Below are 143,672 nucleotides of genomic sequence, written 5' to 3'. Positions count from 1 at the left end.
CATATTGTGTTTCACTTTTTCTAGTAATGGAACGGCGGTATCCCAAGGAGGTCCAAGACCTTTATGAAACAATGAGGCGATTTGCAAGGATTGTGGGACCAGTGGAACATGACAAGTTTATTGAAAGCCATGCATGTAGGTGTTTTTTGGAACTCTGTGTGTGTGTGTGTGTGTGTGTGTGTGTGTGTGTGTGTGTGTGTGTGTGTGAGTGAGAGAGAGGGGGGGGGAGAGAGGGAGGAGAGAGAGAGGGGTGGGGGGAGAGGAGATTTAAAAGCTTAGTGAGGGGCAGGGGAACGGCTCAGTGGGTAAGCATGCTTGCTGCATAAACCTGAGGACCTAAGGTTAGATCCCCTAACACTTATATGAAAAGCTGGGTTGTCGACGTTAGTGCTTATAGGAGGTAGAAACGGGTGTTGATGGGGTTTGCTGGCCAGCACCTAGATCTAGGCTCAGTAAAGGAATAAGGTAGAAAATGATGGAACAGGACATCCATGTCCTCCTCTGGCCTCTGTATGCATGTGTATACCACACACATGCACAACCTTACGTACTAAGGAAGGAAAAAAACTTAGTAACTTCCAAGTTAGTAGAAGGCTTTTGTTCATTGTTTTGGGGAATTTTTTTGTTGTTTTGTTTTGTTGTTTTGTTTTTTGTTTTGTTTTGGTTTTTTTTTTTTGGGGGGGGGGTCTCTTTTGTTTGTTTTTACCTTTGTTTTAAGACAGGGTCTTGCTATGTATGTAGGCCAGGCTGCCCTGGAACTTTCTGAGCAGTCCATGAGGGACTCAGACTTGCAGCCTCCTGCCTTTGTCTTCCAGGAATTGAATTACAGATGTGTGCCGTGTGTAGCATTTTTTACATCTTACAGGACTTGTCGAGTATATTGAGAAACAGAGAAAGGACACGATGAATCCCTGTGTCTGTGTGGCCAGCCTCAGCAGTTTTCAGTACAGTACCCATCCAGCTTCGTCTGAAGGGGAGTGGGAACTCCCCTTCCCTTTTGTCCATAATAAGCTGGTTATTTTGAAGCCAAAACCAAACATCATAGTTTTGCTTATAAATATTTAATGTTCAAACTAGTTTCAGTCATGGGAACAGGGTTGTTGGCTCATGGAAACAATACTTCCATCTTCCTCTGGCCTATCCCTAGTGTTCCTAAGAGCATTCATCCCAATTATAATTGGATTTTCCACTATAAAAAATTGAAGTTGTTAAGCAGGAAGGCCTAAGACTTTGAGGCAGCTTTCACTGGGGGCTTACTTCTAAACTCTCATGAGAGCTATATGTTTATTTGGCTCCTCAGTTTAGTTCTGGAAAGTTTTTTGTTGTGTTGTTGTGATTCTCTAGAAAAGTGCTTTACCACTGCTCTCATGGTGCAGATATTTCTTAGGAAGAATCATAGGCATTTATCTGAACCAGGTAAATTGTCCCCAGGAAACACCTTGTTTGGTTGTCATTCTTTGTGTGGTTGGTATCGGGTGACTTATCCTTTACTTCCTGTCCTAGTTTATATCATTCCTGGCTTATGTGTCACTACAGAGAACTACACCCTGTGGATGGCTTTCCTTCATCTCGTGTTTGAAAAGCACCCAGGTTGGACTGTTCTGTAGAATAACCCACCAACAGTGCAGTCTGAGCTATGTGCTCAGCAGCAGGTTTTGGTTCACGGAAAATGCAGTGCTCCTTGGTCCCTATAGGAAAAAGCTAAAAAGAGACCAGGGCTCGAGCAAAGCTTTGTCCTTCTCCTGCAGCAGGGCCTCATTCAGAGGCGGACTACATCAAAGAATGTGATTGTGTCGGTACAAGTGCTAGCACAGAGGTGGAGCAGGAACACTTACATTAAAAAAAAAAGTTTTTAACTTTTTTGGTTTTTCGAGACAGTTTCTCTGTGTAGTCTTGGTTGTCCTGGAACTCACTCTGTAGACCAGGCTGGCCTCAAACTCCCAGTCCACCCATCTCTCTGCCTCCCAAAAGCTGGGCTTAAAGGCGTGCGCCGCCGTCGCCACCTGGCTTTGGGGAGCATTTTTAATGAGCTATTCAAAGTAAAAAGTATCCTAAGATGAAGTCCCCCAGCCTGTTACATACGACAGAATCACCGAAACACACCCAGCAGCTCTCCGACATTGACTTGTTTTTCCAATTTTTCTCCTTTGTTCTCCTGGGGAAACAGTGGAATTTGAACTCCGGAGGGAAATCAAGAGGCTCCAGGAATATAGGACAGCAGGCATTACCAATTTTTGTAGTAAGTATGCTTCCCTACCTACAGTATCAAAGTGCCGGTGATTTGCAGATACAAAAGGGAACCTCTGAGGTCTTGAAAACTTTAAAAAAAAAAAAAAACCAAAACACCTCTTCAGATGAGTTTTCAGACTTCCTACTAAAGTTTCATCTGTTCAGTTCCTATAAATACCATTAGTTTATCAGGACAAAACAAAAGTTACGGCACACAGCGAAAAGAAACACTGCGTTAGAATTGGGGGTCTGCTGTGGCTCTTTAAAAAAGTCTTAGCCAGGCATGGTAGCTTACATTTTTAGTCCCAGCACTGGGGAGGCAGACTTTGAGGCAATGCCTCTGTGCCTCCATAAAATAGAGGGAAGATGTAGTACAAGAGGGCTTTTCTGTTTTTGGAATTGGTTTTGATGGAAGAATATATGTCCTCATATGTCTTCAGGTACCATATAGCTGATAGCAGATCACTGTGAGTTTGGGGCCAGCCTGGTCTGTATAATATACTCTAGGCCAGCCTGGACTTCAGAGTGAGACCCTTTCTACACATACACATACGTGGGAGTGAGGTGGGGTGGGATATGATTCTTATGTTTCAGGTTTTAACCTCAGCCTTTTAAAATTTATTTATGCATATAATCATTTTTATTTACCAGGCTTCTACTAGGGCTAAGGTGCTTGCATCCAGTTTACTTAAGGTGCTGGTCATAATTTTATTAATAGCAATAAATATCTATCATTTAACATGTGCCAGGTCTATGGGATACATTTCACCTTCAGGTTGTTGACTATCATGACAAGCTTAAGGGACATCATCACTTTTATTTAACAAAGAAATCACGAGCCAGTTTAGAGAGATTAAAGAACCAGTCGGTAGTGGCTCATGCCTTTAATTCCAGCACACAAGAGGCAGACAGTTATCTGTGAGTTCAAGGGCAGCCGGGGCTACACAGAAACCATAGTGGGGAGAAGGATGAGAAAAAAGAGATTAAAGAGCTAGTTAATAGAAGAGCCAGGTCGTAAGGAAAGGCTCTGACTAGGCAGCATAGGCCTGGGGGTGTCCTTCAGCATTAGAATCAGTGAAAGCCACTGGCGTGGTAGTCTAAAGTCTGTGTGCCTTTACTGATGTATAGGAGACACTAGGTAACTTCTGTTGCACAAGATGCATTGTGTGCACTTTGATAACTCAGTCTGGTTGCCTTGTATTGCTCTCTGTGCCTCCATAAAATAGAGGGAAGATGTAGTACAAAGAGGGCTTTTCTGTTTTTGGAATTGGTTTTGATGGAAGAATATATGTCCTCATATGTCTTCAGGTACCATATAGCTGATGTGTAGTGGCCAATGTTGGCTGAGCTCAGTTAGCAGGCCCTCTGGCTCTGCTGTGTCGTCTTTGAAGTCAGGTGTCTTCTACCCCTCCAGGTGCCAGGACATACGATCACCTGAAGAAGACTAGAGAGGAGGAGCGCCTTAAACGCACCATGCTCTCAGAAGTTCTCCAGTACATCCAGGACAGCAGCGCGTGCCAGCAGTGGCTCCGCCGGCAGGCTGACATGTGCGCAGTTAGGGTGGGCCGAAGGAAGCACTCGTGGGATGCTTGGGCCTTCACGTGTATTTTTGGACACTTTTGTGGGTACCCTGGGTGTGTTAGAGTAGTAAGGGTTCTTACCAGTCCATCTAGAAACAATGTAGAACTGGCAGGCTTAAGAAACATAATTGGGCAGGTGGTGGTAGTACATGCCTTTAATCCCAGCACTCAGGAGGCAGAGGCAGGCAGATCTCTGTGAGTTCGAGGCCAGCCTGGTGTACCGAGCGAGTTCCAGGACAGGCTCCCGAGTTACAGAGAAACCTTGTCTTAAACAAACAAACCCTTAGCAAAGCAGAGGGAAGTTTTTCTCTTTTCTTTCCTGTACAGTGAGATGTCCTGTAAAATGTCATGCAGTCTCACTAAAGCTCTTCTTGGGTGACCTTCCTGATAAATGCTCCCAGTCCTATGAGGAGTTTTAGAAATTGCCTTCTTTGATCTGTCCTAAGTTTAAATTCCTTTTCTTTGTTTTAGTGATTCTGGGCTGAGTCCTTCTGTTCTGATGGCTCCAAACTCAGGTAATGATTTCTCAGGCTATCGCCATGGGTTTAATGGGTTTTTTGTTTTGGTTTTTTCATTTTCGGCACTGGAGATTGAAGCCAAGGCCTCTCATAGATACTGGACATGTGTGTCCTCAGCACTGAGCTATTCCCCAGCCCAGAGCAAGTGTGGACTGTGACACTTACATCTCAAGGGGTGGTGGAGACACAGCGACCCTCCTTTTGTGAAGCATGGTTTTTGGTGGAGTGGCGGTAATCAGCTGTTGGATGGTTTGTGGACACCAGCATGCTTTCAGACTTGATGGTCAGATAGAGATGGCCCATGTCTTGAGCCGGACTCAGAAGGATGCTCTTTGATGTTCACAGTCAGGACTGGAGTTGTATCTAGGGCAGAGGTGCAGTGTGCTTTGGAGGTGCTACATGAAGAGCTTTGACAAGAGCAACAGGTCACTTGCCAAAAATTTGAGGATTTCTTGTAATTAGAGACTTAAGGAATCTCTGCTTCTGAGCTTCTTTTGAGTGTCCTGTTTTGAGATTAATTGACAGAACAAGACTAAGCCGATGCGTCTGATGATTCTTGGTGACTGTTGTTTGTGACTAAGTACTTGGGGAAATAATAGTATGAAGTTCCTGAGCCAAAATTGTGGTGTTCTTTGCCAGTCGTCCTGATCACCATTCACCCTGCCTCATATGACAGCGTTTCTCCTAATGTGAACATCCAGACCACTCACCATAAGGAGCATAGTGATCTAATGTGACCCAGTTGCCAATTTACCATTCTTTGTAACAACAAACCTTTGAAATTCTCTCAGTATGATGGCACACACCTGTAATCCCAGTACTGGGAAAGATGAGTCAGGAGGATAGAAAGTTCGGGTCCAACCTGGGCTACATAGTGAGACTTTGTCTCAAACAAAACAAAAGTCTCCATATATTCAGGATCTAATAGTACTCAGATACAGGCACTTAGTGGATAATTGTTTTCCTTTGTTTCAAGTAATTCTTTTTTATTTAAAGATTTATTTTAGGGCTGGAGAGATGGCTCAGAGGTTAAGAGCACTGGCTGCTCTTCAGAGGTCCTGAGTTCAATTCCCAGCAACCACATGGTGGCTCACAACCATCTATAATAAGATCTGGTACCCCTCTTCTGGCATACAGACATACATGCAGGCAGAACACTGTACATAATAAATAAATCTTTTTTTAAAAAAATTTTTTTAGCCGGGCGGTGGTGGCGCACGCCTTTAATCCCAGCACTCGGGAGGCAGAGGCAGGCGGATCTTTGTGAGTTCGAGGCCAGCCTGGGCTACCAAGTGAGTTCCAGGAAAGGCGCAAAGCTACACAGAGAAACCCTGTCTCGAAAAACAAAAAAAACAAAAAAAACAAAAAAAAAAAAAAATTTATGTCTATGCGCCTTAGTTATATGTGTTTGTGCATCACGTGTGCAGAGGCCAGAAGAGGGCATCAGATTCTCTGGAACTGGAGTTATAGACAGTTGTGAGCTGCCCTATTAAGTACTAGAAGCTGAACCTGGATTCTTTGCAAAAGCAGCAAGTGTTTTTAACCACTGAGCTGTGTCTCCAGCCCCTCAAGTAAGTATTTGATACCTGAAAGAAAAGAGAGCCTTTTAAAAAGGAGTCACCAAGACAGTGGCATCCAGATTTATTTTGTAAGCTCTTATTTCAAACCTCCCTCCTTGTTAAACACAGAAATTAAAAAACTGGCTATTTAAAACGAGTGTGCAGCTCACCATTTCCTCCCAGACTGGTGTTAGCCTTCCTTCTTTCTCTTTGTGTTAATGTTGAGATTCCTGGCTCCCCTCTATGCTCTTAACTTGCTCTTCAGGCAGTAAAAGATTGGGAGCCCAGCATCTGTGGTTGTAGCCCTAGCCTTGGGAGACTTGTGAGGTAGCACATGATTTTATCTCCATTTCTTTTTTTTTTTTTTTTAATTTTTATTTATATTTTATGTATGAGTGCTCTGCTTTCTAGCAGAGGGCATCAGATCCTATTATGGATGGTTGTGAGCCACCATGTGGGTGCTGGGAATTGAACTCAGGACCTCTGGAAGAACAGTCAGTGCTCTTAACTGCTGAGCCATCTCTCCAGCCCCTTATCTCCATTTCTAAGCCTTCATTTCTTAGCCCTTTTCATGTCCCCAAGAATCAGGTTTTCCAGAACAACTTGAGTGGTCCCCTCTTCCTTCTGCCTCATTCCAGTGGCTGTCCTCACAAAACTTAACCCAGTCTGTCCATCCCCAGCTAAGCACTCTTCCCCAGCATCTATCTGTTCAGAATAAAACCAGGAGCAAGTGAGATGGTCCAGCAGATAAAGGTACTTGATATGCAAGGCTGGCAACCTGGGCTCCATCCCTGGATCCCTGGAAAAGCTAGGTCAGGAGGGCACTGACACCACCCAGTTGTCGTCTGACCTTCACATCTAGCCTGTGCACCACACACTTACATCATCATCATCCACTAAAGGAAAAAAGCTCTTGTGCATTAGTCTTGATACACTGGTCTGGCCTGGCAAGTCCGGTGCTGCCTCCTGTTTGGGTTTCCTTCTCAGATAGGAAGTTGACATTGGTCCCTGCTTTGCCATAAAGCAAATATGGCATTTGGCTTGTTATCCCAGTGTGGGTCTTTCAGTTAAATGTCACTTCTTTTCAAAGCAAAATAAACAAACAAACAGAGCTTTGGTGGCCTGACTGCCTTTGATCTAAAGGTACATAGTACTTGGTTAATTACCATGTTTGCCTTGTCCTGCTGGAGAGTAGTGACAAGAGAGAATCTCTCTGCTGCAGGATTCCTGTTTCTATTCGTCAGCTGTCCAGGCACATAGAATATAACTTTTCTAAACTGTATGAACATCTAGGCTCCAGAGATTAGAGTCTCCTGTGTGAGAGGAACAGATAGGTTCCTCCACTGTGCTGAGTGGTCATTGATATGAAGGTGTGTATGATCATATTTATATTTCAGCAGAGCAAAGAACACACAGATTGTTATTTTTATTTTCAAATGAATATTGGAGTAACTGTATTACTTACTTATCTGTTGCTATGATAAGACACCTGGACCAAGGCAGCTTCTACAAAAAAGCATTTAACAGGGCAGAGAGTTAGAGTTCATGATCCAGAGCAAAGGCATGGCAATAGGAACAGCTGAGGGCTGTCATCTTGATCTGCGATCAGGAAGCAGAGAGCACGCTGGTCAAGGTGGGAGGCTCTTGAAACCTCAAAAGTCCATGCCCCGCCCCTATCTCTGTCGAGGCCACACCTCCTGATCCTTCCCAAATAATCCCACCAGTTGGAGACCTAGCATTTAAATATCAGCCAAGCGGGCTGTTCTCAATCAAACCACCACAGTGACCAAGCTGCTAGCTAAACCAGCCTAAGGGAGTGGGCTAGACTTTCTGTTTTACACTTGAGCAGTTACACCTCTGTGAAATTCTTGTTCTTTTGTGTCTGTGTCCATAGGAAGACGAAGTGCTCCACCCTTGAACCTCACCGGCCTCCCTGGTACAGAGAAACTCAATGAAAAAGAGAAGGAGGTAATAAAAGGGAGGGGAACTCAGGCAGGAAGGCTGATTAATTCATGGAGTTGTTATTACACTCCATTGCAACATCAAACCTCTTTTACCGCACTTGTCTGACATGCAGAGCTCTTGTCTGAGAAGTCTAGAAGCTAAAGAGCTAACTTTGGCGAGCACCAGAAAATTCCTTTCATCTGGAAGCTACCTTTCCCCTTTTAGAGAGAAGTGCATGCAACCGTGTCAATTAAATAATAGCAGTGGCTGTCATTTATGGAGCATTTATGTGGCACACTCCACTTGATGCTTTATGTAAGTGAGACTTCCTGTAGGCCTAAAGTAGCTCTGACATGAAAATAGAAGTCTCCTGTAAGGGAAGTTCTGCACTCACCCCAGCAATGGAACCATCACTTAAAATGGTTTGTGATTGTCTCCACAGCCTGTTGATCAGCATAAGGAACATAATTCAATGTCATACACAGTTGCACATTATTTTTATTTTTGAGACAGGGTCTCACTATGTAACACTGACTGGCCTGGAACTAAATCCCTGTGTAGTGCTACTTGCTTCAGACTGCCTCTCAGGTGCGCGCTCACACACACACACACACACACACACACACACACACACACACACACACACACGATTGTAAAAAGTACTGTGTGTGACCTTCTTTACATTGTAACCACTGGACTGTTGCTTTTGTCTGTTTCTAACATTTCAATCTGCACATCTAGTTAGGTGGGGTAGAGACCTAATTCTAGCACTTGAGAGCCTGAGATGGACGAGACTGTGAGGTCGGCCTAGGCCACACAGTGAAGAGGCTATCTCAGAACAAATGAAAGTCTACTTGGGTGGTACTCCATGTAATCCCAATACTTGGGAGGTGGAGGCAGGAGGATCAGGAGTTCAGGCACAGCCGCAGCTGTCAGCTATCTAGGGAGTTCAGAGGCAGCCTGGGTGAGCTACAAGAGACCCTGTCTCAAAAAACCAAATCAATCAAAACAACCAAGTGTAACAAAAGAGGAGCTCATCGTGTTCTTTTGCAGTTCCCAGTGTCTGTCTCTCCCGTCTGTGGGTCCATAGCATCAGCTCACATCGGACAGTAAGAAGTCACAGTGCAGGGCCCTGTGTTAGCCTTTTATCCATCAGAAAAAATAACATTTCTTTTAGGGTGTGTGTTGGAAGCGTGTGTTGGAGAAAGTCACAGACCAGTTTCTCAGTGTTGTGTGTTGAATGGTATGGAATTTCAAACATTTTTTATTGCTTACCCATATGATGAGGACTCAGACTGCTCCTTGCTGATAATGGCAGGTGAACTGAACTGAATCTACTTTCTGCATTAGCAGTAAAGGCAGCCTCCTCCCCATAGTAGGAGTTGAAAAAAGCAGAGGCTACTCTCTTCTGCCAGTACCAACACTGTGATTTACACTTGGGAATCCAGGCACCTGCAATGCCACCTCCCCTCAATGCCCAGATGTGCTCTGTGTCATTTCCCTGGCTAGTGTCAGAATGGCGCTGGGCATCAACCCCAGGTATTTAGCACTCAACTCCTGGGCAAGCATGGCAGCTCCTGGGGACAGGTATTTGTTCCCTAACTGAAGTAGACCCTTGAGCCAGCCTTCACTTGCTGAAGGCTCTCCTTGCTGATACCACACCTGCCTTTTTCTTCCTGAGTGTCTGTTTCCAGAGAGGAAGTGGAATGTGGTCCAGCCACTCAACAGCTTCCATAAATAGTTGGAGGTTGATGTCACTTTTTAAAAAAAATACACTTTATTTTGGGTATGTGGGCGAGGGGGGTTGGGGGGCACGTGTATGCCACAGTATGATGTGGAGGTCAGAAGACAATTTCAAGAAGTTAGTTTTCTCTTTTAACCATGTGGGTCCCAGGGACCAAACTTGGCTTGTCAAGTCTTGGTGGCAAATGCCTTTACCTGCTGAACCATCTCTCCAGCCCCCCTTTTTTTTCTTTGGGGTTGCTATACCTTCAGGATTAAACTGTGAGCATGACAGATGCTCATGCTCATTGAATTTGTTGTGTCTTCCAGCTCTGTCAGGTGGTGCGGTTGGTACCTGGAGCCTATTTAGAGTATAAGTCCGCTCTGTTGAATGAGTGTAACAAGCAAGGAGGCTTGAGACTGGCGCAGGCGAGAGCACTCATCAAGATAGACGTGAACAAGACCCGGAAGATCTATGACTTCCTCATCCGAGAAGGGTACATCACTAAAGCCTGAGGCTGCAGGCAGTGCAGACCACAAGTGTGGAACCTGGTGGGTCAGAGGACAGTGTCCACACTCTGGAGACTTGGGTTTGAGGTGGAGTCTTACTGTGAAAAGAAGGAAAGACACAGGGACTCTTGAGTGCATCGATTCCTTTCTTCTCTGCCTGCTGCAAAGTGCTCCTGTTGTGGGAATAGTGATGCAGAGTGTGTGCTCGCCAAGTTATTATTAAACATGAGTGGGCATTCATTCCTAGCACCTCTTGTAACTCAAACAAGAACCATAGTACCTCACATCATGGCTTTGATGAAAATAGAACCAACCTAAGCCGCAGCATTTCATCCCAGGAGTCCAGCTCGGATCCCTGCACTGGAGAGTGAAGCTCGCTGACTCTCTCTCTGCCTTCCCATCTTGCAGACAGATTTTTAAATGAAGAGGTGGGTTTTTAAAGCACAGGAAAGCCTTTTCTTTCAAGGGTTTTTTTTTTTTTAAGCTGACATCTTAGTTTGTGAGATGAAGAGGTGGAAATCTCCCCCATGATGGTCTGTCTCAAGCTGCATTTTTAACTTGAATGTCTGGGTTTGTACTTTGCAGTCTGGCTGTCTGATCTGCAGTAGACTCTTGAGGAGGTGGCACCGGATATAAAATGTCTCTGTTATTTTTAGAATTAATGGATTAAAATGTTTTGCTATTTAATTTGTGGGTGTGTCAGATATTCTGGTAACTAAAGCACACTTGGGTTGTTGGATGCTCGCCTCAACACGCTGTACTGTCGCTGCTTACACGTGTGTCCTGCCTGTGTCCTGGTCTCACCTTGTCACCCTGGGTTTCTCAGAATACCAAGCCCATGAGGATGGAGATGATGCACCTAACCCAGCTTTGCTTCAATAGAGACCTGAACCTAATCTCTCAGTGGTGAAAGGCTGGCCTGCTATAAAAGCTGCTTTTCAAACACAAGTAAAGCCGCTTCATATGAGACTCACTGGCTGTGAGGATGAGTAGTTCCACCACATCTGAAACATGATCCTCAAGTCTTCAGCAAAGTCAAAAGCCACACTCACAGTCATGGTTATCTCATGTCTGTGGTAAGCAGAGTTGCAGGTAGGAATAACTTAGAATCTGCACAAATCACCTCCAATAGCTAATTCTTTCATTCCTTTAACATTCAAGCACCCGGTTAGGATGTGCTTTGTTGGAAGTACATATTCAGACTTGTAACTGACAGAAATGTGTTTGCAACGTGCTAATGGGTATGCAGAGAATGAGAAAATAATACAGTTTTTAAAATCCACACAGGCAGGGCAGGTGGCATGACTGTCACGTGTGCATGTGGACTCAGAGGACCACTCTCTGGTGTCAGTCCTTGCCTTCCACCATGGGTTCTGAGGATCAAGCAGGTCATCAGGATGATGCATTGAGCACTTCTGGCTCAGCATCCTGCTGGACGAAAAAGAACACTGGGTCTGGAGTAGTCCAACAACATCCCTGCTTCAAAAAGGACAACCTTTTGTCTTACTGGGCTTTTTGTTTGTTCTTTACCTTTTTTTTTTTTTTTTTTTTGAAGGAGGAAGAAAGAGAACATGAAATTGGGTGGGTAGGGAGGTAGACAGGATCTGGGGGAGTTTGGAGGAGGAGAGATAATGGTCAAAATATTTGAAAATTTTTTTTAATTTAAAAAGGGGGGCAACTTGTGGAAATGGTTTCCTTTCATTAGTAGGCATTCTTCTTAGAAAATGCATTTTTTTTTATCACCACCACCAACACTGGTTGGTCATAAACAGATTCCATCCCACCGTGAAAGGTAATCGCTGTTCTGAGACCGGTAGACTTCAGTGTTTGGTAGTATTTGTGGTGGTGTGAAGGGCTTTAATCTTGATTAAGGAAAGCTTCCTGGGAGAAGAGGGCTTTTGAGGCAGAGATGAAAATCAAAAGGAGGTGGGGAAATGGCAGATGGAAGTGGGAACTGTTCTAGACAGGGAGGGTGGAGGATGCCGTGTGGGCAGCAGTGGGTGTAAGGAAAACGGCCAAGAGATCTGGCTAGGACACAAGGGGCAGCTGTGGCCGGCCCAGACTGGAGGATGGTAGGACAGACTGAGAGCTGGGAAGCAACTGAGGCTGGAGGGCGCTTGAGGATCAGTAGACATGGTGGGAAATTGTGAGGGGAAGAGAAAGCTATCGTGGCCGATCCCTAGACTTTAGGAAGTAGGGTTACTGTTGCTTTGATGAATCCAAGCTTTGTCCAATTTGCAAAGGTCTAACCTTATTTTGAGCAAGGAATTGTTTGCTTGCTTGCTTTGAAGGGGGTGGGATGGGGAGTTTGTTTTTGTTTTTTATCTTGAGACATGGTCTTACTATGTAGCCCAGGCTGGTCTCAAACCTGTAATCCTTTTGCATCCTTTGCCCGGGTGCTGGGATTACAGGTGTGTGCCTCCATGCCCATGTCGATGACTTTTCCCCCAGGGAACTGCGGTGGAACAGGCCATGCTCTTGCCTGGCAAGTGCTGCAACCCTCTCCAGGAGTCCGTTGAGAGGAGTCGCTGCAGCATCTTTTTCACTTATTTTAGAAAAGCACTTACCGAATTTGATATGGCTGTCTTTATTTCCATCTATATTCTTAACACCTAGACCAAGGCTACCTAGTACCAGCAAGAGGCTTTTCATGTACAATGCATGCTTCTCTGCAGCCACATAGGGTTGGCTGAAAGCCAGCTACACTGGTACAGGTTTCTCCTAGCCCTCATCAGTTCAGAAAAGAGTTGACTCTCCCAAACTCCAACCCCCCTGCTTCTGCCGCCCAAATACTGGGATCACAGTTGTGATCCACTGTGCCTGCTCATCCATCTGTTTTAAAGGACGCCATTGAAGAAAATACCTTCAAGATACATACTATGTTCACAAAATACACAAAAGCCAGTTGTATAACTTGTGATATGCATGGCTTTTTAGGTTTGAAGTGCTAATCTGTATGTGTTGTTTTCCTGACTGTTGTACTTAGCCACAGATAGACAGCCTCTATCAGATCACCCCAAAAAGAACCATTTCTGGTATAACAGTACACTGTCATGTCTGTGGCCTAGCTAAGATAAAAGGTTTTTGTTTGGTTTTTTTTTTTTTTAACTGGGATACCAGCCCTTTGAAATGTTAAGGAAATTGAGCAGGATCTTAGTAAAGTAGGATCAGAGCATCCTGGATAATCATAGTCATTCGAACATAGAACTTAGTTGGGGAATGCCATACAAAAGTGAAGAGCAGCTGGGGGGTGGTGCACGACTTTAGTCCCAACACTCTGGAGGCAGAGGCAGGCAGATCTCTGAGTTCCAGGCCAGCCTGATCTACAGAGCGAATTCCAGAATAGCCAGAGCTACACAGAAAAACCCTGTCTTGAAAGACAAAATGAGAGAGACAGAGAGAGGAGTGTAGTAATACCTATAATCCAGCACTCCGGAGACAGAGGCAGGAGGATTGCTGCAACTTTGAGGCCAACTTGGTTTTCATAGTTTCCCTGTGTAATGGCAGGGAAGTTCTTGTCTGTTGTCTCGGCTTCCAGTGTTAGATGTTCTGCGGTGGAAGTGTACTAACCAACTATTGATTTCATTGACCAAGCATCCCACTCAGTGACAGACATAGTTGCAGGAAAGATGAATGTTTTGCATCAGACATTAAAACATTAAAATTCCTTCCTTGAGTTTCTTGTTACACAAGCATCATGTTTCTAGGCCCCTTTCCCTTTTGAGAATAGGAATGAACAATAAACAGCTAAGAATACAGTGATTCCTAAAAGCTTTAAAACCCAATACAAAAACAATCCAACAGATGTAGCCTTGAAAGTCACTGAAATGGGCTTGTATTTGATAACCCTGTGGTTTGCCAGCCTACACTTGTCCTGTGTCCTTTAGGGCCAGCTAATTGAGTCTAATGCACTTGATTTTCTACTTCAGAATACAGGTGGTAGATGTCTTTGGCATCAGACTTAGTTGTTCGGTTGAATTAATCTTGCATGCTTTACCAGACAAACCTTTTCAGTTTGTATTATTCAGGACCTTCCACGGTCTGAGGTCTTGGCTTACTGATATGCCTTGGTCCACAGTTAAAATCGGCATCTTAGGAAGTGTGAGAAGATGCCGTGGGGCTGGAGATGGAGCTTAGTTGGTGGCATGTTTGCCTGGCACGCATCAGTCCGCTGAGTTCAGTTCCCAGCATAACTGGGAGTGGTGCACATGTGTAATTTTCAAGATTCAGGAGGTAGAGGTAGCATCAGAAGTTCAAGGTCAATCTTTCTTTTTTGTTTTGTTTTTCAAGACAGGGTTTCTCTGTGTAGCTTGGGAGCTTGTCCTGGAACACACTCTGTAGACAGGCTGGCCTAGAACACAGAGATTTTCTGCCTCTGCCTCCCAAGTGCCGAGATTAAAGGCATATGCCACCACTGCCCGGCTTCAAGGTCAATCTTGAGCTACATATGCAGTTAAAGGCCAGCCTGAGCTACATAAAACCCCATCTCCAAAAAAAAAAAAAAAACCAGCACATGAAGACTGGGGAGATGACTGATTTGGTAAAGTGCTTGCATGGATAAGGACCTGAATTGGATCTCCAGCATCCACATAAAACAATAGGTGCAGCCACGTGAGCCTGTAATCTCGGTGTTGGGAAAGCAGAGGAGGATCCAGGGAGGCTTGCTGGCCAATGGATTTAGCCAAATGGGTGAGCTCCAGCTTCATTGAGAGACTCTCAAAAATAGGGTAGGGAGCAAAAAACAGGGTGAAGGCACTCTGGTCTCTGCATGCTCCTGTGCACACATGTACACACATTTAAACCAGTCCTTTCTTAAAACACTGGAACACCGTCATCTTTGGCAGGCTGACAGCCAAGTTCCAGCTCATGACTCGTCTAATGTTTCTCCTTGGAGGGTTGTGTTGAGTGTGTTCCCCTCCCGTTTCTGAGTAATCAGTTTTCTCACTGAACAACAGAAAACTATTGATTTGCTTCCTGTTACCACCCTGCGTTTAGGAAATTCCTTTAAAACAAAAACAACAAAAAGTACTTTAAGAAGTAAAGCCGTGATGAATTGTGGGCAGTGGAAGTTAGTGTGTGCAATCATTATCACCTGTGTGTCAACTGACTTGCTCGGAAGTCTTTTTTTGTGATAGGCTTTTGTAATAATCTTAGGGAGTTGTCAGAGTGAAATGGGCAGTTTCCAGGTAAATAGTTTGCCACAACCCTAAAAGCCAGGTGGTGGTGGCGCACACCTTTAATCCCAGCACTCGGGAGACAGAGGCAGGTGAATCTCTGTGAGTTCCAGGCCAGCCTGGGCTACAGAGTGAGTTCCAGGAAAGGCACAAAGGTACACAGAGAAACCCTGTCTTGAAAAACCAAAAAAAAAAAAAAAACATCGAAAGCAATTGAGACATTCAGAAAGGCCTTGATAAGCCCAGCTCCAGGGAACGAAGGGCCTTGGCAATGGACTAAGTTTCAACAACAAGATAGGATAGACAGCAAAATAATCATGAGGATCTGCTGCTTGTCCTGGAGAGGTGAGCATTAGCTTCTCCACCTGTTTCTACTTTTGTCCCCGTTACAAGCCTCTTCACCAAGGCAAGCTGCAGCAAATAAAGCCAGCCAGGCTGCCAGACCCAGTAGTCACTCATCTACCATCCAGCCACAGATAGCTAAGCAATGTCAGCTTCAGCTGGCCTCTCACCCCAACAAGAACATCTTTGCCAGGTTCTGGTCATGCAGAGCTTCAGATTGAGGATGCCTGCCAGCTCTAAGTCAAGGTATGGGTTTTAACTTCATGAACCAAAGCAAAAACAGCTTTTCAAAGTCTCCCAGGAGCGCCTCCGCCCCCAACAACTGCAGAAAGAAGGCGTTTGTGGGAGAGGAGGAGAGCTATAGACGTCATTGCATCATCCAGATCCCAGCTGTGACCTGGCTCAGAGTTTTCCAGTTAAAAATAACTATGACTTAGACTTGGGAAGAAAAAAGTAAACTGTTGCATCTCCATGGAAACCGGTGGGGGGGTGAAGCACTGGATTTCCTGCGCATGTAACAAGATGGGGTGGATGAAGAGGCCGGAAGCCCAGAGGCCCTGTGATGAAAGGTGATACCCCTAATTAGCATCCAGGGTGTAGTCAGACACATCCTCAGGGCTTTGCACGAAGGATCTGTTTACAAGGAAGTATGCATCTTGGGCCTGTTGAGGAAGTGCGTACTAGAGTCTTCCAGCCTTCCTGTAACAGATTTGCTAGTGTTTAGCAAAGCCAAGAGCAGATGAGCAGCACAGTAGGTGTGGTGGAACCATCCCAAAACCTCTGCTGCCCTGCCACTCACGTCCTTCATTTACATAGTCAGCAGCTTGAGAGGATACAGATTGTATTTCATAACCGAAGGGGAGTCTCCAGAGCTGACGTGTGCATCTGCTTCTCTTGAGCAGAACCGGGTTTTTCCTCTTCTGGTGTTTTAGGAAATTGTGTAAAGCACCATTAATTATCTTAGATGTCTTTAAAAGGGTGTCTCTTGTGGGGCGTGGTGGTGCACACCTTTACTCCCCAGTACTAGGGAGGCAGAGGTAGGCAGAAGGCCAGCCTGGTCTACATGACAAGTTCCAAGGCAGCCAGGAGCGCATAGTGAGACCTTCACCCCTCCCCCAGCCAAAAGAAAAAGAAAAGAAAAGGAAAACTGTCTCTTACCATTTCTGGTATTCTTACCATTGTAGGTAACTGTTCTTTGGGGTAATCATCTTAGTTTTTCATTCCCCTTTTTAAAAAAATAATTAAAAATTTTAGATTTATCTATTTTATTACTTTTTGTGTATGATTGTTTTGCCTACATGTATGTATGTATGTATGTATGTGCACTTCATGCCTGGTACCAGTGGAGTCAGAAGAGGATGTCAGATCTGGAACCGGTGTTATGGATGGTTCTGGATGTGCTGGGAATTGAACCGGAGTCCTCTGCAAGAACATGTGCTCTTAACCACTCATCCATCTCTCCAGCCCCAACAGTGGTGTTTAAATAAAGAGTTTATACAGTAAATAACAGGAGGAGGGGAATACTGTATACTACTGGCCTTTGGTGAATGTTTTCTTCTTTATCTGGTGTATTGGAAAGATCTGAGCAATAATCTTTGCTCGCTATTGTTTCTTTTTGAGGTACATTCTTTGAGCCTCAAACTTGTTATGCTGAAGCTGGCCTTGAACTCCTACCTCTGTCTCTCAAGTTCTAGGTGTTAGTTCAGGACAGAAAAGATTCCCGCTCTTACTCACTCGATCGCTCACTACAGCCCTGCCCACATTGTATAAAGCCCTCATTACCCGAATGGCACCAAAAATGCATTCTGGGAAGAACCAGCTCCCCTCCTGAACTCAAACCAGGACCCTTCCTCTTGCCTGAGACTCTAAGAACCATCCATCTTGGGACATGCACCAGACTTCTCTGGCCTGGAGCCCTGGGACTGGTGAACCTCTCCTAAGAGCTGCACCAATAAACCTGAGCTTGTTTGTTGCCAATCTGGTCTGATCTGGTCACTTGGAGTTGTACCTGAGCCTCTCACTAGGATTGCCAGCCTTTGCTACCATCCACCCCCAGATCCCTTGTTCACTGTCCAGTAATAACATAACCCGAGACCAGATTCTTCACTCTTCAAGTCTGAAGTGTGGCGGGTTTCACAAAGATGAAGTGGGGAAAAGCATATAAGACCACAGGTGAATTCCCTTCCCTTGGAACCTTCGATAGTTTAGGGGCAGTCAAGCAAGAACCGGGATATGATACACTTGTATGGCATAATTCAGATCATGTTAAAATCACTCAGGGTCACACAGCGCACACTGAGGTCTGAAAGATGGAGATACTAAAGCAAATGTGATTTTTTTTTTTCAAGGATGCTGTTTATTTTGGAATCTTGCATTATCACTACAGCCCTAGCATTGGATTGAGGCCAGAGAGTCGGGACAGATTTTTAAATTACCTAATTTTTCTAGGTAAGTTGTAACGTCCCTCATACTGCCCACAAGAAGTTTGAAAGTTATACAATGGTGTATAGCAGGATTGTAACTGTAAAATAACAGAAAAATCTCAAATAGGAAAAGGCAGAGTGAGCCAGTGGCCTAATGGATAAGGCCTGTGGAGCTGAGGATCAAGTCCCAGATTCACAGAGAGATTAGTTTGCTGAGTGTGATGAGGCATGCATTTAAACCCAGCACTTGGGAGGCAGAGGCAGGAGAATCTCTGTGAGTTCCAGGACAGCCTGGGCTATATAGTGAGATCTGTCTCAAGAAAAACCAAAAAAGAAAGAAAAAAAAAAAAAAGATAAGACATCCACATACTAATCCTTGTGTTGTTAACTAATGATGGTTAATAATACTCCTTCCTGTTTTCCTTTTTATCTTCAGTAATGTAATGTACCTTTATTACTAGAAAAGTGGATTTTGGAGACAATAAAACTCAAAGCCCTTTTATATGTAATAAAACCTATTTAATCTCTATGATAGGTGTGTACAGCTGCTGTCTTACATCTTATGGTATACCACAAGCCTTAGGCAAGCTTCTGTCTACGGGAAATGTGTCTTGAGACTTTGGCCCTGGTAATTCTCGTTTTTTCTACATTCACTAGACTTCTTTCCCAGATACCTGGTCATCACTGTCCTTTTGAAACTTGCCAAAGGCCATGGCTTAGTAAAGGGGATCTGCATCTTTTCAGTAATCAGTGCCATATAATCTGTGATCATAGTTGCCAACAAGCAGCCTTTGAGACACCTGTGAGGCAGGCAACCTCCTGGCACCCTCAAATCAAACTTTGTAGACTGAGAGCCCTGATCATTGCTGTCTCTGTCTCACAGATGACATCAAAGCTGTGCCAATTTGTCAACCAGAGGCAAGGCCATAGAAGATGCAAGCATTCTTTTTTAATTAAAAAATTAGTGTGCGTGTGCTTGAGCACGTGGGTGTTTAGGTGCTTGAGACATTCGGGAGAAGGCACTGAAATAGGGCGTTGGCTCCCATGCAGCTGGAATTGCAGGCAGTTGTAAGCCACCCAACGTAGATACTAGGGTCAAAGTAGGATTCTTTGGGAGAACAGTATGTATTCCTTTTTTTTTGGGGGGGGGGGTTGTTCGAGACAGGGTTTCTCTGTGTAGTTTTGGTGCCTTTCCTGGAACTCACACTGTAGACCAGGCTGTCCTCGAACTCACAGAGATCTGCCTGGCTCTGCCTCCTGAGTGCTGGGATTAAAGGTGTGTGCCACCGCTGCTTGGCCATTTCTCCAGCCCGGCAAACATTCTTTTTAAGAGACACATATAAATCAATCTAAAGAGAAGCCACTGCCCAAGCAACTAAGAATGTTTTGGGGAGGGAAGACCTTGGCGTGGAGTCAGAGTAAAGTTGTCAGCCTCTGCTCTGTGTCTAGCCAGGTCTCACTCTGAAGACACTGCACTGCTCCAAAGTACCACTTAAGTGGCTATTGCCAGGGGGACCCAAACCGTGGTTGGGCAACTACAACCTGTACTTTTGTAGCAGATGGCTCCTAAAGTGATTGACATCAATAAACACATATTTATAGTCTAGGAAGTGCCAATCCATTTGCTACAGGTAACTATTTAAATTTGAAGTGACCCAGGCTTTATGGCATAGGCCGTAAATCTTACGGGAAGGCAGAGGCAGGTGGATCTGTTCTTTGGGGGCTGGAGAGAAGGCAGCTAAGAGCACTGTTTCTCAAGAGGACCTGGGTTCAACATCCAGCACCCATATGGTGCCTCACAAACATCTGTAACTCCGGCTCTAGGGAATCAACTGCCCTTGTCTAGGTCTCCTGCAGGCACTAGGCCCATGTGGGGCAAAGACGAACATGTAGGCAAAACACTCATACAAATTAAATAAGCGGGAAGTTACCAGGCTGGGAGAGAAAGTTCATTTGGTACAGTGCTTGCCTGCCATGCATAAGGACCTTAGGTCCAATCATCAGGGCTCTAAATAAATAAATTTACATCGATTTAAAGGGACTAACATTAAGCCAGGCAGTGGTGGGGCACACCTCAGAGGCGGGTGGATCTCTGAGTTTGAGGCCAGCCTGGTCTACAGAGTGAGTTCCAGGACAGTCAGGACTGTTTCACGGAGAAACCCTGTCTGAACACCCCCCCCACAAAAAAAAAAAAGAGTTCCTTGGTCACACGTGCTGTCTATCAAGGGTTCCCTGGTCACACAGACTGTCTATCAAGGATTTAGTAGCCACTAGAAGATCTTGGGGCTTCTGGTCTACTGAGATGATGCTACAGCAATTCTTTCTAAACTCTAGATGACACCACACACTCGCTACACAAAGAAGGCTCTCTATGCACAGGTGCTTGCCTCCCTCCTCTTGGGTTAGGGCATGACTTTTCCTGGAAGGCTTATATCCCATTTCCACAGAAAATGCCCTGCTCCCTGTCACCACCTGGAGCTTACTCACACACGCGAATAATTACGACAGCAAAAACAAACCCAACAAACAAAACTGGCTGGAACTTAAAGAGGAATGTGTCTGCTGCTGAGTCATGAATTGACTGGAGGGCTGTGGAGCAGAGCATCTCAAACCGTGGCTCATGGCCCTCAGGGGAGGGGGTCGAACGACCTTTCACAGGGGTCACAGTTCAGATATTCTGCATATCAGATATTTACATTACGATTCATAACAGTAGCAAAATTACAGTTATGAAGTACCAACGAAAGTACTTTTATGGTTGGGGGGGTCACCACAACATGAAGATCTGTATTCAAGGGTCGCAGCGTTAGCAAGGTTGAGAAGCATTGCTGTGGAAGGGACAGGCACAAATGGAAGCAGCATACAATCATTTCTGTGAGAGATTTTGCTATTTTTACACTGACATGTCAAAAAAAAAAAGTCATTAGGCAAACTGCTGGAATATAGTGCCAGAAAGATCCCCAAGCATTGTTTGAACTCAGTGCATTAGCTTAATCTTAGTCTACTTTTGTTCTTATATTAAGAGGTAAATTTTGGCCGGGTGGTGGCGGCGGCGGCGGCGGCGGCGGCGCACGCCTTTAATCCCAGCACTCGGGAGGCAGAGCCAGGCAGATCTCTGTGAGTTTGAGGCCAGCCTGGGCGCAAAGCTACGCAGAGAAACCCTGTCTCGAAAAACCAAAAAAAAAAAAAAAAAAAAAAAAAAGGTAAATTTTGCCTAATTTTAAAGCACTGATGCCTTTTTTTTTTTTTTTTTTTTTTTTTTTTTTTTTTTTTTTTTTTTTTTTTCTTTTTCTGGCTTTTTCAGGACAGGGTTTCTCTGTGTAGCTTTGCACCTTTCCTGGAACTCACTTTGGAGATCAGGCTGGCCTCGAACTCACAGAGATCTGCCTGACTCTGCCTCCCAAGTGCTGGGATTAAAGGCGTGTGCCACCAACGCCCGGCGGGCTGATGCTTTTTATGGCATCAAATTTCTTCAGTCGAGACTGTTTCAGCTCTCCCTGGATTATCACTAAAATGCCTTTGGTGTTATAGTTTCGTCTGGGAAGCAGACAAAACTTCTAGATATTCTAGTACCCACAAAATGACTCTGAATCCGATTGGCCAAAGGTGATTTGATATCTCATTAAAATAAAAGAAAACGAAAGAAAAAAAAAAACCAACTCCCAAGCTTTTCCTTGAGGATGTCATAAGCTGTAAACTCCAAGTGCAGTGTGCTCCTCCTCTGCCCCCTTCCCCCATATCCATGACTACTAGTTTGACTTCTGCAGTTCTGATGCCAACTATTTGCTACAATGAGGACATGGCTCAGGACCAGGCACCCAGTCAGGACTCTTGGAGTCTGACTCACTGCAGCGGCTGGAGGAAGTCTTTCCTACCTCCCCTGTGTCCCTGTTCAGTTCCGCTGGTGGAGGGGAGAGCAGGGAGCACTAAAGAAAGTCAGTTTGCATTTACTCATTACAGGTGGGAAGACCTAAAAGAAAGGAAAAAAAAAAAAGACCCTCCAGAATAAGCAAATAAATCTCAAGGGATCCATGTGTCAGCCCTGACAGTACCTAGGAGCATGGGTAGGCACTGTCAGTGTGTCGGGGTGGTGTCTGTGGTTTGGGGGGTCTCTACCTCCTTTGGAGTTTCCCAGTTACTGCAAACTGCCCGCACCTGTCCATCAAAATTCACCCAGCAGTTGACCCAAGAGTTAGTTAGAGGCATGCTGGCGCGCGCCTTTAATTTCAGCACTCGGGAGGTAGAGGCAAAGGCAGAGACAGGAGGATCTCTGTGAGTTCGAGGCCAGCCTAGTCTACATAGTGAGACCCGGTCTCAACAAACAACAAAGAGTGAGTTTGCCCTCACCCTTGGGTCCGCACCCGGGGCTGGCTGGCTCGCGCAGGGGAGGAGGCGGGGGTGGCTGAGAGGTGGTGATTAGTCACTGACGGAGACGCTCACACCTTTTACCCGGTGTTTTCCTGCAGTTACCTCTCTGCATCTGGACAGAACCCTCGAACGCCAAGCCCAGAAGCCGGGCTGGAGGACAAAGCCGCGAGCGGGGTCTGCGAGCGCGTCCAGGTAAGCAGGCACCGGGGCCGGGACGCCCCGCCCGCGACGCAGCGCGCACGCGCAGCGCCCGGAGCCCACGCGCATCCCCGCCGCGGGCCCGCGCTCGGGAGAGGGCGGCAACGCGCAGGGAGCGGGAGGCGCGCGAGGCGGGCGGCCAGAGAAGCCGCGAGCCGTGTAGCAGGACGGACCCGAGAGTGGCCATCGCAGCCGGGACGCTTGGTACGGGGTGTGGGGGACGCCAGAGGGAGCCGCGTCCGCGCGACCCTCCTTTCTGCAAACTTTGTGCGGATGCCCGGCGGCCTCGGGGCTCAGGGTGGGAGAGGATGGGGCTCCCGGACCTCAGCTGGCGGGGGGGGCAGCATGCACCCGCGACCAGCGCCGCCTGCCCCTGGAAACACTTGGCTTTCTGCGATGCCAAGTACTCAACTTGAGCGTCTCTCCGCGGTGGTCGATTGGTGTGCAGTGCTCACGTATGGCTCTTATTTCTCCTAAGTCTCCTTGCTCCGGAGCGAAGTTGAACTGTGCTGAGCTTGGGATTAGGGGAGGGAGCCGAGTGGTGTAGCTGCCTGACGTGGATTGTATAACTACCTTGTGTTGAAGTGGATGTTGCCAGTGGCACCGGCTAATGTTGTGGTAACTGGGCATCTTGGAGGCTAAGGGAAGGCGGGGTGGTTTACCAGTAGCCTCACTGTCTAGGGACACTTAAAAACAACACCTTGTACTTTCCACTCAGGAGAGCCCTACGGCGTTTGACTTATATTCGCTGGTTAGTTTTCTGTGGGGTTTATAAGAGGTAGGTGGCAGAGCTGTGCTTTCCCCTTTTGCAGATGTAAAAACAGAGGCAAAGATTCTGATTCTTAACTGACTTTAATGGAATGTGGTCCAAGAGTTTTAACTCAGTTTCCTGCAATTCTCGCTCCTAAGTAGCCACTTCGAAGTTTAGTGGGATACCGGAACATCCTCCCTGAGGTCAATGAAAGGTCAGAGAGGCCAGGGTCAGTGGTCTGCAGCTGCAGGCTTACGCCATAAATCTAAGTGTCCCTTGGAGAAGATGCAACTTTTTTTTTTTTTTTCTAATTGCTTGCTCTTTAAAAACGGGGGAACAAAGCTGCTGTATGTATTCTTTGCGAAGTTGCATGTGTTTAGGGCTGCAATTTTGCCATTGTCTTTTGTGGACTCATAAAGGGCACTTAGTCTCAGTTGCTTTGAGGAACGGAGGAATGAGGCTCCCCCCGAATGAGTAACCATGTCTTCCTCGTCAGAGACACCTTAAGAATTCACATCAGGTCAGATGAGGGCCGAGAATTCCCAGGAGGAGGGAAGAAGGAGCCCTGCACAGGCGGCTTGACACATGGGCCCCACTCCTGCCTCCAGCTCTGACTCACCTTCTGACGCTGGGGGAGGAGAAAAGCTGCTTGGTATTTTTGGCTTTCCCCCATAAAACGGGAGACAGTTGGCTTCATTCGAGTCTTCTCAGCATCCCTGTCGAGCGTGGCTGAGCCGAGTTCTCCTCGGAAATCTTTGCTACTGGCTGACTGCAGGTATGCATTCTGCGAGATCCCTTAATCGAATAGCGTACAGACTGACTCCCATCCTAAGAAATGGCTAGAGGCTCTAAGTCTGGGAAAACCTTCAAGACTTTGGGATTAAAATCATCGTTAGGGGAGAGCTCTTAGCCTTGGCATGTGGGGTTTTGTTTTAAAACAAGATGGATTCAAAATATTTTCTCAGCATCACAGGAAAGGCTTTGCTCATTCTGTATGAAAAGTTAAAAACTTTACAGATGAGGACCTTGTCTTCCTGTAATCACCCTCAAAAGAACAGCTGGGTGTCTTTCTGTTGATTTGTAGCTTATAGACTCTTCCCAGCATTTTCATAGATGTGAATTTGCATAAGTGATTTGTTAACAAAATTATTTTAAAGTTGACTGGTCCTGTTTGTAGGGATTTGATTTCTGGAACAGGTAGCATGCTTTTTAAGTACAATTAATTGTGAAATGATGTCAGCTCTGATAGCCCCTCAGTCTTCTCCCAGCGACGGGCAAACGAGCCCTTCACAAACAATGTGAAAGTCATGGAATCTTTACGATGCCTGGCTCTACTCTCAGGTGCAAAATGGAAACTTTCCTATTAAAACCCAAACATGCACGACCGACAGCCTCGGATTGTCTTTGCTGAGAGAAGACACAAGAGGGAGCGGAAGGCTGGGAGAGTTGCTAAAGCAACCGAGGCGGCCTGGGTATAAACTTACAGAGCTGGCATTTAAGGTGGTAGCTTCATTATTTATGATAGCTTCACCGGGGCGACACAATAGAGAAGAAGACGTTAATGGGGGTCACGGTCAAACCGGCAGTGGCAGGAAAGGGTTCACGTTACACAATTCATGTCAGCAGTGCATGGGTTGACATAGCAAACATTTTATTGAGTAGTTTTGCTGTTCCAGAGGCACTGGGCTGAGGACTGAGGTAGAGGGCAGATGAGGGCTCTGACCTTAGACGCTGAGTAACAGTGACATTCAGAGAGGACGTGTTCTTTCCCTGGACTAGCCGGAGTGGAGAATGTCTGGTAGTCAATGATGTATTTACTTAACCTTTTAAATGTGACTTACAAAGATAAAGGAATGCACTGAAAAGGTAACTTGATGAGTTATTTCAGAGAAAATGCAAGTGTAACTAATCTCATAGGCCAAGAAGCAGACTCCATCTATTCCACCCACCCCCCACCCACCCCCTCCCACCACCACTACTTTTTCAGCCAATTACTATACCAGCTTTAATAGAAATAATCTCCTTTTTCTATGGCTTTAAACCTCCTAGGTACAAACCTCTGAACAGCTCAGCTGTTCATTCCTCTTTTACCTTTATTTATGCTTTATGCAACATTCTTGTAGGTCATTTTGTTTGTCTGTCTGTCTGTTTGTTTGTTTGAGACAGGGTTTCTCTAGGTAGTCCTAGCTATCCTGGAAAACTCACTCTGTAGACCAGGCTGGCTTTGAACTCACAGAGATCTGCCTGCCTCTGCCTTCCAGTGCTAGGATTATAGGCATGTGCCACAACACCAAGCTTAGATCTATCTTTTGGTTGGCACTATATATATGTGTGTGTGTGTGTGTGTGTGTGTGTGTGTGTGTGTGTATAAATATGTATATATGTGTGTATACATCATATACACATACACATCACATATTTACACACACAGTACTATATATACAGACATGGACATGTAAATTCATGTACTATAGTGTTTAAATTTTTATTTGTACATTTTTATGCATGTGGGTGTTTCAGTGACATGTTTGTCTATGTACTGTATGTGTGCCTGGTGCCCAGGGAGGTCAGAAGAGGGTGTCAGATCCCTAAGACTGAAGGTAAACAGTTGTGAGCTGTCTTGTGGGGGCTGGGAATTGAACCTGGGTCCTCTGTCATAGCAGCCAAGTGCTCTTATCCATTGAGCCATCTATGATTTTTAAAGCTTCATCAATATTGTTTGAGATTGTAGTTGAATCATTTCGGGGTGAACATACCTCAAACTGTTTGTCAGTGTTGATGAACATCTGGATTGTTTGTGGTCTTGGGCAATTATGAATAGTGCTGGGTCAGATGTGATGCTCCTTTCCCAATTTACATTCCTCCAGTGCCATCCACCTTGAAGTCATCGGTCACTGTGTTTGCTCTTAACCACAGTCGGCTTGGCTGTTTAAGTGAATAAGTGACATGGGGTGGTTCCTGCTATGTCATACACCAGTGTGTTTATGCGCATGGTGGTTTACCTGCATGTACACCGCATGCCTTCAGAGGCCAAAAGGCATTGGAACCTCTGGAACAGAAGTTAGAGACAGTTAGAGACTGTGGGTTAGAGACCAGGTGGGTGCCAGGAATTGAACCAGGGTCCTCTGGAAGAGCAGCCAGTGTTCTTTTTGTTTGTTTGTTTTGTTTTGTTTCTAGACAGGGTTTCTCTGTGTAGTTTTGGTGCCTGTCCTGGATCTCACAGAGATCCGCCTGTCTCAGCCTCCCGAATGCTGGAATTAAAGGCGTGCGCCACCACCGCTCGGCATGGCAACTAGTGTTCTTAACCACTCAGCCATCTCTCCAGCCCCACTAATGTGTTTCTATTTATCCACGTTAAGTTCTATGGTTTTATCCATGTTAAGTTCTATGGTTTTAGTCTGGCAGTGGTGGTGCACACCTTTAATCCCAGCATTTTGGAGGTGGAGAGGTAGGTGAATCTCTGAGTTCAAGGCCAGCCTGGTCTACAGAGTGAGTTCCAGGACAGCCAGGGCTGCACAGAGAAACTCTGTCCCGAAAAATAAAAACAAAAAGTTCTGTGGTTTGGGTTGACATATCATTTAAACACAAAAGACAGTTTTTCCACTGTACTTAGTTGAAAAATATTCAACAGAATCTTTGTACTGATTTTATTTGACAGTTTATAGTTACAAAAAAATTACCTATGCAAAATGAGGTACTAAAAATAAAAGTCTTTTTTTAAATTTATTTTTATTTCATGCATTGGTGTTTTCCTTGCATGTATGTCTGTGTGAGGATGTCAGGTCTCCTAGAAATGGAGTTACAGACAGTTGTGAGCTGCCATGTGGGTGCTGGGAATCACCCAGGTCTTCTGGAAGAGCAGTCAGTGCTCTTGACCACTGAGCCATCTCTCCAGCTCCAAAATAGAAGTCTTTAAAGGTCTTAAGGGATTCCTACTCCTGGTGAATACTTGCTTTGTGCCCAGCTCTAAAGGTGGAGTTCAAAGTGTGTGAAGTGGGCATGAACTCAGACCCATCCTTGGTCAGGGACCCTGAGGACAAGGACAGATACACTTGTGTGCGTGCATGTCACTAAGAGGCACAGAACACAGCCACACACAGCACCCGCAAGAATCAATGGTACATGGTTGTCAATCTAAGTTTTTCTCTCACTCTTCCTTCGTATGTAAAAGCAACTTAGAATACACTCGCCACAGAGATGTCCTGCTTTCGGAGCACACTTTGGCCAGGCTTTGGTTTGCCTGTGTTTGGGTTTGCTGGCGGGAGATAAAGTTAGGGATGTGTGGGAGGAAGGAGCGAAATGAAGTCATCACAAGACATGTACTAAATTCTGGTCTGTACTGAGTGCCTGTTACAGCTCCTCTGTCCTGAGAGCATAGGTCCCGTGCCCTACCAGCTGGCCCAGGAGACTCCTTCTCACAGCCTGAGGGATGATGCAAGAATGAGTTCAGCGGTCCTTTCTAGTTCTTCTGTAAGGCACCTTAAAAAAGACGCTCTCTTACGGGTGCTTTCGGTTTTTATTTACATATGCCACAAAGACTTTTTTTTTTTTTTTTTTTTTTTGCTTATTAAAGTTTTCTTTTTTCAGACCTGGCTTTCAAGAAAAGATGGGTGGGAGGAAGGGAAACCCCCTTGGTGCGCTTTGATAACCTTTGGCCCGGCAGCTGCTGCCAGTCACTTGCCAGTGACTTGCCAGCGAGGCTGGCTCAGCTCCTCCGAGCCCTGTAGTGGTGACGCTGACAGGGAGCATTTCTTGTCCAGTTGTCAGCCCTTCACTCCTCCTGCCATCCCATAGTCTCTGGAGGAAAGGGCCCTTTTGAAATCCATGCCCAGTCAGGTCCCAGATTGATGGCCTGTGGCAGGCTTTTTTTTTTTTTTTTTTTTTAAGATTATTTTACTTATTTTTGATTTTGAGGTTTATTATGAGATTATATCATTTTTCCTCTCCTTTTCCTCCCTTCAAGCCCTCCCGTATACCCCTCCCTGCTTTCCCTCAAATTAATGACCTTTTCATTGTTACATGTGTATATATGGATATGTATACACACATATGTTCCTGAGTATATTCTGCTCAGTCTGTACGCCATTACTTGCATGTGTGATTTCAGGGCTGACCACTGGGCACTGGATAACCAGTTGGTGTGCTCTTCCCTTGGAAAGACGGCTTTTCTGACTCCTTGGTCTTGGAGTTTGTAGCTGTGCAGTGAGACAACTTTAACTAGAACATTCACTTGCATGGCAGAGAGGGCATGTGAAGCTCCAGCCTTCCTCTCCTTGGGGGGGAGGGGTGCTGGGCGGGCGAGAAGGAGGTGGTGGGTGTGAGTTTGCCACAGGTGATTAGGACACACTGCACACTGGTGAAAATAAGATTGGGGACGACACTATCCTCATACAAATTACGTATAAACTTGAAGGGCTTTTTTTGTTTTTTTGTTTTTCCAATGAAGAATTCAGCCAGGTGTGGTGTCCTATTTTTATAAATTGCTGGCACTTGGGTGGTGGAAGGCTGGAGGATCAGAAGTTCAAGGTCATCCCCTGATAGCAAGTTTGAGGCTAGCCTGGGCTCAGGAGACCCTGTCTCAGAAAACAAAAGGCACTATCAAGTCGAAGCCCTCTTGGGCCCCTTCTCTTCTTCCTCCTTCACTGAAGCTGTGTCCGCTATGAATTCCATAGTTTCCATCCACCCTGTTTATTTTCTTATTCATGATACTGTGTGTGTGGCTCACAACAGTCTGTAACTCCAGTTCCAGGTAATCTGATGACCTCTTCTGGCCTCTTCACATCCTTGATGCACACACATGATCTACAAAGGCATGTAGGCAAAACAACCCTACACATAAAACAGGTTTTTTTTTTAAGATTTAGCTATTTATTATATACACAGAAGAGGGCGCCAGGTCTCACTACAGATGGATGTGAGCCACCACGTGGGTGCTGGGAATTGAACTCAGGACCTCTGGAAGAGCAGTCAGTGCTCTTAACCTCTGAGCCATCTCTCCAGCCCCCAGGCATCTGTTTTTAATAATGAAGAAGGAAAAATGGAAATTAACTTGTCAGTACTCTTTTAATTTGGTATAAACTCCACACACACACACACACACACAAATTGGGTCAGGTATATGATAAATCCATGCAGGGAGAAGGGTGAAGCTTGCTGCTGCAGTTTTTAGGACTCTGATCTGGTCCAGTTGCACATCAAAGGGTAAGTTGGCCAAGAGTGATCACTAACTCTGAAGGGCTTTCTTCCTGAGTACTTAGTTCTAATTTCAGAACCCTTTTGTTTCCTTAAAGTGATAGTGTAAACTTTTAGGGACCGAGATCTTGGGAGGACATCTTCATTTTCTGGTCCTGCTTCTCAGGGACAGTCCCAACTTTGTCAGCTTTGAGGACTTCTGGCTTTTTCTCTTTTTAAAGTACCTCAGCTTTATGGGCTGTTATTTAATCATGATTACATTTCACCAGGCATCTGTGGTTCACTTTTTTTTTTTTTTTTTTTTTTTTGCTATTTCTATAAGGTCCTAAGGTGGTATTTACATAGGCTGTTGCATAGATTATTTCAAGTTGTCAACAAGCAGGCGTGGATGTCTTCGTGGGCTCTCGTCAGCACCTCAGTGGTTCAGTTTGTATGTCTTTTCACAAGGAAAAGACAATTCTGGCAGTTTAGGACTTTGAGATGTTAAAATCTCGAGCTTAGAGGACAGGAACACAGCCTGACCTTATATTCCTTAATTCTTTCTCACTGGACCTTTTGGGCGTCGTTAGAATGGCTGGTCTGCTGTAGTAGGGGTTGAGTAGCAGTCAACAGTGCCCAGCTGGTGGCAGGAGGTCCTGGTCCCAGAGGGGTCACTCGTGTTCTCTGTAGAGGCTGGGAAAGCCTCTTCACCCTCCTGTTCCCCTCTGGCCCCTCATCTGGGAAGCACAGGAGAGTGGTAGCATCCTTCTGCTGCTCTGCAGGCTGCAGTAGCCTCTGCAGGGGCACAGGAGCTCTTGTTTGGCTTGGCAGGAGAGTGAGCAGCACCTCCTGCACTGGAATGTGGATGTAGATCACCTTGTGACCTGCAGAATTTGATCTGTAGTTGTTGGGATATTGGCTGAAAGTCTGCATTTCTGTCAAGTGTGTGGAGGGGCAGTGCTGCTGGCGTTGGGAGTAGTTGGGAGTACACACAGGGAGTAGCGAGGGGCAGTAACAAAGGGCCTGTGGTCTGCATCTAGAATCTGGAAACAAGGGTCTTGAAAGGCAATAAGTGGCGGGGGGGGGGGGGGGGCTGGTAAGATGGGTCCGCAGATAAAGGTGCTTGCTGCCAAGGTTGACGACCTGTGTTTCCACATGGTGGAAAGAGAACCACCTCTTGACCTCCACACATGTGCCATGGCATGTGTATACCCAGACACATGTACAGTACACAAAATAAAATATAATTTTAAAAAAGGCAATAATGACAATATACCCTTAATGGATTGGAGAAAGAAGCATGTTAGTCTAGCCTATGAGACTCCATCTGCCAAGATCTAGATGTGCTCCCGCGAGGCCCTTGTGCTGGAGGCTTGGTTTTCAGTGTGGCCATGTTGGGAGGGTGGAGCTTTGAAGATGTGGGGCCTACCACAAGGTAATTAGGTCACTGGGGCAGCACCCTCAGATTAGGGATTGGTGCTATTTTAGAGTAGGCTCTCTTGAGGGTGAGTTGTCCTGGGGAGTCAGTCTGGCCCCTTCCTGGTCTCTGGCTTTGTTGCATCATTCCATGTCTCCCACCTGATGCTACCACGTTGTGACGCAGCTAGAGGCAGTATGGATGAAGCCAGCCCCACATGTGAGCCACATAAACCCTGTTGAGGGGATTACTGAGAGAAAACCCAGGGCTTCGTGTCTATCAAGCATGTATTTCTACCCCTGAGGTGTATAGCCAGCCCTTGACACAGCACCCAGCCTCCGGCATTTTGTCATAGCAGTAGAAGACATACTTGCTGTAGCTCCCTCAGGAACGACTGGGCCTTTGGCATTGCTGGTTGATTTGACTTGGCTTTAATCATGGGTTCCTCCTTCGCGTTGCTACAGGATCTGTTGTTTGCATCTGCCATCTGAGTCACTTAGTGTTTGTCTCTTCCCATTACTCGGTTGTTTTTAGAAGGGTGTCATGCCTTTCGTCATGGTAATAAGATTTTTGACAGCCCCCCCTTTTTTTTTTTAAATTTTGGGACAGGGGCTAATGTAGCCCAGGCTGTCCTTAAACACACCATGTAGTCTAGGCCTTCAACTGCTGGCCCTCCTACTCACCTCCCAGATGCTGTGATTGTTCGTATGGCCACCACGCTCTGCTTTCCAGCACCTAGGCCATGGACCTTGAATGATCTATTCACAGATTCCTATAGCCCAAGAACCCGGACCTTGTATAGTGGGGATAACTTGTATTTGCTTCATAATGGCTAGGTCCTCAGTGGGCAATTAAAGTCAGGAGTGACATGGGGCCTGGGGCTAGGCCCGTGCTCAGGTGTCTGACATATCTAGTCACTGATCAGCTGGGACCTCCCCTGGGCTGTTGGTTGGAACGCCTACATATAGCCTGTCACATGGCAGCTGTTGGACTAGTTTGGGCTTCCTCACAGCATAGCACCTGAGTTCTAAGAGCAGATCCTGGTTAGAACCTCACCTCGGAAGCCTCATGTCTGTTCTGTTCTTTTGGTTGAGGCCTTCACAAACCTCTGGGTTTCTAGGGACATGGGCCCCACCCTGGGAGAAATGTCAACATTATACTTTTGGTAAATAACTCAGTAAACACTGCCCTATGAATGAATGACCATGCGGTAAGCACCGAGCTGGGTGAGAGTCACTGTTGTACAATGTTAAGTTGTGTTACTTTTGTTTATGTTGCATTTGTTTAACTCTGTGAAGCTGTGATACTGTGCCTGTCTAAAACACCTGATGGTTTAATAAAGAGCTGAACGGCCAATAGCAAGGCAGGAGACAGAATAGGCGGGGCTGGCAGGCAGAGAGGATATATAGAAGGAGAAATCTGGGAGGAAAAAAGAAGTAGCCAGAGAAGGAGGAGGATTTCAGGGACCAGTCACCCAGCTACCCAGCAAGTCATGGAGTAAGAAACAAAGAAAAGTGTGCAGGAATAGAGAAAGGTAAAAGCCCAGAGACAAAAGGTAAATGGGATAATTCAAAGTTAAGAAAAGCTGGCAAGAAACAAGCCAAGCTAAGGCCGGACATTCATAATTCAGAATAAACCTCCATGTGTGATTTATTTGGGAGCTAGGTGGTGGACCCACAAAAGAGTAAAAACAACCAACAACAAGTCACACTTGAAACCTCAGTTCCAGGTTAGGCTTGGTGGTGCCCATCTGTAATTCCAGCACCTGGGATGGGGAGGCAAGATCAGGGGCTCAAGGCCAGTGTAGGCTACATGAGATCTTATCTCAAAGTTAAAAAGAAAGAAAAAAGATTCTGGCTGGGTCTGGTGATTTAGGTCTGTAATCCTGGCAACTGGGGAAACTGAGGCAGAATTGCCATTTCAAGGATTGTCTTGACTGCAAAGTGCGTTCTAGGTCAGCTTGAAGAACTTACTCTGTCTGTCTCAGATAAACAAAGGGCTGGGAAATGAACTCAGTGGTAGAGTGCTTGTATGTTTGGTTCCCTGTACTACAAGGAAAAAAAAAAAATCCAGGTTACACTACGCTCCTGCTGAATACAGCCCTCATCTCACATAGTTGCCTGAAGTTTTTCATTGTATCCCAGCTTGGACGACCGTTGTATTTACCATACAGAACCAAAGCCAGTTTTTGCTTTTTGAATCAGTCTCACACTCTAGCTGGTGCTGGCCTGGAACTCACAGCAGTCTTTCTGGCTCAGACTCCTGAGTCCTAGGATTACAGGAATGAGAGAGTATGCCTGGCCTAGAACCAGACGTCTTCGGATTTGTAGATCCTATCACTATTCTGGATTTTTGTCTCCCTGCTCCCATCAAATGCAGAGCCCATCTCCTGCTCTGGGCTGTGATGTGTTGTTCTCCAGTCGCATGTAGCTAGTATCATGCAGTGGGTTTAGCACCTGTGTCCACACAAGGTCAAGGAGATGCTCAGCTGGTCTCACCACACAGGCAGTTGGTGGCTGAGCCGGGTGGAGCTGTCTAAAGTGTTCTGCTGGTTTTGATTTGGATTTTCTGAGAGGGCATCTCACACTAGAGTCTGGTTCCTTGGTGCTCACTGTAGCCTAAGCTGGCCTCAAACCCACCGCGATCCTCCTGCCTCAGCTTCCCAAGTTCTGGGATTAAAGATGTCTTTAGTTTAGTTTAGTTCCTATGTACTGTGTGCATTTGTCCTCATCCAAGAACACTGTTGTATCACTTCAGTAGTATGGAGGAAAAAACAAAATGGCCTCACCTCCTACCGTACGTAGACTGTCAAGGTGCCCCACTCAATCAGCTCACTTTTTACCGTTAAAGCAACTTGTGGGTATTTTTATTTCATTTTACTTCAACATGAATATTACACCATAGTTATGAGAATTGTACTAATGTTCTGTCAAGTGTTTCCTTAGTGAAAGACTATCAATCATGTTATGACTTTTGGGCTCAGTGTGGTGGCCCACGCCTGAAATCCAAGCCTTTGAGAGGTAGGGGTAAGATGATCCGGAGTTCCAGGTCAGCGTCAACTACATAGTGAGGTCAGGGCTAGCCTGGACTACCTGAGACCCTGTCTCAAAAACAGAGTGACTCAACTTTCCCTTCAGTGGTGCACATTTGTGGTTTAATAGTGAAAATAAGTGAGAAAAGCTTACTTTTATCACTCTTACCACTGTGTTGGCTAAAATGCTTCTGTTTTAAAAGGAGTGACCTTAAGGTTTCATCATTTGTTTTTTACAGAACTAGATAGATGCTTAATAGGAGGATAAGATGTGACTGCACAGCTTTTTGAGAATAAAGTAACAGTGTTCTCGGGGCTGGAGAGATGGCTTAGGGCTCAGCACGCCTTTTGCTCTTGCAGAGAGAGGACCTCCCTGCAGTTCCCAAGCCCCACCTCTCTCTAGCTCCAAGGGCATCTAATGCTGTCTTCTGGCCTCTGTGGTCACTTGCATACACCTACACAGACAAATCTCATGTGTGTGTGTGTGTGTGTGTGTGTGTGTGTGTGTGTATCCTTTTAATTTCTATAACATACATACATATAACATACACACACACATATTATATATGTCCATATATATCCTCTTCCCACCCTGTATGTACTGACCCTCTGACATTCCTAAAGCTAGTAATTTTATTACTTTCTTTATTTAAATTTTAAATTAAAATATAATTACATCACTTCTCCCTTCTCTTTCCTTCCTCCAACCTCTCCTATGTCCCATCCCTACTCTCAAATTGATAGCCTCTTTTTCTTTTAATATATATATATGAACGACTATATAAATACAACCTGCTGAGACTGTTTTTCTTTTGTGTGTGTATAGTTTCAGGGCTGACCACTTTGTACTGGATTACCAGTTATGGTGCTCATCCCCCTCTCTCAGCAGTCAGTCATTAGTTGCCTATAGGTCTTGGTCTAAGGGTGCGACCCTGTAAAAGTTGCCCCCTCCTCATTAGCATGCCTATTTAGTCATGGTTCATGTCTTGTTTATGCAGCCATTTTTTTAAATGGTTTTTCAAGACAGGGTTTCTCTGTGTGGTTTTGGAGCCTGTCCTGAGTTCTCCCTCTGTAGACCAGGCTGGCCTTGAACTCACAGAGATCTTCCTGAGTGCTGGGACTAAAAGTGTGCACCAACACTGCCCGGCTCTACAGCCATTTCTAAGAGAGGCAGTCACACAGCAGACCTCCTGGGCCTCTGGCTCTTAGAATTTTCCTGCCCCCTCTTCTTCAATGTTCCCAGAGCCATAGATGCAGGAGCTGTGATACAGATGCATCCACTGGGGCCGGGCTCCCGACAATCCACTGATCTCTGCATCGTGTCCAGGTGTGGTTTTCTGTCATGGTCTCCGTTTGCTGTAGAGAAGCGTCCTTGATGGAAGGAAGGTGGTAGTTACATTCATCTGGGGGTATAAGGATGAGATTTAGGATGTAGTAAGGAATTAAACTGGTCTTGCAAAGTGGTGGTAGTAGATTCTTTCCTAAGGTCCATGACTTCACCCACCCTGGGAAGCTGGCTAGGTCTCCAGTGCCAGGCATGACTTCCTCCTGTCTAGTGGACCTTAAGTCCAACTAGACAGCTGTTGGTCGCCACCAGCGTGTGAGTGAGCTCCACTTACTGCACCGTTGTGGCTGTCTTGTCATGCTGGTCATTGTGTGGTTCACTGGTGTCACAGCTGGGTAGGACTGTTCACTGCTTCCCTCCCTGGGCAGCTTGCATAGGACTTTCTGGCATTATGGAAGCCAGGCTGCAGAAAGGAGGCTTCCGGGGCAGATCCAGCCCCGTAGTCTGAGTGCTGTGTTCGAAACGTGTGTTATCTACGGCAACAGGGGCTTAACTTCAACCTCTGAGAGGCATCCAAAGGCAACAGCAGGAGTCTGTATTGGTTTCAGAGTCATTTGGACCCTGACCAATAACTTAAAAGAGTTCTTGTGATTGGTACCGGTTTTGTAGAATATGGTTTTTGTGGGGAGCACTGTTAGCCTAAGTGATAGAACTTCATATATAGTATAGTATGGAATATATATGTATATGTACACACATATAAAATGTATATAATGTATATAACATGTATAGTATACACACATATATGTGTACACACATATGTATGTGTACACACACACACACACACACCCCGACTCACCCCATGGTCCCAGCTAGGAGTATTTGAAACCATTTGGCAGGTCTCTGTAGCTCTCCTGCACCAGGGTGGTCACTTCCTGCATTTTCAACATGAGGGAAAACAAACAGTGGCTAGGATCTTTACTCCTTTAACTGCTGAGTCTAGTGGCTGTCAGCCTTAAGAAGGAAAGGCAGCGTTGGGGACACTGGTGTGGATGCTGTGAACGGGCCGGGACTCCCAGCCGCTCTCAGCCACATTGGCACTGATCCGGGTGTGGATTACCAGTGTGTAACCACAGGATAACTCTACATGCCCAGAGCTCTGTGTGCCAGGAGCAAGGGCAGCTGTTACTAGCTGGTGTGTTACTAAGATTACAGACAGGCCCCTGCGAGACACTGACACTGAACTTGGTTGGTTCCTAGCGCTTGATGCTTGTTATTCTGAGGCCAGGGTGTCAGTAGGTTGCCCTGGCTGTTTCTGAACTTTTTGCTGTCCTTCTGTGGCTCCTCCTGAGTGTTGCATTATCGGCATGCACTGTGCCTGGCATCCCAGACATCCTTACACCTGATTTTTCTGTTTTGTTTTGAGATAGTGTGTTATGGCTGATCTGAACTTGCTACATAGACCAGGCTGGCCTCGAACTCAGAGACCTGTCTGCTCTGCCTCCAAGTGCTGGAATTGAAAGCCTGAGTCAAAGACACACCTTCTGTGTTTGTTTTGGGACAGCTCTGCTTTCGCGCCTGTGGTGTGCTGTTACCGTTACTTTGGTCAGGAACCATTTTACCCTCTAAGAAGAAAATGCAGCTGCACCACAGCTTGGGAAGGCTGAGGTGGACACCACAGTCAGCATCGTGGAGGCTCGCATAGGCCAGCGTGCCACAGTGGAGGGTCCTGCTCACTCGGCCCTGGGGCGGTCTTCGATCCCGCACACACGGGCCAGACTTCCCGTCTGTCTCCCCCAGCACACGTCCGCTAAGTTGACTTTATGTGCCTAAGATGTAATACCTGTGGGCTTTTATATTCTTTATGGTTAGGTTCTGCCATTCTTAGAACTGGGTCAAACGAGGCTGCTTATGCCCACCCAGGGACAGCTCCTTGTGTCCCTATGCTGTGAGGAGGGTTCTGTGCCCTGGGGGGTGTGCAGGCTGTGGCAGTCCTCTGTTCTGGACACTAGGTGACAAGCAGGAGGAGCTTAGCCCGTCTGGGCTCAGGCTTGTCTGTCAGTGTTTAAAGGGGTCCTCCCTGGCTGCTGCCGTCAGGACACTGTGACATGGGTGACGAGGACATAGCATCCCACACAGTCCCACAGAGCGGCAGTGTGTGGTGCAGAGCTCAAGGCTGCTTTTTTTTATTTTTTTATTTTTTTTGAGCTTTCCTGGCTTTGCCTTCTCCAAGTCGCAATCACCCCGCCCGACACAAACTTATGTTTTCCAGCCTGTGAGGGGCAAGGGGACTTGTCAGAGACGCGTACCTGCCTTCTGAGCACTCGCTGGCAGAAGGTGTTTTTCTAAACCTTGTAGCCAGCTTTGGCGTTTTGGAGCAGGTTTGCTGGCACTGGCAGCGGCGGCGGCAGCAGGAACAGAGCATCGTGTCTGCCTTGCTTGGATTCTGCCTGGAGGACGCACAATCTGTCCTCCCGGTCCACGCTGAGCGTGTGAGCAGTAACAGGTGAGGTCGGGCCTCCAGCCTGCCTCTGCACAGCCCGGGACCCCGGAAGACCATCCTATAGAAAAGGCCTCTAGCCTGGGCACCCAGCTCAGGAGGGCCAGTAGCCTCCTGGATGGCAGGATTATTGGGGAGAACACAGGCTGAGTCCCTCCTAACTAGGCAATGAGACAGCTATGTGGAAATTTGGGTAGAGAGTCCTCAGTGCTTTGAGTTTGGCATTTTTTGCCACATTGACTTTGGTTCTTTAGAATTCTGCTGGGGGAAGACCTCACACGCTGCTGGCTTACATACCTTTTACACCCAACACATACCTCTCCTTACTCCATCACTTCCCCTGCCTCTGCAGGATGCACTTGTACCTGTAGTCCTCTGCAGACCCCGGTGGCATGGGCCAGCTCTTGGTGTGGAGCTCCAAGGAGGGGCAGCACTCTGAGCACCTCAGCCTTAACGGGGTGTCCTGGGTGTAGTACCACGTGGCCCCCACTGCTTCAGTGGTTCTCAGACTGCCCGACCCACAGCAGCAGCACCTGGGAAATTCAAGTTCTCCAGGCCTGCTCAGAACCACAGAAACTGGGGCCCAGTGGTCTGAGTCCTAACAAACCTCCCAGGGGATTCTGATAGGAAAGTCACTGCACTGTGATAAAACCGAACCTGCCTCTGGGATAGTAGAAGGTCTCATGGAACCCAGGCTGGCCCCTGGGTTGCTACAAATGATCTTGAACTCCTGGTCTTCCTGCCTCCACCTCCAAGTGCTGTGATTACAGGCATGAAACACTTACATGTATGATTATCTGTACGATTGCCTGCCTGGATGGATAAATGTACGTGCATACATATGTATGAATGCACTGTGTGTGTGCAGGCCTGGTGCCCACAGTGGTCAGAAGAGGGCATCATATTCCTCTTAGAACTGGAGTCAGGTTTGTGAGCTGCCTTGTGGGTACTGGAACTGCACCCTAATCCCTTCTAAGAGCAGGGCGTGGAGCTCTTAACTGCTGAACCTTCTATCTAGTTTCCTGTGGTGTTTTTATGTTGTTAACTAACACCACAGCTCATGTGTGGAGGTCAGAGGACAACGACCTACCATGTGGGTTCTCGGGAAGGAACTCAGGTCCTCCGGCTCAGTAGAAAGCACCTTTACCTGCTAAGCCACCTTGCCAGCCACAGAACTAATTTTTAAAATAATTTATTTTTATTTTATGTGCATTGGTGTTCTGCCTGCATGGATGTCTGTGTGAGGGTGTCGGATCTTGGAGTTATAAACATGTAGCTGCTACATGGTTGCTGGGAATTGAACCTGGATCCTCTAGAAGAGCAGTCAGTGCTCTTAACTGCTAAGCCATCTCTCCAGCCCCTCAGAACTGCTTTTGTTTGTTTGTTTGTTTGTTTTTTTCTTTTGCTGGGGTGGGTCTGAGTACTCACACATGCCAGGCCATAGACCTAAATCCCAGCCCCTAATTTTTCTTTTAAATTACTTTATTATATTCTCTTTTCTTTTGTTGTTTGCCATGGAGACAAGGTCTCCCTCTGTAGCTCAGGCTGTCCTTGAATTTGTGATCCTTTTGCCCCAGCTTCCTAGTGCTGGGATTATGGGTTTGCCTCACCATGCCCAGCTTTCAAAACTGTCTGAAAGTGTTGAACCTCCATATCACGCAATAGTCTTCACTCCTAGGTACTTAACTAAGGGAGGGCACTTGTGCACACCGAGGTCTGGCCCTGAACCTTTGTAGTGCTTTACTCACAACAGCCTTAAGCTAGAAACAATCCAGTATTCATCAGTAGGTGAGCAGATAAAGAAACCACATGGTGTATTTGCCCTGCAGAGTACTGCTCAGCAATAAAAATGGAGTTATGCCCAGCATTGCTGATGAATCTATGCTCAGAGAAGCCAGACACCCCCAAACTTACAGGATTCTTATAGACAACTTCAAAGGTAAGTGTGGTGGCACATGCATGTAATCTCAGTACTCAAGAGACCGAGGCAGGAGGATTGAGAGTTTGAGACCAGCCTAGGCTACATGGGTGGTTCAAGGCCAGGCTAGTAGTTAGCTAAGGTTGCCTAGTAAGATATTCTCTCTCTCTCTCTCTCTCTCTCTCTCTCTCTCTCTCTCTCTCTCTCACACACACACACACACACACACACACACACACACACACACACACACACCCTCAAAACCCAAAGAGGAATGGATTATAAAGGAGCATGAGGTGTTGAGTAGGATGAGCCGTATTTGGGCATTTATTATTTTGAAGGTCCGACGTCTGGAGTGTTTGTGTCAAAACTGTCAGGTGGCACATTAGGTGGTTATGTCAGTTTATGCATCATGTACATGTGAGCTAAGCTGTAACTGAGCATGTAAGTGTGACATTTATCTGGGTGAGGCGGGGGATCTGCGTGGGAGGGAAGCCCTTTCTGGAGACGGGCATGGTGCTTGTCAGGCTGCAGAATGGACAAAGGCTCGAATTGGGAAGAGGATGAACTTTCCAGCTTGCTCCCCTGGACAGCGGGGCCAGCTGTTGGTGCTGCTGGCTGTGGCCCTGCTGTGATGCTGTCCTGGACCCACGTATGAAGACAACGCTCACTCCACCCCACCCCACCTTGCACTTCTGTGCCCCGCGTCATAGCTTATCTTGCCACCTGTTCTTGCCACTCTGTTCTTCCTGCTGTGACTTCAGGTCCTCATGCTCCTGGGGTGACAGCAGGTGCCCAGAGGCTGTGGCTCTGTCTTACAGAGGCTGGGAGAGCACTCTGTGACGCCTTCAGTGGTATCGTGTGATGTGGTCCCCGAATTGCCTTTGTCCCTGTCATGGCCAAAACTGTAGCTAGTGCTTGCAGACTACGGGCTTATGTCTCTGAGACTTAGCTGGTATATTCCTTCAGTCACACCAGAAATGTTCAGCAGACCCCTGCTTTCAAGATTCACCCCAAATTTGATTTTTAGCAGCAAGAACCCAGGAGGAATCGCAGGGAACTTCCTGACTCACTACATCCTTGCCTCTTTGTCTTCCTACAGATCTGATTTGTAGACGCTGTAACCACTGTTTACCTAAGACCGTCTGGATCCAGACCAAGGGCTCCGGCTCTCTGGGCTCCTCAGCACGTGAGTACCATGGTGCTGCCACTGCACAGGCTGGAATGTTTGTCTGGCTGAGCACCCCGGTTTCCCATGGCACCAGGCTGCTGTTACACACTTGTCAGGATGCATCAACTATGAGACATGTTGGTTTGGCAGTGAGAGAGTAGTATGTCTGCAATCTCAGGAAACCAAATTACAATAATTGTCTTTTCCTTCTTGAGACATGGTCTCCCTGAGTAGCACAGGCTGGCCTGGGACTCGCAGTCCCCTGCCTGGCATATGCTACCACGCCCAGATCAATAATTTCCTCTTCTGTTGTTACAAATACACACCGATATTTTATACTAAACACTTTACTAATGAGAAAATACAGACTTCAGATACTGAACTAAATTTAATGTTAATTCCAGCACATCCCTGGACCCAGTAAAATTCACCTGGGAGCTTAGAATTGGCAGAGGAAGATAAGGTTATTATTTACATTATTCAGGTCAGCTCAGATAAATTCCCATTTAGCTGATTGACAGTAATAAAATTTGAAGACCATGCATGACCTTTAAAGCTGAGGGTTCAACTCTCTTGGTACTTATTAGCTTGTTTGAGGCAGGCCCGGGTTCTCTCCAGCACTGTATACATATAAAGACACACACACAATAACTGTGCTTTCAAATTGCCTGAGATTATTTTCATGGGAAGGCCACAGTAGTTTACCCAAATTTAATTGGACTTCCAGAGTATTCATGTATTATAAGAATTCTAAGAAACAGACGTCTTGGGGCTGGTGAGATGGCTCGGCAGGTAAAGGAGCTTGTTGCCAAGCCTGATAAACCTGAGTTCGATCCCTGAAACCCCTGTGGTGGAAGGAGAGAACCAACCCCCCCCCACAAGTTGTCCTCTGATCTCCTCATGGCCCCTCATCTATACACACAGACACCCCACACAAGAAGTAAATATAAAAAAAGGATTTTTAAACAGTAAAGAAGGTGGCTTTTTTGTTTTATTGTTTTGTTTGTTATTTTTTATTGTTGCTAGTTTTGTTGTTCCGTGAAGGCAGTTATTACCTACTTTGTCTGATGTGACATCTCTTTCCTACACCTTCTCCACAAGGTCTCCTTGTCTAGAATGGTTTAGGAAAACATGGGGTGAGGAGCACATGATGCTGGGGCTCTGGAGTACCACTTTTCCGATTTTTGGACAGGGACAGCAACTTAGTGATGAGGCACTTGCCTAGCCAGCTTGAATCTGGGTTTGATCCCAACACTGAGAAATCAAGGAATACCCCCTCCTTCAGCGGGATTCTGCCAGATGGCTCTTCAGGAACCAGTTAGGCATGTTTTCTGTCTTTAACTTTCCTAAAAATAGGGCGACTATTTAGGGCTTAAAAAAAAAAAAGCAGCTTAGTTTTATATTGATTTTTACATATTGGCATCGCAGGCTACATTTCCTAATAGTCAATAGAAAATGATTTATATATACTTCCTACAAAGAATGCACTCTGCCTTAGAAAATAACTTCCCCTTCCCCCAAGCACTGGAGGCAGCTGTGGTAAACGAATACCATGTAAAGTTCTGACAGAGACCTGTATCTTGCAGGAAGGAGGCTGCAGTCTTGAATTCCCCGGTGGAGGACGGACTCCACCATTCTCTGGTCTTGCCCCCTGATGACGAAAGTGTGACTACCGGCATCTTCATGAGCTCCAGAGGTCACAGCACGCTCCCACGAACTCTCATGGCTCCTCGGATGATTTCCGAGGGAGACATAGGAGGCATTGCTCAGATCACCTCCTCTCTCTTCTTGGGCAGAGGCAGTGTGGCCTCCAACAGGCACCTCCTCCAGGCCCGGGGCATCACCTGCATCGTTAATGCTACCATCGAGATCCCCAACTTCAACTGGCCCCAGTTTGAATATGTTAAAGTGCCTCTGGCTGACATTCCTCATGCCCCCATTAGGCTGTACTTTGACACCGTGGCTGACAAGATCCACAGCGTCAGCAAGAAGCATGGGGCTACCTTGGTGCACTGTGCTGCCGGGGTGAGCCGCTCGGCCACTCTATGTATTGCGTACCTGATGAAATTCCACAACGTGTGCCTGTTGGAGGCATACAACTGGGTGAAAGCCCGGAGGCCTGTCATCAGGCCCAACGTGGGCTTCTGGAGGCAGCTGATAGACTACGAGAGCCAGCTCTTCGGGAAGTCGACGGTTAAGATGGTACAGACACCCTATGGCGTCATTCCAGACGTTTATGAGAAGGAGTCCCGACACCTGATGCCTTACTGGGGGATTTAGTGCCGCCATACCCGGCATCCACAGCCCCTCAGCAGTACCAGCATCTGCCCCAGTCTTCTCCCCTCTTCCTCTCTCTGGTTCTCCCGCGAGTGTTTCGACACTGGGTGTTCGGGGTTTTAAGAGACGCGGAGGGGAAAACACACACGTTGCTAGTGACATTTTTTAAAACTAGCATTTTGAAATAGCAAACATGAACATCTTTAACTGGCCTTTAGTCCTTTATAACAGCTGGAACAGTATAGGATACTGCTCCGGCTTTCCTTCTGGCTCCCAAGCCTTTTGGAGCCTTGGCAGGTGCAGGAGGAGTCCATTGCAAAGATCACTTTGGGCCCTGATTAACCCTCTAGAGACCAGCTTTGCCCATGGCTGCCAGCTGGACAGATGTTTAGGGGATATCAAGGCCATCTCAGTCTCTACTGGATTAGCCTGGTCCTTTCTTTTCCTGTTATTTAGTGATTCTATAAGTTAAGTTAACCATTGTTATTTAGTTGATAAGTGATTATGATGAAAACCGTTGCAAAGACCCTCTTGAAATCAGTGTGCCCCGGGATTATATTAGCATTATTTTTAATAAACCTATCTGCTTAACATAAGCCCTTCACTAATTATTTCAGGTGTGTGTGTGCATGTGCGTCAATGGAAGAAATTCTCCAGACTGTTCAACTGTGGCCATTAGGACGGTCACAGTCAGTACTTAAATTAGAAACCCCAGCGGAATCACGTCAGCATTTCACACCCTTGCAGATGAACAGAAATCAGTATCATCCGCATGTGGGAACCGTGTAGAGTAGGTGCATCCAACCTACAGCTTGTGAGCAGTAAGATCCCAGAATAGCTGTGAATGCGGTCCTGTCAAAAGGTCAGGCACCCCTGGTGGGAAGCACACATATGGATAAAAGGTCTTGGGTTCCATTTCGCTTGGTAAATCAAAGTGTACCCAAGTGTCAAGTCCACCATCAGAGAAACAGAAGACATGCCTCTGCTCACCTAAGAACATAAAACTGTCTACAGCTAACCTCAGCATAAGCAAAGAGCAATGGCTTCCCTGAGCTTTGTAACTGTTCACTGTTCACATAAACCTGCTGGCACAGACCATCAGGGAAGCAGCAGAAGTTTAATAAGCTTTCCTAGGTGGCTGCTGGGAGGCCAGGCAGCCCCTGTCGGAGGGGGGAGCCGGTCAGTGCTTTTGCATTTGATTTGCCAGGTCGTGTGTTCAGGGAATGGTTTTTCTGGCTTTCTAATCTGTGTTAACAAAATACAGACATAGAATTCATCTATATATGTCACTGGCTATCTTACAAATTTTACCTGGTTAAGGGCAATGTTTTTCCATCAAAGTTTTACCTTTTCTTGTTTTATACTATTTATCCACCCTTATGTGTACACATTATCTAAACAGGAAGTTTTAAAACAGTTTCTCTGGGAAAGCAGAGGTGCATACATGCAACATCAGCACATGACCAAAAACAATTTAGGGAGACTGACTGGCTTTTTCAGTATGAAGCCAAGCTTTACGTCAGATGGTCTCTGTTTGAATAGGAGCCCCGAGCCCCATAGTAATCATTGTACTATAGAAGGAAAATACATGCTGACATTCTTTGTAACTAAGGAAAACTTTGCTGTGAAAACCCTGGCAAGGGCTGGGGAGATGGCTCAGTAAAATACTTGCTGGGCAAGTGTAAGGACCTGAGTTCAGTCCCAGAACCCACATTAAAAAATGCTAGGTATGCACTCCAGTCCCTCAGTTCCTCCAAACCCAATCTCCTAGTCTCATCCCTTCCCCCAACTCCAGTGGATCACACAGATCTTCCCCTCCGGGCCCCCTCCCCCCACTCAGTGCTTTATCCCACCTTCCCAGCGGGCACTCCCTGGGAACCCATAGGCTACTCTAATGGAAGCAAGTAGCTCAGGGCAGAGCTTCATCTCCCCCTCCATTCTTGCAAATCCAATCCCCCCAATCTCATTCCCAACTTTGTAACAGACCTGTTGTGGCTTCTCCTCATTCTCTGTTGTAACACAAATTCTAAACAGTCTTTTAATAAAAACCCAAGAGCCTGATATTGGAGTGAATGCTGAAAGATCAGAGAGACAAAGGAACAAGCCAACTCTTACCTCGAGGACTCCTCAGCATGAAAAGTTTTCCTCAGCTGAAAGACTGTCTCCTCATGCCTTATATACCTTTCTCTGCCCAGCCATGCCATTTCCTGTCTCAGTCTTCCTAGTGCTGGGATTAAAGACATGTGACTCCCAAGTACTGGGATTAAAGGTGTCTGCCACCACTGTCTAGCTGTTTCTCTCCTAGACTTGAGTCAATCTCATGTAGTCCAGGGTGGCTTTGAACTCACAGAGATTCGGATGGATCTCTGCCTCCCAAGTGCTAGGATTAAAGGTGTGTGCCACCACTGTCTGGCTTCTATGTTTAATCTAGTGGCTTGTTTTGTCTCTCTGATCTTCAGGTAAATTTTATTAGGGTATACAATATTATCACCACACTCTGTCCCCACTCCCAGGAGTCTAAATAGACCTTGGTGAACACCCTGCTTTCCTCCCCCCTGTGGACTCCCTCACCCCGCCCCGCCCCCATCTCCATTCCTAAGTGTCAGCTTCCAATACCCATAAACACATTTTACCTGGAACCACCAGTGGCCACACCTAATCAGGACCTGAGAAGAGGCCAACACTCTCCTAAGAACTAGAGAGGGCAACAGAAACCAAGAACAAATACCCGCCCAACAAAGACAAGACCCGTTATCAGCACCTAGAATGATAACCTTTCCAATCCCAAATGTCTAGACATCTGTGTAAAAACAGAGTAACAGCCAGGACACATTTCCACGAGAGCCCAGCAACCCTACCACAGCAGGCCCTGAGTATTTCAACACAGCTGAAGCACAAGAAAAAGACCTTAAAATAGCCTCTGTGAATATGATAGAGGTCCTTGAAGAGGAAATCAATAAATCCCTAAATCTATGAAAATACCAACAATGGAAGAAAATGAGAAAACAAACAAAAATAGTTCAAGACCAGAAAATGGAAAAAGAATAAATAAAGAAAACCCAAACTGAGGGAAATATGGCAATGAAAAATTTAGGAATTTGAACAGGAATCTCAGAGGCAAACCTTGCCAGCAAAATACAAGAGTGGAAGAGAGAATCTCAGGTATTGAAGACATGACAGAAGACGTGAATACCTCAGTGAAAGAAAATGTTAAATCTAAAACAATCCTGGCACAAAACATCCAGGAAATCTAGAACACTAAAAAGATCAAATCTACAAATAATAGGAATAGAGGAAGGAGAAGAAACCCATGTCACACAGACACATTTTTCAACAAAATCATAGAAGAAAATTTCCTTAACCTAAAGAAGGAGGTGCCTATCAAGATACAAGAAGCTTACAGAACGCCAAATAGACTAGACCAGAAAAGAAAATCCTCTTGGCATATACTAATCAAAACACTAAGTATAAAGAACAGAGAATATTAAAAACTGCAAGAGAAAAAGACCAAATAACATATAAAGTACAACAGAGGACCACAGACAGCAGCCCAGACTATTTATACCCAGCAAAATTTTCCATCATAGTAGATGGAGAAAGCCATAAAACCAAGTTTAAGCAATTTTTCTATCTATACACCCAACCCTACAGAAGGCCCTAGCAGGAAAACTGCAACCCTAAGAGGTTATCTATACCAGGTGGTGGTAACATACGTTTTTAATCCCAGCACTGGGGAGGCAGAGGCAGGCAGATCTCTGAGCTTGAGGCCATCTTGGTCTACAGAGTAAGTTCCAAGACAGCCAGGCCTACACAGAGAAATGCTGTAAATTGATTAATGTAATCCACCATGTAAACAAACTGAAAGACAAAAAACACATGATCATCTCACAGAAAAGGCCAGCACTCCTTCATGATAAAAGTCCTAGAGAGATTATGGATACAAGGGACACACCTCAACATAATAAGGGCAGTTTACAGCAAGCCCATAGCCAACATTAACTAAGTGGAGAGAAACTCAAAGCAATTCCACTAAATCAGGAACAAGACAAGGTGGTTCACTCTCTCCGTACCTATTCAACATGGTACTCCAAGATTTAACTAGAGCAATAAAAGACAAGTGAAGGAGATCAAGGGGAGACAAACTGGAAAGGAGGAAGTCAAAGTATCTTTATTTGAAGATGATATGATAGTGACCTTAAAAATTCCATTGGGGCGTGGTGGTGGTGATGGCGGCGGCAGTGTATGTGTATGCCTTTAAATGCATATGCCCAGCACTCATGAGGCAGAACCAGGAGGATCTCTGTGAGTTCGAGGCTAGCCGGGTTTACAGAGAGAGATCCAGGACAGGCACTAAAACTACACAGAGAAACCCTGTCTCAAAAAAAACAAAAACAAAAATAAAACAAAACAAAAATTCCACTGGGAAACTCATAGCTGATAATTTCTTTTCTTTTTTTTTTATAAGCAAAGTAGCTTGATACAAAATTAACTCACAAAAATCAGCAGCTCTCCCATATACAATGACAAACAGGCTGAGAAAGAAACCAAGGAAAACATCTTTCACAATAGCTTCAAATGATATTACCAAGCAAGTGAAAAAAACTTGTATTCTGTGAGTTTGAGGCCAGCCTGGTCTACAGAGCGAGTTCCATGACAGCCTACAAAGCTAAACAGAGAAACCCTGTTTCAAAAAACTCAAAACAAAACAAAACAAAACAAAACTTTAAGACACTGGAGAAAGGAAATGAAAATATCAGAAGATGAAATCCTATGTACATGAATCGATAAAGATTAATATGTAAAAATGGCCATCCTACCAAAAGTAATCTACTGATTCAATGCAATCCCCATCAAAATTCCAACACAATTCTTCACGGATCTTGAAAGGGCAATTTTCAGCTTCATGTGGAAACACAACTAAAACAATCCTGAATACTAAGAAAGCTGCAGGAAGTATCAACACCCTCAATTTCAAGTTATACTATAGAGCTACAGTAATAAAAACAGCATGGTATTGATACAAACACAGACATGTTTATCAATGGAATCAAACTGAAGACCCAGACATAAACCCATATGCCTATGGACACCTGTGTTAGGGTCCACGAGAAGTCCCAAAAAAGACCACCAGACATGACGCAATCAACAAGAGCATTTACTATCTCGAGAATAAAGGTACCAGCATGCTATGGCCACACACATCCAAAACAAACGCAAAGACCCCCAAGGAACGCTTGCAGGCTCTTTTATAGACAACTAAAGGAATTCTAAAAACAGTGTGATCATTCTACCTAGGATTGGCTTATGCAAGTGCCAATCATATTAGTACATTTCTAATTGGTTAGGGCTAGCAGGGGTGGGCTAAGGCTATAGCTTTTCCATTCTTGGGCAAGTCTGGACAAGTCCCAGGCCTTGTTCTTATTTGGTTATTGCCTTGAGGTACCTGGGGAGGGGGAAAAGGAGTTGGCCCAGGCATACAAGCAATTCTCCTAGTCCACTGCCAGGAACATTGGTGATTGATTCCCCTTTGCTTGTGAACTGAGGCCTCATTCTTAACTGAGTTATTAGGGGCCTGTTGTGATACTTGTCTGGCTCTCTCAACCCGATTTTTTATAAAGAAGCCGGGACCACTAGATAAAAGACAGCATCTTCAACAAATGATGCTGGTCAAAGTGAATGGCTGCATGTAGAAGAATGCAAATAGATCCATTATCTTATCACCCTGCACAAAACTCAACTCCAAATGGATCAAAGATCTCAACATAAAACCAGATGAACCTGATGGAAGAGAAAGTGGGAAATAGCCTTGAACTTATTGGCATAGGAAAAGAATTTCTGAACAGAACACCATCAGTGTACATACTGAGATCAACAATTAATAAATGGGGTCTCATAAACACAAACTTGCATGGTAAAGGACACTGTCATTTGGATAAAGCAAGAGCCTCTATAAGGGGGAAAAGATTTTTACCAACTACACATCTGATGAAGGGATAATATCCAAAATATATAATAAACTAAAAAATGGCCTAGATATCAAGAAAACAATCCAATTAAAAATGGGGAACAGAGCTAAGCAGAGATCTGAGTCACTCTTCTATTGCTGTAAAGAGACGCCATGGCCAAAGCAACTCGTATAAAAGAAAGCATGTGGGGCTGGAGAGATGGCTCAGAGGTTGAGAGCACTGGCTGCTCTTCCAAAGGACCAGAGTTCAATTCCCAGCAACCACATGGCAGCTCACAACTGTCTGTAACCCCAGTTCCAGGGGATCCAACACCTTCACACAGACAGACATGCAGACAAAACACCAATGCACATAAAATAAAAAATAAAAAAGCACTTAAGTAGGGGCTTGCTTACAGTTTCAGAGGTTTAGTCTAATATCATGGCAGGGAGCACAGCAGCAGGGAGGATGGCAGCAGGGAGGACGGACAGCAGCAGGGAGGACGGCAGCAGGGAGGACGGTAGCAGGGAGGATGGCAGCAGGGAGGACAGCAGCAGGGAGGACGGTAGCAGGGAGGACGGCAGCAGGGAGGACGGCAGCAGGGAGGACGGACGGCAGCAGGGAGGACGGACGGCAGCAGGGAGGACGGCAGCAGGGAGGACGGCAGCAGGGAGCACGGACGGCAGCAGGGAGGACGGCAGCAGGGAGGACGGTAGCAGGGAGGACGGCAGCAGGGAGGACGGACGGCAGCAGGGAGGACAGACGGCAGCAGGGAGCACGGACGGCAGCAGGGAGGACGGCAGCAGGGAGGACGGCAGCAGGGAGGACGGCAGCAGGGAGGACGGCAGCAGGGAGGACGGACGGCAGCAGGGAGGACAGACGGCAGCAGGGAGCACGGACGGCAGCAGGGAGGACGGCAGCAGGGAGGACGGCAGCAGGGAGGACGGCAGCAGGGAGGACGGCAGCAGGGAGGACGGACGGCAGCAGGGAGGACGGCAGCAGGGAGGATGGACGGCAGCAGGGAGGACGGACGGCAGCAGGGAGGACGGACGGCAGCAGGGAGGACGGACGGCAGCAGGGAGGACGGCAGCAGGGAGGACGGCAGCAGGGAGGACGGCAGCAGGGAGGACGGACGGCAGCAGGGAGGACGGACGGCAGCAGGGAGGACGGCAGCAGGGAGGACGGCAGCAGGGAGCACGGACGGCAGCAGGGAGCACGGACGGCAGCAGGGAGGACGGTAGCAGGGAGGACGGCAGCAGGGAGGACGGCAGCAGGGAGGATGGCAGCAGGGAGGACGGCAGCAGGGAAGCCGGACAGCAGCAGGGAGGACAGCAGCAGGGAGGACGGCAGCAGGGAGGACGGCAGCAGGGAGGACGGCAGCAGGGAGGACGGCAGCAGGGAGGACGGACGGCAGCAGGGAGGACGGACAGCAGCAGGGAGGACGGCAGCAGGGAGGACGGACGGCAGCAGGGAGGACGGCAGCAGGGAGGACGGACAGCAGCAGGGAGGACGGCAGCAGGGAGGACGGCAGCAGGGAGGACGGACAGCAGGGAGGACGGCAGCAGGGAGGACGGACAGCAGCAGGGAGGACGGCAGCAGGGAGGACGGACGGCAGCAGGGAGGACGGCAGCAGGGAGGACGGACAGCAGCAGGGAGGACGGCAGCAGGGAGGACGGCAGCAGGGAGCACGGATAGCAGGGAGGACGGCAGCAGGGAGGACGGACGGCAGCAGGGAGGACGGCAGCAGGGAGGACGGACAGCAGGGAGGACAGACAGCAGGGAGGACAGACAGCAGGGAGGACGGCAGCAGGGAGCACGGATAGCAGGGAGGACGGCAGCAGGGAGCACGGAGAGCAGGGAGGACGGCAGCAGGGAGCACGGAGAGCAGGGAGGACAGCAGCAGGGAGGACGGCAGCAGGGAGCACGGACGGCAGGGAGGACGGCAGCAGGGAGGACGGCAGCAGGGAGGACGGACGGCAGCAGGGAGGACGGACGGCAGCAGGGAGGACGGACGGCAGCAGGGAGGACGGCAGCAGGGAGGACGGCAGCAGGGAGGACGGCAGCAGGGAGGACGGCAGCAGGGAGGACGGCAGCAGGCAACCATGGTACTGGAGAAATGGCTAAGAGCTACATCTTGATCTGTAGGCGAAGAGAGGGAGAAGCGAAGATCTACTGGGCCTGGCTTGGGTTTGTGAGATCTCAAAGCTCACCCTCAGTGACACACTTCCTCCAACAAGGCCACACCTCCTAATCCTTCCAATCCTGTCAAATAGTGGCGTTTCCTGGCAACTAAGCATTCAAATATATGAGTCCATGTGGGTCCTCTTATTCAAACCACCACAACAGAGAAGTCTCAAAAGAGGAAACCTGAAAAAGGCTGAGAAACACGTAAAGAAATGTTCAACATCCTCAGCCATCAAGGAAATGCAAATCAAAACCGCTTTGAAATTTTCATCTTACACCTGTCAGAATGGCTAAGATCAATAAAACAAGTGACAGCTCATGCTGGGGAGGATGTGGAGTAAAGGGAACGCTTATCTCTTGCTGGAGGGGGTGCAAAATTGTACAGCCACTGTGGAACTCAGTGTGGTGGTTTCTCAGGAAGATGGGAATCATTCTACTCCAAGCGCTGGCTCTTGGGCATATACCCAGAAGACTCGTCAACGTCAACCTACCACTGAGGCATTTGTTCACCCATGTTCATTGCTGTTCTACTCATAATAGCCAGAAACTGGAAACAACCTAGACGTCCCTCAACAGAAGACTGGATAAAGAAAATGTGGTACGTTTGCACAATGGAGTATTACTCAGTCATTAAAAAAAAATGGCCAGGCAGTGGTGGCACAGGCCTTTAATCCCAGCACCTGGGAGACAGAGGCAAGTGAATCTCTGTGAGTTTGAGGCCAGACGGGTCTACAAAGCGAGTTCCAGGACAGCTAGAGCTGTTATACAGAGAAACCTTGTCTCTGGGAAAAAAAAAAAAGAAAGAAAGAAATTCACAGGTAATGGATGGAACTTGAAAAAGATCATCCTTAGTGAGGTAACCCAGACCCAGAAAGACAAATATGGTAAGTATTCATTTATATGTGGATATTAGTTGTTAAGTCAATGATAATCAAGCTACAGTCCATAGAACCACAGAGGCTAGGCATAGAGTAAGGGACTAGTGGGTACAAAGAGATCTAGTTAAGAAAGGGAAATACAATAGTTATGGATGGATGGGAGGGCTAGAACAGGAGAACCAAGTAGGGGCAGGGGAACAGAGGGAGGAGATATGGGGAGAGACAGCTAAAATTAAGGGCCATTTGAGGGGTAATATGGAAACCTAGTACAGTAGAAACTTCCTAAAATAGGCACATACATAAAAGCGATCTAAATGAAATCATCAAAAAAAGGGGGGAGAAGAAGTCCCAACTGGACAGCTCTCGTCACCAGATCAAGTTTCCAGTACCAGGACTGGGTTAAATGTCATTGCTTGTTGACCGAAGAGTCCCATGGGAATCCCCAAACCACCCAGGCTGTTGCCAAGACTCTAAGTTGCTCTTCACAAACTGACAGCAAGGCCCCATTGCTGAAGACACCACCTACACCACTCACTCAACGTGGAGAAGTCAGTTGTTGCCTATGTAGAGCCTTCATCCTTACGTTCTAGCATCTTCGGTACAGGAAGGCACATGGTACACTATCAAAAGAGAAGTATAACACCAAGCCAGCCACAAACCCTTTGATCTACAATGGTGTCCTGCCTGCACGATATGCTAGGGCGATGGTGGCTCAAAGCTCATGGGATTCACCAATATTGAATTAAGGCCCACTGCACAAGATGGAACATATACCCAACACTGGGTGACCAAGAAACTGGAAAGCCCAGGGACCTAGGGAGGGCTCAGGGAACCCCATGGAAGAGGAGACAGAAAGAGTGTAAGACCCAGAGGGAATGGAGGACACCAAGAAAACAAGGCCCTCTACATCAACATGAGCAAAGCTCATACGAACTCACAGAGAATGAGGCAGCATGCACAGCCTGCATATGTCTGCACCAGGTCCTCTGCATACATATTATGGTTTCCTGTTTAGTGTTTTTATGGATTCCTGAGTGTGCGAATGAGTGGGTCTCTGATTCTTGTGTCTTCTCTCGGGCTCTTTTTCCTTCTGTTTGTCTTGTCCAACTCTGATGTGTTAGTTTTGCTTTATTTCATTATATTTTATTATTTTCCCTTAGAAGCATGTTTGTTTTTTAATGAGAGATAGAAAAGAAGTAGATCTGGATGAGGGGGGGATGGGGAGGAACTGGGAGGAGTAGAGGGAGGGAAAACCATTATCAGGATATATTACGTAAGAAAAAAATTTTAATTTCAATAAAAGGGAAAAAATAAAGAAGAAATAAGCCGGGCGGTGGCGGCGCGCACCTTTAATCCCAGCACTCAGGAGGCAGAGGCAGGTGGATCTCTGTGAGTTCGAGGCCAGACTGGGCTACCAAGTGAGTTCCAGGAAAGGCGCAAAGCTACACAGAGAAACCCTGTCTCGAAAAACCAAAATAATAATAATAATAATAATAATAATAATAATAATAATAATAATAATAAAATAAAGAAAGAAAGAAGAAATGCCCCCAGGGGTGGTGGCACACACTTGTAACCTCAGTGCTGGGGAGGGGACGCAGCAGGATCCCTGGAGCCTTCTAACCAGCCAGCTAGGCCTGCTTAAGTTCCAGGCCATCTCTCCCTCCCCACCTGCTACCCCTTTTCTAAAGTCTCTCCCTCTCCTTCTCACTCTGCTCCTGGCTCCCTCCCCACCTGGGGAATGACACTCCAGGCCATCCTTCGGCAGGAACACACAGACACAGGAACACACTCCCCCCCCCCCCCCCACACACACACAAAAGGCATCCAGGTAAACATTAGCACTGGGATGTAACCAAGGTGTCCTGAGCACCTGGGAGTCCAGTGCCTCCCAGAGTGCTGTGTTCTGTGTTCATTCTAGTGACCTCATCTGTGGACTCTTAACCCAGCAAAGGGAAGGGCCGCAGTCTGGGCGTTTCCTGTTAGAGAGGGGGCAGCTTCAGAAGGAGCCTGAGTAGATTTAGACACCCAGTTCTACAGTGCATAAACACAGCAGTTAGAGTGGTTGTTTATTAAAATGTGGACAGAGGGAAAGGCTGCACACCGTCCTTTAACATACAGGACCACATTCCACATCACACACAAGACAGCTGTTTCACGGGCTGGCGACATTCATCAGGTTAGCTCAGCCACAGCTATCACATGAGAGGTCACAAGGGGATGCTCTTTAAGTCACTTACACTATATTCAATACAGAAAGAATGAAACTAAGTACAATATTTCTAATGCTACTTTGTTAGAAAGGTATTTGTAAAGTGGCTTTTAAAAAGCAAACAATGAGCTGTTTCCCGGGTTTGACTTTGGGAAGAGGGAGCTCTTCAATATTATTTGGTGAATTATAAATAAATAAAACCGCAGGCTACATACATCTCGCCCTGCATTCTGACATCTGCCAGAATGTCTACAGCAGGCTCCAGTGGCCCCTTGTTTATGACAAATGTCCGGAAATGTCACAGTCCATTCGTTAACTGTTAACAAAAGGTGTTTGACCTCGAAGGTACTTAGGAGAATTCTCAGAGCAGCCCCTGGTGCAAAGCAAGCATTTCCAATTTCTGTTTTCAAGAAATCTTTTTGATGACACATAAATAGATAAACAGGCCGGGCGGTGGTGGCGCACGCCTTTAATCCCAGCACTCAGGAGGCAGAGCCAGGAGGATCTCTATGAGTTTGAGGCCAGCCTGGTCTACAGAGTGAGATCCAGGACAGGCACCAAAACTACACAGAGAAACCCTGTCTCAAAAAAACAAAAACAAAAACAAAACAACCCAGAAAAACAGGAAATATGACCAAAAATAAAAACAAGCAAAACTCAAACACTCAAAATATGTACACAGCAACACAAACTGTTAATTTAAAAATGTGTGTATCCCAGATGGAATGCTAACTAGCAGAGACAGAAAAGGAAGGCAGAGAGAATATCCGAGCGTGTCTTGAGCCTCTTCTGTCTCCAGCGTGTCCAGACACAGGTCACACACCAACCCACAGGAGCAGGAAGGCAAAGCACAGCTCCCAAACCGAGCAGTGCTTATTAACGGCCATTCAAGTGGTGGGAGAAGCCGCCTGACACAATGCACCGCATGGAGATAAGTAACCTTGGTTACTGTTTCCAAGGACACTGGGCTCTTGGCTAACAAGAGAAGAGCTGAGGTGAAGCTGAATGCAACGTGAGTCATTTTCACACATGCATGCGAGGCAAATCAGCCAGCTAACATTCTACACTCCCCCAAATCCCCGGTGGAGGTATCTAACTAAACAGCTGAAGTATTAAACAGCCAATACTTTTCACGGTAAAGGCTTTTTGACCATGTCTACTGAATTTTCCCCTGGCACTTCCTAAGGAGTAACTAACCTTAGGGTAAGGAATTGGTTTGTTTGTTTTCAAGACAAGGTTTCACTGTGTGGCCCTGGCTGTCCTCAAACTCACAGAGACCCACCTGCCTCTGCTTCCCAAATGCTGGGATTAAAGGCGTGAGCCACCACTGCCCGGCTACGGTAAGGACTTTTAACTGAGGCATTCTTGAATAAATCTATGGGTGGAGACAATCTAGCTAAACAGGTCATGGACAATCTAGCTAAGATGTCATGGATACAGGCTACTGTGAGGACAATACCTCACATAGCATTTCCAAAAAATGTAGCAGTGTAAATGTAGCTAAACTGGGAACATTCTTTGGCTAAGGTCAATCCTGGTTTAATGAGGGAATAATCTAGAATACAGCCTGGAGAGCCTCATTGCTCCTCTGGGCCATGGTGAGATACCGGTGGGGCCTTCGTTGGGAAAGCCTGCTGAACACCAGCCCACCTGTGTGTGCGGAGCCCCTGCACTCCACCAACCCCCGGGAGGGGAGGGCCGTGTGGTCACAATGCAGAGGGCTGTCTGGATGTTCAGTAGTCAGATGACATCATCTGGAACAGATGAGTAAACGGGTTCATCAGCTCTTCTCCCCACACTCTGAGCCACAGCAACAGTTGAAAATGATCCACCTCTTGGAGAAAATATACAAGGTACAAGACGGAACAACACAGAATCCCAAGCTTTGTCCTGGAAGGGGGAATGGTGAACTATGTGGAAGCAGCAGTGAGATAGACTAAAGCCAGCATTTTAGATCTCCAAATGAAACTAAATCAGGTCCGCAAAGCATGTAAGCCCTGAGTCCTTCCCAACGCACAAAACCAGTGGAGAGGCGCTGACCCAGACTGCTTGGCTTTTCCTGGGAGTAACACCTTTTAACCACTGAAGCTTCAGGCCTCTTAGTTTTATGCATTTTTTTTTTAAATATGGAATGCTTCACGAATTTGCGTGTCATCCTTGCGCAGGGGCCATGCCAATCTTCTCTGTATAGTTCCAATTTTAGTATATGTGCTGCCGAAGTGAGCACAGTTTTATGCATTTTTGTTTACATGACAAATTCCTACACCAGAGTGAGGTTTTTCATTTGAAAATTCAGCACTGTTGCTAACCGCTTTCCTCAGCTACATCTGAGGTACGTTTCTCTAACCCATGCACACACACGTGCATACACACACACCTTACTGTTCCTCTCACTAGGCCAGTGGTTCTCAACTGGTGGGTCACACCCCCCCTCCCCCCCCTCCCCGGGGGGGGGGGGTGTTATCAAATGACACTTTCCCGGGGGTCACATATCAGATATTTACATTATGATTCACAACAGTAGCAAACTTGCACTTATGAAGTAGCGATGAAAATAACTGTATGGTTGGGGGTCACCACAGCATGAGGAGCTGTGTTAAAGGTCGAACCAAGCTTTAGGAAGGTTGAGAACCACTGACTTGGCCTAGAACTCCACTCTCACCCTGGTTCATTCTCAGGTCTCTCCTGAAGTCCTGCAAAGTCCAGCACTGCTGGCCCCAATGCAGTCATCTTTGGGAATGTGGAGAGAGGTCACTATGAAGAGATTCCATTCCGCGGCTGTTACAGATTTTGTCTGGAGGAAAAACACCATGCTTTGTGCCAGTCTTGATATAGAGGCAAAACGGCAGGATCTCGGTCAGGGCTCCAAGGAGAAGGCTGTGCATCTGGACACAGGCTCTGGGCCCTGTCCAAGTGGGGAGCATCTCTTGAGAGCTGAGTTTCAAGGAAGGGGAGGAGGGTGGGCCTGACATGAGTGGGGAGCTGTGCCCTCCCTGCCTGCCACTGTCCAGTGGAGACAGTACAGAGTGTCAGTTTAATCACAACCCCCTTTTATTCATTTCAAGTATTTACAAGCTAAATGCAGAGAACTGTGTCCTGCTTCATGGGACCCTCGTGTTGGAGACAGAAACGATCGTTGGCTGGAGACAAACTTGCAGATCCTAGTCCTAGGATAACTTCTTTTCCTTCTGTTGTTAATTTTTCACATTTCAGCAGCAGATTACTCTTTACAGAAAACTGTGGTCTACATTTTAAATTATCTTAAGAGAATAAGAGAAATAGGGTACGGGGGGCACATGCCTGTGATCCAGCACTTGGGAGGCAGAGACAGGAGGATTGCTACAAATTCAAGGTCAGCTAGGGGCATGCATCAAGATCCTATCCTTAAAATCAAACCAACACCACCGTCAACAAAGCCAGAGGAGAGCAGCAAACAAGCGTCCGGTGCCGTGTGCAGTTTACCTCAAGTCTCAAAGGGCTGGGGAAGCGGTGGTCGAAGGCTGTCTGATGGGAACCTCCGACACAGTTTTTCCACCCCACCTCTTGGGGAATGCTTCAAAGAGATGGATGGAAGGGACCTTTGCAGTTCCTGCATTCTGTTTATTGGTCCCAGTCACCCCACGTTATGTGACAGGAACAACCAGAACTCAGCTGGAGCTTCACTGAGCAGCTTCTCAGAGCAGATCCGGCAGGAGGAGGCCGGGAGGCTTGGGCTCAACACAGTTGATCCAGAAGTTGGCACAGCTGGCGTGGTACTGGTGTCCTCCATAGGCCAGCTTGAAACTGTCTGTTTCCGAGTTGAATGCCTGCCAGAAATAGATATGGGTCAAGTCAGGTTCTCCCTGCATGGAAGAGCTTGCCAGCAGCCACCACAGGCCATCCCCAGGTGTCCCAGAGGCTGAGGCCCGAAGGGCACACACAGACAAAAGCTGAGCAGGCGGCTATAGGGTTCAAGTAGGAAAGTCTTATTTATTTTTTTTTACTGCCAATTAAAGGTATAAAATCAGTACCATTCAACCTAGTTTCAGCAAAGGGCCCAATCTTCACAGAAAAGGCAGACAGAGGTTACAGGAGAGAGGAATGAGCAGGACACAGGAACTAAAATAGCCAAGGGCTGTGGGTAATTGGGTCCCTCACTGTAAGGGCCACCCTCCCTGGAGGCTGCCATTACTGTAACATGTGAACCCTTAGAGTTCCATGGCTGACTATAGTCCTATCAGGACTGAAAACATTGAAAAGAGCTAGAAATCAACGGACAGTAACTCTTATGGTCTAACGCCATGGTTCTCACCCTGTGGGCCATGACCCACTCTAGTGTCACATATCGAATATTTACGTTATGATTCATAACATTACCAAAATTAGAGTTATGAAGTAGCAACAAAATAATTTTATGGTTGGGGATCACCACAACATGAGTAGCTGTATTAAAAGGTCACGGCATTAGGAAGGTTGAGAACACTGAGTTCTAATGCCACTGGGAGCTGACACCTGAGTGGACATACAACAGCCCCCTCCTCTGCAGCTCCGGTTACCCACAGCAGGTGACATTCTGCAGCTGGTTGTCTTAAACACCACAGACAAAATCCTAAAACCCGAATGATCTGTTTTTGTCTGCCATCCTCTAAATCCGGTGTCACTACACCTTCTCATCTTCCAGAAGGTGCTGGTGTGTGGCAGAGAAGGATAATGACAGCACCGGAAGCTGATTGGCAGCGACAGGCATGCAAACAGGACAGCGGCAGCTCCACACAGACACGTTAGTTGATTTGATCAAACGTTATGGGGACAAAAATGAGTCAGTGGAGGATTCACGATTGGCACAGTCCAGGACGGCCACAGAATTGTCTGTTGACCTCTCAACACACAAGACTGAGATGGAGACGCTAAGGTAACCTGTAACTGGCCCATACTTTTTTAGGCTGTTCTTCTGCGGGCTTCTCTTCTTTCTGAAATAATGTTGAAACCATAAGGTCAAAAAAAAAAAAAAAAAAAAGTCCCTGAAACAGGCCTCTTGCCTCCCGGTAAAGCCACGTGGCTTGCCATTTTCTCCCCATCCCCTGTTCATGGAGTGCTGAGGAGACCCTGTGAACTGCATGCCCAAGAGGGAGGGAAGGACTCTGTCCACTCCCTCAGCACCTTCTCCACTGTCCTGTAGAAAAAACACATCTGCTTCTACGGGACTTTCTAGACTTCAAAATCCCTACCTCTGGCCACAGAGCTTGTTGTAAAGTGGGCTCATATGGCTGTTCCCCAGGTCACGTCAGGGAGGAACCTTACCCTTGAAGGGGGAAGGTGAGGACTTACCCGGCTCCTGGAGTCCACATTTAAGAGACACACCCCACAAGCCAGCTCCTGAGCGTTTTTAATCCCAGGCCGTAACATACAGGAGGAAAAATCCAGGGAGTTTTCATCTGGCTGAGGATGAACAGGTAAAGATGGGTAAGGACATAGTAATTTCAAACGCTGTGTAGGTCAACTGTAAAATTAAGTCAGCTAATAACACAAGTGCTTAGTTTCCTGAATCTGCCAAGTAGCTGCTATGTTCTCGGTGCTAGCGATGCCAGTGGGAAGAAAAACCACCTCCTAGCCTCGGGGACCTCGTCGTCTAGGGTGGAGCCGGGGGTATCAAGTAATGCAAGGTCATTAGTGCTACAGTACTTACTTTGGGATAAGCACTGAGTGTCCAGACACTCAGCAGGGGCACTTAGCCAGGAGAATGCTTCCTGGAGCTCAGATCATCCTGCCTGGGTATTGATGAGACTATTGAAGGTGATGGGTCATGGGGTGATGGGGTGATGGGTCGGGAGTGGCAGGAAGAGAGGAAGGATATCTCACAGACAAGCAGCACAAAGCAAAGACATCTAAGCAAATTCCAGCTAAGAGAAGAAATCGAGGGTGGGAGCCAAGCCAAGGAGAGGGGGAGGAGATGAGGCTAGAACACCAAAGAACCAGAAAGGAACGGAAGGAGTGAGGCAGGAGGGGAAGGGCTGAGAAGGGGGGAGGAGCTACAGGCACGAGCATGTGCAGGATGTAAAGGAGGGAGGCTTGGGCAGCTGAGAAGATTCACTTTAAGCTCTCAAGGACAGAAGAGGGCATAGCTTGGTTCAGGCTGAGTGGCAGCTGCCAAGGCCAGAAGTGCAGGTGTGTGTGTGGGGTTGTATAGCCCAGCTAATGCTAAGAGTGAGACCTGAAAGTCAGCAGCAAGAGGCAGGCTTATGCTGGTGCTAAGTGATATGCTTATATTATATGTTATAATATGAAAATATTATATTATTATATGAAAATATATGTCAACAAATCTTGTTCCAAAAAAAGCATTCATAGCAACTGTATCCATATTAGCCAAGTCTGGCACCAACAATGTGTCTAGTAATAAGAAGATGGATAAATAAGTTGTGATGTATTAATACAACAGACGACTTACTACTCAGCCAGGGAGCAAGGTGACATTTGATCACTATGACTGCATTTCAATATTATGCTACTAAGCAAACCAGACACAAGAATGCTAACAGCTGATATCACTTCATGTTTATAAAGTATTAAAACAGAGGAATCTCTGGCTAGGGATATCAGGTTGATTCCTTTTGGAATCAGATCAAGGATTGACTCTGAAAGAGCTTCAGTGAACTTTAGGCAGGGACGAAAATATTCTGAATATTTTCCAGGCCTTAAAGTCCTTGTGGCACAGGACCTTAATCACAGTATTCGGAGGGGCAGAGGCAGGCAGGTCTCAGAGACTTGGAGGCCAGCCTGGCTTATATAGTAAGTTCCAGGCAAGCCAGGCCTACATAGTGAGAACCTGTCTTAAAGAACCAAAACCAGGAGGTGAAGAGCTGGCTCAGTGGTTAAGAGCCCTGACTGCTCTTCCAGTAGACCTGGGTTCAATTCCCAGCACCCACATGGCAGCTCACAACTCTCTGTAGCGCTAGTTCCAGAGGATCTGACACCCTTACACAGACATACATTCAGGCAAAACACACATGCACATAAAATAAACTAAAAAACCAAACCAAACAACAAACAAAACTCCTTATAAGCCAAAAACAGCAGCAGATATGTTCACCTCACTGTCAATTTCAAACTGTCAAACGATTTTCACAGAACATATTTTTTTCATTTTTGCCCATCCTTTGGATTCATAGTCAACTTTTGTTTTCACAAGTAAGTACAATACTGGCATGAATGTGATGATTTAAATTTTTAATAATTTCTATGTGCATGGGTGTTTTGTCTGCCTGTATTTCTGTGCACCACATGCAGGCAGAGTCCATGGACACCAGAAGAGGGTGTCAGATCCCCTGGAAGTGGAGTTACAGATGGTTGTGAGCGGCCATGTGGGTGCTGGGAATCGAACCCTGGTCCTCTGCAAGAGCAGTCCGTGCTCTTAAACACTGTGCCATCCCCCAGGTCCTGACCAGACTCATCACTAAACTGAAACAACAAGAATATTCTGAAAACTTCACTGGTCGAAGACTTGAGTGACTGCGGGCCACAGGCTCATTTCCTTGGCTTTGGTGCTGCTCCCAGGCCTCAGCTTGACACATCTGAGGTCGGCACCCTCAGCATCTTCTCAGGCCCTTGTAAACTGCCAGTAAAACAACAAGCCAAGCTCCGGGGAACATTTGCTGAATTCCATATTATAAACACCCCATCCTGGCTGACTCTCAAGCTTGCTGAGTGACAGCACTGAACATAGAGCTGGGAGGAGCTGCCCAGCAGCAGCAGCAGCAGCAGAACTATCTGGTGATTATACCATCCAGAACCACTACTCTAGGCTGACCAAGACTAGGTTGACCAACCACCCTCTTGGCTGCATTTATCCAAGATTGTTCTGGCTTTAGCACCAAATAACTCCTTCAGTTCTGAGGATCAAGGACAGTTTAACATCTTGTTACCACATCAGGGACTAATGGAGAAATAACAAGAAAATGAGAAAACTATGAGGCCTGAATTAATAAAAGCCCGTCAATATCTGTGTATGGGGCACACAGGAAAGCAAATGAAAAGGGCACAATGTAATCTGCCAGAACCGTAGGCTTTGCATAAACTAACCTGTGATTAAGTTAATCTTCCAAATGATAGAATTAGCTCTCCTAGGCAGGCAATGGTTTGGTACACACCTTTAATCCCAGCACTCAGGAGGTAGAGGCAGGTGGATCGCTGAGTTCAAGGCTAGCCTGGTCGACAGAGCAAGTTCCAGAACAGCTAGGGATTCACAGAGAAACGCTGTCTTTTTTGTTGTTGTTTTTTGAGACAGGGTTTCTCTGTGTAGCTTTGGAGCCTGTCCTGGATCTTGCTCTGTAGACCAGGCTGGCCTCCAACTCACAGAGATCCGCCTGGCTCTGCCTCCCGAGTGCTGGGATTAAAGGCATGAGCCACTGCTGCCCTGCCCACCTCTGAAGTTCTAATTGTCATATAAGGTAAACTAGGTTCTAGGGTCACCTGGCATGTTTGAGAGTGCCATTTGTCAGCTGAGGACACAGTAAAGACGCTGTCTCTCAGGTATGGTGCTTACAGGATGGGCAGGGGTGGGGAGAGGCAGGCTGTCAGCGAAGCACACTGTTCTCTTGATATTCTGCAGCATTAAGGAAGTAAGCACTCTGAAAGTCACCACGCTGGGAGGAATTACCAAGGGACAATGGACTCAAATGGCATGCGTGTATGGCTTCTAGTTGGCCACAAAGCTGGAGAAAAAGTCCTTTTTCCTTTATTAGGTTTTATATGCCAAAATTTTGTTCCCGGGGCTGAACTGTTCCTTTGATCCAACAGATCCACAAGATAAAAGTTTGGCTGACCTTCACTCAGGGCCATCAGAGCATCCACAAGTCACTGAAGTAGACAGCTTTTCCTGCTAGAGAAACACCTGCTTCTACCACAAGAGGGAGTTTCAGTCCACAGTCACCCAGAGCATTAAAGGTTTTGCTACGTAACATCCAGCTTAAAAAAAAAAATTACTTATTTATTAATTTTATGTGTATTGGTATTTTGCCTGCATGTGTGCCTGTGGGAGGGTGTTAGACCCTCTGGAACTGGAGTTACACAGCTGTGAGCTGCCATGTGGGTGCTGGGATCTGAACCTGGGTCCTCTCTGAAAGAGCAGCCAGAGCTCTTAACCACTGAGCCATCTCTCCAGCCCTGTAATATTCAGCTTAATAAAATATTAAGTCCCATTTTAGAGTAGAGACTGTGCTTTGCCCAGGCACGCCCACTGTGATGTACACTACACACGGGGCATCTTTAGGTGGAAAGACAGAGCTGGCGGTTTATTGTTTGTTTGTGGAGAGCTGGGGAACATATCTAACCAAGGCTGCAAGCACACTAAGCACTCTCTCAAAAACAGAACAAGACACAAGAGCAAACACACTGTCTACCACTGAGTGACCCCTGGCTCCAGTGCGGCCGGGTCTACTGAAAGTTAGAAATTACAAGACTCTAAAATGATGATATAGATTCAAAACCTAGATTTTTATAGTTTCAGTTAAATTTTGATGTGTCTCAGCCCTGATTTCTTCCCCCTATTATGGGCCAGTGAGAAGGCTCCTCAGGTACAAGTGTTCATCTTATGTAATGACTACTTGCATTTAACCCCTGGGACCCACCAAAGGCTCAATGTAGTGGAGAACGCCTTATTCCCAGCACTCCTGTAGTGAGGTGAGAGGCAGAGTCAGGAGACACTACTAGAAGCTTGCTGGCCAGCTGGCCTGGAGTGCAGTAGTAGAATAAGAGACCCTGCCTCAGCAAGGGAGAGGATGAAAACCGACTCCTAAAACCGTCCCTGACTTCCATGTGCACACCATGGCATGCATGTCCCCCCCACATCCATCCATCCATCCATCCATCCATCCACACATACATACATACATACATACATACATACGTATATACAGATATTTTTAAAAGAAATGGAGATGATACTGACCTCATATGGTTATTACCAGGACTAAGTGAGAATGAATGTGAAGAATGTGGAATAATGTGAAGCAGGTCTGTCTTAGTTAATGTTCTATTGCTGTGAAGAGACACCAGGACCATGACAACTCTTATAAAGGAAACATTTAATGGGGCTGGCTTACAGGTTCAGAGGTTTAGTCCATTGTCACAGTGGGAAATATGGCAGCACACAGGCAGACTTGGTGCTGGAGAGGGAGCTCAGGGTTCTGTATTAGGACCAGCAGACAACAGCAAGAGAGAGACACAGCCTGGCTTGAGCATTTAAAATCTCAAAACCCAACCCTCAGTGACACATTTTCTCCAACAAGGCCACACCAGTCCAAGGCCACTCCTCCTAATAGTGCCACTCCCTATGGGCCTATGGGGCCATTTCCATTCAGACCACCATAGTGTCCTAGCTGCAAACATGAATGGTGGCCATCAGTATTGGTAGTCATATTAACAACAATGAGCCTCTGAATGGTGATGTGGTCCCTTAAGGAGCTCATTTACTCCAAATCAAAGAGAGGTGCTAAGAGTTTAAGGCTTCAGTACCACCTCACGCCTGCCTCTCTCTGGCTCTGAGCATCTCATCCAGGGTCGCCTGGTGTTCAGAGTTGTTACAGCTGGACTCAAGTATTCAGATGTTAGGTTTTATGCTATTGACATTATATGACTATTGACATTATATGACTTTGTCAGTTCTGTTACAGGAAAGACTCATTCATGACAACTCCCATCTTACATTTCTGTGAGATATATGCTATTCCTCATGCAATGGGTAATTCAAGTTAAGGTTTATAGACTGAGTTTATAAACTCTCAAGAGGAAATGGTATGGTGTAACCTAGAAAAGTATCTGAACAGAGGACCATCATTGCTCTGTCACAGCTACCCTGGCAAAGAAAAACAATTATAACTGAAGAACATGGCTAATTTGTAAGTGAAGACGCAGTATTCATCATGTACACTCTGCATGTATCCTAGCATGTCGGAGGTGAGATAAGAATCTCTGTGCCGCTTAGATGCAAGATTGTAAAACATCAGTAGTGAACTTCTGCCCTCCAGGGTTCTCCCATTGTGCTGTAAGCCTGTATTAAAGACCTTCTCCCTCCTTCAATAAACGGCATTTGGCCTTTAAAAAAAAAAAAAAAAAAAAAAAAGAATCTCTGTGCCATTGTGTGTGCCTGAAAAGCCAGGCCAGTTACCCTCGTAAGTCTAGATATGGCTACTGGGAGAAGGCATGAATGTGAAGCCTCTTCTCCATTTACCTAACATCTTGGCCCTGCTCAGTAAGTTAGAGCAGAACATTCTAGGTAAATAGGTAACAAACTTCCTTCAAAGTTACAAAACCAAATCCCATGGCTTCTTTGAAAAGGTCTGGACAAAAGCGATGCTTGGTGTGAAAACCTGCAGCGAGGCAGGGACTGGGAAGGTGCATAAGGAAGCTGTCTGGGAGGGTGAAATAGTCCACAGTTTACAGGGCACATGTGATACAGATGGGGAAAGTCACAAAACTCACTAAGGTTTTGGCATTTTGTTGTGTGTGAACTCAAAAGCGGCCTGGAGTGACAGACAGAGCCTAGAAGGCAAGTCCTTTTCATGAACAGTGGCAGAGCCCAGGAGCCTGGGAGCTGGGGCAGATGTACCCGGAGGAAAATGGCTTCTGCTGCCCCCAGTGTCAGCTGCTACTTCACACAGTGACCACAGGTCAGCATCCGGGCCAGGCACATCCTGGCTGTGCTTCACCCTAGCTGGACAAATACCTGACGAGCTTGGCCGATGTACCTGGGCTTCAGTGGCGTTTTCTAAGAGCTCAGGGCAAGGAAAGATGCTTTCTAACCCTAGTCCACTTTCTCCAGCAGCACCAGAAGAGGAGGGCTGGACGCCGACTGGAGGAAGGCTGGAGATCTAGTTTGCAAAGCGTTCAGCACAGTGAGAGCTGACTGCCACCAAAACAAGGGACCTTCGGATCTAAACACAAAGTGGGAGGCCTGTAATTGCTCTACCGTCCTGGGCATAAACCGAGGGGGAAGTCAGAGAAAGTGACTTGACTTCAGGTTGACAGTCCGCCAGGACAAGCTCCTGCTGCTCTTCTCATTAACCTTAGGCTCTGCCAATCTACTCCCTAGCAACGGCCTTTGTACACCTTCGGTTTCCCCTAACTCACTTTCTCAGGGTAGGATGGAGCACAGAGCATGCCGGAGGATGCCTCTGGTCCTTGCCTGCTTCAGGACAGGACGGCGGCAGAGTGAAGCTGTCCAGTCGCTGTGTAGATTTAATGCAGCTAAAGACCCTACCATACAGTTCAGCCACCGGATAACCCATCAGAACGACTGAGGCGTGGCCACGACACCAACAAGGTTTTTGGGAAAGGGTTCAAGTGTGTGAAGGCAATGAGAATTCTCTACCAGAGGGAAAATGTATTTCCCATTACAAATGCAATAAATATTCATTAAAGATAGTTGAGGAGGGCGGTGGTGGCGCACGCCTTTAATCCCAGCACTGGGGAGGCAGAGCCAGGTGGATTTCTGTGAGTTTGAGGCCAGCCTGGTCTACAGAGCGAGATCCAGGACAAGCACCAAAACTACACAGAGAAACCCTGTCTCAACTCCCCTCCTCCCCCCAAAAAAATATAGTCAAGAAAGGCAGAGAATACTTATAGACACAGGATTTTATCACTACGCACAACCCAATCACCATGTTGGCAGCCTCCTCCCAGCCGTGTGGAGATGGTCCTGTTATCTGGAGAGTGCTCCCTGACAAAATGCCCACACCACCTCGAAAGAAGGCCACCACAGGTTACTTCACTCACTCTCTAGATTAGGGCTTTCAGGTGGTTTCCCATTTTTCTTTTTAAGGAACAATGCTCTGCACTTGCTGGCTTCCTTCTGTGGCTGTACATTTAGAACAACGGGAAAAGTTGGCTTAGAGGCAGCATTAGCAGAACAGTGGTTCTGGACGTGTGAGCCCTCTGATGCACTCGCTTTTACAGGGCTACATCTGAAGTGCTGGGCTTACAGGGAGCCCGGAAGGTGAACAGAAGCAATCCTTTCTGGTATTCTTGCTAGCAAACTCCTCCTGACTATCAAGTTTATTATGCTCTGAACACAGTGAACCATGGAACTCAGCTGGAACACAAGAGAGAGAAAAGGGGAGGACCAGTCTCCACAGATGACCATTTCATTCCCTGTCTACAGACACAATGAGATCAGCTGTCTGGAGCTCCCACAATAGCTAGAGGAGCTCACACCACCACGCCTTCTCTGCCAGGATGGCCGGCTCTGGGAACTGGCTGCCAAAGAAACCCTTCTTCAAGTTGTTTCAATGAGGTATTTTGTTATAACAAGGAAAGTAACTAGTGAGGTAAGCACTATGGGACGTGAGGGAGAAATGGGCTAAAGACACTCACATGGGAAGGGACTCTGATTCACACCAATCAAGTGCGCTGGGAAGCCTTCTGGGGAAAACGATGCAGAACTCAGAAAGCAGCCTAGTTCAGTAACAGGAAAGCTCTACACTGAGCTAAAAAGTTTGGCTGAGGTCCTGAAGACCATGGAGACCCTCTCCAGGAATACACACACACACACACACACACACACACACACACACACACACACACTTGTTTTTTGTTTGTTTGTTTTTCGAGACAGGGTTTCACTGTGTAGTCCTGGCTGTTCTGGAACTCACTCTGTAGACCAGGCTGGCCTCGAACTCACAGAGATCCTCCTGCCTCTGCCTCCTGAGTGCTGTCTAAAGGCGTGCGCTACCATACCCAGCCCACTGAAGGATTTTAAATGGGATTTAAATGATACAGCCAGCTTTACAGTTTACAGAGAACAGCTTGGTGTAGTGGCACAAAGAACAGATTGATAAGGGCTTTTGAAAGAAAGAGAAGGAAAGAACCAGGTAGGGTGTATGGCTCAATAGCAGGTAACTTGTCTGGACTTCATGAGTCTTGAGGTCCAGCCCTAGCACCACCAAAGAAAAAACAAAAACCAAACCAAACAAATGAGCATGCGGCTCTCAGAAGCCATCCCTCCAGCCCCTTAAACTTTAAGAACTTAATAAAGGGGCTAGAGAGATGGCCCTGAGGTTAAGAACACTGGCTGTTCTTCCAGAGGTCCTGAGTTCAATTCCCAGCAACCTCATGATGGCTCACAGCCATCTATAATGAAATCTGGTGCCCTCTCCTGGTCTGCAGGCATACATGGAGACAAAATGTTGTATACATAATAAATAAATAAATCTCTTAAAAAAAAAAAAAGAACTTAATAAAGTAGAACCAGAAGCAACGGAACAACAGTGAGACCTGCTGTTTAGGACGCAATGGGACAGCTGGCTGTCACCGGCGGCTGGCGGCTGAGAGCATTAAGAAGTCCTCCCTTCTGCAGAGCTGCAGCCCTGGTCAGAGGGTCACAGGTTAACCGGAGGAGAGCAGCATGTATCCAGTCCCGACTGCTGTGAATACAGGACTCCATCAGGGACTGACGGACTGGGTTTGAACAGTTAAACATAAAGGTCCTGCCCAGTGAAGTGTGAGAAGAGAGAATAATCACACAGGAAACAAACTGGTACACTTACTAGGATACATATTATGACTAGAAACATGTCAACAGCTGTATTCCACCGAGAGAATACTGAAATGGTCCAAAGAAGCGATTAGCTTATAGAAGGTGGAAACAGGACCAGTAAGTTATCATTTTAGAGTACAGCAAGGCCTTAAATACTACCTGGGAAGTGTTGCAGCAGCCATGCAGGTTGCATGCATGTGTGCTTTCTGGCCTTCCTTCTTCATACACTCTGAGAGATTGTAAAACCCAGAGGGGAGCTAGTCATCTGCTTATTCACAGTAGAGCTATTCATAACATGGAAAAAATGAATCAAATAAAAGTAATAACAGTGGTGAATGGACTGTAGGGCAGCAACATGGTAGACAGCAGGTCTACCACACAACCTGCTTTGTTTGTTTGTTTGTTTGTTTGTTTGGAGACAGCGTTTCTCTGTGTAGCTTTGGAGCCTGTCCTGAACTCTAAACTAGGATGTCCTCGAACTCACAGAGACCCGTCTGCTTTCCAAGTGCTGGGACCAAAGGTGTGCACTACCACAATCTGCACCACACAGCTTTCTAAAGGACACTAGGGAGCATAAATAAGTCAAGTGCAAAGGGATGAACTCAAATCATTACTTTTTGGTAAAACTTGCACTGTAAGAATTAACAGTGGTTGGTGCTGGGAGACAGTTCAGTGGGCAAAGCGTTTGCTGTGCAAGCGTGGGGACATGAAGTCAACTTCCCAGAACCTCTATAAAGCAGGGGTGGGAAAGAAGCCATGTGTCTATACTCCTAGTGCTATGAAGGCAGAGAGACCCTCCAGAAGCTTGTGGCCCATCCAATCTAGTGGGCAGAGGCTGACAACAGAGACCCTGTCTCACACAAGACAGAAAGTGAGAACAGACATCCATGGTTGTCCTCTGACCTTCACACACACATTATGGCATGTGCACACCCAGACACATACCCACACTCTCTCTCCCATATACATATGTACTGTGTGTGTGTATGTGTGTGTGTCTCTCTCTCTCACACCACACTCTCTCACACACACATATATACTCTGTGTGTGTGTGTGTGTGTGTCTCACACACACACAAACACAAATACACAAATTAAGAACTACAGATAAAGACTTTTTGGTATACTTCTATTTTGCCAAGTTCCAGTGGGCCCTGGAACCCCTAGGCCAGTCTGAGACTGCTATCTCAGACCTCCATCAGCACAAGGCAGTCCAGCTGGCATGCTCATTCTCTAACAAGTGCATCGTAAGAATATATTCTCTGCTTCCAAACAGGTTTCTGGAAAGAGAAGCAGCAGGCTTACTGTGAGCGTGGCAAGTGACATGAAGCCAATCAGGTTGTTCCACACTTTATCGATGTCCTTCAGCAACTGCTGGAGTTTCTCACTGCACACAGCAGTGGCTTTTATCCCCAGCTCCACACGCCTGGTGACTCGGTACACTTCCACGACGCCTGGTAGGAGAGGAGAGAGTGAGGCGTGGGAGAAGCAGGCAGGACAAAGCAGTGCTTGCTGATGACTGATTAGGAGGGGCACAGAGACAGGGCTGTGAGTGCAGACATGTGCTGGTTACCTTCCTGTTGCCTCGATAAAACACCACGACCAAGGCAACTTAGGGAAAAGGGCTTCATTGGGCTTATGGATCTACACTCCATAACTGCAGTGTGAAGGCATGGCGGTGGGAACAGCCGAGAGCTCATCTCTCATACTGCAAGCTGGAGGCAGAGAAGCCCAATGGGAACGGCAGGAGGCTTCTGAAGCCCCAAAGCACCCCCCTCCCCACCACCACCTCTTACATTAAGGCCACACCCCCTAATCCTTTCCAAACAGTTCCACAAACTGGGGACCAAGTATTCAAACCTATGAGTCTATGGGGGTCATTCTCATTCACACCACCACAAGGTGCGAGCCTCCCCGATCAGACAGTTCTGCTCCTGTGGTCTTCAATCAGGCCAAACCCTCCCAACAAGAAGGGGTGCTGAGCACCTCCTCGTCTAAGATGGTCACAAGACACATCACCAGGCCTTCACTGTGGCCATCACCAGACCACTGTGCTACCCAATGCTGCTGGAGTCTTTTAAGTAGAAACACAGATTCCAGAGCTATACACTATGAGCTCAGATCCCTGCTCCATCTCTTACCAGCCATGTATGCTGGGGCAAGTTATGAAGCTCCCTGTGCCTCGAGTTAAGACAGTAGCAGCAGCTCTTCAAAGGACCAGGGAGAGGATGGCACATGTGAGCGCTGCACAAGGCTCATAACAGGGGTTTTTGAGCAGCAGACACTGTGCGAGCTACTGGGCTGTTTAGCTCAGATTTCTTTATGAGGTTCTGGCTGAGTCAGGGAAATCCCATTAACCGGCTGAAAATGGACATAGAGCTTTAAAGAATCTAAATGCTAATGTCATGGCAGAGTAATCCATGATGAATCCTTTTAAAAAAACACATTGTTAGGCTTCTATGTGCCATAAATTTCAATTTTTAAAATTACGTTTATTGCCAGGTCTGGTGGTGCACACCTTTAATCCCAGCTCTTGGGAGGAGGCAGAGACACATCTCAGTTTGAGGCCAGCCTGGTCTACATAGCAAGTTCCAGGACAGCCCAGGCTACCCAGAGAAAGCCTGTCTTGAAAAATCAAATAAAACAAAATTACATGTATGTATTTGTACATGGGGGAGTGGCATAAGCGCCACTCCAGAGGTCAGAGGGCAAGCTGCACGCATTGGTCCTCTCCTTCCACCATGTTGATCTTGGTGACTAAACAGATCATCAGGCTTGGAGGCAAGTGCCTTTACCCACTGAGCCATCTCTGGCATTGATTTTGGGTTTTAGCTTTGTTTGTTTGCAGCCCAAGATGGTCTGGAATTCACTATGTAACCTACTGGCCTTCAACTAGTAGCCATCCTCCTGCCTTAGCATCCTTAGTGAGCCTGGCCAGGACTGTTCTTTTCCTGTGGTCTCTGATGAGGTTGAATTCTTTTTCTCTGCATAGGCCCTGGCTGTCATGGAACTCACTCTGTAGACCAGGCTGGCCTTAAACTCACAGAGATCCACCTGCCTCTGCCTCCCAAGTGCTGGGGATTAAAGGTGTGTGCCACCATGCCTGGCAGAGGCTGAATTCTTTTTTTGTTGTTTTTTTGTTTTATTTATGTGCATTGGTGTTTTGTTTGCATGAAGGTGTCTGGTACCCTGGAACTGGAGTTACAGATGTCAGTGAGCTGCCATTTGGGTGCTGGGAATTGAACCCAGGTCCTCTGGAAGGACAGCTAGTGCTCTTAATTGCTGAGCCATCTCTCTAGCCCCCAGAGGCTGAAATCTTAAGCAAGGAGGAGAGGCACCAAATACCTCCTCATCCTAACGGTAGCCAACAGGCACATGCTCCAGACTCAGCTAGAGAACACTGGGGAAATCCAGGCCCCCATCACCTTGCACACCACCATGGCTTTCCCTCCTCTTCTCCAGATGAAGGGCAGGAATGGCTGTCCACCCTAACAAGTAAGGTCTGTTCCAATAGAACCTTCCATGGATATACTAAGAACGCTCTTAGAAGGGAAGGCACCATTTCCTGGCGGGCAGTGGGTATCAGCTAATGAGAGAACTATGGCTGTGTGAGCAAGAGACTGGTACAGCGTCAAGGTGACCGACCGACCGGCCCTCCATCACCAGCAGCTCATCAGCCGATACACAGTGTGCTCTCTGTGCCAGGAACTGGGACGGGGTTCGGAGGGGTGGGGATGAACAAAACAAGCCCCAATTCTTGCCATCTCTGAGGGTCACCCTAGTGAAGGGAGGCAGTGCAGATGGTAAGAAGTGTAAGATACTCAAGGTGACAGGGCTGAGGAGTAGAGATGGGATTCTTGACAAGGGGACGGGAAGGAAGGTCTGAAAGACGTCAGGCTCCTGTGCTTGTGGCCCAGGCCACCGGGCAGCCCGAGCTGTGGAGGGAGGAGCACCAGGTCGGACTGGGGCTCAGATTCGATGTTAACAGCTGAAGACAGCAGCAAGGTAAGTCACTAGGGACAAAGAGGAAGAACGCAGAGAGAACAGGGAGGACTGACCCATAAAGTGATGCCACTGAGATGTCTTACTAGTTAAGACTCGATGATAAAAATAAATGAGCTATATCTGTTACTGGTTTAAGGTATTAATTCTTTCTCAGGAGTATGTGTACAAACCTGTGTGAATGTATGCCATGTATGTACGGGGTCTGGTGGAGGCCAGAAAAGTGCACTGGATTCCCTGGAGCGGGATTCACAGGCAGTTGTGAGACAAGCAACCAGGGTGTGGGGAACTGAACTCTGGTCCTCTGCAAAAGCAGCAGGCACCCTTATCCCCCGAGGCATCTCTGCAGCCCCCACAGATACAAAACAAAGCCTTGAACACTTCACTATGGAGACCTCTTAAGTACAATGGTCGCTGCCTGTGACGTCAGTGTTCTACCTATGAATGCAGCAGCTAGTGAGGCTGTATACAGTGGAGCGCAGACCTAAACTACTTAGAGTGAGCGAGCACTGGTACTGATGCAGCAACAGGCCGCGGCCTGACCATGCGGGATACGGAAGAACACACCTAGAAGGTACTCCATGCCCTGGGCTGACTGGATGACTTCTGTGCAAACAGCACTGCTGCTGATGCCGTTTAAGGTGTCGTTTGCCTTCTTAATGACCTGCAAGAAGTGAAATCACATTACCTGATACAACCAAGAAAGGCCACTGCAAATCCATTCCCCATGAGCGGAAAACCCAACCAGTGTGAGAAGCTGTGCCCAACCCGTGTGCAAGTGCCTATGCAGAGACGAATCTAAGAACTTAATTTTAACTTTGAAGAGACCATCCTTCACTTCTGTGGGAGGAAGTGAAGTGTGGGGAGAGGGAGGGGTTCTTGTTTAAATATTATTTTCATGTAGGTCAGAGGTAATGATACACCACTTTGCCACTTCCTAAATACAGTGACAGATAAGGGGGCACAGCTGACAAATGGGCCAGTGTCTACTACTGTACACTTGAAGGATGCCTGGGTTTCCTTTCTTTTTTTAAATGCATTATTTATTTTTAATCTTATGTGCATTGGTGTTTTGCCTGCATGTATGTATGTCTGTGTGAAGGTGTCGGATTCCCTGGAACTGGAGTCACAGACAGTTGTGAGCTGCCATGCAGATGCTGGGAATTGAACCAGGGTCCTTTGGAAGAGCAGCCAGTGCTCTCAACTGAGCCATCTCTCTGAGATCTCTGCATGGTGATGGAAGTAAGGCATCCTTTGTGCTTGCCTGCATTCATTCGAAAGAACCAAGGAGGAGACAGAACAGTACAAGGGAGTGTGCTCGGATGCACACAAGTGACATACTCACATCCAGGGCGCTCCCCAGGCACCTCTGCCACTCATACGCGTATCTCTCATTTTCCTGTGGGTTTTAGAAAAGGAACTAGGTTCAGCAGGCAGGCTTGGGGTCCTCTGTTTATCACTTCTCTCAATACAAAGAGCTTGGAAGACGCCTTCCTATTGAACATATGCTTGCAAAAGACAGTTATCATTTAAGAGTAGGAACTTGAAAGACCTATTTTATATCGGCCTCTCTGTGTAAATGCTGCTTCCTTTGTCCCAGTCAGTAACAGTGCAAGTGTCTCTCCAGTTACTCACCATGGGCATACCTAGTATATGAGCTAGTGCCATACTACAGCTTTAGTTAGGCGTGGTGACATACCCCAAAATCCTAGCACTTGCGGGGCAAAAGTAGGATCACTGAGTTTAAGGCCAGCCTGGTCAACATAGAGAGTTCTAGGACAACCAGGGCTTCATGGGACTGTCTCAAAACAACAAAAACTCCATAGAATACAGCTTTCTGTTCCACAGTTCACTACTGTGCGTGCATGTGTATGTGTGTGTACACGTGTATGTGTCACAAGGAACAGGGATGGAATTAAGTTACCACAAACAGAAACAGAAGATCCAAAATATTTTTTCCTCTCCTCTATGTTGATGTTTTAAAATTCAGTAGAAGGATAAAGTCTAAGTTTGGGGAAAGATCTTAACTGCTTCTCTCCTTGCAAAGTCCCATGGACAATTTCAACTTTAGCCATGACTTTCGGTGGCTGTCACACATAGGGAGCATTTTCATCCTGGCTAATGCTACCAGCCTCTACCTCTAATGATCTATTTGCCATCTGGTGTACAGTGTCTCCTCCTCATTCCTCCCCTCCCGCTCCCCTGGGAGAGCAGAAAAGCATTCTTTCTTGGGGTGCTCTCCCAGGCAGTTGCCCAGCTTACCTCCACCTCTCCAGTCAGGTCTTTGTACTTGTCTCGGATGACAGGCAGCGCTGTCTTCTCACTCAGGGTGTTGGAACGGTCTCTGAAAGGCTGCTCCAGGGCCGGAGAAGGAGAGGAACGGCTTATTTCTTTATCCCCAAGGCTTAAGCTCCTCTTGTGTGATCCTGGGTGGAGGGGACAGTAGGCACAAAGGTTCTGTTACTCGACCTGGCTCGAGCAGGGGCCTGTTTGCTGATGAGACCATCTTTTACAGGCGTCATGTCAGGAGGCGTTCTGAGACCCGGTCTTCGCTCGCTCTGTCCGGGAAGTCCTTTGAACCTCGGTCTCTTCTGCTTGGGGCCTTCCTCTGGTTTCCTCCATTACTCTTGTCTGATCTGTCACTACACTACATAATCTAAGTATGAATCACAGGTGTCTAGATGCAAAGTGCCTTTCTTTCTAAATATGGGCGCCTCGGAGCCATGAGTCAGTCCTTCCTGTCATTGCTTGTCGGCCTGTGCCTTCCTGGCTCCCTGCTTGAAGGCTGAGTTCTCCTGCAGACGTAGAGCTGCAGAGACAGGGAGTGAGGCAGCAACGAGGCCGAGGATGTGGGGAAAGATGGCAGAGACGCTGGCTAACCGGGAGGGACCCCTCCACCTCTGCCGTGTGCTGCTGCTCGGTTCCGGCTGACTGTTAAGAACTGGGAATGCAGGTCTTGCACTGCCAGACATTACAACTTTGCAAGAAACACCAAAAATCCAGATTGAGAAATAGAATTTTAAAATGTTTGCTATTACTTCAGGTTTTATGGGTCAATTAAAACAGATACCTTTTTAAAAGGTGGTGATTTTTGTGAATTTTAATTATGTATGTGTGCTATATGTTTGGATATGTGTTTATGAGTGCAGGTGCCCACTCATAAACTTGACGCCAAAGATATCAGATTTTTCTGGAGCTAGATAGAGTTCTAGTTAGTTGTGAGCTGCCAGAAGTGGGTGCTGGGAACCAAACTCAAGTCCCCTGCAAAAGCACTACATGTTCTTTTTGCTTGTTTGTTTTGAGGCAGGGTCCCACTATGTAACTGACTGTCCTGGAACTCTCTTTGTAGACCAGGCTGGCCTGAAACCCACAGAGATCCGCCTGCCTCTGCCTCCCAAGTGCTGGGACTAAAGGAGTGCGCCACCATGACTGACACAGGGCGTGTTCTTAACCACTGACTCATCTCTTGAGCACAGATAGCTTTTAAAAAATATTTAGGGGTTGGAGAGATGGCTCAGAGGTTAAGAGCACCGACTGTTCTTCCAGAGGTCCTGAATTCAACTCCCAGCAACCACATGGTGGCTCACAACCATCTGTAATGAGATCTGGTGCCCTCTTCTGTATACATAATAAATAAATAAATAAATAAATAAATAAATAAATAAATAAATAAATAAATAAATAAATCAAAACAAAACAAAACAAAAGCTACATGAAGAAACCCTATCTTGAAAAAAAAATAAAACAAAACAAAAACTATTTAGTTTGGGCTAGAGAGACGGCTCAGCAGTTAAGAGTACTGGCTGCTCTTCCAGAGGTCCTGAGTTCAATTTCCAGCAACCACATGGTGGCTCACAACCATCTCTAGTGGGATCTGATGCCCTCTTCTGGCATAGAGGCATACATGCAGAGACAGCATTCATATACATAAAATAAACAAACAAATAAACAAATCTTTTAAAATATTTAATTTATTAAAACGTTTTTATTAGACTTATTCATTTTATTTTATGTGTGAGTGTTTTGCCTGTGTGTATGTATGTGTACTATATTCGTGCTGGGTGCCCCCCAAAATCCAGGCATTGATATCCTGAAACTGGAACTGTGAATGGTTGTGAACCAGCATGCTAGAGACCAAGAATCAAGCCCAGGTCCTCCTCAAGAACAAACACTCTAACTACTGAGACACTGCTCCACCAGCCCACTTGTTTTATTTTTAAATAAACTGTGTGTGTACGCACATGTGCACACGGAAGCTAGAGGTGTAGGATCCTCCTAGAGTTACAGGCAGTTGTGCCTGACGTGGGTGCTAGGAACTGAACTCAGGGTCCTTTGCTGTACCCTCTTAACCACTGAGCCACCTCTTTAGGCCCCAAAGAGAGCATTACAAATGCATTCATGGGCACAATGACTCAGCAGGTAAGGACTCTTGCTGCCAAACCTAACAACTCACGTTGGATGCCCAGGACTCACATGATGGAAGGAGAAAACAGACTTCCAAAAGTTGTTCTTTGACTTCCATATGCGTGCCCTGGCATGTGTACCCACACACATAAATAAATATACATTCGGTGCCAGGCATGGTGGTGCATACTAGCACTTGGGAGTACTTGGGAGGTTGAGGCAGGAGGATCAGATGCTCAACAGATCATTCTCTGTAACACAAAGGGTTTGGGGCCAGCCTGGGCTACATGAGACCCTCTGTCAAAAAAACAATAACAAATAAAACCCCCAGATCTGTAGGCTGAATAAAGATTCATAGCCATACTGAATTTGGGGAACAAGAGCAGAGCTAGCCTGCCCCCAAATGATCAAATCCACTTCTTTGGCTGTTTCAGATAGCATACTTCTTTTTGGTTTTTTGTTTTGTTTTGTTTTGATACAGGGTCTCTATAGTCCTGGAACCGGCTATGTAGACCAGGCTGACCTTGAACTCACACAGATACTCCTGTCTCTGTCTCTCGAATGCTGGGATTAAAGCATCTGCCACCACGCCTGGCCTACAGCACACTTCCAAGCCAACTAGAGTGTGAAGAAAAGCCACACTCTCTACTTGTTCTTCTTCAGTAAGCAGTGATGAGGGGCAGGGACTCCACCTGAGCTCCAGGGAAACCCCAGACTTAGAAGCTGGAACATCTATGTCCTGCTAAACAAGGAATCTTTTTTTTTTTTTTTTAATTATTTTTTAGTTTTTGAGACAGCGCTCATCATGTAGCCTAGGCTGGCCTGAAGCTTGCTATATATAACCTAGCTGACCTCAATCAAACTCATGATCCTCCTGCCTCAGCCTCTTGAATGCTACGGTTACAGACAGGCATCACCATGCCTGGATTTAAAAATTACCATTTTATTCTCAGGCAAGGATGTGGAGCAAGCTCACAGGAAGAAAATCTTACCTTGAACAGATAGGTCAAAGGTTGCCAGCTCACTTTTGATCATTTCTTCACTGGACTTCATTTTGCTTTGTGAATTGGCTACTAAAAAGTCAAATTTGCTGATTTTGGGCTTTTCACTTTGAAATTCTCCAAAGTCGTCGACATACTCCTTGGGGGTTTCGTGAGAGGCGACACTGGAAGCCGGGCTTGGACATGTGGTCTCTTGGCTCCGGTCCACCGTGGGCAGGTCCTGCCTGGTGAAATCCTGGTAGTCCCCACTTTCATACTCTTTCTGCTCAATGGTCTGAGGCATCATGTCTTTAAAGCTGGCAAAGGCTGGGAAGGGAGTCTCTGGAAGAGCATCCTCGATTGCCAAGGCCGTCCCTTTGAAGAGAGATGACATGGTGATGTTTTCAGAACTGCCAAATGAGGTCCCTTTCTTTGGAAGGTTTGAGGTGGCTGAGGAAGACCCACTTCCTGCTGAGGGGACAAATGGAGAGAGTTTTCTGCCCTGAGATCTCAACCCTGTCTGGCCAGTCACAGCTCCCAAGTGTGCTCGCTGCAAAAATGGCTACTGTAGCTTGCAAAAGCATCGCAATTTAAGCCCTCTGCATCTGAAGGGGACGGTCCCACAGTTAGAGGCATGCTCCTAAGTTAGGCAAAATGCCTAGAACGTTTCATCAGTCCCATACCATGCTGCAGAAACTACAGTCAAAGCCTGCTCTAAAATTAAAGAAGTTGGGCTGTAACACTGGATCTTTAAGAAACCATATTCATTTTCAGCTAGCATTTATATTTGATTTTAAAGAATCCTTTTAGCTGGGCATGGTGTTACACACCTTTAATCTTAGCATTTGGGAGGCAGATTTCTGAGTTCGAGGCCAGCCTGGTCTACACAGAGTTCCAGGATAGCCAGGTCTACAAAGAGACCGTCTCAGAAAAACAAAAACAAACAGTAAATCCTTTCTGTTATATGTAAAAAATTACTACAAAGACAGGTTACATAGTCATGTCCACAGTTTGATAGAAGATTCAGATCATTTAATGAATTATTCCTTTTGGAGCTTGAAGGCATTCTTACATATTCCATACTCAAAACACATCTCCTTTTCTCTAGACTGTGTTAGACAGTGTTCCTCTTAGAGTGAAAAACAGAAAATGTGACAAACCAAAAGTCCAGTTTCTCAAAACAAAAAGTAAAAACATTCTCATCTAACTTTTAATAGATTACTTGAAATTTCTGTGTCAGGCAAAGACACATACAGGATTTTAATCAAATAGTCACTTACCTCATTTTTTATTTTGGTCAGTTTGGGTATCCTATTGCTGGGATAGAATGTGAGAAAAACAAAAATCAACCTGAATTACTTTAGTCCTTAAGAAAAAACAAAAACAAAACCAGAATGGAGTGCCCGGGTGTGGTGGCACACGCTTTGAATCCCAGGAGGCAGAGGCAGGCGGATCTCTTTGAGGCCCAGGCCAGCAAAGGAAAAGTCTGAGGTCCTTCTGGGCTGTTTCTGCCTCAGTAACGCATCTTCCTCCCCACACTCACTGGAAAATGGAAGAAGTGAAAGAAAGACGAGCTGGGCTAGAAGACCTGCTATCTTCTTCGTCTACATTTAAGTGAGTAAGCTGGATGAGGTGGCGCACACCTTTGAGGCCAGCACTCAGGAGGCAGAGGCAGGCTGATCTCCAAGGCCAGCCTGGTCTATGAATGAATGAATGAATGAATGAATGATTAACGAGATAGCAGAGAGAGCAGAAAGAATACAGCTTTTCAGTCTGGAAAGATCGGAGTTTGACTCTGCCACCTACTTTGTTAGCATGGCCATTATGGTTCAGTGTGGCCTTGAATCCTGGCCACCCTCCCACCTCAGCCTCCAAAGTGAGCTTTTCTGAGCCCTGGTATGCTCATTTACGAAGTGGAGATGAGTCTATATGTATATGAAGGATTGTGAGGACAATCAGTTGTGATGACGTGTGTGCAAGATTCTTCAGTGCCCAGAGGGCAACACATGGAACGGCTTGAATCCTTTCAGAATCAAAACAAAAAGGCAACTCCCCATCTTAGAGATTTATCAGGAAAAGCTGGTCTGCTCATTTTCTTCTCCTCTCTACCCTTCTGTCACACAGGGGATTGAACCAGGGCTTTGGGCATACCAGGCAAGTGCCTGGCCACTGACCCACATCTCCAGCTCTCTGTTTTTAACTCTGCTGAGACAGGCTCTTACTAACTTGCCTAGGCTGGCCTTGAACTCAAAATCCTCCTGCCTCAGCCTCTTGAGTAGCTGGATTACAGGCCTGGCTTTCCAGCTAGTTTTCAAAAAGCAAAATTAGAGAAGGCTGCCTATGGCAGGGTGAAGAGACTCCTCTCCACAGGGCACTGGGGCGGGGTGAAGAGACCCCTCTCCACAGGGCACTGGGCGGGGTGAAGAGACCCCTCTCCACAGGGCACTGGGGCAGGCTAGAGTCGCCTATTTCACTTAATGTAGCCGAGACGAGAAGGCCAACCACCCTGACAACCACACACACACACCTCACAAAGAATCCAGAGTTCTGTGACCGGATTTTCATAATTAAGCCAATGGGTGGAACAACACTGGTCATTTTCCCTCCTTCACAGCAATAACACATAGTTTAGAATAGGTACGAGGTTCCAGACACTTCTACAGCTCTCCCACCAGCACTCCACACATCTCCCTATGCTCTGATAAGAGCACTAAATTAATAATAAAAATGCTACATAGTCAACCAGTAAAAAGCCAATCTCTTCTGCTAAATGATGGAGTACTTTAAAATTCTGCAGTGCAAACTGTACCCCTTCACATGTGGCCTGCTTAATAAGAAGGACAAATGATTTGGGCAACAAATTTATCATTTAGAATAAATGAAGCAAGCCGTTAGACAAGGCACTTTCTTAGTCTCTCACTGTAGTGGTTCCTCTATGTGGAGGATCTACCTAGATCTAGGTGTGCAGGCTCAAAGGAGGTGCCATTCAGTCAGGAGGCAGATGTGGTTAAACTCAAGACCAGTTTGTCAGGGGTACATTCAGCAGAATGCTTCACCACACGGATACATTTATTATTAGACCCTTCCAGTAGACTCCTTGGGGAAACCATATCAGAAACTGCTTCTAGTATCTTATCTATTAAAAAGCAGTGATTCTGTTTTTCAGACCAGAGACAAATTTATGAAATGAAGCTCTGGTTCAAACACTGCAACCAAGTTGCTATGGTAATAAAAAGACCTTTTTGTGCAATTATGCAACAAGAAAGCAAGCCTTTTTTTTTAAATCAAGAATGACTCATATTATCAGGTAAAAGGCATTGTAAGCAATAAGGATTACCTTAGCTGAAGAGCTCTTATGATTTTCTAACTATGAAGGTCTCCAATGAAATCATATAACATTTTACCTCTGGAGCCACTCACTGAGGTGAGCCAAAGACTTAATGAAAAACCAAACGAAAAACTTACAAAGAAATGTTTGAGGTGTGTGTGTGTGTGTGTGTGTGTGTGTGTGTGTGTGTGTGTGTTTTGTGTGTGTATAAAATTAACTGAAGGGTAGACATGTTATGAGTCACTAAGTGCAAGCTTTGAAACTGAATGTTTTTATTTTTGCTTACTTACTGGCTACTAGTGGGTGAAAAAGCAATTTACTAAAGAGTAATTAATTTGAACACATAAGCACTAAACTGGCATTATATAAGAACCAAAAAGCAAACAATTACATAATATCCTTCCCTAAGCCTTGGCATCTATACACAGTATAAACGCAGAGTGTGCTTTTTTTTTTTTTTTTTTTTGGTACAGTAAATACTAGGTAAGCCATTTTTTTAAAAAAAATTGTCACGTAAGTTGATTGAAGGTAAAGAACAAACATGAAAACTATCCATTTTCCCATGTTAGCAGCTCTCTATTTGCTTAGCAACCCAGTTCTATGTATTATCGTATAAAGTTCTTAAAAATAATAAAGAACAAGGCTTCCAGCATGAAGGACGGGAGCCCTGTCTGGGGAAAGTGATACAGGATGCTATAAGCACCAAAATGACTAGTGATGGTTTTGCAATTTCCTAGCTGAATTTTGAAAATTACAAGAGAAAAGAAAAAAGAAAATGGAGAATCACCACAATCAAAGAAAAGTATTGTATCTCCAATTCTTCGGGCTCCTGGATGGTGCTAACCAGAGCTGCAACCAGGCACAGGTAACAAGTCAAATTGGGTGCTTTCACTCATGGATTTGTTTGCAACCAGGAATTCACTATGACAAAGGGCAAAAGAATAAACAGTATGACCGGCTTCCCATCATGGAACAAATCAAGACATGGCTCTCTCTCCTACAGGCAGCTAACCCTATCAGGCTCTTCCATAACCTCTATTCAAATGCACTCTGAACGCATGTTGTACATGAAAACAGGGTATCCCCAGGCATGCAAGCCACCCCCACAGGACACAGAAGACGAGACCCACTGTGGATGTTTTATAAAGCTGGGGACATATGCCCAAGAGATTAAGAGTTACTAGCTTTTAAAGAAGGAGTTTAGAGGAAGGGGGGGGGGAGAATTACATGCACAATTCCACTATTCTGGAGTGTTCTGCATAGCAGTAGCAACGTTTGGTGGCTCAAAGAGAACAACTTCTAATGTCTAACGCTGCGTTAACCCAGCCTTCATTTACCAACACAAACCACAAAATAGTTGTGTATTTTCATTTCTCCCATTTTGGGCCCAATTCTCCCTTAGAGAATACTCTCCACGAACTGTAAAGCCCAGTCTGACCATGTCCTGCTAAGTCTCAAGCATCCTGATAGGCACTGCTGTAGAGAACAGGAAACGTGTCCTCACCGAGCAACAGGCTACACAAGACTGCTGCCTGATCGCCTTCCTGTTTGCTAATCTGTATAGAAACTCCCCATTCTCCATGTTTGCACTGACTCCCATGACACTATGGTTCACACTGTGTCCACACTAAGTGTTTTCAGGTTTCTAGGTCAATGCTTTGAGTTCAATAAAGAAAAGCAGTAAGCACGAGAATACTAAACTCAGAGGAGGCCAGAAAGCAAGAGATAGTAAGACTGTCCAAGGTCAGTCAGGGAAAGCCCAGGCTGGAGACGGGGCTCAGAGTTTAAGAGCATGGACCGCTCTACCAGAGGACCCAGCAGCCATGCCAGGCACCTCACAACTGCCTGTAACTCCAGCTCTACCTTCTGTGGCACCTGCACGCCAAGTGCATGCCCCCCCACACATTTGAAAACAGTAAAAATAATAGGAACCCCATGAAAGTGATACCAAATGAGCACAAAAGATGATAATTACAATGAAGGCTTTCTGGCTACCAAAAGGGAGAGAGCAGCTTTAGGAGACAGAGCCTCCAGGGTATATGCCCTCTTAAGTTCTCACTTAGCGGACATTTCCCAAACAACTTATCAAAAGTCTTCAAATGATAGAACCAAGTAGAAGCTACTCATAGGAAAAACAATAAAGTGATTTTGGCTGAGAGTATACCTCAGTGGCGGCGGCGCACACGCCTTTAATCCCAGCACACAGGAGGTGGAGGCAGGTGGATCTCTGCGAGTTCAAGGCAATCCTGGTCTACAGAGTGAGTTCCAGGACAGCCAGGGTCACATAGAGGAACCCTGTCTCAAACAACAATAGCAAAGAATAACAATCCAATTCCTTCAATTATTTTAGAAGGTAGCACAGCTTGTATGACATTGCCAGTGTTCTCTGTTCTCACCTGTTCCCTCTGGTAATCAGCATGGATTCTAACAGGAACAACACAGTGACTGCAGAACACCAGCACATTTGTGAGATGTCTCATGCACTGACAGAGACAAGCAATAGCCAACCATATCTTACCTGGCATCAGGATAAACACCACAGTGTTATTTGTTTGGACCTACAGCACAGAATGCAAGTCTTTATCACAAAAAAGGGAAGTTGTGTTATACTATAAAAACTCCCTCCCTAAAAACAATGTGCTATATAGACACAATGAGTTGTTCAGTGAATGACAGTTACACACAGGGATAGTCACTTCTGCTCACAAGAGTTAATGCAATTCCCGTAGACTGCTCTGGCTTTGGAGAATCTATTGACACAGCCCATGAGGTGGCTCTCACAGCGGAGAGTGCAGCTGCTGGAATCACCAGCTGGAGGCTCTCTCCTCCCAACACTGTTAGCAGCACACGGAGTTAAAATGCAGAGCATCTCCTACAAGGTTTTAACAGTGACTTCTCGGCTTTCAACACATTATCCATCTCAAGTGAAGGCTTGGCTTTTCTGTGAGTCAATTTCAACCCTGACACCCAACTTTTTTCTTTCTCGGGTGGCATATGAAAGTGATCTCTGGAATCCTACTCAAAATTCCCATTTTCAGGAGTTTAATATCCTTTCTTCTACAAATTCTAAAAATGATCAAAAACTTAAAACCTTCAAATCATGCGTGAAAAGTGAAAACATTAGTTGGCGGTGGTGGTGCATGCCTTTAATCCCAGCACTCAGGAGGCAGAGGCAGGCAGATCTCTGTGAGTTCAAGGCCAGCCTGGGCTACAGAGAGAGTGCCAGGACAGTCAAGGCTTCACAAACAAACCCTGTCTAAAAAAAAAAAAAAAAAAAAGGTGAAAACATTGAAATGATTCTTTCCCCCAAAATCTCTATGCAGCTTGTGTTTGAGACTTGAAAAAGAATTCTATGTCAAGGTTCCTCACTCTTATCCTATTCCAAAATAGAGCAAATAGCTTCCAAGTCTGGGTACTCATTGCTAACTTTCACTGGTCTTTGAGATTTTGATAATTAATTTATTGATTGATTTATTGCCATTCTGGGATCAAATCCAGTGCCTTGCAAACACTCGACTACTGAGCCAGGCCAGAAACGGTTTTCTTAAGAATGAAAATCATTTAAAGCTTGGTTCTTTTGCTTTGTGGGTTGTTTTAGTTTCCAATGTTTACTACTATTGTGTGTATGGCGCTGTCTATGTCTGAGCACAAGTGTGCCATGCGTGAGTGTCCAGGTCATCTCCTTCCACTCGTTCATGGTTTTTTATTTTATTTTATTTTTTACTTTGTCTAGTGAGACACAGTAGTATACTCAGGCTGTCCTTGAACTCACAATTCTGTCTCAGCCTCACAAGTGCCAAGATCACTGGTGTGTGTCTCACACCCAGCTGAGCCTTATTTTTGCATTGCTGAGGGTAATATATAAATATTAATATATTCCTACATATATTGATTTATCTGGTGCTGAGGATTAAACAAGTACTTTGCGGATGCTACCATCTGAGCTAAGAGCCTAAAGCTACACGTCAGTCCGATGCCACATTAAGGACTTCTGTCAATGGGCTTACAAGAAGCAAAGGCTAAACCATACTCCTGTTTCTCAGGAGGAAAAAAGAAAGCCCAGTCTCAAGGGACATGACTTCAATTTTATACCAGTCAGTTATCTTTTTAGTCTAATTCTGAAAACCACAAATTACACACATCCCCACACTTTCAAAATATGCCAAAGAATCGTTTATTAACACAGGACTTACAGATCGCAAAAGAGAATAGTACAGAAGAGCTGGGAAGGAGCCATCAGAGTAAGCATGCAGGCCAGTGTTCGCAGAGAAAGAGAATAAAGCAAGTTCCAAAGGGCACATTCACACACAAGTGTCTATGTTGAAAAAAGACATCAGAAAAGCAGCCAAAAAATAAATAAATAAATAAATAAGGTGCTGATTAAAATACAAAGATTTTCCATGTCAAAAGGAGCTACTACACAGGTAGGTAGCCGCAGAGGTCTTGCTGACTCTTTGATAAAGTCACAAATCAAAGTAAGCTCTTGCTGCGGAGAAACAAAGGGTCTTAAAGACTGAACATCAAGACACTGCTGTACCAGAAAGAGTAAATTTAGGGGGATGGGAAAGCAGCCTCATTGAAATTATACGCAGCAAGGGCTAAAGGGTAAATGTAATGATGTGCAGAGAGAAACCAGGCAATGTTATTAGTATATCTACCTTCCATACAAAGAGTTAACAGCACGGGTTAGAGACAGTATCCCCTTCAGAGTTAAGTTAGGGTTTCCAACCAGGACCACGGTCCATAGACAGTAAACATCCAAGTTCTTTGTGCTCCATCAGCCCACTTCTTATTTCTCCAGAATATCCTTTTAACCCTCAGACTAAGAGAGCAAGAGATACATGATGAGCGGAAGGGCCAAATAAAGTCCCGGTGCATTGAAGCAACGCGTGCCACTTTCCCTCGCTAGTATATTTATTTATGCAGCAATCTTGCTCAACGACACATAGGCATAACTCCTGGGTCAGCCATCAACCCTCTTAACAACCGCTCTGAAGGGTTACTGCTCCTTTCCCACTGGAGGTTTACAGAGCAACAGAAGGCAACAGTCTGCTTTTCAGGTCTCCTCCCTCTGAAGACAGCTGGCTTGAACATGACAGGTTCCATTCTGGGAATGTTCCAGACATACAGAGAGAGCACGGGCATAGATTATTTAACAGGTCCATTGGAATGAGCTCCGTCAAAAGCCAACCTCCCCTTCCCGAATAAAAGGTGGGAAAAAAGACATCCCCAAACCTGGATTCACTCATTTCACAAAGATATGTGGTTTGGCACTGTGAAAGAATATAGATTCATTTTTCAGAAAAATAGCCTCTAATTAATAATTCCAAGTCTAAATGGCTAGTATACATGTTGTGAAATTGTTTTTTAAATAAAAGTCAAATGCTGTTGTTTAAAAAAACAATGCCCCTTGCAACCGAGAGTTGTGGCTCCCACAGCTCATACAAAAAAGAAGAATAAAATCACCCATCAAACGAACAGCAGCAAAGGAAAAACAGAACACAAATGAGGAAATAACAGCGGAGGGCAGAAGGAGCTCAGACAGTCCGCTGCCCCTAGGAAAGCCCTTGGCCGGCAGCAGGTGAAACACACGCATCTCTGCTAACTTGCTTCCCATTCCAAACCCAGCATAAGAAACGCATTTCAGTAGCAAAGGACAGACACTATCTGCCAGTTTGAAATCTGCGGACTCTACAGCACTTCACAATGTCTGCTGAGCCTGTAAACTTGGAAGTGTCTTACCTGCCCCTCTCAGGTAAAGAAACAAACCCTGCATGTACACACTACATTTTCTAGAATAATACAGTAATGCCGAGAGAGTTCTCATTATTAAAGGCCACAAAATAGGTTTATCTTTCTATATACATATTAAAAAAACAAAACAAAATAAAAACTAGGACACTTGGGAATCTAGTTCTTGTGACAAGAAGTTGGACCAGAGAATAAACTGCTACACGTAAGTCCACACAGGGTTTAAAGAGGGCTCCCTCGTGAAAGGTTTGCACACATCCTATCAGAAGTTAGTAGTTACCCTAGCATCTACAGGGTTATTACAACTTAATACTCGCAGTAACACTGCAAAACAGTAACACTGAAAACAGGCCTGCTCCCCGCCAGGTCCTCACACAGGGAGCATCCCTAAGTGACCTCTTTCCCTCTTCTCAAGGAAGCTGGCAAATTGCATTACAAGTGGGAAGAGTTTTTCAGTCTCTTGGCCTAGGAAGAGTCAGTTTCTGTAAACCAAACAAACACTGTCTTAGCAACTCTAAATATGCTCAAGAGAAGACAAAAGGGGAGCGGGAGCACTGATCCGCTCCCAGGGGTGAAGAAACACTGTGCACACTGCAAAGTCTTTATAAAATTCCTGCCTGTGTGGGGTTCACGGAGGAGTGGGTTTCTATGGGCCTCTGACACTAAGTGAGCATTGGGTTTCAAAAATAAAACTATTCCGGCTCTCCAATCTAAGCTCCGGAGCAGTCAGAGTACCCGTAGAGTCATGTTCCATGCCATCATGTTAACACTGCTTCAAGCAGACAGACGACAGGAGGCCAATTAATTACTAGATATGCGCCAAGGACGGGCCAGAGCCTCAGTCTGTCTGTCAGTACCCACAGAATCATCTTTGAAATCTACATCACCATCACCAGAGCAATCTCACCAATTCCTCACCTGCGGCAGGAGGATGCTGGCCACTAACTGTTGGTAAATCCAAAGAGCTATCAGACATGACATGCTTAAGATCTCCTCCCACATCAGCCAATTTCATGTCAAACTGAACAGAAAGAGCATCTTCAGAGTCCTCCTTGCCAACGCTGCTGCCACCGATGGAGGGGAGATCTAAAGACTTTACCGAGGCAGAGTCTTCTTTGGCGTGTCTGAAAGCCACTGCTTTCTCTCCCAGGGATTTGTCTGAGCTTGTGGATGAAAATTTACTGGAATGGAAGTCAGCAAAGTCCTCATCACTCTTTGCAGAAGGAGTGTTCTCTTTGAACTCCTCCATGGCCAGTCCAGCTCCCTCTAGGGAAAGCTGTTTGAAGACATCATACTTGGAAGATGCAGCAGGTGGGTTCTGGGCACTCTCCACTGTGCTGCTGGCTAAGGAGTTGGGACTCACTTCCTCTCTGAGGACGTCATATTTGTCATCTACTTTTGGCTCAGATGAAATAGAACTGTTACCGAAAGCCATGAAATCTGCAAAGTCGTCCTGCTCCCCAACAGATGCAGGATTCGAATATTCCCCGAAGAGATTGAACTCTCCAAAATCATCTACCAAACTAGAAGTTTTAGTGGATGCCAGTGCTGCCGAGGCTGCTGCAGAGCCGGCTGCCGGAGGTCTCGTGGAAACTGACTTGGACGTGCTAAATGCAGCTGAAAAGGGCACCGGTTTCTCACCGCCGCAATTCACCGAGGAGAACATATCTAGGTCTGCTAAGTTCAGAGGGGTTTTCACTTGTGTCTGTTTCTGCTGTGCAGCTCCGGAGGGAAAGGCTGCTGGAAAAGCGTCTTTTGGTGGTGGTTCTAGGGGTGACACACTATCGGCGGTCTTGAAGTCGGTGAAGCCGTCATCAGTTCCGGTGGATCTGAACTCAGCAAAGCTCTCTCCTGAAAGAAAAAAGTGCAGTGAGGTAAAGCCGCAGAGCTGAAGACCGCATGTACAATGCATATTGAACTGAAGTGTAATTTTGTAGGTTTCTCCTCGGCTTGACCATAGTCCACACTCTTATCAGACAGTTTCATTAACAGTGAAGAAACAGTCAAGTACCACCATCAAGACTCCTCCCCTGGCCAGAACTTAAAGAGAAGCTGGAGGCTCCAGAGAGGCACACTGTAATAGCAACCCTTTAAAGATGAAACATGTTATATAGTTTTAAACAAAATCAAAAGTATCAATGAAATACTGAGAAAAAGTCTGCCTCTGATATTCAGAATGCACTTTCAGAAGATTTAGAAGCTGGGTGTTGTGGCACACACCTTCCCAGAACTTGGGAAGCTGAGGCAGAAGGATCACAAGTTGAGGTCAACTTGGGCTACATAACAAGACCAGGTCTCAAATATACCAATCAACTAACCAAACAACCAATGAACTAACCACCACCAAAAGCAAAACAACCCAATTACTAGAGGCTAGCATTGTAGCTCAATGCTCAATGGTAAAGCTCATGCATGATACAATCATGACCTAGTTTCAATGCAGAGCACACATGCACACATACATACATGCACACACACAGGAACACAAATTATTAGACAGGATGTAATGAGGTCTTGCTCAAGTACATGGACATATTAATTCGAAGATATTTTGGCAAAATAACTCTTTGAAAAAACAACTACTTATTTGGAAAGCAAGTTCAGTGCCCTAGATATATAGGAGCATTGTAAAAACATAAAACCCTGATTGCTGTTGTTTTGTGCACGAGTGTGATGTGCACATGTGGAAGTCAGAGGATAGCTCTGAGGTGTTGACTCTCTCCTTTCTCCTCCTTCCTATGGAATCTGAGGGCTGTGGTGTCTGCGGCAGACATTTTTATTCTGAGCCACTTTCTCTAGTTCCTGAGGACCAATTATTAAAGCTCTGGAGCCATGGCTCCTCCTAAGGTTTCCATTCTTCCTCAGTATCTCATCAGTCACAACTACAGTGCCAGGATGCAGATGACCTCAGGTCCCTTACAATGTCTGAAGGTCTACAGTGAAGCCCATGAGGATATGTCATTTAATGAAATCCAGAGAATACCAAACATGAATATTGCTATACCAACCAACATCACTGATAATTTAAAAATACGACTATCACTTCTAGAGATTTAAAAATAAAAAAAACCCTGAATTTCTTTACGACTCCACACACTTTTTTTTTTTTTTTTTTTTTTTTTTTTAAGACAGTCTACCTTTGTAGTTCTGGCTGGCCTAGAATTCACTACATAGAGCAAGCTGGCCTTGAACTTGTGGCAGTCTCCTGTCTCTACCTCCTGAATGCTGGTATTATAGGCATGCACTTATATGTCCAGCTTCTCACTCATTTTTTAAAAAAAAATTGTTCCTAAAAAATTGAAACAGATACATATGAACAATAAAAATGTACTTAAAACCAAAACCATAAAGTCAGTTTCTAAAACTGACACCAAGGAAGATAGACTTTAAACCTATTGTGCCTGATGCATGACCTGCACTTTGATTTTCCAGATTGCAAAAACACTGGAAACAGTGTGATTTTTCTTCTTAATCTGATACTGAACCTATTTACTAACAAAAGTCATCAATACAAATCCATTCACAATACCAGAGAAACCTGAGAAAAAGGAGCAGCCTTCAAGTTTCCTATAATTTTTGTTTTCAAGATATAACATTAAAAGTCATTAACATAATAAAAAAGTCAATTTCACAAACTGACAGGAAATACAAATGTGAACATTACACTAGGACTTTAGAGACACACCATGATGCTTGTGTTATTTCTGTAAATGAAAAGGTAATTAGTAGTAAACTTGTTGTTGTCGCCACCATTTTGGTTTTTTGAGGCAGGGTCTCATCTCACATGGTAGCCCAAGCTGACCTTTAACTCATGGCAATTCTCCTGTCTCAGCCTCATGAATGCTATAATTAGAGGCGTGAGATACGATGTCCAGATCAGGTCCTAAACAGACTTTTGATGTACTCCTTTGAAATATCTGTGAAATTGACAGGTTTTGATTTTTAAACACAAATCACACAGCAAACTAAACTTACTGATGATGAATTGCAAATTTTTCCATCAGAAATGTAAACTGGGGTTAAAAGGAAATGAAAATGGGGGTTTATAACTTCAAAACCAAAGCACATTCCAGCAGCGAAGCTAGCTGGGAGTGAACCTTTGTTCCACGCAGATTTTTAGTTCACTGTGGACTCCTGCAAGCTCCTCCTTTGATTTTTGTAACTTTTCAGGCCCTGGGAAAATTTCAAGTGAGTATTGGCTAAAGCTCCAATAAGAAGTGTCCTTTCTTTATGGAGAACATTTCTCAGAACTTACACGGAACTTCTGGCTTAACCTGTGAGCATGTATTAAACCGTGACTCAGCAGTGCGAGAATCTCAGCTCTGAACTGCCACCCTGCAGTCTCTAAGGCTTGGCATTAAGCACCCCCAACTTTTTGGCTCAAATTTGCTGTGTAGCCGAGGATGACCTGTGCTCCTCGTCCTTGTCTTCCTGCCTCTACTTTCCAGGTGCTTGGAGGAAAGGTCTGTACCACAAACGGCTCAGACCAAGGAAACTTTTTTAAAGTTTAGGAGAATAAAACATTCAACATAACTGATCAAAGTCAGTAACTCAGAAGGCTTTAAACTGAGTGAAGCAGAGAAATGAAAACAAGCAAATCAAAATGACAATAACTGGGCCGCAGTTCAGGATGAGAAAGCAGGACTAAGGCGCCACTTACATTTTGGGCACCACTACCTTTTCCCATTGTCTCTAATAAGAATAATGTTTATGGGGCTAGAGAAATGGCCCAGCAGTTAAACACACTGACTATTCTTTCAGAGGACCTGGGTTCAGTTCCCAGCACTCACATGGCAGCTCATAATGCTCTCTCTGGGCTCTGTTGGGCACTAGGTTCCCATGTGGTACACAGACATACATGCAGGCAAAAACACATACATAAAATTAAATTAATTAATTAATTAATTAATTTATGTTTTTCAAGACAGGGTTTCTCTGTGTAGTTTTGGTGCCTGTCCTGGATCTTACTCTGTAGACCAGGCTGGCCTCGAACTCACAGAGATCTGCCTATCTCTGCCTCCGAGTGTTGGGATTAAAGGCGTGCACCACCGTCACCCGACAAAATAAAAAAATTTTAAAGTAACATTTATATCATGATCATTAACGCCATATCACACAAAGAATCCTGACATAAAATCAGCCTCTACTCAAAACTTGCCTAAGACAAAATGAAGTCAGGATTCCTCTAAGGTTCACATTGGAATGTCTAGTGCCTAACAGAAGTATAGAGGAAGAAATAGCTTTCCCATCTTAAAGGCTTGCATGAAACACAAGGAAATATTGCTAGAACTTAAGATCTAGGAGAGACTGACTTCTAAGAGGTGGCCCTTCCTGTGGAGAGATATCTACTACACCTCCCTTACTCTTACATCATCTTTCGCACCCCAAGCAAAAGTGGAGAAGTGAGCTTTGAGCACTGAGTACATCAAGGCAGAATGTGATTGTACTCTCAGGAGGAATCCTCATTAGAGTAGACACATTTCACAATATGCAGAATGAAGGTTTAGGTGGATTACTATGCCATGTTTAACCACACACACTAACTTCTATCTCATACACACATGCACACATGCTAAATATTCACTCTACACTGAGCTACATCTCAGCCCGGAAGCTTTGGAAGGCCACTTGGTACTGCTTTGTGCCATATAGCACTCCCTGTGCCAACAAGGTAGATTTGGTAAAACGCTAATTAGGCCAAGTCTTGCTTGCCTGTACTTTGTCATTTTGTACAAATACAATACTTTGTTTTTCTTAATGATCCTTAGTTCTTGAAGAGTATTAAGTAGACAGGACTGTGTCACTAATGAGAAATCCTCAGAAAAAAACCATCTACTTCTTTATTAGTGGTGCTGCACCACACTTAGGCTCTCTTTGGGAACAACAGATCAACTCTCACATGATGCATGTCCTCTAAGCTGTGGCCGGGGCTCTCCTGCTGTCAGGCAGAGCCACACCCCACCTTGTGAGTGTGAAATGCCTCATTCCTGCCTTATGATACATTCTGCTTTGTCACAGATGTTTCCTGCTGCTTCCCAGTTTGGCTTTGAACTTGCTATGTATCGAGGACAAACCTGAGCTCCTGCTGTTCCTACTTTGGCAGGGCCGTGCTGAGGTTTACAGGCTCTACTCACCTGGCCCATCAGAGTGGCTTTCTCCTTTTTAATTAAAAAAAAAAAAATTAGGTTTACTTATGTATTTTTTCTGTGCTTGCACCCATCCATACACACACAAGGAGGCCTAAGTACAAGAATGCTACCACATGCCGATGTGTCAAGTTCACAGGGGACTTGCAGACTCTGGGGACAGAACTCGGGCTGTCAGGCTTGGCAGCAAGTGTCCTTATCCACTGAGCTATCTCCCCAGCCCCAGAGCTGTTTTGAATTAGGTTATTCTACAATGTTTTTCTTTCCAAATGATGGATGAGAAACCAAGAAAACAATAATAACGCCAAGTGCCATACTGGGAACTGATTTCAAGTCTTGATTAAGACTGGTGGCTACTTCCGCACAGAGCACAGGAGCGCTGTGAGCAGCCCCTTGGCATGTCTGGATAGAGCAGTTACAGCTATCTCTGATACAGGACCTAAGCTGCCTGGCAGATACCAGTGAAAGGCAACGCACTGTTTTCAGAGGAAACTGTACTGATTTGACATTTACCTAAAATTTTAAAAGTACCTTCCAAAAAAATGAGCCACATTGCCTCACTGTAATTTCAAAGCTCCCCAAAATTAGCCGTATCCCACAAGATAGTGCTCTACTCAGCCCATCACAATACTTACTGAGCATTACAACAACCATTAAGGGCTTCTGAATTTAAACACTGCCATCTAAGTATGTATCACAACAATTATTACTATGCCATAAAATAATATGTCAGGTTTTTTTTCAAGCTGGGCATGGTGGTACACGTACCTTTAATCCCAGCATTTGAAGGGCAGAGGCAAGTGGATCTCTGTGAGTTCCCAGCCAGTTGGGCATACCAAGTGCCTGACAGGCTATCACTAGGTAGCCCAGGCTGGCTTGGAATCTATGTGACCCAGATTTGCCCCAAACTTGTGACCCTCCTGTCTATACCCCCAAAGGTGCTACAATTACAGGTGTGTGCTATAACATCTGGTTTGCCATTCTTTAAAACATTTTTTTTGTTTTTGTTTTTCTTTTAAAACACATATACAATAAAATAAATGAATGTTTATGGATGTCACCAAGAACAAAAACACAAGAAATTCTTACAGAGTTGGAGGATGTAGCTCAGTGGTAAGATACTTGTCTAGCACACACAAGGCACTGGGTTTTTCCCTCTGAGCAGCAAAAGGGAAAAAGGAGAAGTGGAATCCAAACTTACCTAAAGGCTTACTCTCTGTTGTTTGCTCAAGTTCCCTGAATGCACTGTATTTATCACCAGACTCTACGAGAGAGACAGAAACTCATTACAGTGAGGAACCCGGAGACCACAGCCAGAGAAGCCTGGCAGACTGGGCTGAGCAAACATATTTAACTGTGGAACAGCACCTGATACATTCAATAACAAGCCTGCCACTTCAAGATTTATACAACTTCATTAAAAGTTACGGCCACAGATTTATCAACTGATGAACTGCCTTTACCTCCAAATGCAGCAGGGTTTTCAGAGGGCTTGTCAGCAGAAATTCCTTTAAACACTGAGTATTTGTCTGTGGAGGCTTTGGTTCCAGAAAGTGGCGTCAGCAGTGATGGAGCACTGTAAGGGAGGAGGAAATTATTGATCAGACCAATGAATCCTCCCTCCTCACCATATGGGGCTGAGGACACAGCCAGAGGCCACAGTTCTCTGCCCTTCCTTTCTTTTCTTTTCTTTTCTTTTTTTTTTTTTTTTTTTAAGACAGGTTTCTCTGTGTACCCCTGGCTGTCCTGGAACTCACTCTGTAGACCAGGCTGGCCTTAAACTAGGAGATCCACCTGCCTGTGCTTCTCAAGTCCGAGATTAAAGCCGTGAGCCACCACCTGGGTCTCTTTCTTTTAAAAAAAAGTTTAAAAATTACTTATGCATGTCAGGCATATCTCTGTGATTTCAAGGCCAGCTTGGTCTACATGGTGAGTTCCAGGACATCCAGAGCTACACAGTGAGACCTGTCTCACAAACAAACAAAATGTGCATGTCTGTGTGTATGTCACGTGTGTTCAGGTACACCTAGAGGCCAGAAGAGGGCACGGGACCCCAGGAGCTGTTGTTGTTTCAAGCAGATATGAGCTGCCTGACATGGTGCTGGGAGTGGAACTTATCCTGGCGTGAGCTGTCTTCATTCTGTGAGGCAGACAGACTACCTGGGAAAGACCACAGACAGAAACACAGAGGGAGCTAAGGAAAACAACAAACAAACTCCAAACTGCTTTACTGAAGCAGGCTGACATCGGTGGGGATGGGAGGGAAACAGAGCTAAGCACCCTAGGGGTGGGGACTCAGGGCTAGGCACCTTCTAAGACCCTTAGTCCTTCCGTTTTCTCACCCTTTCACCCAGATGTCTGTCCTGGGCAGGCCTCTCCTTCCCTGCTGCCCTTCCCGTGAGAAAGGAAGTGTTCTCCCAGCTCTCCCTTACTGCGGAAGAGCAGCTAGCCTCTCAACTGTAACCACCGAGTCATCTCTCCAGCCCTTGCTACCATTAAAGAACAAACCAACACCCCCAAACAGCTGGTGATAGTTCAGTGGATAAAGGTTCCATGCTGGGATCTATGTGGTGGAAGGAGAGAAGTGACCCCCAAAAGTAGTCCTTTGACCTCCATATGCATACTGTGGCACTTAAGCACCACCTGCCACCTCACAAAAACTAAAGAATGCCACTTTTTTTTTTTTTTTAAGGAGAGAGACAGTGTCTCATGTATCCTTCATGTAGTTGAGGAAGACATTGAACTCCTGACCCTCTGGCTTCTACCTCCTGAATGCTGGGACTGCAGTAGTGTGATCTGGGTTGAATCCAGGGCTTTTGCATGTAGGCTGCCGACTGGGCTGTGTCCTCAGCCCTGTGGCTCTCTGCTCCAAAAGTTGGGAACTCCACAAATGACTAAAAGCATTGGCCCTTTTCTTGAAAATAAACACTGACACTCAAGTACTAATTGTTCTGACTGAGGGGGCGACATCAACACCAATGGTCTAAGTGTCTGTTTAAATCATAAAGACACTGAAAATAGATCATCAAAAACCCACAACCCTGAGGCTGGAGAGATGGCTCAGAGTTAAGAGCACTGGCTGTTTTTCCAGAGCACCCGGGTTCAATTCCCAGCACCCACATGGCAGCTCACAACTGTCTTAACTCCAGTCCCAGGGGATCTAACACCCTCAAATAGACACACACGCAGGCAAAACACTAGTCAATGCTCATTAAAGAAAAAGAACAACCACCTGTTGCCATTTTAACTTACAGTTTGCAATAATTTAATAGTGAATTCCACCAAATATGTATGTTTAATAATGAAAGATAAAATATAACCTAAGACTTCGCTAAAATGGGTTCAGGTTGTAAAAATCTATTTGTAAAATGTTGTTTAAGCCAAGACGTAAATTCTGCTTTTGATAATTTCGAGGAAGACATCTGATAAGCAACCACAGAGGTAAGAGAATGCACATTTTTTACAAGGATCACACCAGTGGTCCCAGAGAGCTATCTTTGTAGCAAAACAACAATCACTTCAAAATTAGATGAAGATAGTTTTATCTGTGGACATTTTTTTTTTTTTTTTGCTGGATGGAAAAATAGTATAACGAGCAGCATCTGTGTGGGCAGTTCTTGGAAAGCTTCAATACACTATAGAAGCATTGCTTTGTTTCTCTTATCAGACTCAGGCAGTTCCCTGGAAGAACAACCTTTACATATGAATGACTGCATTCCACCAGCAGCTAGTGTCATTCAATACCACAGCACAAGATATAGAGAAATGGATTTCTATTGAGGTCTCTGCCCAGGAGCAAAAGCCTTTCCACAGTCATTTAAATCTTCTTATCAGTGGCCTACAACCAAGGCAAAAGCCAGGCTGTCCTACATGCATGGTAATGGGGTCCATGGTGTTTCAAGACTTACGGGCATTGAATATTAAAATTTCACTTCATTGCCACACAGCTGCTACTATATGATCTTAACAAATGTAATAGCTTATCATCTATACATGTAGGTGGCTGCTTTTACAGTTCCATAAATAATTAAACACTAGCTCATTGACCAGAGTGTTACATAGGAGCCCAGGTAATTGGTGTTTAAGGACAAGAGCCCAGGAAGCTGGATGACCTGCCTGCTTTTCATAACCCTCCGATTTTAGCTATGTTTTTTTTTAAAGCTCAGTGGCAAAATCTTTCTACTAAATGTGGCATTAATTGAATGTAATTAATTTTAAAATTATATTCACAGGATTGGACAAAAAGAGACTCTGCAGGGTAATGAAATAGCACTGATGAAAATCAACGGAATTCAGTTCCTTCCAGAAAGTTGACACACACTAATTACATGCACACCACAAATCAGTGTTTCATTCCAGTCCCTTCTCTGGAGCTATTATTTTTTAAAAGAAGGCTGTAATCACCATCAGAGTGTTTATGCCAGTTATATATAGCAGTTATTATCTGTTTTATACATGAAAACAGTCATTTCTGTTCTTGAAGGGAGGTACTCAAGTGAGAGGACCACATTGTTTTAAAATGTAAGAAGAATCTGCATTCCATTGAAAGGTAAGACTGGGAACTCGGTCATCAAAGCACACATTTTGCTTCCCCCAGAGAATCTACTTCCAAATGGCTGTGGCAGATGGTAGAAAGAAGAGACCACCATTCCAACTGAAGTGTCTGGACAAGGTCAACTTCACTCCCCATCATGAGGATGTGCTCTGAAGAGCAAACACACAGGCTGGAAGTGCATTTGGTTTTTATTCTAACGTGCATGGTGACTGTATCTCTTCCTCAATGGTTGGGGTCTGACTGCACAGTCTTAATTTAATTGGCTAGTCTGTAAAGAATTGGAGCTAGCAAAGAAATGAAGGAAAGGGAGAAGGGTCACTGCTCTAGGCATTCAAATTCCTGGATTAGAGCAGTGGATCTTTGCATAAACAAACGTTTGACTGGCTGGTGATAGTGGTGGTAGGGATTAAAATATTTTGCATCTAAGTTTTACAAAGGGCTAAAAAGAGTTGAATTCCTTGTCCCAAACACAAATGTTATACTATGTGATAGAAAGGACTCCTTGTAGTAAAATGTTATTTTAAAAATGTGTTACTTTTATTTATGTTGCATTTGTTTAACTCTGTGAAGCCCAGTTACTGTGCCTGTGTAAAACACCTGGTGGTTTCATCAAGAACTGAACGGCCAATAGCAAAGCAGGAGAAAGGATAGGCGGGGCTGGCAGACAGAGAGAATATATAGAAGGAGAAAACTGGGAGGAGGGAGCTAAGATCTAGGAGCCAGAGAAGGAGGAGAACTCCACAGGCCAGCCACCCAGCTACACTGCAAGCCAGGGAGAAAGAGTAAGATTTACAGAAGAGGACGGGAAAAGCCCAGAGGCAAAAAGACAGAGGGCACAATTTAAGTTGAGCTGGCAAGAAAAAAGCCAAGCTAAGGCCAGGCATTCATAACTAAGAATAAGCCTCCGGGTGTGATTTATTTGGTAGCTGGGTGGTGTCCTCCCAGCCCCCCCTACCCCCAGCAAAAACCTCTAACCACTCCTATTCACTATTTCTTCCACAGACAGCTTTGCTCACTCTGCCAAATATAAAAGTTTATAAGAAGTGCTTAGAGTACAGTGTGGTGGTGTACACCTTTAATCCCAACACTTGAGAGGCAGAGGCAGGCAGATCTCTGCAAGTTTGAGGACAGCCTGGTCTATTTAGTGAATTTCAGGACAGGGAGGGCTATGTAATATAGAAACCCTGTTTCAACAAACAACCAACAGTAAACAAAAACAAAGAAAGGCTTAGTTCTCAGCAAAATGAAACAAACGAAGCAGCCCCCCAAGTCCTGGTACTTCAACTTTGTAACGACTTTCTGCCTTAGAGTCCCCTCTGCCCGAATGGCTCCCCTGGTCACCCTTCCCCGAGTGTCTTCTGAACACTGGATGTTGGTGCTTTCATGCCTGGGGATGCTCTCTCTTTTTTCACATCAGGACTGAGTTGGACCGGGGTGTGAGGAACACAGTACTTCCCTGCTGTCGCTCTCTGGGCTCCCAGCAGTAAGGGGGTCCCCACATGGCAGCAAAAGCCCTTCTTGAAGCCATTTCTTATTCTGAAGATGCTGTACAGATTAGACCAGAGGTCACAAGGCTTCCCACAACAAGGGCTGTCCTTAACTGCAGTGCTCTTCTCACTAACAGTGTTCTTTGTCTCTAGCTAGCAAGAAGCCTAAGCCAGTAGGCCATACAGTTCGTAATTAAAAAACAACAACAAAAAATAGTGTTCTTTGTTGGGCACGCCGCTCTACTGTAGAAAGCTTCTTCATTCTGGTTAAACACAGCAACTGCAGGAACTGAAGTAATTTGGCACTCAGAACTAAAGCAACTTTCTGTTCTAGAATCTTGCCCTCTCCACCCGTCAACCCTCCAGTAATGGTGGCCACAGAGATGGTTATAGATTGCCTAATATTCTTTTACACACCAAGCACCTATTTCCTCAGCTATTCCTAACAACAGGCCCCCCAAAGGGGAAATTTTAGTCCCCTTCTGCCTCTCCCTTTCTGCCCCATAACTGCTCCAGCCTGTAAGTGGTGGCAGACTCTCTGGTTTCTGTTGTTGTTCTTGTTTTTTGTTTTCAAGACAGGGTTTCTCTATATAGCTTTGGAGCCTGTCCTGGATCTCGCTCTGTAGACCAGGCTGGACTTGAACTCACAAAGATTCGCCTGGCTCTGCCTCCGTGCTGGGATTAAAGGTGTGCACCACCACCACCTGGCCTCTCTGGTTTCTTGGACTAGAGAGGTTCCCTCCATAGGCCTCTTCCTGAATAAAGTTGGTGTCGTGGTAGTCATTTGTTCCCTTGTCTGTCTGTCCTTCTCTGACCTTACACTCTCTACCCGTCTACCTCTAAACCCTTGTCTTGTCATCTTTTCTGACAAATAATGCCCATTTCCTTCTTGTAGACACTGACCAAGGGAGGTTCTCTAGGCTTAGTTATTCATATTATGACTGCTTTTCAAATAAATTCACAATACAGAATATGGATTATCATATTCTAGAGAATTCCCATACAGATGTCTCCAGTATGATCAGTGTAGTATTTGCATGTAATCCCCTCAAATTCTCTGAACACCTAAAATCAGTCTCCTGAGTTACAGTACCTAACATTGTAAAGGCTGTGCACATAGTCAGTGAGAGTATTGTCTAGAGATAAAGACACCAAACTTTGTGCATTTTCAGTAGACACATGATTTTTTCCTAAATATTTTCCAATTTCAGCTGTCTGAATCTGAGGATTCAGCAGACATGTAATTCACACTGAGTCGTGAGCACTTTAAAGGACAAGCACCCAGATCAAACTGAGCTTTGATGCAGCAGCAACTGGGAACTGTGGTCTGTATTTCTTGTGTTTCACCCCAGCATCTGGTATAAAGTAGCTGCTAAGTAAACACATGCTGAATGAATATCTGAGCACAAGTGCAGACTTTTAGACAAGAGAAAGCTATTTCATTGAAGGAAAGCATGGAAGAGGTGAATCAATCTGTAAACGGCACATTGGCAGCTGTGTGTGAGGGGAAATGATGTGAAGACCAGGCTGCAAACAGTGCCGGCAGCAGCTGGACAGGGTGCTCCTTCACACTTAGGGAGGCAGAGGCAGGAGAAGAGTTATGAGTTCAAGCCTGGGCTGGTTTACCCAGCGAGTTCCAGGCCAGCCAGGACTGTATAGCAAAAATCCTTTCTCAAAAACAAACAAACAAACAAACAAACACCAAACCAGATTATTTATTTGTTACGAGCACTTCCTGCTTTTCCAGAGGACCCAACTGTCAGGCAGCTCACAACCACCTGTGGTTCAGTGCCAGGGGATCTAACGCTCTCTTCTGGCCTCCTTGGGTACCTGCATACATGACATACATTCACACACACACACACACACACACACACACACACACTTAAAAAAAAGAAAAGAAAAGAAAAACAGCAACAACACACCAAACAAGTAGCCAATAAACAAAGAAAATACCCAAAATAAAAATAAAAACTTATCAAAAGCTCATACATCTCAGGTCTGGCTATCATCTTAAAACTTTTACCCACAAATTTTGACTTAATATACTGAAAGACCTTTCCCCCAGGGAATGAACCACCCACTTGATGGACTCAGTTTATAGTCCACATACAATAATATAATCATTTAACAATTATATATGGACTAAGCACTCCTGGGGTGAAACATGAGAAATACAGGCCGATACAAATAGTAGGAAAGGAGGGATGAGTTATCATCTCAGAGGCATGGGCTGCTGGAGGAGTTAGAAAATCATTTTTCATTTTTTAAAGACAAGGTTTCTCTGTGTTGCCCAGGCTGTCCTGGAACTCACTATATAGACCAGGCTGATCTCGCACCTGGAGATCCACCTGCCTCTGCCTCTCAAGTGCTGGGATTAAAGGCATGCTCCACCGCCAGCTAGCTTGAAATAACTTTTGAATTAACTCTAGAGAGACCAACAAGGTAAGATTTTCCAGGTTGAGGGATGGAGAAAGTACAAATGCTGGAAAGCTTACACGGGACTAGAGAGAAGCAAGTCGCTCTGGCAGGCTGGAGTGTGGGCTGCATGACAATGGAGTAGCAAGATCACCACAGCAGGCAAAGCTGGTGAGAAAGAGAGAGGACACACACTGGTGTCTGGGTGTGGTGATATCATGGGCCAAGGAAGATTAGTAATGGGGATGTAACAAATATTTGTCTGTCAGTAAGAAATTAATTTAATTTTATGCAGTAAATTTGAGATGTCTTGCCTGAGTCATTCAGATAGGAACACCTAGATTGTATGTGTAAATTTTGTTTGAAGGAAGAGATCTGGATAGACATGTGATGTAATGCTTTGTCTAGGAGATGTATGATAGACATGCTGGCATCATAGTACTAGACACTACATGATGCTTACATATGTTTGGTGTATGTTTTTGTTGTTTTTGGAGACAGGGCCTCACATCATAGCCCAGACTGCCTTCTTACTCATGGCCCATCTCTTCCTCAGCTTCCTAAATTGGGATTATAGGTGTGAGCTACTATGTCCAATTGTGTATGATATATTCTTTTTTCCCCTTTTTTGGTTTTTTGAGGCAGGGTTTCTCTGTGCAGACCAGGCTGTCCTGGAACTCACAGAGATCCACCTGCCTTGCCTCCTGAGTGTCAGGATTAAAGGTGTATGTCACCACTGCCTAGCTTGTATGATACATTCTTTTTTTTTTTAAGATTTATTTATTTATTATGTATACAATGTTCTGCCTACATGTATGCCTGCCGGCCAGAAGAGGGCACCAGATCTCATTATTGATGGTTGTGGGAATTGAACTCAGGACCTCTGGAAGAGCAGTCGGTGCTCTTAACCTCTGAGCCATCTCTCCAGCCCGTATGATACATTCTTATACTCAGAAGAATAATTATAATCCAGAGCCCTGAATTATGACTTTCATTGAAAATCAGGAGTACATCACACTACTAAAAAGTACAAAATTACATGTTCCTGCTTTAAACTCTTTTCAACAACTGAAGACTGGATCTAATGAAAGAACTCAAAGCCACTGGGGCACAAGCACTAAGCAGTCACAGTCAGAGTCCATCTGTCCATCCGTCCTTCCTCCCTCCCTTTCTCTCTCCCTCCTACCGTCCCTCCCTCCCCTGCCTTCCCTGCTTCTTTCTTACCTCCTTTTTAGATACTGTTTCTCTATGTAGCCATGGCTGTCCTGAAACTCACTAAGCAGAACAGGCTGGCCTTGAACTCACAATGATCTACCTGCCTCTACCTTCCTTAAAGGGGTACATCACCACACCCAGCCCCAATAGCTAGGCAGGATTTCCAGTATTTCGGGAGGCAGAGGCAGGTAGATCTCTGTGAGTTCGAGGCCAGCCTGGTCTACATAGTGAGTTTCAGGAAAGGCACAAAACTACACAGAGAAACCCTGTCTTGAAAAACCAAAAAAAAAAAAACCTAGTTAAAAACAAGCCTAAGCTATCAACCGAGCCTTCATAATAAGAAGTCTCTGTGTCATGATTTGGGAACTGGCTGGTGGGACAGAGAAAGACTGGATACACCAAAGTTCAAGGTGGCACAGAGCACAGCATCAGAGAATAACAATATGAAGGCAGAGGATGGCCAGGAACATGAGAGAAATCGGGCTGGGCGGTAGTGGCGCACGCCTTTAATTCCAGCACTCGGGAGGCAGAGCCAGGCGGATCTCTGTGAGTTCCAGGCCAGCCTGGGCTACCAAGTGAGTTCCAGGAAAGGTGTAAAGCTACACAGAGAAACCCTGTCTCGGAAAAAATAAAAATAAAGAGAGAGAGAGAGAGAGAGAGAGAGAGAGAGAGAGAGAGAGAGAGAGAGAAACCGGTAGATAACTGTTCTTTGGACAGGACATTTGTTGTTTTCAGGCTTCTTCTTCTTCTTCTTCTTCTTCTTCTTCTTCTTCTTCTTTGTTTTTGTTTTTTGTTTTTCAAAACAGGGTTTCTCTGTGCAGTTTTTGGTGCCTGTCCTGGATCTCACTATGTAGACCAGGCTGGCCTTGAACTCACAGAGATCTGCCTGGCTCTGCCTCCCAAGTGCTGGGATTAAACACGTGTGCCACCGCTGCCCAGCTGTTTTCAGGCTTCTTATATCATTTCCCTAATGATAAAATGCAATGTTAAATATATTCAACACGTTTCTACCTGTTTCCATGCTGGGAATTACTTGTTTTTGAGGAAGCAGACACCTCTTGGAAGTCAGTGAAAGAATCATCAAGGGATCCTGACTTGGAAGCATCTTGAAAATCCTGGAAGTCATCTTCTTCTGTCTTTCCCACCTAGATTTAGAAGGTATCTTAGAGTTAGGGTTACTACTGCTGTGATGAAACACCATGATCAAATCAACTTAGGGAGGAAAGGGTTTATTTGGCTTATACTTTCATAACATTGCTTATTATCAAAGGAAATCAGGACAGGAACTCAAACGGCAGGATCCTGGAGGCAGCAGCTGATGCAGACCATGGAGGGGTGCTGCTTATTGGCTTGCTCCTCATGGCTTGCTCAGACTGCTATCTTATAGAACCCAGGACCACCAGCCCAGGGATAACCCCACCCACAATGGGTTGAGCCCTCCCCTATCAATCACTAATGTCCTATAACCAGATCTTATGGAGGCATTTTCTCAATTGAGGTTCCTTCTTTCAAGTAACTCTAGTCTGTGTCAAGTTGACATAAACCTACCCAACACATTTGACCTCTTGTTACCTTGACACACAAACACATCACCGTTAAGCCAAAACCTTTCCTTTCTTGTTTTCCCCCAAGATCACACATTACTATCAATGTTACAATATAAAATTCTAAATTTTAAAAGTCCCAGTCTTTAAAAATGTAGTCTCTTTAAAACAGTCTGTCTCTTTTAAAATCTAACAGACTTTTTTTTAAAATTCAAAGTCTGTCAACTGTGAGCTCCTGTAAAATGAAAAATAAATGATTTTTTTTTTTATGGTTTTTTTGAGACAGGGTTCCTCTGTGTAGTTTTGGTGCCTGTCCTGGATCTCACTCTGTAGACCCGGCTGGCCTCGAACTCACAGAGATCCACCTGGCTCTGCCTCCCGAGTGCTAGAATTAAAGGCGTGTGCCACCCCCCCGCCCGGCATGAAATACTTTCTTACTTCAAGAGAGAAGAACCAGGGCACAGTCACATTCTGAACCAAGCAAAACTGAACTTCAACAGTGTAAATAATTCAATGTCCAATTATCTGGGATTTACTCTAAGGGGCGTGGGTCACTTCTCCGGTTCTGCCCTCTGCAGCTCACAAAGCTTGTCTTCTACTTTCAGGCTGGCTCCACTCCACTGCTGCTGCTGTTCTTGGTGGTCATTCCATGCACACTGGTATCTCCAAAACTGCTGAGGTACTTTGCTGCAACTGGGCTGCCCTTTCACCAACAGCCTCTCCTGGGCTCTCTTCAGGGACTCCAGCCCTACCACATAGTGCCAAGCCTCAGCTGCTTTCCATAACCCCTTCACACATTCAAAACCAGCACCACCTGGGTGACTCTTACATTTACAAAATCAGCTGCCAGCACAAGGTACAACCTTGGCCATGACTGGAACAGTGTGCACTGCCTCTCTGGAAACACTTTCCAGAGGACTTCATTTCAATGATGCTTTTGTTTTGTTTTTCAAGACAAGGCTTCTGTGTAGCTCTGGCTGCCTTGGAACTCGCTCTGTAGACCAGGCTGGCTTTAATCTCACAGAGATCTGCCTGCCTCTGCCTCCCGAGTGCTGGAATTAAAGGCGTGCGCCACCAGCACCTGGCTTCAATGATGTTTCTTAATCACAGCAGATCCTTCAGCTCCAGCTGACCATTCACTAGCAGATTCTTCACACAAAAGGCCCAGTAGTCTTTGCTTCCTTTGAAACTTCACAAGCCAGGCCTCCACCAGCTGCACTACTCTTAACATTCTTATCTCCCAGGCTCCCACACAACAGCTCACTGAGCTCTCAGCCCTCAATGGCTTTTCTAGTCCAAAGTTCCAAAGTCATCTAAAATCCTCCCCAAAACAACATGACCAGGTCTGTCATAGCAATACCCCAAGACCCTGGTACCAACTTGTCTTAGGGTTACTATTGCTGTGATGAAACACCCTGAGCAAAGTAACTTGGAAAGGAAAGGGTTTATTCAGCTTACACTTCCATATCACTGTTCATCACTGAAGGAAGTCAGGACCAGAACTCAACAGGGCAGGAACCTGGAGGCAGGAGCTGACACAGAGGCAATGGAATGGGTGCCAAGCCACTGGCTGGCTCCTCATGGCTTGCTCAGTCTGCTTTCTCATAGAACCCAAGTCCACCAGCCCACGGATGGCACCACCCACAATGGGCTGAGCCCTCCCATATCAATCACTAATTAAGGAAATGTCCTATAGCCAGATCTAATGGAGGCATTTTCTCAATTGGAGCCTTTCAGATAACTCTAGTTTGTGTCAAATTGACATAAAACTAGCCAGTACAGAAAGGATATTTACATAGGGAACACGAGATTGTCAAAGCAAATAACTCCTCTCTAAGCAGCAATCTCAGAGATTATCATTTAATTGCTCAATTTTGTTACAACTACCTAATTTCATAATGAAGTGTGTGTATGTATATGCACATATGCTGTGCTTGAAGTGAACACAGGGTCTGTGCACATTAGGCAAGTGCTCTACCACTGAGCATCTAGCTCCAGGCAAGAACATAATTGAGATATAACGATGGAAGTACTTAAGGCAAGAATTCTGTTTCATATTTTAAAGTATTCTCTGGCATAAATGTAAAGAGATTGGCCTAAATAGCTAACCTCTGAATTTTTTAAAGCAGCTGGATTACATTTGTTGGGTTGCTGACAACAAAATGATGCTAACAGCAATGTTTGTGAACAGACACGCCATGAGCCCCTCATAAGCAGTCATACACATGCATAAAGCAAACCCTGGCTCCTAGGCCAACACTCAGAGCAGCAGCAGACCGTTCATGGTCCATTTACTTTATGTAACAAGCTCACGCTACACTGTTCAGTACTTAAGAAATGTAATTACACAACAGGGTCATCTTTCCATGCATAAATGCAGATCTATTTTGATAATTTTGACGATTACTTCCCACTCTATGGAGCAACAGGAATCCATTGGACATTTTCTTCACGATGAGCAGTACATTTTATTCTAACAAGCAGTGGTACTGTTGACATCCTGTGCATTTCTGCTAATTTCAGTTAGCATCTCTGAAGACATGGACATGTTTTCAGTTATGCCAACAGACCTACAGGATTAGTCACTCTTCCCTACATGTTCATTGACATTAAATATCTGTGCATTAAAAATATTGGTTTGCTAATTCGAGAAGTGAAATTTTTACATTTCTCTCTCTCTTTTTTTTGGAGACAGGATCTCACCATGTATGTATACTGGCTGGTTTTGTGTGTCAACTTGACACAAGGTAGAGTCATCAGAGAGGAAGGAATGTCAGTTGAGGAAATGCCTCCATGAGATCCAGCAGCTGTAAGGCATTTTCTCAACTGGTAATCAGTGGGGGAGGGCTCAGGTTATTGTGGGTGCTGCCATCCCTGGGCTGGTGGTCTTGAATTTTATAAGAAAGCAGGCTGAGCAAGTCACGTGGAGCAAATCAGTAAGCAGCACCCCTCCATCCATGGTCTCTGAATCAGTTCTTGCCTCCAGAATCTTGTCCTATTTGAGTTCCTGATCTGGCTTCCTTCAATAGTGAATAGCAATATGGAAATGTAAACCAGTTTTGGAGCCTGTCCTGGAACTCACTCTGTAGACCAGGCTGGCCTTGAACTCACAGAGATCCACCTGCCTCTCTGTCTTCTGAGTGCTGAGATTAAAGGCATGAGCCACCACTGCCCGGCCCCAGCTTGCTTTTTGATCATAGTGTTTTGTCACAGCAATAGAAACCCTAAGACACCATGTAGTCCTGGCCTGAAACTTTCTATGTAAACCAGAAGACCTCAAACTCAGAGATCCTCTGCCTCATGAGCTGAAATCAAAGGTGTGGACTACCACATCTGACCTTAAATCTCTGTCTCTCAGTCCTGTGTGTGTGTGTGTGTGTGTGTGTGTGTGTGTGTGTGTGTGTGTGTGTGTATGTGTGTGTGTGTATACATGTGCAGAAGACCAGAGATTGGTATCATGTGTTCCTTAACTGCCTTCCATTGAAGCAAATACCTTAATTCTCAACAAATATTTTGTGTATTTAAAGAATAATTAAAAATAAACAATTAAATTTTGTATTATTTTTACTTAAAAATTACTTTATTTCTTGCAGAGCTGGGGTCAAATTTAGGACCTTGAGCATCCTAGGTGAGAGCTCATTGATGAACCACATCTCTGTCTCCACACCACTTAATTTTCACATCAAGTGCCCACTATAACACAGCAGACTAACTCTCTGGAAGCCAAGCTGCCCACATTCACTTCTAGGAATGATCTAGCACACACAAGGCTTCTCCACTTACCTGGTTTGAGGGGTAGGCTGGCATGAATCCACTAGAAGTTGGAGCTGCAGCTCCACCCACTGGTCCAACAAGGTTAATGCCCATGATGGGCTGTCCAAGGCTGAGGGGCATGGAGCCTGCAGGGACAGCGGGCATCGCAGTCGGCTGGCTCCCTGGGGTAGGTAGAGCCATAGGAAAGCCGCTTAAGGTAGGAATGGGAGCCGCTGGGAACTGGTTCAAAGCATCAGGGCTCATGGCAGGAACACCCCTCTAAGGAACACCAGGAAACGGAAACATTTTAGGTGACTGCAGACCATACTCCAAATCTGTGCAAGAGAGACCTACACGTAGCTTTCTTGTTGTTTCTCTGTCTGATTCCTCAAATACATGAATCTGATACCCAGAGAAAAGTAAAAAGGTCAATACTGCAGGTTCCACTACTACCCTATACTTGTAAGGATGTAATTATACAAGGCCATCCTTGTGGACCTATTTATTTCATCCAAACTATCCTCACTTAAAAATCCAATGCTAATACTCAGATATGCCAGCACATATCAGCTGTGACATTTTCTGTCTGATAAGTTTGGCTAATTTGCTAAAATCAAGTAACTTTAGCTAATTCCAAAATATAAGAAACGTTGTTACCAAGCTAAATATACTTTAAGGAATTCTAAACAATGGCAGAAATTGATTTCATCAGTTACTTCATTTTCAAACAAAGGAATAACTTACTAGGATGTACATTATATGGACTATACACTTTTGAAACTTTATCACATATGAGCTAAATTTTAATGTACAAGGAGATCTACAAGGCAGTAGTGAAAGGAGGTTCACACTCTTTCAATCTGTAGTAACAACACACTTGTTCTAACACAAGATACGTAGTCTACCTGTGTTACTGCTACCATGGCGAGAACAGTATAAAGCTCTTCCTTAGTAAGTTTGCCAGGTGTAGTCCGATTGGCTAGAGCCCATATCTGTCCGAGAGTTTCCCTGGGAAGTCCAGATGACATCAGAATGGGATAAAGTTTAGCAGTATCTATTCCAGTTGGAGTCATTGTGGTTTCTAAAATTTTCTTATAGGCATCTATTAAAAGAAAGACCAGATGACAAATGCAAACACATTGCAGGTGACTGACTCTGTTGTTGCCATTGTTGGTATAAAGGAATAATCTTAAGTCAAATTGCTTTAATTTAGTTGGCATCTGGCTCAGTGGGGAAAGGCACCTGCTGCCAAACCTGATGACCTGAGTTCAATCCTTGGGGACCCACAAGGTGGAAGGAGAGGACTGACTCCCACAGGCTGTCCTCTGAGTTCCCAAGACTTGACTAGGAGAGGACGCGTGCATGTGTATGGAGGAGAATGAAGGGAAGGATAAACTATCAGAAAAAGGACAGGACTAAAAAATACACTAAGATCTCATTTCTGTAGGGTTGAAGAAAGGAAAGCGGAGAGATTCAAAATGGTCTGGGAGAGTATCTAGCCTTTGATTTATGGTTGTATGATTACAATAAAAAGCAGACATTACCAATTTCTCCAAGGAAGAAATTCTTCTGTAGAGATCTTGCATCAAGGTTGATTTACTCAAGTGGAGAACAACTTTTGTCTGTACTGACCTTGAGCGCTGATGAGCTAGTGGACATTACCTCCAGCTTGCAGGGCGCTGAGCAGCAAACCAAGCAGCCATGACATACTAACCCCAGCATCTGCTGCTGAAATTGTATCTGTGTCTATTGATCGTGGCTTAAATATACCATCGTGTGGTATCTACCAAGGACTACCACACAATCCATTTTAGTCATTTCCTCAACTCAGCAATAATACTACACATAAAAACAAACACCACTTTCCAATGTAGAAAATGATGCTACCTAATCTTTCATTTCATAGTTTCATAGGACAATCAGAAAAAATTTTTTAAATATAATTCTTATGAATTGAGAAAGTATTACACATACTAGAGTGATTCTTTTAAAAAGCTATTTTTAAAACTTTTATGTGTATGGGTGTTTTGCCTGAATGAAAATCTGTGCACTACATGTGTGCCTGGTATCTGCCGAGGCCAGGAGAGGGTGTCTGATGCCCTGGAACTGAAATGTAGTGAATCATTATGTGGGTGCTGGGACTTGAACCCAGGTCTTTTGGAAGAGCAGCGTGCTCTTAACCACTGAGCCATCTCTTCAGCCCCAATACCATGATTCTTGATAGGTTATTATTAATAATCTTTGAAATAAGTATCTGATAATATCATCATTTAAAACACAACAATCCTAACTGCTGGCCTTTGCACCACGAACCATCTTGCCACTCTCAATAAAGCAGTTTTTTTTTTTTTTTTTTTTTTTTTTGAGACAGGCTCTCACTGTGTAGCCCTGGCTGTCGTAGAACGCACAGAGAACCCCTCTGCCTACTAAGTGCTGAGAGTAAAGGCGTGCATCACCATGCCCAGCCCATAAAACAGTCTTAAACATGAGGTTTATTTAGTTTGCTATCCGCCTGCAGAAAATAACTATAAGCAACAACTCCTTCTGCATATTTTATAACCACGACAGTAAATATTTAATCCCTCTATAATATTTAAAGTAAAATATCTAGAGAAAAATGTTGGGCAAAGCAGCTTTACTTTACCTGGAACCAAACTCTCATTGTAAATCCAAGGAGGCATTCTGGGCTGAACAGGATCCTGAGAGGGAAACACACCCACACCTAGAAGGTAAGGATGGTTAATGTACACATGACCTGGAGAAGAGAAAAGCCACTGCTCTTCACAAAGAGGAGCACTGGCTGGAGTCACTAGAAAAAAGTCACCAATATAATAAAAATAATAAAGTAATATAAAAGTTTCCAACAACTCTTGTACAGTAACTATGTATTAAAATGTAGAGTACAAGGTACCAAATCAATCATCTGGGACACAGGAGTCAAGCACCATTAAATGTGTTTGACAAGTTTAGGAAAAACACAATAGTTTAATGGCTTAGAATTACATGTATAAAACATCCTCCTGGGGTTTGTCTCCAGGGTTGCCCACAACCTGATTCATCTCCACAGTTAAAATTTGGATTCAGCTTTTGTGTTTTGGGCACGGGACCCAGGGCCATGTGGGTGCTGAGTGCACGTGCCGCTGCAGCCCGAAGACCTGTGCTGTGGGCTCAAGCCCGGGGCCTTGAGTGTGTGAATCTGGATCTTTCAGGCAGCAGCACATACAATTTAGTTCAGAGAGGAAAACTGCATTTTCATTGGTGACTTTTTCAGTTACAGCTAAACTTTTTACCTTTTACGGAAAACCAGAAAGCATGAGGGGAATCAAAAGGGAACTGTTGTAAAATGAGAGGAAATTTTAGACCAGGAGTGATTCTGATTAAGAAACAGGGTTATCAAAATCATTTGAAAAGGAGTAATACAGTGTGTTCAAAGAATTCAGAGCAAAATCTTAGGGGTTAATTGGAGATACGATTACATAAATGTTTTTTTAAGCAAAATTTGAATTAGCACAATCAAGCAGCATCCATTTTAAGATTAATGCTGAAAGTGTTAGCTTCTGAGCGGCAGTTGGTTAAACAAAGTTCGTGCTGAATGTGCAGGAGCTCACCACTCTCTCCGTTTGACAGGTTTTGGTCTGAAGTCTTTTCTGCCTGGGCAGTGGTGGGACCACTTACACATCCATCTACAGCACCCCTGTTACGGGCCACTAAACCGGGACAGTCCTTACTGGAACCTGGGACTACGGCTTTGTGCCCAGCTTCAGGAGTGTTTAATTTAATTTGTTCCTGCCCAGATGTACTTATATCACAAGATACTAGGAGCTTCTCTTCCAAGGAAGGGCCTAAACAAACAGCATGAAGGATTACTTGTACGTTACTTGCATATCCCAATCTTTTCATCATCCCTTCCCACCCTCATATTCTCAGGGGAAGAACTCCCACAGAACATGGATTTCGTAATAATTTAATTGTTACCCATTAGTGTAGGACTTGAGAGACTTCAGAGGTTTGGGGGGCTTAAAATAATTACCCTACTCTGGTTCTCAGGGATTCCATGCTGCAGTGGGTAGAATCACGTAGTGGGGAGGAGCACTGCTGTGGAAATTCGGTAAGCCACCAGACACAGACACTCCTCCTAACTAGTGGGAGAGCCTTGTCTGGCCTGTTTCCACATCTGTCAATGACAGTCTTCGAGACCAAGCACAGGTCTCCCAAGACCCTTCCCAGCACACCCTGTCTTTAGATAGACTGTGCCTGCCCCATAATTTCACAAATATAAAAATGGAAGTCCAGAAATGTTTCAAGACTTGTCCAAGGACAAAATATGTCACTGCAGCAAGCCGGCCTCAAAGCTGAGCAGGTCCTGCCCCTCTGTCCGCTTAGTGCTGGGATTCCAGACATGGTCACCATGTCCATCTTAGATGCAGTCCTTTTTTTCTTCTCTCTCCTTTCTTTCTTTTTAAAACAGGGTCTCATATAGCTCAGAGGCTGCCTTGAACTATGTAGCAAAGGATGACCTTGAACTCCTCCTGATTCTTCTGCCTCCATGTCTCAAGGAACGGATTACAGATGTGTGTACCATAGCTGGCTAGAGAGATCACACTTTAAAAGGATCGCTTTACATTTATTTCCTTCTGTGTGTGTGTTGCTGCATATGTGAAAGTGAGAGGACAGCTTGTAGGCGTCACTTCTCTGCTTCCTTCCAGAAGGTGAGTTCTGGGGAGAAACGCAGGTCGTCAGGCTCAGAGGCAAGCACTTACTGCCGAGTCGGCTCACTGGCCCTGAAAGATTGCTTTTTAACGGTGTTCTCCCTAGTGCGTTATTATAACATGATATCAGTGATTTTTTTTTTCCCCAAGCAAAAGCTAATCTGAGGAGGTCAGTTTGCTTTTAAAGTTTTTCGGTGGTTTCACTTGTTTCTAACACAGTGGCAAAAGGTTCTAAATCACTTTTCTGCCAAATGAAGATGCAAAAACTTAATCTAGTCTTGCATAGGTGGCTGTTGAAGGTTCTCATAACTCACATTTGCGTTTCTTTGCCAATAGCACTGTATGATTCTACGTAAGTCAGAGAATTCCATTACCCTAGACTGTCTTCACCCTTAGAGGACTACACTAGTTACTTGCTTTCTGCACACTGTGTGATTCTACGTAAGTCAGAGAAATCCATTACCCTAGACTGTCTTCACCCTTAGAGGATGACACTAGTTACCTGCTTTCTGCACACCGTGTGAAGTTGGAGCGGCAGAGAAACAAGGAGCTTGCCCAGGGCCACCGTGTAAGGCAAAAGACACTGGCACCTGACCTGCAGGGAGAGGCTGTGCTCCAGCCTTCTGTGTGTGCACCTGGCCCAGTGGGGCGGTGGGGAGGAAGGACTGAAAGGGCCGGGCCGTGGAAGAGGGCCCACAAGCGGGGACCTCAATAGGCCCCTGCATAAAGTCACTGAATTCGTCTTCGTCAAGAAAGGCAGGTGATGGGGAGACAGTTTTGGTAGAATGAGATGATGTGGGACAATCTGCAAAATGGAAAATGGCAATGAAACACACAGGAATGAAAACCAAAGAGAGAGAGAGAGAGATCCAGATGTAACACAACCCTCAGAACATCCTGAAATAACAACAGTGAGGTGAGTGAGACCCAACAGTCAAGCGGAACCAGAGTGCTCAGGGAACACTTTGATGTCTGTTTCGTTCTAAAAATAACTACTTTATATCTGGTTAAAAAACAGACAGAGGGGACTGGAGAGATGGCTCAGAGGTTAAGAGCACTGACTGCTCTTCCAGAGGTCCTGAGTTCAATTCCCAGCAACCACATGGTGGCTTACAGCCATCTGTAATGAGATCTGGTGCGCTCTTCTGGCCTTCAGGGATGCTTGTAGGCATGTATACATAATAAATAAATAAATCTTAAAAAAAAAAAAACCAGAATGAACTCGAATTTCATTCTTTCATTTTATTAGGTAGTACTAAATGTGTATCAAAGTGATAATTATTTCTGGAATCCAAGTGGACTGTCTGATACTATTTCTTTTGTTTGTCTATTTGTTTGTTTTTTGAGATAGAGTCTCTCTACTAAGCCCTGGCTGTTCTGGAACTCGCTCTATAGACCAGGCTGGCATCAAACTCTCAGAGATCCGCCTGCCTCTGCCTCCTGAGTGCTGGGATTAAAGGTGTGCACCACTACACTTGGCCTAGACAATCTTACTGAACAAGCAAACATATATGAACAGCTTCTGAACAGCACAACACAACTGATTACTCAACATGTTTCCCTTGCTGCTAACTGCTGACCACAAGTCTGTGCTGACAAGGGAACTCAGTGTGAACACAACGTCAGACCTAACAACGGCCGCTGCTCTCTGCGTTTCTAAGTTCGGTGCCAGGTTCAGTTTTAGTCGTAACTTTCAATGTTTGTAAGCTGATGGGCTCAGCTATGTAGCTCGGGTTGGCCTAGCACTTGCTATGTAAGTATTCTAGGCTAGCCTCAAACTCACAACTCCCCTACCTTAGCCTCTGGGTGCTGAGATGTGCCACCACACTGCCTGAATCACTTCATCACTAGCTTATACAGCTTATAATTTTCAGTTTTTAGATATACTTTTCCTTATCTCAAAATGATTGATAGTATCTATTCGCCTTCCAATTTTAGTGTCTACTTTACTTTGGGCATGATTTTGGTTAGGAATCAAGGTACATAATTGAATCAGTGAAATTAACAGGACAGAGTCAAAGCTGAGCTAGAAAATCAAGAATTACTAACAGGCTGGAGAGATGGCTCAGTGGTTAAGAGCACTTATCACTCTTTCAGAGGACCTGGGTGTGGTTCCTAGCACCCATATCAATTTCACAATAGCCTGTAATTCCAGGTCAGGAGATCTGATGGCTTTGATGGACACCAACACACATACACACATAAATAAAAATAAATACTTAAAAAAATTAATAACAGTGTCAATATTGTTTTCTCCTGATATTAACTTATAAGAGATACTAAAACACAAGGATTTAAGATAAAATTTTTTGATATAATATTTTCCAGCAGAATATAGTACTTTTTGATTTGATGAATGATTTATGAAAATGGTTTGTTTATTAATGGTATATTATTATTGAAAATATTATTATTGAAAATAGCTGGCACAAAAGACTGATAACAAAATGTCAAAATATTTAATTTCAAAGAGATGAAAAAACATTTTGCCGACAATTTCAACTGCTAAGTGTTTAAGTGATAACAAAACAACAAAAAAATCTCTTTACCCTGCTTCTCTAAAAGGCAATTTTATTTAAAACTACAAAGAAATTTACTGAAGAAACTGAACTTTCCTGAGAAGTATTATAGCCATGACTATTTAAAAATGGGGCATTTTGAGAATTTCTAAATTTTTTCACATGAACAATGAAATCTGATCTAGCTTATAGAAGTATACATTTCATAATAATGAAGATGGACTAGTAAACTCACTACATTTCTTTGAGTCAACAGACTTTCTTTTTTCTTTTTTTAAATCAGGGTCTCTCCCGACAGACCAGGCTGGCCTGAAACTCAGAGATCCTCCTAGTTCTGCCTATGAATGCTGGGATTAAAGGTGTGCACCATCATGCCTGGCACAAAAGACTTCCTTTTCTTTCTCCTCGGGCCCCCCCCCCTTTGTTTTTCGAGAAAGGGTTTCTCTGTATAGCTCTGGCTGTCCTGGAACTCACTCTGTAGACCAAGCTGTCCTAGAACTCACAGAGATTCGCCTGTCTCTGTGCCACCACTGCCCAGCATAAAAGACATTCTTAACATCAGTACACTCACTATATATAGTTCCCAGGAAGTTATTAAAGTGCCGTCTAAACAGAGGACTCAGCATTTTAACCTCCAGCTTAGCTGTTAACTGGGTCAGATCCCTTACATTTTAAAATGTTCAAATCTGAATTTAGCTTAAAGGAAAAATTCAACACTGACCTTCACACACAGAGGTCAACTGAACATGGGGAGACAATCAACCAACTTCCAAGGAAAGAACATTTTTGTGTTTCTTAAAATGAAAACTACCTGGTTTCTTGGGGTGTGATGCTGGAGTAGGGTGCATCTTAGCATCTCTGGAAAATCCATCTAAGTTTCCTTTTATGGCTTCCAAAGCGTCGTCTCTGTTCTTCTCTCCTGTCTGCAAGACAGCAAACCTGTGTTTAGTTCTTCCCTTGTCTGCCATGGTCTTCCATTCTCAAACTAACACACAGAGACCTGTTTCTGACATCCCTTTCCCCTTTTTTGTTTTTGAGACAAGGTTTTAGAGTTCATTGTGTAGCCCAGACTGGCCTCAAACCTGTGGCCATCCTCCTGGAACAGGAACGGCTTTAGTTCCAATATTCTCACTACGTACTTCTGATAATTTTTCAAGTCAGAAAGATATCATTAAGTATATAAAATAAAGTCATAAAAAGACATTCTACAGAATATAAAAACTTTAAAAAGTTCATTCTCAAATACTATTAAGACAGGGCTATGAGATATTAAACGTTCTGTGAGAAACCTGACAAATCCATTTCCTACCATCCTATTTATCATCAATGCTTCCCAAGACAAAGATGAGCAACATTGTCATGGTGGCTAAGAGAGAGAGAGAGAAAGAAGCTGGCGGTGGTAGCACAAGCCTTTTAATCCCAGTACTCGGGAGGCAGAGGCAGGTGGATCTCTGTGAGTTCAAGGCCAGCCTGGGCTACCAAGTGAGTTCCAGGAAAGGAGAGAGAGAGAGAGAGAGAGAGAGAGAGAGAGAGAGAGAGAGAGAGAGAGAGAGAGAGAGCGAGCTGAGAAGACAATGGCTAATATCTGTTTTCCCCAACAACAGCACATCTATCTGTACAGAAAAAGAAAAACCCTTCCCTTTAGGACCTAAGTAAACCATGATAGAAAGAAATCCATTGCAGCCTCAGCTGGTGCCTGAGTGAGAGGAGGAGGCATGTGCAGGGCATACATGCCTGCTGGTGCGGGGAGGGGGCAGCATGTATACATCACCTTGGGTTTCACGCTACTCAAAAGTCTGAGCTTTTGTTTCTGCTCCTCAAACTGACGTCTTTTCCTTTCTTCCTCTAAGAGTTTTTGTTGCTGTTCAAATCGTTTTCTAAAGGGAGAACAATCACATCAACATTCAGCTTCAAGTAGTAATAGTTACATTCAGGTTTTTACTATCAGCTTCAGCAATACCAACTTGCATTTCTAGAATTATAATCTTCACTCTTAATTATATGTACTTCTCTTATGACAATCTGTTTCTTCTGTATACTAGCTCTAAAATATTTTTTAAATGAATCTACAGAATGATTCACTTAATTTACATGTATGCTTTTATTTCTTACCTAATTTGCAAGGCAAAGAAAGTATCTTTTTTTTTTTTTTTTTTGGTGGTGGTGGGTAGTGGTGGTGGAGTTGAGTATTAAACCCAGGGCCTATGCATGCCAGACAGCACCCTACAGTTGAGATAGTTCCAAGTGTAAAGAGGGAAATCCACCTCTAGGTGGAGACATGCCCTTGTCTCCTCCCTTAAGGATTAACTCAATGGGGGCGCGGACAAGGACCTGGCTAGGAGACCACCCCAGGAAGGCAGGTTCACCCTAGGAAAGAGCCCTCAGTTGGTTATCTAACCCCAAATGGTCAGCCCTGAAATCATATACAAACAAGTAAAAGTATATGGGCTGAGGAGGTTGTACTTAAGAGGCCACAGATTTGAGAGGGGGCAGGGGAGGGGTACATGGGAGGACTTGAAGGGAGCAGAGAAAGGGGAGGGGGTATTTAATTTTAAACGATTTTTCAAATTATCAATTTAAAAAAGATAACATGCCTTTCCTTCCCGGAATTCCCTCCCCCTGGTGCAGTCCCTGTGAGGGACAATACCATTCAGTTCTACATATCAGCCATGGGTTCCCCTATTCTCCCCCCTCCCACGCCCTCCCCTTACCCCCAGCCCACCCTCCATTCCCACCTCCTCCAGGACAAGTCCTCCCCCGAGGACTGTGATCAACTTGGTAGACTCAGTCCAGGGAGGTCCAGTCCCTTCCTCCCAGACTAAGCCAAGTGTCCCTGCATAAGTTCCTGGTTTCAAACAGCCAACTCATGGAATGAGCACAGGACTTGGTCCCACTGCCTAGATGCCTCCCAAACTGATCAAGCCAATCAACTGTCTCACCTATTCAGAGGGCCTGATCCAGCTGGGAGCCCCTCAGCCTTTGGTTCATAGTTCATGTGTTTCCATTCATTTGGCTATTTTTTTCAATAATTGAGTAAAACTGCAATTTATTATATGCCACAGTCGTCCTAGGGACCTCCATGCTATATATATAGCCTCTATGGTTCTATGGGTTGTGGTCTGATTGTTCATTTTATATCTAGAATCCACCAATGAGTGAGTACATACCATAACTGTCTTTCTGGGTTTGGGTTACCTCACTCAGGATGATTTTTTCTAGTTCCATCCATTTGCCTGCAAATTTCATGCTTTCATTGTTTTTCTCTGCTGAGTAGTACTCCATTGTGTATATGTACCACATCTTTTTCATCCATTCTTCTGTTGATGGGCATCTAGGTTGTTTCCAGGTTCTGGCTATTACAAATAGTGCTGCTATGAACATAGCTGAGCATGTATCTTTATGGTATGTATCAGCATTCTTTGGGTATATGCCCAAGAGTGGGATGGCTGGGTCTTGAGGTAGTTCGATTCCTAATTTTCTGAGAAACCGCCACACTGATTTCCACAGTGGTTGTACAAGTTTACATTCCCACCAACAGTGGAGGAGTGTTCCCTTTGCTCCACATCCTCTCCAACATTGGTTGTCATTGGTGTTTTTGATCTTAGCCATTCTAACAGGTGTAAGGTGGTATCTCAGAGTTGTTTTGATTTGCATTTCTCTGATGATTAAGGATGTTGAGCATTTCTTTAAATGTCTTTCAGCCATTTGTAGTTCTTGTTTTGTGAATTCTCTGTTTAGCTCTTTAGCCCATTTTTTAATTGGACTGTTCAGTGCTTTGATGTCTAGTTTCTTGAGTTCTTTATATATTGTGGAGATCAATCCTCTGCCAGATGTGGGGTTGGTGAAGATCTTTTCCCAATCTGTTGGCTGTCTTTTTGTCTTATTGACTGTGTCTTTTGCCCTGCAAAAGCTTCTCAGTTTTGAGAGGTCCCATTTATTAATGGTTGTGCTCAGGGTCTGTGCTGTCAGTGTTTTATTTAGGAAATGGTCTCCAGTGCCAATGCGTTCAAGAGTGCTTCCTATCTTCTTTTCTATTAAGTTTAGTGTAACTGGATTTATGTTTAGGTCTTTGATCCACTTGGACTTGAGTTTTGTGCATGGTGACAGATATGGATCTATTTGTAATCTTTTACATATTGACATCCAGTTATGCCAGCACCATTTGTTGAAGATACTTTCTTTGTTCCATTGTATAGTTTTGGCTCCTTTGTCAAAAACCAGGTGTTCATATGTGCATGGATTAATGTCAGGGTCTTCAATTCGATTCCATTGGTCCGTATGTCGGTTTTTATACCAGTACCAAGCTGTTTTTATTACTATAGCTCTATAGTAGAGTTTGAGGTCCGGGATGGTGATGCCTCCAAGGGTTGCTTTATCGTATAGGATTCTTTTAGCTATCCTGGGTCTTTTGTTTTTCCATATAAAGTTGAGTATTTTTCTTTCCAAGTCTGTGAAGAATTGTGTTGGGATTTTGATGGGGATTGCATTGAATCTGTAGATTGCTTTTGGTAAGATTGCCATTTTTACTATGTTAATCCTACCTATCCATGAGCATGGGAGATCCTTCCATTTTCTGATATCTTCTTCAATTTCTTTCTTTAGAGATTTAAAGTTCTTATCAAAAAGGTCTTTCACTTGTTTAGTTAGTGTTATCCCAAGGTATTTTATATTATTTGTGGCTATTGTAAAGGGTGATGTTTCTCTGACTTCTTTCTCAGCCCTTTTATCATTTGTATATAGGAGGGCTACTGATTTTTTTGAGTTGATCTTGTATCCTGCCACTTTACTGAAGGAGTTTATCAGCTGTAGAAGTTCCCTGGTAGAGTTTTTGGGGTCACTTATGTATACTATCATATCATCTGCAAATAGTGAAAGTTTGACTTCTTCCTTGCCAATTTGTATCCCTTTGATCTCCTTTTGTTGTCTTATTGCTCTAGCTAGAACTTCTAGTACTATATTGAATAAATATGGGGAGAGTGGACAGCCTTGTCTTGTTCCTGAATTTAGTGGTATCGCTTTGAGTTTCTCTCCATTTAATTTGATGTTTGCTGTGGCTTGCTATAAATTGCTTTTATTATGTTTAGAAATGTTCCTTGTATTCCTATTCTTTCTAAGACCTTTATCATGAAGGGGTGTTGGATTTTGTCAAAGGCTTTTTCAGCATCTAGGGAGATGATCATGTGGGAAATTGTTTCTTTTTCTTCTTTTCTGTTTTGTTTCCGGATGCTGGCCAGAGCCTAAGTGTGCTCTTCAACTCCTACTGCTTTGGGCTTCCTCACCCTGTTTCCTAGGTTCCCTATCCTGCCACATGCCGACCTCCACATCATCTTATGCTCTCCATCCTCTGCCTCAGGCAGCTGTGAGAGTTACAGCTTGCCTGCCCTGCAGTTTTCCCCTCAAATTCTAATAAACTGTCTTTGTCCATAAGCTTCTGTCTGAGTCTGTTCTTTGTCCTTGAAATTCCCTTTGTGTCCATTCTTAAACTGCATTATCAATGAGACTAATAACCCCAAGAGGGGAGCCCGATCCTCAAGGTAGCTCTGTTGGGACTCCATAGATCTCCAGTATTGTTTCCTTCCTGCTTTTAATTCTTTAATCGGCGGAGAACATGAACCCCTTTCTCCACCCCTGGACTTCCAGCAGCAGTCACCAATACCAGGGAGGCAGATGATCATAAAAGAACACTTTGTTCTGCATATAAGAAAATAAAATGCAGGCTGGAGGCAGCTCTGTGGTTCAGCACTTGCCTAGCAGCTAGTGCTGTACCATCAAACAGAAACAGCAGCAGCAGCAGCAGCAGCAGCAGCAGCAGCAGCAGCAGCAGCAGCAGCAGCAGCAACTCCAGCCAATTCAGGAAGCTGAGTGTAGAAGCAAAAACCTATAATCCCAGCATTTGGGAGGCCTGGGCACAAAGACTGAAAATTCAAGACCACCCTGGGCCTTTGTTGTTACTCTGACTCCAGAAATCAAAACAACGAAAAAGACAAAAGCCAACTAAAAATGTAGGGAATCGTCTCGGGGAGGAAGGCAGTGTCTCCAGGAGCAAGAGCCATGCTCTGAGGAGGGGGTGTGAGGGTGGGGCTGCCAGACAAGCAAGTTTGTTGGTAACTTTGTGCTGACAGACCGCTTCATTTCAGTCCCTTCTTGGAACTGAACGCATTTTATTCTGTGTTTTTGTTTTGTTTTGTCTGAGATACTCTTGCTATATTGCCATCCTGGTAAATTCACACTTCTCCCACCTCAGCTTCCCAAGAGCTGGGCTTACAGGTAAGTGCCACACCACTCAGCTGGCTCTAAATTTCTTACTTTTAAAAGTATTTGAAGGGCCCTGGTCTCTAAATCAACAAACAACCGGTTTTTAAATCATCCTAAAGACCATGTATCTCTTTCAGCTTCAAACTACAGAACATTTAATAATCTGTTGAATAGCTACAACTGTGTAACCCTGTTTATCCCTGGATCCTGGGCCTGTGTAACCCTGTTTATCCCTGGATCCTGGGCCTGTGTAACCCTGTTATCCCTGGATCCTGGGCCTGTGTAACCCTGTTATCCCTGGATCCTGGGCCTGTGTAACCCTGTTATCCCTGGATCCTGGGCGGCTCTTACTGTTGCTCTTCAGCAAACTGCTTCTGCATGTCTGGAGTGTACTGTGGGCCTGGAGGACGCATGCCCAGGAATGGTGGCTGCCCCAGGAAAGGCATGCCCGCTGCTGGCATTGGTCCCATCGGTATTCCTGCCTAGAAGAAACAACAGGCAACAGATTAAATAATATATATATGGGTATTCTTTTTCATTTTTAAAAACCTTGCAAAATTATTTCATAGTATTTTTATTAGTAAGATATAAGATACATTCTAGTGGAAAATTAAAAAGCATAGGCTGAGCTGAGCAGTGGTGGCGCACGCCTTTAATCCCAGCACTCAGGGGGCAGAGGCAGGTGGATCTCTGTGAGTTTGAGGCCAGCCTGGTCTACAGAGTGAGTTCCGGGGCAGTCAGGGGCTGTTACACAGAGAAACCCTGTCTTGAACCCCGCCCCTCCCAAAAGGTAATAAAAATTTGGAGGTGATGAGAAGGTTCAGTGGTTATAAGCACTTGTTACTCTTACAGAGGACGGGGTTTGATTTCCAACACCCACATGGTCTCTTGAACCACCTGTAAATCCATTCTAGGGAATTGAATGTATTCTTCTGACCTTGACTGGCTCCAGGTGCACACATGGTAATACATATAAAGGAAGGCAAAACATTCATAAACATAAAATAAAATACATAAAATCTAACAAAAGATCAATAATTTGATATTCATATCAAGCTGTAATAACCTAAACTTTTACAAAAAATAACATCGATTTAATCAATAGTAAATTACACACCAATACAATAATACACATTTAGCTGAAGAATCCAGAAATAAGAATCCCTCAGGGCAATACTCATTCACAAACTCTAACATTAAACAGCAATTTTCCCTGAGTAGAAGTTTCTCCCGACAGCTTCCCTTCTGAACCATGGATGCTCCTGAAGCCCACTGGAGACCACTGCTTCTACTATCTTGGAAGTGGGGAGCACCTGTCCCTTTAAAACATTAGCTCTTTTCTAAAAAACCTGAATAGTTTCCTGGTTTGGGTAACAAACTCCCCATTCACTACTGCATCTTGTTCACATGGTCTACCAACCCTTAACTTCCTCTTTTCTGTTTCTTTATTGAGACAGGGGTCTTGCTTTGTTGTCCAGGGTAGACTCAGGATGCTTAAACTGAGGATCTCTCCTCTCCCTCTTCTCCTCCCCTTTCACAGGCCTTTAATTTTCAACTGAAGAGTTCAAATTCATTTTTTGTCCATTCTACCTATAAAGCATTGGTAAAGTCTTTTTTTTTTTTCTTTTTTCTTTTTCAAGACAGCGTTTCTCTGTGTAGCTTTGCGCCTTTCCTGGAACTCACTCTGTAGCCCAGGCTGGCCTCGAACTCACAGAGATCCGCTTGGCTCTGCCTCCTGAGTGCTGAGATTAAAGGCGTGTGCCGCCGCCGCCGCCGCCGCCGCCGCCGCCGCCGCCGCCGCCGCCGCCGCCGCCGCCGCCACCACCACCACCACCGCCTGGCGTAGCGTTGGTAAAGTCAACAGTCCCACGGATGACTTATCCAATGCTGTGCCTTTCAAGTCTGATCTTTGACTTCCTCACCACAGCACCACAACCACACCCAACCTCCCAGTTCCATTTTCCCATTCCGTTGTCACATCATTAGTCCATCAGCAAAAACAAGCCTGCCTTCTTAAACTTTAAGCATCCCGACACTTGCTTCCACCTCCCACCCTTTCAGCTCATCTAAACCCGTCACTTTCTTCTTAGTAACCCCCAATTCTGTCAACTTCATCGCTTTCCTACTGCCTACCACCTTCATTAAGGCCTCTCTTCTCCCACTTCTCTTCCTCCTCAGATCAGATTCCAAAGATCAACATTAAGATGGTCTTACAGAAGTCTCAATTCTCTTGTCAATTTCTTTTTAAATTTTATTTTATTATTCCCTCAATCTCTCTCTCTCTCTCTCTCTCTCTCTCTCTCTCTCTGTGTGTGTGTGTGTGTGTGTGTGTGTGTGTGTGTGTGTGTGTGCGCGCGCGCGCGCACTATTGTACCTGGATGAGCATACATGTGGAGGCCACAGGTTGATGCCCAGAATAATCCGCAATTGCTCTTCCACTTTATTTATTGAGGCATGGTCTCTCATTCAAACCCAGTACTCACTGATATAGCTAGTTTTGCTAGCCGGCTTGCTCTGGGGATCCTCTGTCTCCACCACCTAGGCCCAGATTTATATGTAGGGCACCATGCCCACCAGACATTTAAATGAGCTTCTGAGGTCCAAATGCCACCCTCATTCTTGCCATCAAGCACTTTCATTGCTAAGCCAGCTCCCCAGCTCCTCTCACATTTCTCTTTTTATTTTATCTTCATCCTAAATAGTTTCTTCAGATCTCTCCAGTTCACTGATTCTTTAGCCATTCTAATCTCCTGTTAAACTAACCATAGAATTCTTCTTTTGGTTAGTATATTTTTCTGTTCTGAAATTGTTACTACTGTGTCACTTTTTTTTTTTTTTTGGTTTTTCGATACAGGGTTTCTCTGTGTAGCTTTGCGCCTTTCCTGGAACTCACTTGATAGCCCAGGCTGGCCTCGAACTCACAAAGATCCGCCTGCCTCTGCCTCCCGAGTGCTGGGATTAAAGGCGTGTGCCACCACCGCCCGGCCCTGTGTCACTTTTTATAATTTTGAGTTCCCAGTTCCAGAAAGAAATGAAGAACATATAGCTCCATTGTCTCTTTTACTAATTATAATAACTAATAATTATTCTGAACAGTTACTATGGTGGTTTGAATGAGAATGGCCCCCATAGACTCATATATTTGAATGCTTAGTCCCCAGTTGGTGGAACTATCTGGGAAGGATTAGGAGGCGTGGCCTTGTTGGAGGAGGTGTGTCATAGGGACAGGCTTTGATTCTTCAGGACCCAGCACTGTTTGCAGTTAGCTTTTTCTTTGCCCCTCATTTGTGGATGAGGACGTGACCTGTAGCTACTGCTCCCGTGCCACACCTGCCTGCCTGCCTGCTGCCATGCCCCCCACCATGACGGTCATGGATTTACCCTCTGAAGCTGTAAGCCCCTAATAAACTCTTTCTTTTACAAGTTGCCTTCATCATGGTGTTTTAACACAGCAATAGAAAAGTAACTGAGACAGTCACCTGCATTTGTGAGTCTTTGAGTTTGAACTGCACTGTGGCATACACCTACAATTTCACTTACTTGGGAGTCCAGGGCAAAGGGGATCTCCTAAACCCAGATATAATAAAACTCCATAATGCCAGGCAGTGGTGGCACACAACTTTAATTCTAGCACTTGGGAGGCAGAGGCCGGCAGATCTCTGTGAGTTCAAGGCCAGCCTGGTCTACAGAGTAAGTTACAGGATAGCCAGGGATACATAGACACATACCCTGTCTTGAAAAAAAAATAGATAGATAGATAGATAAAACCAAATTCAAGCTACTTCTAAATATAACATCTAGCTCTTAAAGCCATAGCTCTTGACATGCAGATGCCCAACAACAAACAAGAACTTTATAAACAGTCAATAAAAAGCAAGTACCTGCATTGCAATGGGTCCTTGGGACATTTGAGAGCTGTAATTCATTCCCATCATGCCTTGCATACTGGGCTGCATGACAGAGACCATAGGAAATCCTTGCTGCTGTACTGGCATCAGGCCTGCTGGAAGACACCAAGGCTTTATTAAAGTCAACATGTTCTCAAGTTGATTTCCTTGAAACCATGACACCCACAGGACTGGCTAATTGAAAAGCTGCATAGTACAATGGAAAATGCACAAGATCCTGATGAGACAGGCTTGAATGAGAACTCCACCTCATTCAGCTATGTGATCTTGGACAAACTATAGAATTTCATCTCTCAAGTCAGTGGCTCTCAATCTGTGGGTCATGACCCCTTCAGGGAATTGGAACTACCCTTTCACACGAGTTACCTAAGACCACTGGAAAACACAGATATTTACATTACGATTCATAACAGTAGCAAAACTACAGTTATGAAGTAGTAGTGAAAATAATTTTATGGTTGGATAACCACGACATGAGGAACTGTATGAAAGGGTCTGTATTAAGTGAAAGTAGTAGCACTGGTTCGGCAGAACTTGAATGTGGATATGAAATGAGGGACTTGGCCTGAATACTCAGTCTTCACCATGGGTCCCAGGGATTCCTGCCCCCTGGTATTCATAAGCTTGCATCACTTCTTCCCATGTTGAACTCTACAGCTAACAGGATTCCGGGGTGATGACAACATGTAACTCCTCAGCCTAGGTCTTTGTGAGACAAGATCTGATATGACTGAAGGGCTAGCCTGATCCTCCTGCCTTCATCTCCCAAAGCTTAATCACAGGTGTGTGCCACCACACCTGGCTTCCTTCTTGCTGTTTTGGAGGACTTGCTTTAGGGACGCCACTGCTGCATCACAGGAACTCTGGAGCTGTCCTTTGGGGAGTGCATGTGGTGATCTGGGGCCACCTCCACAGGAGCAGCATGAGTCTGCCACCTCGAATGAGCCATCTTGGAAGCTGATCTTTCCGCTCCATAAAACCTTCAGTTGACTGCAGTTCTGCCTGACAGATTTACTACAGCTCACAAGATGCTCGGAGCCAGGACTACCCAGCGAAGCCGCTCTCAGATTCCTGACTCATAGGCACATTGCAAAATAACAAAATGCTTATTGTTTGTTTTTTGTTTCTGAGACAGGGTCTCTCTGTGTAGTTTTGGTGTCTGTCCTGGATCTCGCTTTGTAGACCAGGCTGGCATTGAACTCACAGAGATCCACCTGCTTCTGCCTCCCAAGTGCTAGGATTAAAGGCATGTGCCACCACTGCCCTGCTCAAAATGCTTATTTTGTAAGGTTTTGGGGTCATCTGTTATATAACAGTGGATAGCCAGGCAGTGGTGGCCCTCACCTTTAATCCCAGCATTTGGGAGGCAGAGCCAGGTGGATATCTGTGAGTTCGAGGCCAGCCTGGTCTACAGAGCGAGATCCAGGACAGGCACCAAAACTACAGAGAAACCTTGTTTTGATAAACAAACAAACAAAACCCAGAAACTCCAATTAATATTTGTAGCAGGAATCTTAAAAGTTCTTATTAATAAAATCAAACCCGAGGCCGGTTATTGGGGTGAATACTGGAAGGTCAGAGAGACAGAACAAGCCACAGCTATCTCACCTCACTGGATCCTCAGCTGGTCTTGTTTCCTCAGATTGGAAGCTTCTGTGTCCTCATCCAGAATGAATCTCAGCTGAACTGTGCTGCTCGAAAGCCTGAAGCTTAACCAGCCAAAATCTTAACCAGCCAAATGCTTAACCAGCCAAATGCTTAACCAGCCAAAATCTTCTAGTTTCTGATCCTCACGCCTTATATATCTTTCTGCTTTCTACCACCACTCCCTGGGATTAAAGGCTGGCTTTCTGGGATTAAAGGCGTATGTCACCATGCTTGGCTATTTCCAATGGGGCCTTGAACTCACAGAGATCCAGAGGGATTTCTGTCTCTGGAATGCTAGGATTAAAGGCGTGTGCTATCACTGCCTAACTAGTGGCTTGTCTGTTCTCTGACCCCAGGTAAGTTTATTAAGGTACACAATATTTTGGGGAACACAATACCACCACAAATATTATTTGGGCTGGAGAGATGGCTCAGAGGTTAAGAGCACTGGCTGCTCTTCCACAGGTCCTGAGTTCAATTCCCAGCAACCACATGGTGGCTCACAACCATCTATAATGAGATCTGGTGCCCCCTTCTGGTCTGCAGGCATACATGCAGGCAGAATGCTGTATACATAATAAACAAATCTTAAAAAAAATAAAACAGTGGATAATAACACTTAAGATCATGAGGGGAAGCCGGGTGGTGGTGGCACACGCCTTTAATCCCAGCACTCAGGAGGCAGAGCCAGGCGGATCTCTGTGAGTTCGAGGCCAGCCTGGACTACCAAGTGAGTCCCAGGAAAGGCGCAAAGCTACACAGAGAAACCCTGTTTCGAAAAACCAAAAAGATCATGAGGGGCTGGAGAGATAGCTCAGTGGTTAAGAGCACTGACTGCTCTTCCAAAGAACCTGGGTTCAGTTCCCAACATCCACATGGCAGCTCACAACTGTCTGTAACTCCAGTTCTAGGGGACCCTCACACAGATATACAGGCAGGCAAAACACCAATGCACATAAAATAAAAAAATAAATTATTAAAAAAAGATCATGAACTCTGGAAGCCAAATGAATGGGCTACGTACTACTCATGGTACCTTGAGTATTTGCTCAATCCACTCTGTCTGTCTGTCTGTTTGTATGTCTGTCTCTGGGACTGTTTCTCTAGAACTCACTGTAGAGCGAGGCTGGCCTCTAACTGTATGTCTGTATGTCTGTGTGTCTGTCTCTAGAACTCACTGTAGAGCCAGGCTGGCCTCTAACTTCTTGAGTGCTGGGATTGCAGCACTCCTAGTTTTTCTTAACTTTGTTCCAAAACTTCACTTCTCATTGGCAAAACCATTTAATGCTTAGTATGTCAAAGAATGCTATTCTTCCCTTTCCTCACAAGAACACTGACATGAACAGTCATTGCTGTGTGACACATACATGACTCAAGCACAGGAAAGCCATGGGGAAAGTTTCGTGCACACTAGTGTCTCCCAAACTTCCCCAGTGAAACATTCCCAAGAGCAGAGCAGAACAAATGCAGAGTCCTCTGGGGTTGAGTAAACAGTAAATGTCTACCATACATAAGGAATGTAAGTGAATAAAAACATGGCTTGGGCACACATTACACTCTAACTGCATTTTACCACACCTTGCAATCTCATTGATTCTAGCAGCGTGTCCAACCTGAGGGTTGCATGCCCCTGATCTGAGGATAGTCATAAATGCAGCCCAATACAAAATCACTAGCTTACTTAACACCACAGGAGCAATGTAAAAACCTGATTGTGTGGTTCTCTAGTGTGGACAATAAGGCAATGTTGCAGATGCCTAGAAGCTTTGCTTCCGGGTTTGTTTTAGAGACAGAGTCTCACTGTATAGATTAGACTGGTCTCAAATTCACAAAGATCTGCCTGTCTCTATCTGAGTGCTGGGATGAAGAGTATGTGCCATCATGCCCATCCCATTTTTCTTCTTTATTTCAAAACAAACAACAACACAACAAAAACCAACCAAATATTCAACTTAAAGGACAGAAGCAGTCATAGTGGAAAACACCTGTAATCCAGTACTGGGTAGGGTAGGGCAGGAGGATTACAAGTTAAGAGACCAGAATTTATAGTCAGATGCTATTTCAAAAAATAAATGTACACTAAGCAGCAAAGGAAAAGACCAGTATACCGTATCTATCTTGTTTTATCACTTGCTTTCCACCTTTCTTGCCGCCTACTTTCAGGAGCACATTTACATCTGCAGGCTAACAGCTAGCAGAGGCACGCTCCTCATTTAGTCATTTGTTCAGAGACTCAAGGGTCTACTCCATGGTAGGCATCATCCTAAAAACACAGCAATGAATAAAACCAGAGCTCCCCCCTATGGAGATCATGCTGTAATTGGAGACAACAATGATAAAAACAAAACGCTCCAGGTCAGATCATGGTAAGAGCTGGGGCAAGTAGTGCACGCCTTTAATCCCAGCTCTCCAGAGGCAGAGCCAGGTGGATCTCTGTGAGTTCAAGGCCAGCCTGGGCTACAGAGTGAGTTCCAGGAAAGGCACAAAGCTACACAGAGAAACCCTGTCTCGGAAAAAAAAAAAGAAAGAAAAAAGAAAGAAAGAAAGAGCTGGGGCAAGAAATAAAGCCTAGTAATGGGAAGACAAGAGCCAGAAAATGCAGTGGTTGCTCTTCTGTGGCATAAGCACAAGGACCTGAAGGAAGGAAGGTAGCCAAGCATCACAGACAGCTGAAAAAGGGACTCTCAAAGGATACCAAAGGCAATGACTGAGCAGTATCCTTGATGACCAGAACAGGCCCGACACAGCCACAGTTTTCCCACTTGCCTTTAGGTCCTAAAGTTCACTTCAGTTTTGAATGAGTGACTTAGGGATTGGTATAACATGTAAGGATAAAAGTATACACCGTGAAAATTACATTTTCTCTCCTTGTCTCTTGATCAAGTACACATGTTATTGTGGGCAATGTTGTTGTTGGTTTCTTGTGTATGTTTTTAGAAATGATCTGTGCTTCAAGTCTTCAAAGGATCAAAAGTCCTCTCTAAAGTACTTTAAAAAAAAAAAAAAAAAAAAAAAAAAAAAAAAAAAACCCTCATGCCAGACAAGGCAGTACATGCCTGCGATCCCAGCACGTGGAAGTGGAAGCAGAAGGATCAGGAGTTCAAGGTCATCCTCAACTACATAGTGAGTTCCAGACCAGCCTAGGCCACATGAAATGCTGTCTCAGAAACAAAACAAGAGCTGGTGAGGTGGCTCAGTGGGTAAAGGTGCTTGCCGCCAAACCCGACAACCTAAGCTCCATAACCGGAACTTCATGGTGGAGGGAGATAACCGACTCCCACAGGCTAGCCTGTTACCCTCACACCTCAACTCCCTGTGGCTCTCAAACACAGACACATGCTACATGAGATTTTTTTTTAAATGATCAAAACAACAACAAAACACCCCTCCAAAACAATTCCAAATTTCAGGGAATGGAGGGGATGGCTCAGTGGTTAAGAGCACTTGCTGCTCTTGACAGAGGACTTGAGTTCAATTCCGAGCACCCACATGGTGGCACACAACCACCTGTAACTCCAGTTCCAGGGAATATGACTATTCTTCTGAGCTTTATGAGGTCCAACACACATGTGGTATACACACACAATAAATGTTAAAAAAAAAATCCCAATTCTAGAATTAAAATCTATCAGGCAATCCTTGGGTTCTTTTTCTTGTTTGGTTTCTTTGGTCCATATGTGCATTTTTACCTCAAGAGTAAAAAAATGGAAAGAACAAACCACACATGACAGTAAACCCAACTCTGTAGGCACAGAACACTGTAACCCAGTTGATGTACATCTGGGACACCTGAGCAGAGCTCGCTTAGGAAACACATACACATGTGCACAATGAAAAGAATACAACTGACCCTTGGGAAGCTGGCCTGCAACCCGACCTCTCCTGCTGACGGAGACAAAGTCAGAGTGAGCTAATTCCCACTGCTCTGAGCGCCCTTTATCTTCCATCTCTCCCCGTGACCTAGGAGTTTCTGTTTCCCCAGTGGGTCTACCACAGCCAACCAGCACTGGCTTTGTGAGAAGGGCCACTTTTCAAAAGCAGCTGGGGGCTGAGAGGAGTGGAGGGGAAGACGGTGGAGCTGAGAAGGGAAGAGAAAGAAGCAAGACAAGTGTAGGTAAATTCTTCCCTCAATTTTCGTCTATAGCAGAATGGGTCAAATTTTATCCCCAACCCTAGTTGCCTTTAAGGCATGGCTAGAATTGATAACCAATGGGCTCCAGTTCTATAACCAAGAGATGGGGTGTACTAAATAGAGACATTTCTAGGGATAAAACTGAGGCTCAAATCTTTTCATTTTTTATTGAGATAGGGTCTTGCTATAAAGTCCAGTCTGACTCAAACTCACAACCCTGCCTCAGCATCCCAAATGCCAGAATTATAGACTTGTCTTTCTTGAGACAGGGTCTCACTATGTAGCCCTGGCTGGCCTGGAACTCAATTTGCAGACTAGCCTCAAATTTAAGAGATTGGCTTACCTCTACTTCCCAAATCGTGGGATTAAAGGTGTATATTACCACTAGCTTGAGACTTAAAGACTTTTAAATGGGAATATCAGAACTCTTTGACGTGCATCGTTATAATAAGACTGTGACATACAGGAAAAGCATGCACCAGATACTAAAGAGGTTTGTTTATTCATTCAACAAACAGCACGTGGAATCTACCATACATGTAGGCAGGGTGCTGGAGACACTGGGGAGCACAAGATAACAGCTCCTGCCTCTGGCACAAACAAGGTGGGAGGAGAGAAGACCAAACAGGAAGACAAAAGAATTACAGTGTCATCATTTGCTCTTAATATTCTTGCCCTGAAAAGTTTCCTTCATCTCTGAGGTTAAATAATAATCTACTGATATAACGGGCGAGTAAGTTTGGGAAACATGAAGAGTGATCCTTTCACTCCCCAAATTAAACATTTGTCTTTTGTTTCTTGTTTTTTGTTTTTCGAGACAGGGTTTCTGTGTAGCTTTGAGCCTTTCCTGGAACTCGCTTTGGAGACCAGGCTGGCCTCGAACTCACAGAGATCCGCCTGCCTCTGCCTCTTGAGTGCTGGGATTAAAGGCGTGCGCCACCACCGCCCAGCTAAAAGAAATTTTAAGAGAAGGTGTCATATAGAGTTAAGACTATAGGATAATTTGACTTCATTGTTCAGAAACAGAAAAACTGCCTAGGTTTTGGGGCTGAGGATGTGGCTTAGGGGCAGAGTGCTTGCCTAGAGTGTGCAAGACGCCGGGTCCCATCCCAGTACTGACAGAGGAATGAAAGCTCTCACATACCTTGAGGAGGTCTCATTCCACCTGCTACAGGAAACATGAAGCTGAAACAAGAACACAAATACATCAGTTATCTTCATCTGTATAAAATTGCAAACAAAGCCTGATTCTCACTGAATGGAGAATCAGACAGAGCCTGGTGTCAGGTCAATGCTGACTTATATTTGTACATTTTTACATGTGTGTTTTGCCTGTGTGCTTGCCTTTGCATTGCACGAGTGCCTGGTGCCCACAGAGGCCAGAAGAGGGTGGTGAATCTCCTAGAACTGGAGTTTCAAAAAGTTGTGAGCTGCCATGTGGGAGCTGGGAACTAAATCCAGGTCCTTTGCAAGAGCAGCCAATGTTCTTAATTGCTGAGCCATCTTTCTAGGCCCAGAATTATTAATATTAATAAAGACTAAATTTCTCTACGATACAAGGTATCAGCTTGCTAATGTGGAGGGAACTTTGTGTGTGTGGATGAGACAGAAAACAGAAGGCCCTGACACTATTCTTGGCTCTGTCACCTTGGACCTCCCTGGAGTCAAAGTTCTCCATGGGAAGGGTGGGTTCATGTCCATTCAGTGAACATTTAATGAGCATCTACTATATGAAAGGACTGAAACAGCTTGCAATCTTGAATACACAGGTGCAGACAAACAAATAATTACACAGCAAGGTAAGTGTGCTATTTTAAGCAAGGTCCAAGCACTAAGAGGTCAGAAGAGCAAGGTTAATTTTTAGGTTATACCTTGGGAGGCTTTTAAGCTTGTTAAGGGGAAAGAAGAGTTGTACGATATACAGTTTTGGCAAAAGTTCTGAGGTTGGAGATGCAGGACATCAATCAAGATGATCTGTGAGGGCTGGAAAGATGGCTCAGATGTTAAGAGCACTGATTGCTCTTTCAGAGGACCCAGGTTCAATTCCCAGCACACACAAGGCAGCTAACAACTGTCTGTAACTCCAAGATCTGACACCCTCACACAGACATACATGCAGACAAAACACCAATGCACATAAAATAAAAATAAATAAATTATTTAGATAAAAAGATGATCTGTGGCTAAATATATGATTTAAAAACAATCAGACTGCCAGGGTGCAGCTCAGCTGCAGAACACTAGCACAGCCTGTGCAAAGCCTGGGGCTCAGTCCCCAGTAGAGGAAGGAAGGGCAGACAGACAGATCTTAAGCCTGGTGGTGCACACCTTTACTCCCAGCAGTTGAGAGGCAGGGAAGGTGGGTCTCTGTGAGTTCAAGGCCAGCCAAAGCTACACAGTGAGATCTCATCCCAGAAAAAAATTTAAAAAGGAAAGAGAGAAAGAAAGAAAGAAAGAAAGAAAGAAAGAAAGAAAGAAAGAAAGAAAGAAAGAAAGAAAGAAGGAAGGAAGGAAGGAAGGGAGGAAGGAAGAAAGGAAGGAGATTATACAGTTTATTCATTCTTTAAATAGAATAGGGTCTCATGTGTCTCATGTTATAGTATAGGCTAGCCTAGAACTATGTAGTCCAGGTTGGCCTTGAACTCGCAACAATCCTCCTGCCTCCATTTCCTCAGAGCTAGAACTACAAGCATGAGTCACTACACCCAGCCATAGGTCTTTAAAATGTTTATTTTTTTATTTTGAATATTCTATGTCAGAAGCTGGTTTGTATATATAATATACATTATGTGTATATGTTATATATGTATGTGTATATTTACATCACAAAGTGTTACCATTTGAATACTTTCAAGTACAAAGCTCAGTGATAATGAGGGCATTCACAATGCTGAAACCATTACCACCACTCACTATGCATGCCCAGAACTTTTCCTTCAGCACAAACAGAAACTCTGGTACCACTGACGATGAACCACCAAACCCCAGCCCCGCTATTCTACTTTTTGTCATTTATGAATTTGTCTATTCCAAGACTAAACATTAAGTAGAACCAGGCAGTATCTGAATTATTTCCCTTAGGCAAACTTGTTTCAGGTTCATCCACACTATAGCATGCATTAACATCTCAGTCCCTTCCACAACTCTGATCCAAATCCATGTGCACAGCATGCTGCTTATCCTCCCATCTCTATATGGGCACTTGGGTTCCTTCTGCCTTTTGGCTGATGTGAACAAGAGTGCCATGAACACTGCTGTGTGAGTGCCTGAGTCCTCCTTCGGTTCTTTGTGGTATGTACCTATGAGTGAAACTGCTAGGTCATACGATAATTCTATGTGTACTTGAGAAACTGCCAAACTGTTTTCCACGATGGCAGCACCGGTCCACATTCCTACCAGCAATGCACAGGACTGTTTTCACATCCCACCCCCCACCCCACCCCCGCCCCGTAGTATATAGGTCTCTTGCCTTCAAGTATGCCTGTGTACTACATGCACACCTAGTACCTGCAAAGGCAAGAGGAGGGAGTTTGATCCTCTGACAAACTAGAGTTACAGATGGTTGTGAGCTACCACGTGGGCCTGGGAATCAGACCTGGGACCTTTGGAAGTGCTGCTGGTGCTCTTAACCACAGAGCCACCTGTCAGTCCCATATATACATACACACATACAGATACATACACACACACACACACACACACACACACACACACACACACACACACACATTATGTAAAGACAGTTACTCGAAAGGGCATGAAGTGGTATGCCACTGTGGTTTGGATGTGACATCTCTGCCATCAGACATTTGGAGAGGAAGAACAACATGTCACAAAGTGTACTTTGGGAGGTTACTTTAATGACAGCATAGGGAAAGACTTGAAGTAAAAAGAACTGGCCAAGAAACTACCTCAAGGTTCCTAATGAGTGATTTAAAAAGAGTGATAAAAAAGGCAGGAGGGATGGAAAAGTGGACAAGAGCTAGGAAGAAGGAAGACTCAAGAGAAGCTGGTAGCTGCCAGGGTGAGGACCAGCAGTAGGAAAGCAGAGAATGCCGAGGGGTGCTGAGCTGGGAAAGCTGCAGGGATATGAGCGCCTAGAGTACAGGCCTGGGGAGTAAGACGCTGGGGAAGAGACCACGAGGAGCAACCCACTAAGCAATTAGAAACCTTCTCAAACTGGACGTGGTGGCGCACACCTTTAATCCCAGCACTCAGGAGGCAGAGGCAGGTGGATCTCTCTGAGAACCAAGAACTCTGTGAGATCTTGAGGCCAGCCTGGTCAAGAGAGTGAGTTCCAGGACAGCCAGGGCTACACAGAAAACCCTGTCTCAGAGAAAGACCTGGAAAAATCCAGTGATCCAGATAAATCTTTTAAATAAAGATTTAAAAAAAAAAAAGCACAGAATGCAGAAGACAATCAAGGAAGTGGGCACATGTAGTGAGACCACACCACGGGCGACCCTGGAGTCTTACACTGGAAACCGAGCAGAGAGTGGCCACTGAGGGGCAAGGGAGCGCCTCAGAACTAAGGACGAAGTTCACGACAGCAGCTCCAGTGTCCACTGCTGCAGAGAAGCTTGTCCTGATGAAGATTGGGAAGAAAGCCACTGCCTTGAGAAGGATGGTCTTCCGGTGAGAGGAGCACCGGCAGGAACGGTCCAGGGGTACACACGGTATCCTTACTGCCTGGAAAACAAGGTTTCCCAAGGACGGGGGCTAACGAGCAAGTGGGATCTGCTTTTAGGAACTAGTCCATTCTCTGAGGCTGGGAAGAGGACGTCAAGAAAGGCTTTTTTTTTTTTTTTTTTAATTAAAAGACATTACTTTCTGTGTAGGGGTGCACATATGACTTTTTTTTTTTTTTTTTTGGCTGCATGCGTTATCTACACACCACAAGCAAGCAATGCCCACAAAGGCCAGAAGAGGGCGTCAGATCTTGTACACTCCCTTACAAATGCTTACAAGCCAACACGTGGGGTGCCGGGAATCAAACTTGAGTCTTCTGCAAGTGCAGCCAGTGCTCTTAGCCACTGAGCCAACTCTCCAGATCAAGAAAGGAAAACTCTCGACTGGGACAGTCTCTCAATTTCTGAGTCAAAGACTTGAGAGTTCCTGTGTAGCTTAGTGAGCACCAGGAACTCTATGTCAAATTCAGGAGCTCTTGCATTTTTTAAATTTACTACACTGGTCTTCCTACTTCCAGGAAAAAGTCTGAAACTCAACTTTAGAGTCCATGGTTTTAAAGCAGTTTAGTGTTTTATTTCCTTTTAACTGCAAGGTGGATTAGCATTCTAGTTGGACATCCATTTGGCTGTATGTTACTTATTTATGGCTTTTGTAGAGGGGCTGGGGTCACTGAGAATCTTGCTGCTGACAAGCAGGCCCCAAGAGTAAGCAAGCCCTCTTTCTTAATGGCATACAAGAAGCAATAACAGCTGAGCTGTGTGTGAACCGGTTTATGTCTGTCCATTTGTTAAGATGGAACTCTAGGCTCAAGCGATCCCCCTGCCTCATCTCCTGAGTAGAGAGGACTATGGATGTGTGCCGCCACGCCAGGCTCTGTGCACTGGAGAACACGGCTGAGTTGAAGGAGTACTCTGGTTGTCCTCTGTCTTAGGAAGCATCACTCACTCGCCAAGGTGGATAAATTCAGTGGAAGGAGTGCAGGTAGGTAGTCACCCGTCAACTTTGCCAAACCAGCTGTAAAAATTCAAATAACCAGTATGGTGGAGCAGCTCAGTAAAAACTCAGAGTGGGGCTGGAGAGATGGCTCAATGGTTGCTCTTCCAGATTTCCTGAGTTCAATTCCCAGCAACCACATGGTGGCAGCTCAGAACCATCTACAAGGAGATCTGATGACCTCTTCTGTCATGAAGATGTACAGGCAGACAGAACACTCACACACATAAATAAATCAATCTTTAAAAAAAAAAAAACTTGGAGTAAGTTGTATTCTTTTACCCAGTTTCAGTCCCCTTATCACCCTACCTGTCACAGAATCCAGCATTTGTGAAGGTCCCAACTAAGGCAACCACAGAGACAAGATAGAAGATGTATCACAGGGTGGGAGAGATTGTTAGTGAGCTGCTCTTGTGCAGGACGTGGGTTCAGGTCCCAGCATCCACATGGTGGCTTGAAGTCATCTGTAGCTACATTTCCAGGGGATCTGTCACCCTCTTCTGACCTTTGAAGGCACCAGGTATGCGTGTGGTGCACACATGTAGGCAAGAACCCATACACATTAATAAATTTTTTAAAAATGATTTTAAAAGAATACATATTATAAATAAAAGCTACTTGAAAAATTAGACACACATAACAATGTAACTGTATTGATGACTTCTTCTAGTAAAAATCTAACAATCTAAAGTTGCTTAGTGACCCCAGTATTTTTATGAATGAAATATTTAGATAACTAGAATAACATTTTTTTCTTTTCGTGTGTTTCTGCGTGTGGATACCTGAGGAGGCCAGAAGAAGGCATCAGATCCCTGGAGCTGGAGTTACAGGCAGTTACGAGCCTCCTCCCCCATGTGAGAGCTGGGAATAGGACTTGGGACTTCTGGAGGAGCAGCAAGTGCTCATAACATAGCCATCTCTCCAGCCCCTAACATTCTTTTTTTGTTACATTTATTTATTGTGTGTGGGGGGACGGGTGGGCAGGTGTTCATGTGGAGGTCAGAGGACAACTTGGGGGCGTCAGTTCTCGGATCCTTGTACCATGTGAATCCCTAGGATTGAACTGAGGTCATGAGGCTTGGGACTTGCTGCCTCCCAACCAGGCCCTGACAACTAATTCTAGGACTGGCTGGACAAGCAAGAGCTCCAGGTCAAAGACTGCTTGTCCATCTGCTACCAGCTTTTGTGTCTCAGGCCTGGCCTCCTAAATACAGTCTTCTCAGCCTCAGGCCCTGGTTTCCAATACGTCGAATACAGCACTGGTGAGAGGCATCTCCCTAATGGGCTATTCAGTAAAGATCCTGTCAGAAGATGTATACCTGGGCATCCAGCGTTTACCTTAGTTCATCCTCATGGCCTTCTCTGACTGGGCATACCTTTCCTTTCCTTTTTATCTCATCAAACTCTTCTTTGCATCCAATAGCAGCCTATCTGGCACGGCAGATGTGTTTGTTGCTTCCATAATGCTTGCTACCCCCCCCCCCCCCCCGCATGACAATCTCAACTCCTTCCCTCCCCACCCCCCATCCCACTCGGTGCAGCCGAAAATCAACTTTACTATTGTCCATTTTGGTGGGATCCACAAATATTTACATTAAAGAATATTCTAGCTGGGCAGTGGTGGCGCACGCTTTTAATCCCAGCACTCGGGATGCAGAGGTAGGCGGATCTCTGTGAGTTCGAGGCCCAGCCTGGGCTACAGAGTGAGTTCCAGGAAAGGTGCAAAGCTACACAGAGAAACCCTGTCTTGAAAAACAAAACAAACAAACACACAATTCTAGAAACTGCAGAAGATGGAGAGACAAAGCCCTGGCAGAGCTCATAAGAGTGCAGGGAGACAGGGAGTGCTAAGGTTTTTTGTGCACACTCCAAGCACTGGGACATGGCTCCAGTCTTTTGAACCCATTAGAGCATCAAGAATAATAACGCTCAGATGAATGTGGTGTCGCCCACAATCCCAGCACTAGTGAGATGGAGGCAGACAGATCACAAGTTTGAGGCTACCCTGGGCTATATGTTGAGTTCAAGACCAGCCTGAGCTAAATTAATAAAACATTGTCTCAAAGAACATTTTCAAAACAGTACTTTACACATACAGGCATTTAATGACCACACTCAGGGTCACTAAAGATTTTTTTCAACTCTTGGTTTACTTGGTTTTTTACTTTACTTGGTTAAAGGCAAATTCTGTCATTTGTAGTCTCAACTATTTACTCTAGGATAGTCCATTCAGTGTATTGGTCAAAAGCCTCTGTTTGTATATGGCTGCCTTTGACTGGCCTTTAGAAAACTAAGTAGCTCAAAGAAAGTACTCAAGAAGTAGTATCTAAGGCAGAAGAAAGGCTACAAAGTCAGCTGTAGTTTGTAATTTTTTTCCACTGAAGGCTTAGAGAGAGTGTGCTGGTTTTTGTTTTTCTTCAAGTATATTATACTACTATGTTAGTTTTCTTATCAGATAACTTTAGCCCTCAGTATTGCTTTCCCAAAACCAAAATATTCCTGACTGAATATACAGTTTTTCAGCCTAAGAAAGTATCTAATAAACATAACAACACAACAACTTTCAAAGGACCATTGTAACCACTTTTCTGTCCTCTGTATATATGGTTGGAGTGCACACACTGTCCTTGTTCTTTTCCTGAGACAGGATCTCAGGGTGCCCAGGCTGACCTCAAATTCTCCAGATAGCTGAGGATGTCTCTGGACTCCTTATCCTCTTGCCTGCATCTCCTTACAGCTGGTATTAGAGGTGTGCATCAGCACACCTGGTTGGACCAGTGACGTTAAAATACTATAAGCCAAACCAAGGGATGCACTTAACTTCCTGTACCTGTGGTTCTTCCTTTTAAAAATAAAGAAACATTTGTGCCTAAAATTTCTTTCAAAATTCTTTTTTTTTTTGTTTTGTTTTTAGACACAGGGTTTCTCTGTGTAGCTTTGTGCCTATCCTGGAACTCACTTGGTAGCCCAGACTGGCCTCGAACTCACAGTGATCCGCCTGGCTCTGCCTCCCAAGTGCTGAGATTAAAGGCGTGTGCCACCACCGCCCGGCTCAAAATTCTTATAATAATGGTCCCATTATTAATCATACATTTGATTAGACTAATGCCATTTAGGAACATTTTAGGAACTGTCATATGTATATATTTATATTCTGCAGGCAAAAATGATTTATAATGACCACTAATGAAAAACCCTAATGAAACAGTAACAAAAAACAAAGGAGGAACCAAAACATTTTAAATTAAAGTCAAAGATGTACAGAGGAAGTGAAAAACCCAGTCACACACAGTTGGTTTATTCAAGTGACTGCTTTTTTCCTAGTGCGCATGTGTGTGTATATATATATCATATATATGCACCTGTAAGAGGTGGTAACTTTAAAATCCTTTACACATTTAGAGTGTAAGTGATTCTAAAATTAAACTAAACGTGACAAAAAAAAAAAACCCAAACATTTCACTTTCCAAAGATATCTTAGGATATTTAAAAATGAAAAGCTGATTTTACCTCAGAATGTGTGTGCTGTATATGTTAGCTAATTAAACAAACTCAGACCGAGTCATGATAGAAATGGGGTGCAGACTTTCTGGAAGCAAACATTTCGTTAAATGATAATGAACTTAAGTTACAAATGCCCCTTCACCATTCTGGATACAGGAAGCACAGGCTAATAATTATCTGAAATATAACAAAGGGCACATTTTTTTTTTAAGAGCTCAATAAAGTCTGGAAGCTTTTGTTGTAACAAGAACATAACCGCTTATGCTCAGTGAATTCTTTGTTTCAAAACGTCTTTTAAAAAAGGAGACAGACAAGTGTTGAGTTAATCTACAAGACAAGCTCTATCAAGACAGTTACTAATTCGAAGATCTTCAGATTTTCCTATTTGTACGTGAAGAAAAGAGAAAGGACAGGACAGGACGCTCTCTAAGAGGAAAGACAATACTCTACAGACTCTCTCTAAGCGGCTCCTCCAGCCTTGTGACTGTCACAGCCTTCGCTCAAGCTCAGAAAGCCTGGAGGGGAAACGCGAGCGCCCGAGGCCCCGCGACAGGTGCGGCGGTGCCAGCACAGGAGCGCGCTCCCCGCGGGTCCCCAGGACGCCCGCGCCCCGCAACCGCCGCCCCAGAGCCCGGCCCCACCCGCCCGGCCCGTCGACCCACCTGCGGGGCCCGCCGGGCCCGCGCCCCGCCCCGCCCCGCCGACCCACCTGCCTGCCCCGCCGGGCCCCGCGCCCGCCCCCGCCGCGCCGCTGGCTCCGGCTCCCGGCCGCAGCGCCATCTTGCTCGGGCCGCCGCCGTGCCAGCAGCTGTCAGCCGAAGACAGGCACTTCCGGGGCAGACACCGCCCCACCAAGCCGGGGCCGACGACGGGGCGGGGCCGCGCGCCCACGTGACTCCAGAGCCCTCGGGCACGAGCGGCGCGCCCCCGCGACATGCTGCGGGATTCAAGCACTGCGGTCGGACACAGTCCCTTTGCGAACGCGGGTCTGCATTAGCAGAGTCAGGTACTGATTTCTGGACTGGATGACGGAACACAGGTGCCCTTATGCTGATCCTTTACACAACAGTCGGCTTCTGGTGGCTTTACAGCCGTTTTCCCTGGCATTCTTTTCAGTATCCATCACACAGTCTTTAAATTTTACTTTAGCACAAGAACCCAATACACTCCGTCCGACATGCGCTACTCCTGTTGGATGCTGCCATCGTGTCAGGTAGTTTTTCCTTCTCTGGCAAGGCGCAACAAGCACAATTGTGCTGAACCTATGCAGGATATATATGTTTTCACTTTGACACCTCAGGCCCTAATCAAGTTACCTGGAAGTAAAATGTATTCAGAGTGAACTTTGTCGAGCTTAGATAACGGACTAACTACTATCCGCCCCTGCCACGGCTTGCCTCACAGCTTTCACTGGCAAATTTCTAATACGTTATTAGTTACTAGACATAAAGCACCAGACAGGAATTTTTTATGCATTTAAGTCTGGTACCCCTCTGAGTAATTGCTATTTTAGAAATCAGAAAAATCACTCTTGAAAGAAGTTTATGTAATATGCCTAGATCTTAGAGCTACAAGCAGTAAGACCAGGATTCAAATCCAGGCCAGTCTGACTCCAAAGTCCTTGCTCCTTTACCTAGCACCATGCCAAATACTTGTGGGATCTTTTTTCTTCTTGTTTGGTTTTGACTCTTCACTATTTTCAGTCTTCCTCCTCCTTGGACAAAGCTAACATTTATGTAGCAGAGCCCTCACTGATAGACAGGAACAGTTCAAAGTCATCACTGACCACCCTTTGACCATCTAAGCTGATACATGTTTTGTAGCCACAGCATGGATTAGGTGGTTGCTCAGCAGAGAATAAAGAGAAAATAAGGAAGTAGATTAGGGATTGTCAAGGGGATCGTTAGCATCCCTATGTGCAGCCTTCCATGACATCCCCCACCTGAGTTAGTCCTGCTCAGACACTTCAAGATCATGGCCTCACACCACACACTTTAGTCCTGTACTTCATCTCTGCCGTTTAATTGCAAGAGTGGCGCTGTTAGCAAGCCCCGTGTCCCTAAAAATAACCATAATGAACGTACTGTCTGTTGAAGGGCTGTCTGTTGTGAGTTTACAAAGCTTCGGACACAGGAACTGAAGCTCTAAGAAACTGGAGGACACAGCAGGCGAACAGTCCCAACAGTTTACCTGCTTCTAGGAGACACAATAACCAGGAGATCTGCAAGAATAAAAACCTATGGACTTTTATTTTTTATTCCCTGGAGCAATCAGTCTATTTAAATAAATTTTGATGAGAAAAAAAAAATCTTTGTCTCCCTCATGTCTGTATTCTCAGTAGTAAAGGGGTTGAAACAGGAGGATTGCTGTGAGTTCCAGGCCAGTCTGGGCTAGAGAGAGCCCTTCTCAAACAAATCCACATTGAAAAGGTCTCCCGTGCTGATTTTAGAATGAAGCATCGACTGCTGAGAGTACAGGAAACGGGTTTAATTCAGATGCTGGCAGTCATCTGCACTGCAGTCCTGTGGCAGCATGGATCCCAGGCAACTCTAGGTCCCAGCTCTAAGTACTGCAGCTTGTACCAAGTCTCTTTGAATGCCACTGAAGAAAACCTGCACATGCCGTGCTCCGAATATGATCGCACTTCTTTGGCAGAGGGTGGATGAAGGCTATCAAGCCTCAGCAAAGATAAGCCTCTGAGAAAATGAACCCAGGTGTATCATGTAACAGGACTGTTCTTCCTTATCAGGATAAAACACTGTTATCAGCTTTCATCTTGAATGGAAAGAGACAGGAAAAGAACATGATTAAATGATGGAGAATGAAGTCAGAAAGGGAGAGGCTGATCAGACTGAAGTTTCCAATCCTCGGGAACTTGGATAACCATAGATAAAGTACCTCCTGATTGTGGCTCATAC

At 45.2% G+C, this 143,672-nt stretch overlaps 3 protein-coding genes, 1 long non-coding RNA gene and 1 other non-coding gene across 22 annotated transcripts in view; 3 read left to right on the top strand and 2 right to left on the bottom strand.

The window, feature by feature from the left end:
* Tada2a (transcriptional adaptor 2A) overlaps positions 1–10,749 on the top strand; it is a 47,502-nt gene extending 36,753 nt beyond the window's left edge. For all 4 annotated transcript variants that reach the window (XM_076543060.1, XM_076543061.1, XM_016001711.3 and 1 more), the window contains 6 exons: positions 25–135; positions 2,168–2,239; positions 3,644–3,776; positions 4,281–4,324; positions 7,781–7,854; positions 9,883–10,749. In XM_076543060.1, the coding sequence (XP_076399175.1) occupies positions 25–135; positions 2,168–2,239; positions 3,644–3,776; positions 4,281–4,324; positions 7,781–7,854; positions 9,883–10,068 (620 nt within the window). In that variant the 3' untranslated portion in view covers positions 10,069–10,749. The remainder of the gene's footprint in view (positions 1–24; positions 136–2,167; positions 2,240–3,643; positions 3,777–4,280; positions 4,325–7,780; positions 7,855–9,882) is intronic.
* An 11,723-nt stretch (positions 10,750–22,472) lies between these two features.
* Positions 22,473–43,684, top strand: Dusp14 (dual specificity phosphatase 14). 4 transcript variants are annotated; one of them, XM_016001708.3, is made up of 3 exons: positions 22,473–22,561; positions 40,743–40,829; positions 42,398–43,684. In XM_016001708.3, the coding sequence occupies exon 3, from the start codon at positions 42,495–42,497 to the stop codon at positions 43,089–43,091; it is 597 nt and encodes a 198-aa protein (XP_015857194.1). In that variant the 5' UTR covers positions 22,473–22,561; positions 40,743–40,829; positions 42,398–42,494; the 3' UTR covers positions 43,092–43,684. The 4 variants fall into 4 exon arrangements, with proteins under 4 accessions (XP_015857194.1, XP_006983228.1, XP_015857193.1 ...); XM_006983166.3 differs by lacking the exon at positions 22,473–22,561 and adding an exon at positions 22,641–22,771; XM_016001707.3 differs by lacking the exon at positions 22,473–22,561 and adding an exon at positions 23,954–24,093.
* A 10,467-nt stretch (positions 43,685–54,151) lies between these two features.
* Synrg (synergin gamma) lies at positions 54,152–141,705 on the bottom strand. Of its 11 annotated transcripts, none has more exons than XM_076543047.1 (23): positions 141,464–141,705; positions 132,713–132,753; positions 125,763–125,884; positions 122,233–122,363; positions 117,398–117,503; positions 116,438–116,549; positions 113,610–113,912; positions 112,007–112,240; positions 111,043–111,120; positions 109,304–109,500; positions 108,429–108,677; positions 104,113–104,246; positions 94,890–95,002; positions 94,628–94,690; positions 88,199–89,131; positions 78,214–78,576; positions 75,080–75,243; positions 74,163–74,216; positions 73,385–73,481; positions 70,121–70,269; positions 59,615–59,725; positions 59,221–59,256; positions 54,152–58,113 (listed from the first exon to the last, which is right to left on the bottom strand). In XM_076543047.1, exons 1-23 carry the CDS (start codon positions 141,688–141,690, stop codon positions 57,982–57,984), a joined length of 4,149 nt encoding a protein of 1,382 aa, XP_076399162.1. In that variant the 5' UTR covers positions 141,691–141,705; the 3' UTR covers positions 54,152–57,981. The 11 variants fall into 11 exon arrangements, with proteins under 11 accessions (XP_076399162.1, XP_076399163.1, XP_076399164.1 ...); XM_076543048.1 differs by having other exon boundaries at positions 125,763–125,881; XM_076543049.1 differs by lacking the exon at positions 59,221–59,256.
* LOC121831395 (uncharacterized) lies at positions 56,033–66,706 on the top strand. Of its 2 annotated transcripts, none has more exons than XR_013041817.1 (3): positions 56,033–56,160; positions 58,968–59,198; positions 66,105–66,706. It is a non-coding gene; the product is annotated as an uncharacterized LOC121831395 (long non-coding RNA). The 2 variants fall into 2 exon arrangements; XR_013041816.1 differs by having other exon boundaries at positions 66,108–66,423.
* On the bottom strand, positions 56,428–56,534 carry LOC121831833 (U6 spliceosomal RNA). Its single transcript, XR_006075438.1, has one exon. It is a non-coding gene; the product is annotated as a U6 spliceosomal RNA (small nuclear RNA).
* Positions 141,706–143,672: the final 1,967 nt, after the last annotated feature.

Source organism: Peromyscus maniculatus, chromosome 8 (assembly GCF_049852395.1).
Source record: "Peromyscus maniculatus bairdii isolate BWxNUB_F1_BW_parent chromosome 8, HU_Pman_BW_mat_3.1, whole genome shotgun sequence".
NCBI lineage: Eukaryota > Metazoa > Chordata > Mammalia > Rodentia > Cricetidae > Peromyscus > Peromyscus maniculatus.
Note: the sequence above shows the minus strand (reverse complement) of the source record. Positions and strands in the feature narration are given on the sequence as shown.

Coding starts and splice junctions, on each gene's coding strand:
- Dusp14 (XM_016001708.3), top strand. CDS start 42,495: ATGAGCTCCAGAGGTCACAGCACGCTCCCACGAACTCTCATGGCTCCT.
- Synrg (XM_076543047.1), bottom strand. CDS start 141,690: ATGTCGCGGGGGCGCGCCGCTCGTGCCCGAGGGCTCTGGAGTCACGTG. Junction 117,504..122,232: donor CAGTTTGCTGAAGAGCAACA/GTAAGAGCCGCC, acceptor TTCTCCCTTTAG/AAAACGATTTGAACAGCAAC. Junction 112,241..113,609: donor ACACGGTGTGCAGAAAGCAG/GTAACTAGTGTC, acceptor CTGTTTGTTTAG/GCCCTTCCTTGGAAGAGAAG.